Source organism: Leuresthes tenuis, unplaced genomic scaffold, assembly GCF_036924035.1.
Source record: "Leuresthes tenuis unplaced genomic scaffold, fLeuTen1.0.hap1 SCAF_23, whole genome shotgun sequence".
NCBI lineage: Eukaryota > Metazoa > Chordata > Actinopteri > Atheriniformes > Atherinopsidae > Leuresthes > Leuresthes tenuis.
Genome location: NW_027325377.1, coordinates 17,594,358 through 17,701,229, shown reverse-complemented (window position 1 = coordinate 17,701,229; position 106,872 = coordinate 17,594,358). Strand labels below are relative to the sequence as shown.

At 40.0% G+C, this 106,872-nt stretch overlaps 11 protein-coding genes and 1 non-coding gene across 16 annotated transcripts; 4 read left to right on the top strand and 8 right to left on the bottom strand.

Annotated features, from left to right (window-relative positions):
* Positions 1-2,063: 2,063 nt before the first annotated feature.
* ttll1 (tubulin tyrosine ligase-like family, member 1) lies at positions 2,064-9,954 on the bottom strand. The gene is made up of 11 exons (XM_072377858.1): positions 9,891-9,954; positions 9,463-9,770; positions 9,184-9,307; positions 8,507-8,715; positions 8,217-8,397; positions 7,875-8,012; positions 7,632-7,740; positions 7,052-7,195; positions 5,817-5,903; positions 4,570-4,733; positions 2,064-3,423 (listed from the first exon to the last, which is right to left on the bottom strand). Exons 3-11 carry the CDS (start codon positions 9,294-9,296, stop codon positions 3,294-3,296), a joined length of 1,275 nt encoding a protein of 424 aa, XP_072233959.1. The 5' UTR covers positions 9,297-9,307; positions 9,463-9,770; positions 9,891-9,954; the 3' UTR covers positions 2,064-3,293.
* Positions 3,561-3,647, top strand: trnay-gua (transfer RNA tyrosine (anticodon GUA)). The gene is given in 2 exon segments: positions 3,561-3,597; positions 3,612-3,647. It is a non-coding gene; the product is annotated as a tRNA-Tyr (tRNA).
* A 333-nt stretch (positions 9,955-10,287) lies between the features above and the next one.
* On the top strand, positions 10,288-12,472 carry bik (BCL2 interacting killer). 2 transcript variants are annotated; one of them, XM_072377628.1, is made up of 6 exons: positions 10,288-10,365; positions 10,450-10,478; positions 11,489-11,591; positions 11,809-11,961; positions 12,039-12,153; positions 12,304-12,472. In XM_072377628.1, the coding sequence occupies exons 3-6, from the start codon at positions 11,497-11,499 to the stop codon at positions 12,418-12,420; spliced, it is 480 nt and encodes a 159-aa protein (XP_072233729.1). In that variant the 5' UTR covers positions 10,288-10,365; positions 10,450-10,478; positions 11,489-11,496; the 3' UTR covers positions 12,421-12,472. The 2 variants fall into 2 exon arrangements, with proteins under 2 accessions (XP_072233729.1, XP_072233730.1); XM_072377629.1 differs by lacking the exons at positions 10,288-10,365; positions 10,450-10,478 and having other exon boundaries at positions 11,293-11,591.
* Positions 12,473-12,941: 469 nt separating this feature from the next.
* On the bottom strand, positions 12,942-16,072 carry mcat (malonyl CoA:ACP acyltransferase (mitochondrial)). The gene is made up of 5 exons (XM_072377627.1): positions 15,349-16,072; positions 14,820-14,907; positions 14,510-14,727; positions 14,273-14,410; positions 12,942-13,355 (listed from the first exon to the last, which is right to left on the bottom strand). Exons 1-5 carry the CDS (start codon positions 15,754-15,756, stop codon positions 13,083-13,085), a joined length of 1,125 nt encoding a protein of 374 aa, XP_072233728.1. The 5' UTR covers positions 15,757-16,072; the 3' UTR covers positions 12,942-13,082.
* Positions 16,073-16,324: 252 nt separating this feature from the next.
* Positions 16,325-25,417, bottom strand: def6c (DEF6 guanine nucleotide exchange factor c). The gene is made up of 12 exons (XM_072377319.1): positions 25,182-25,417; positions 24,377-24,517; positions 23,068-23,250; positions 22,199-22,429; positions 21,969-22,115; positions 21,760-21,868; positions 20,123-20,337; positions 19,920-20,027; positions 19,516-19,682; positions 19,082-19,280; positions 18,910-19,000; positions 16,325-17,423 (listed from the first exon to the last, which is right to left on the bottom strand). Exons 1-12 carry the CDS (start codon positions 25,275-25,277, stop codon positions 17,248-17,250), a joined length of 1,863 nt encoding a protein of 620 aa, XP_072233420.1. The 5' UTR covers positions 25,278-25,417; the 3' UTR covers positions 16,325-17,247.
* A 2,544-nt stretch (positions 25,418-27,961) lies between these two features.
* Positions 27,962-29,559, bottom strand: LOC140283188 (tetraspanin-7-like). The gene has a single exon (XM_072377896.1). It carries the CDS (start codon positions 29,557-29,559, stop codon positions 28,471-28,473), a length of 1,089 nt encoding a protein of 362 aa, XP_072233997.1. The 3' UTR covers positions 27,962-28,470.
* A 3,068-nt stretch (positions 29,560-32,627) lies between these two features.
* LOC140282934 (uncharacterized) lies at positions 32,628-38,168 on the bottom strand. Its single transcript, XM_072377532.1, has 9 exons — positions 38,027-38,168; positions 37,282-37,484; positions 37,080-37,181; positions 36,899-36,994; positions 36,714-36,824; positions 36,505-36,622; positions 35,631-36,384; positions 34,439-34,497; positions 32,628-34,344 (listed from the first exon to the last, which is right to left on the bottom strand). The coding sequence occupies exons 1-9, from the start codon at positions 38,058-38,060 to the stop codon at positions 32,855-32,857; spliced, it is 2,967 nt and encodes a 988-aa protein (XP_072233633.1). The 5' UTR covers positions 38,061-38,168; the 3' UTR covers positions 32,628-32,854.
* A 253-nt stretch (positions 38,169-38,421) lies between these two features.
* washc3 (WASH complex subunit 3) lies at positions 38,422-43,646 on the top strand. Its single transcript, XM_072377296.1, has 7 exons — positions 38,422-38,620; positions 39,674-39,772; positions 39,881-39,946; positions 40,038-40,175; positions 41,647-41,763; positions 41,846-41,910; positions 42,009-43,646. Exons 1-7 carry the CDS (start codon positions 38,570-38,572, stop codon positions 42,106-42,108), a joined length of 636 nt encoding a protein of 211 aa, XP_072233397.1. The 5' UTR covers positions 38,422-38,569; the 3' UTR covers positions 42,109-43,646.
* Positions 43,647-43,904: 258 nt separating this feature from the next.
* Positions 43,905-48,188, bottom strand: dram1 (DNA-damage regulated autophagy modulator 1). Its single transcript, XM_072377295.1, has 7 exons — positions 47,906-48,188; positions 47,570-47,637; positions 47,191-47,333; positions 46,001-46,178; positions 45,829-45,887; positions 45,508-45,600; positions 43,905-45,424 (listed from the first exon to the last, which is right to left on the bottom strand). Exons 1-7 carry the CDS (start codon positions 48,034-48,036, stop codon positions 45,386-45,388), a joined length of 711 nt encoding a protein of 236 aa, XP_072233396.1. The 5' UTR covers positions 48,037-48,188; the 3' UTR covers positions 43,905-45,385.
* A 2,463-nt stretch (positions 48,189-50,651) lies between these two features.
* On the top strand, positions 50,652-71,378 carry gnptab (N-acetylglucosamine-1-phosphate transferase subunits alpha and beta). The gene is made up of 21 exons (XM_072377299.1): positions 50,652-50,948; positions 51,442-51,527; positions 51,854-51,973; positions 52,836-52,886; positions 53,634-53,836; positions 55,265-55,329; positions 55,470-55,604; positions 62,432-62,593; positions 62,815-62,994; positions 63,227-63,397; positions 63,496-63,619; positions 63,701-63,916; positions 65,009-66,057; positions 66,134-66,333; positions 66,418-66,637; positions 66,728-66,841; positions 66,946-67,031; positions 67,114-67,212; positions 67,335-67,502; positions 68,626-68,716; positions 70,055-71,378. The coding sequence occupies exons 1-21, from the start codon at positions 50,787-50,789 to the stop codon at positions 70,124-70,126; spliced, it is 3,774 nt and encodes a 1,257-aa protein (XP_072233400.1). The 5' UTR covers positions 50,652-50,786; the 3' UTR covers positions 70,127-71,378.
* A 511-nt stretch (positions 71,379-71,889) lies between these two features.
* chpt1 (choline phosphotransferase 1) lies at positions 71,890-80,224 on the bottom strand. Its single transcript, XM_072377285.1, has 8 exons — positions 79,785-80,224; positions 77,660-77,807; positions 77,407-77,548; positions 76,459-76,543; positions 75,910-76,041; positions 75,672-75,830; positions 75,426-75,551; positions 71,890-73,547 (listed from the first exon to the last, which is right to left on the bottom strand). The coding sequence occupies exons 1-8, from the start codon at positions 80,022-80,024 to the stop codon at positions 73,431-73,433; spliced, it is 1,149 nt and encodes a 382-aa protein (XP_072233386.1). The 5' UTR covers positions 80,025-80,224; the 3' UTR covers positions 71,890-73,430.
* Positions 80,225-81,759: 1,535 nt separating this feature from the next.
* Positions 81,760-106,650, bottom strand: mybpc1 (myosin binding protein C1). Of its 4 annotated transcripts, XM_072377065.1 has the most exons (32): positions 106,584-106,650; positions 105,507-105,722; positions 104,486-104,533; positions 102,165-102,206; positions 101,662-101,703; positions 100,952-101,062; positions 99,494-99,642; positions 99,271-99,388; positions 99,136-99,187; positions 98,413-98,469; positions 94,837-95,003; positions 94,584-94,716; positions 92,673-92,681; positions 92,335-92,459; positions 92,124-92,229; positions 91,626-91,792; positions 91,370-91,535; positions 91,194-91,300; positions 90,964-91,100; positions 90,577-90,736; positions 90,376-90,480; positions 90,103-90,291; positions 89,395-89,529; positions 88,774-88,941; positions 88,546-88,634; positions 88,269-88,464; positions 88,031-88,170; positions 87,769-87,928; positions 87,212-87,348; positions 86,164-86,350; positions 84,964-85,002; positions 82,522-82,612 (listed from the first exon to the last, which is right to left on the bottom strand). In XM_072377065.1, the coding sequence occupies exons 2-31, from the start codon at positions 105,679-105,681 to the stop codon at positions 84,983-84,985; spliced, it is 3,597 nt and encodes a 1,198-aa protein (XP_072233166.1). In that variant the 5' UTR covers positions 105,682-105,722; positions 106,584-106,650; the 3' UTR covers positions 82,522-82,612; positions 84,964-84,982. The 4 variants fall into 4 exon arrangements, with proteins under 4 accessions (XP_072233163.1, XP_072233165.1, XP_072233164.1 ...); XM_072377062.1 differs by lacking the exon at positions 84,964-85,002 and having other exon boundaries at positions 81,760-82,612; XM_072377064.1 differs by lacking the exons at positions 84,964-85,002; positions 98,413-98,469 and having other exon boundaries at positions 81,760-82,612.
* Positions 106,651-106,872: the final 222 nt, after the last annotated feature.

Here is a 106,872-nt window from a genome sequence, read left to right as displayed (position 1 = left end):
TAAGATATATATATGGAGAGAGATAGACAGTTAAACTCTGTATGTTCTCACTCTTAAGCTTTAAGATATTTTTGTTACATGTTTTGGGTTTAGATCCATTTAATTTGTGGGAAAATGTAGGATTTCCAAATAAAATGAATAGATAGTACATGCATTGAGATTTGCTGTGTACCTTTACTGTCCTCCTCCTATCTGGGCGTGTGTTCTTTTTGCATGTTTGCAACTTTCCATCATGCTATTGGTAAATGTGCTAATTATAGTTCTTTTGTGACCACCCGTAAAAATGCTGTGGGTCCACCAGACCTGAGAGTATTGAAAGCATAACAGAAATGCAATTACAGCACAAGGCTCAAGCATCAGAAGAGTCCCAGCTATATCTTATGAAGCCTAACATGATGAAAGTCAAGCAAGCACCAACCTTTATTTTGATATTTTGTCATTTTCAGTACTGGGGAGGGGATTAAGTTTGGTTAGCTTTATGCAAACCACACAGAGGTGTGCCTCCTGTCTTAACATCTCCTAAAAAACCTTTTATGGTTACTACATATCCAGAGGTACACCTATATTTTATAGTAAGAAGTTTAGGAGGCGTTCAGGGGCAGTCAACATATGAAGGAACGGTTTCATTTCCCTTTAAATTCAATTAAAGCAAAACGATTAGGATGAAAACTATTTTTTCTGCTATTTTAAAATCCTGTTCTGATCATATCTGAAATCAATAGATGTCTGGTTTGAGATTTTTATGGAAATCTTTCTGAATGTCACAGTAAGTCACAGTAACCTGCTATTAGGCCCTCACCAAATATCAAATGTGCAACCTCTGCTCATACTTCCTGAGCAATGTGCATGTAATTTTTTGGTTCAGTTGTTGAGATTCAGAATCACCTACTATTTGTTTGCTGCATTTGCAGTATATCAGTTTCTTTCTATGAATGATTTATTGTTAGGATGAGAGGCTTAAAGGTTCTTACCAAAGAGGGGCATAGAACAACTTGGAGAAAACGAACTAGTCACAGGAAACTATTTAACACTCTGGGGACACAAAGGTTATTTGTGTCACAGTTCATGTAAAGATTGAACAACCTAGCAAGTGAGGCACATGCTTAGCTGTAAACTGATATCTAAGCCAACTTGTTTCCTTATGCACAAATATGTAAGCAAAAGATCACTTCTGAAGAAGTGAAAGAATGAAAAGAAGTTGAAGTGTTTGTTGAACTTGTTGTATCTCTGAATGAACCACCAAGACTGTAAATATAGACCCTTTACTTCTGTAGAAGCCACTAACTAAATCTATATTCTGAACACAGGCCTATCTTCTGCAGCATGTGTAATATGTACTTTCATATCAACCTCATCTATTTCTGCTTATGACTTTTGTAGTTTGAAATGACACAAGACCTGACCACATACAAGAACTCTTCAGTAATGCTGTGAATAAACTTACTGCTGTACAATTCGAAAGGCCAGCTGACCCTAATTGTTCCAGAAGAACACCTAATTATTTTTTTTTAAATGGAAGAAATAAAACGAACACACAGATTTTCACAGGCCGTCAGAGCTCATTACTGCAAAGGTGGAGAAAGAAGAAGAGCCATTTATGTCATGCATGTCATATAAATGGAATTGTTCTTGGTTTACCCAGTTCCTCTAATTGATCCCACCAAATTTAGATCACATCTCTCTGAAGGCGCATACATGGCTTTCGAATCTTGATAAGCTGCTGCTCTGCCTGTGGTAACCAGCTCTGTGGGCGGGGGAGAAACAACAAAGAAATTGTGGTGGGGGACTGAGGTGAAGTCAAGCTTTCACCATCAAGGAGCGGTGCAGCTTTTGCTGCCATGGCAACAAAAAAAACCCCATAAAGTTGATTCGTCTTTTGAAGTACTGACCTCTGATTAGTCTTAAATCCACAGAGATTACATTAATCAGAGGCCACAGGACCTCCTGCAAAAAGAATCCATTATATAAAGAAAATAAATTGCATACAGCGTAAAAAACACTCCTGTTACACAATCAGTTTTCCTTTTGTTTGTTATTTAAAACAAATCAATAACCATTAGGCATTTACAACAAAAGCAGAATTTAATATCACAAAACACCAAATAGGTTTCTTTATCAGTGTAGGGCCGAATGATACTGTGTCAGCGTCACCAGCTTGGTTTAATCATAATTAGGTTACAGGCTTTCTCTTAACCCTTCAACCGTCTGTCTTTCGTCTGCTGATTTTGCTCACAGGCTTCAAATGGTCAGACACAAGTGGAGCTGAAACGATTAATTAGATGCTTAAATTCAGTTTAAGATGATTAACCTTTTCTTGTTTCGCCCTCTGAAATGGCAGGAGCCGGTGCTTTTTTATTCCCTAAAGAAAAATAACGTATACATGAACTGATATGAATCTAAATGAAAACAAAAAGTTACCTGGTCAAGATAGAAGCTTAAACATATCCGAGGAAATTTTGTTGTAAAACACCACAACTTGCCGAGGTTGACCCAGTACCATTCAGCCCCACTTGAGTGCATTAAAAAGGTGAGCGTTTTTTTCATCAACAAGTGTTTCAAGATGTCAGTGGCTGGCGGAAATAAGCAGGTAATACCTAAGACTGCATAAAGTACAAGTACATTCTCAACACATGTTAATCTTCCAGATTTGAGATGTGCAACAGATATGACATCTGGAATTACCCAAAATGCAACATGGGAAATATATCTAATACTGGAGCAAAAATAAAGAAATAAAGTGCAACAGTCAGCACTGTTAAAGGACCTCTCTGCATACATACATATTGGCTTTGAGAATATAAAAAACATTATTATTTACATTTAGTACTGCTAATTCTGCGTATCAACTATCAACTGAGCCTTATAACATTATACAATTTGCATTAGTTAGCGTCCTTCTCCCTCTTTAAAGCCAAACACCTCTTCTCCATACAGTACATCCTCTCATTAGCACCTATGTGGCAGGTCAAGTTGAAGTTTCAGCAATCAATAATCATGCATAGTTCAGGTTGGTCTTCCGGTAGTTAAAACTCTGGATGTGACACTTGGTTCACTTTACTTGACCTTCACCATCATCATAATTTCTACAATTTTCATACTGATTCAGACAAACAGGCACAAACTGCTCCTCAAACACATTGACTATTCTTCCCTCGAGCAGTGTTGTTGCTCCCTGTGCCGCAGCCAGAGAAAAGAGGGGAGAGAAAGCTGTCCTTCACCGGGAAGAAGAAGAAAAAAAAAATCTAGTTGATCCTCGTATGATCATCCCAGGCGCAGGAGTCAGTAATATCACCTCACTTCCATGTGGCGGCAGTGGGGCGACTGGCGGCACTTCCCTTGTTGCCCTTTGACCCCAGCGACTGACCCGAGCGACTCCGCAGGTCACGCTCAGCATTCTCGCTCTGCGCCTGCTCCTCGTCATACCTGCTGACGCACAAACAAAGGAATGTAGCATGTGTTTGCTTTAATGTGAAGTGTGCAAACAAAGCGCTTAACCCATATGGCAAATATTAACTCCATAGGGTACAGATACAGTTAGCTGGTTGTGTACATTTTTTTAGCCTTCGATAGCTCAGTTGGTAGAGCGGAGGACTGTAGTGGAACTGTCAGAAATCCTTAGGTCGCTGGTTCAAATCCGGCTCGAAGGAGTTTTTGTTTGTTTTACTACGACAGACATCTAGAGGTACAAAGCTAAATCAACATAAGTTACAACCAGGGTTAGGACAACTGTGCAGCATTTCTACTGTGTTCTTGTGGTTGAAGAATGAATTAAAAATGATGAAGGCAACATACAATCCCTAATCCACATTCTGCCTAACTGATCTAAACGATGGTCTGTAATGTTGCTTGTGCCTTCATGCAGGAGCTTGTCATGGCAGCCACAAACTAAGTTCCCCAGAACATGCTGATGCAAAGAGTATCTCCTTTCGATAGCTCATCAGGTAGAGAGGAAGGCCGAAGAGTGTGTGTCATCCTTAGGAGGCTGGTTTAAATCTGGAGCAACATGTTCAGTGTTAACTCATAGTCCGTAGTGGAATGCGTTGATAAGTGTTCATCCTGTAAGTAAGTGCACTCTTAAATAAGTCTTCAGTCCAACCGTAGACAAGAGAGGCTTAAATCAGCTTTACTTATGCAATTCAGACAATTGCATTAGAATTACAGAATCCTCAACATAAACAAGGTAAATTAAATCAAAACGGAGATTAAACGTGTGAGATTTCTGAGTGACACAGGAAATGAACTGAACTGTAATTATATACTGCAAAAACGAATGAATGTTAAACTAAATGCAATGATGTATGATACATGCGTATGTCTGAGCATAGTCTTTACAGCTAATCATGCACAATCAAGGCAGTACTTAAAAGGGACCCCTCTGAGTCAGATTTGAACCAGCAACCTAAGGATATCTAAGATTACCTCCACACTCCACATCAAAGGTCATGACTAATCAAAATAGCTGTGGAATCCTAACTTAGACCATAGACTGGTATTTTTAACTCCTACGTCACTCTCCTGGCCTGACTGAGCTTGCTGAGGCCAATATGAACAGATTTTAAAGTCACTTACAGGACTTGATAGTTGCCCAGGGCCTCTCTGGGTGGGCTGCGGTTCCAGCGGCAGTCTGGGATGTCCCCGTTTGGCGTGACGATGTTGAGGGTGTCATTGATGAGGTTGTACTTGAGGATGCGGTCGTTAGCTGTGCTGGAGGTCAGCGAGGGGGAGGCATTGACCTGCGGATCATACACACAAACGTTTGAGCTGAAGGGCGTTTTGCAACAGTGCAAAATGGAGACCTGCTTTTCAATAAACTGCAAATGAGTTCACAGCGAAATCATGCAGAGCAGGATCCAAAGGGGCATTGTTTCATTTCCCTCCCATTTCAACGCAGAAGCTTTTATCAGCAGGAAATAGGGCTGCTAATGTGCTTTAACAGCTGTACACATAAACACATAATCAAACATGGAGGCTCAGAGAGAGATGAAGCAATAAATCTGAAATCAACACACTTAGTCACTTCCACATATAAGAGATGGAAACACCAAGACTTTCAATAGCTCATCAAATATTTCTAATCATTACATGTCAATGAGCCTCCCAAACATACTTTCAGAACACAACAGGGTGCTGTTGGTTTGATGAACAGAGGAGGGTGACCCTGACTAGGTTTGTGGCACAAATTCTCTGCCACTGACAGTTTCTGCCTTACAGCCATCTTTGTCTTGCCCAAGATAGATCGAATCGGTGTCTATAAACAGAAATAGTTCAGGCCTAGCCTGGAAACCTTGCAACACATTGTACGGCTGTCAAAATGAGTGCAGTTAAATATGACAGTCTCATAACAGGCAGACAGCTCAGAGAGACCAACCAACAAATAGCCTTTGTCAGACTGCGTATCTTATTATGTACTCGTGTTTTCTAGCTGCACTGAATGGGGTAAAGACACACCTTAAGCACACAAATGAAGACACAAAGCCACATGCCAAAACTAACACTGAAGGTAGTTTACATTACACAGCAGGGGCTTTATCTATGCAAGCATATTAAGTAATGAATAAAGTAGCCAGAGAAGGAATAGCTTCAGCATACAGAGGTGGTTCCTTTTCAGCTATTTAACCTCCTCCTACCTGAAAGCCCTTGCACTGGGTTTGGCTGAAGCTAACTCTGCTCAGACTGTCCTCACAGTTTTGTAGCTACCACTGACTTAAGCTTAAAAAAAGCTTAAAAAAAAGAGTCTAGGTCTTGGGGATCTGAGGCGGTTTGGTGTGAGATTCAAGTTGTTTAGGGACCATCCCAACTCCTGTTAATTTACTCACCTCAATAAGCCATGGCTTCAGCTTGTCATCAATAATGATGTCATACCCGTAACACTCAAAACAGTGCTTGTCATTGTTCATCACAGGCTATTAAGAAAGAAAAAACAGATATTCAATTAGGGAGAGGAATTCACCTCTGAGTGATTTGAATTTGTTGGAAAGTTTCTAATGCAACGCTGAGTGATTCATCGGGGAAGGATGTTAACAAATAGTTGCAGTATAAATACACTGGCAGTCATAGCTATTAGTACACAAAGTAGTGTAGTTGAAGCCTTAGAGGGGAAGTGAGTTATGACTACTTTGGAGAAAAGGGAAGTGTGCATTATGTTGTGAGAACTGTTGTTCTAAAAACAATGTAAAGACATACAGGTGGTTTTATAACGGTGTATTTCATAGTGTAGGCTCCCTGAATTGCTGATGTCACGAGTTACTTTGTCAGACTTAATGTTTCACTTGAAATATATCGTAAGAACAGCCAGTAAAATTACAATCTTCTAATCGATTGAAGCACCCAAAAATGTACAAAAAAGGGAATCTTGGCCATGTTAAAATGCTGCTTTTGAGCTAAAAAATGTGTAATGGTGAAAGAGCTCACGGTGTTAAACCCACAGCTTCCTCAAACTTCTACCCTTTGGTTGCTTCTCCCCACATTATTTTCGGCTACAATATGCAGCTGTTTTCAGGGAAAAACCTCCAGAAACCACTGCGCTTTACCTGCTAAGCACCAAATTATTTTAGACTGTGACCATCTGCACCTGTTCTTGTATATTACAGATAGTTAATCATTTCAGTGGTATAAAGTCACATATTTTCCCCAAAAATGGCTAAGAGTATATGTCTATCTGGTAAATATGCCATTACACAAAAGGCAATTTCACATTACAGGTGTGTTAGTGGAGGTTTACGTCTCTTAAGAGTGTGTGTATACACCAAAAAATGATTTAGGATACACATGTGACTGAGTGGTGGTGTACATATTGAATGATTACTTTACAGTTACAGGTACAACTATCCAGGATTCAGTGATACTGCCTGTTTTCACAAAGTCTGTATCGATTATTTCAAATAAACCATGTACACAGGTCACAAGAAAGCTGAAACATGTCTGACATTTTGAAGATTACAAGTCACAACATATGGGACACAAGCATAGCGGCATAGTAATGTGCCATAATTTGCTGAAACGTTTTGCATTTATAGATAAAGATAAAGACTTCATCATTACAGCCACTCACAGCTACAGCCTTCAGTGACTGCACGACGATCCAGTGGATCTGGTCAAACAGTCGGCTTGTCACCTCCTTTCCTCTGGTGCTCTCCAGGTACAAACGAAGGTTACTGACTGTCCACTTGCCTCCATGGACGTGATTGTAGTCATCCTGCATTAAAGGCACACAGGGGAACAAGAAATTCAAGATTTTGTTTTTTAATTCAAGAAAATTTTTGGGATAAAAGGCGTATAATTTACCTTTAAGAGAATCATTAATGTCTGAGGTTGATCAAAACATTACTTTGAATGTAGTCAGCATTAATTGATATTATCATTAGAATTTTGTGCACTATAATATCACAGAGAAGATACACCCTTTTCCCTTCAAAATAAACAAACACTGCACCACATCAGCATATTTTAGTACAATTCAGCTTGTGTCAACAGCTCAGCATGTACTCTATATTTTCTAAAGTCTGGATGTGGCTTAAGTCTGAATATTCTGGACAAACTGCGGCCATTTATCACATATGACAGGTCAAAAAATGAAAAGGTGCCATGCAGAAATGGAGGTTTCAGTGTGTACATAATACTCAAAGACTTACTCCGTGCTTTTGGATGGCCACATTCGTGAGGTGAACAAACATGTTGTCCAGTTCACTGGTGCTGGGTGTGTACTTCACTGTACAGAACCTACAGAAGCCCAGCTTGTACCTGACAGTCAAACATCAAACAAGTAATGTGAAAGAACATTTTAATAATATTCTGAAACATCGCATTAATGGATTTATTACCATTTCCTGAATGGACATTTTTTTGATGAAACAAGATAAAGCTGAAATACTTACATATAGCATTTCAGGGGCCGATATGTCGTCACAAGGACGTAGAGGCGCAGGTCAAACTTCTTCCCTCCAATCAACAGAGGATTGTCAATGTACAAGGAGATGACATAAGCCTCTTTTCCAGTGGATGCTGCCACAAACCTGGGAGCAAAACACAGCCAAACGTTAGCTACACCAACCTCTGACTGAACAGATGCTTTTTGACATCTGTTCAATTTTACCTGGAGATAAAATGCTTATGGAGTCAATTATCGTGCTTCTTCTTTTACTTTTTAATGCTTTTTTAAGTTTATTTGTATGTAAAACTAAAAGAAAAACACCATAACATCACACCAATCGACTCACGTTGAGGTGCGGCTGTCCCGCGACCACTTTTTAATCTGAGACAGTTTGTTGATGAGGAAGATGCCTTTGCCTTGGGCCTTCCCACAGGGCTTCATGATCCAGGTGCTGGATGGATTCTTGCGAAACTCCTCCACAAACAAGTTGTAATCTGCAGGGAGCATGAACGTCACGGGGACAAAATCTGCACAGAAAGAATTAATAAACACGATCAGCATAAAGCAGCATATCTCAATACCTCAATTCTGCTGTACGTTTGCAATGTTTAATTGCAAGTCTGCTGTGAAGAGTACCCAGATAAATGTATTTTCCATTCTCATCCTTCTCTGCAAGCGGACTTCCTTCCTTCTCCAACTCCTTGCGGTAGCGCTTGATGTTTTTGATCATCAGGTCCTTTCTGGTCAACTCGTAGTGGTTGGGGAAGTGGTTAACCATCTGTTCATCTGACAGGCGGTAGCCAGTGTCCACGCTGAACACGTTCCTTATGGTCTGGATACTCATCCTACATGTGTGTACAAAAAACACACCTGCGTCAAGGTAATCCGACGATTAAATCGGGCCATTCGTTGAAAAATTCGGGATTAACACACATTCAATTTGCTGAGGGAAGAAAAAAATTATTATATAATTAACTACTGCATTCAATTTTTGGTGTGAGGAACTTACAAAAAGAAATGCATATTTGAGCAACCTGTTATCCATTTGATCATCACACAACAATTGAGCAATAACTTGTGACTTCTTAGATAATTAGGAACCACTAAACTATAACTATGTCCTGTCACTTGTGTCACATAGTTATATTTGCACTTTGGATGCTTTATTAACATTTTGCTGATTTGTGAGGACTTTCACGACAGCATCTTTAACTACAACCCCGTATTTCTTTATATAGAAAACTCCTGTATCTGGTGTTGGCTTCACACAGTTTTCAAAAACTCAAGACACAGGTGTAAGATAGAGAACCTACCAGTAGAAGTTCCAGTCCTCGTTTTCTGTAACTGGAATCCATTCCCTCTTTTCAAAATTATTGATGAGCACTGACTTCTCAATATCAGTCACCCATTTCACCTTACCAGCCATGGTGCCTCCCACTAGGGTGGAGCAGAAAACAACAGGTAAACAGACAGAAAAGCAGATCAACAGCCATAAAAGACCAAAGCACAGAGATATATTCATAAGACTGCATTCTATTATTGTGCACTAAAGCATCTAAGATGTTCCATGGGATTTATATCCGGCTATCTACCTGCAAATCAATGTCAGGAAACAGCCAGTCATCAGCATCAGCTAGTCGGGCTGACTCCGTTAGCAGGCTGCTGAATCCTCCCCGGACTGCTGCAGAGACTGGGCGGCCATCATCCAGTCAAGGATGCAATCTCATCCGGCTGTCGTTAGCTGAACTCACAGCTAAACAGTTTGTCAGCATCACTGTTAGCCCAAGCTAACGACAAAACACTGCTTCCATGTTAGCTGTTTTATTGCTAGCAGGCTGTAGTTATTGATCCGGGCGACGTGAAGCTGGACACAGCGACGACAACGCCCACGACGGTCAAACTACCACAATACAAGTCTTTGCTATTAGGTAATAACATACATAAACATACTGCAGTACATTACTATTAAGCGAAATGTTTGAACAGAAAATGTCTCAAAAACACCCAAAGATGTGGTTACTTTACGAGCTTGGTCCTTCCGGGAGAATAACCTAGCAACGGAGGACGCAGTGATGTCAATGCAGAGTGTCATTACCAAATACTACCAGCGGGGGTCAGTGTTGGACCGTGGAACTGTGTACTGTACATAACAAACATGGCCGATACACTAAAGAATATCTCTGTGACACATATTTTTTGACAAATGAATCATTCTACATGCAAGCAAATTTAGTTTGACTACTTGAACGTATTTGTCATAAAAACTTAATGTTGCGTGACACAATAAACAAATAAAGAAATAAATAGATAAAGAACCATATAGATCATCCTGCTTGATGGTGGTTAAAAACTTTTGAAAACATCAAAAGTTGAGTCCCATCGTTTTGGTGCTTTTACCGCTCCCTGGTGGTCACATTTACCAGTAGCAGGTAAAAGGCGTTGACAGTCGCATTTGCGGCAGTTACCTGAGAACAGCAAGATTAAAGGACGCTGCTGTAAGTACAAACACCTTTCGAGTACTTATTTAATTAATTTGTTACCCATTTGTAATAATCATAATGACTTTATGCTTGTTACAGGGCGGCGTCTACTTTAATCTACACAAAAGGTAGTTTTACTTTATTTTCATTTTGCATGCACCTGTTTACTGTCAGGGCGGGGGCATCCATATTCGATTAATATTTAGGAATATGAAAATACAGTTTGATACACTTTGCAAGTTGATTTGAAACGGCAGTTGTTATTGAATTAGATAATAGTTTTAGACCTAGACATAATTCAAAATATGTGTGCTCTTCAAAACGACCTTTGTTTGCTTTGGGTGAAAAGGATGACTTCATCTCTTTGTTATGGCAATATGGAAAACTACTATAGGCTGTAGTACAAGCTTAATGCTTAAAAACTCTCCATTGGGTTGGTGTATTTTAGTTATGTCGTGGAGGTTGTCTCAGTTAAAGCTACAATCTGATGGTATTTTTGGTCAAATTCAGTTTATACTGTGAATAAAATAAATTCAAGTATATTCAGGGATATACAAGTAATTCCATGTAAGTAAACTTGTCAAAAATTGTAATCGAGCAAACATTTCAAGCTTTATGTGAGATTCTTCGGAGGGAGTGAGGCTTTATTTTCTTCTTGGTGAGAATAAAAAGGCAGTTTAGTTGATTTGAGTTATGGAAATGTGGAATTTGCATTGAGGGACACGGGTTCAATAGGGACTGATCTCATGTCAGGTGTGCGTAGGAGGTTAGAAAGAACATAACAAGTCCTATGTACAGCACAAACAGCCAATAAGGTCTACAGTTCTCTGCATAACATGGTCCTAAACATTGAAGAAGTGAAAAACACTTGACATTAGAAAGCAGACATAGTCAAACAAATGGCGTCACCCCTTTAGACCTGTTCTTTTTTTCTTTCTTCCTGGTAACACAAGCACCACCTATTCTGGTAACATGACCTTGTATTTACACAATCTGTTTATGAACGTTGAGAGTCAAGCAGAGATAATACACCATCACTTAGAGCCTTTATTTGTCCTGCATTGCTAGGTGTTTGCGTTGGTTTTAATTTCACATGTATGAATATGGACCCTTTGCATAATTTTGTTTTTCTTTTCAGAAAACACGATGGTGGAACAAACAAGACGGCCAACTCATGTCGTGTCCATCCAGGCTGGACCTGGAGAGGTGGACACAGGTATTCCGTTTGACGTGAACCTCAGGTACATTATGGACCCTCCCAGCTTCTCTATGACTGTTACTAACAACAAAACATCTAAGGCAGATTTAGCCTCTGGCAAATATATCATGTTGGATCATTTGTACCAATAACAAACACTATCATTTGCAGACTCTCCCATATTTGTCATGGCATTTAACTCCCCAAAAGAGGAGATATTATTTATCAGTGAACAGTATCCGTGCCATATCCTCCTTTAGGATCAGTAACCGGGCTGCTCAGGCCTTTGGCCGCCAGTTGGCTGTAATAGGAGACCAGATGGACAGGGAGTGGGCCATCAGAGAGCCATACTGGCCATTGGCTCCTATACACCTTCTGAGACCTGCCCAGACTCTGACACGGACCATCTATAGGTACAAAAAAGTTTCTTATGATATTATTTTTAAAATCTTTGTGTGGTTGGCTGTAAACTGCTATTACTCCTTCACAGGGATATCCACAGTCAGTTATGGGGCTTCCAGGGCCTTTTTACCGCTGTGAAGGCCTGGATTGTGAGCACTTCACCTTGGCAGGGGATCCTCAGAACAGAGAGCTTGACAACCTGGGTAAACTCATGGGAAAATATTGTCGAGAAGCATCAAATGATTTGCTTTCTTAATGTTGTCATAAATTATTTCTTCTATTAGGTTTTTACTTGAGTATGGTGAAGAAAACTGTAAAAAAAAGTAGTAAAACTGTAAAATTTCATTCCACAGGTGGCCAACGTGGAACCAGCGCCCTGCAGTGGCTGGACAAGAGGAGCACTTGTGACTGTGGCACTGGTGGCTGCAGTGAGCATTTTTGGGGCACTATGGATGGAAGGGGAGGCCTAAAGGGGCCATGAGCAGGTCTTTTCGGCCTTTATATGTTTGACAAAAAAAAGAATTTTTTTTTTTTTAGATAATTGAGATTGAGTGAAAATTACTGCTGATTTTACTTCTGCTGTTTACTTTGACTTCTCTTTTTGTACTTATACTTCAATGAGCGGTATTGAAGTTGACAGGAAAGACTGGGAACAACTTCCTCTGCAACAGAAGGAAAACGGATACTGTAAAATGTATCAGGGCAACTGCAAATGGTTTGAATTAGTTTTACAACGTTGCCTGAAAGGTTTGCCAATATATTGTAGCGATGACATTGTCGGTTCAGAGTTGTATTAATGTCGAAAAGTGCGTTTCTCATGATTGGACTGTTGCTGGCCTGCAGTCTTTTGTAGTTTCTTACAGGTTTAAGAGGCCATGGTTTTTTTACAAATAATATGTAGCTTTGCTTAAAACACAATGACGGGAGCTGGACTTTCTGTTGCAGATTTGAAAATGCTTTTTCATGTGATGCAAATAAACTTCGAAATGACAAAAAAACTGACATCTTGATTATTTAAAAACATTTATTTAACTGCAACGTAACGCACCAACATGACATTTTTAAAAAAGCAACCACAGGAGCTTGATGTGTCTTTTCTGGTCGTGTTGCCTGAGTCCACGTCTCAGCATTATCACTCCTCGTCTGTGGCGACTTCCACATGGGTGTACATTTGGAAAGCCTTCCTATTGCACTTCTGGAGCGTGGCGCCCAGCTGCCGTCCGGGTCCGACCTCGTAGGTGTGTGGGAATCTCTCCCCCTGCATCCTTTCGTAGATCTCGTGCAGCGTTTGCTCCCATTTCACAGGCGACACCAACTGCTTCACCAGCTGCCTCCGTATGTGGCTTTCACTCATGTAGCGCTTGCCGTCCACGTTGGAGAAGACACGGATTTCGGGACGTCGTACCTGAATGAGAGGGAAGTTCAGACGTTTAATGATGAGCAAGAAATCCGACAAGGTGCAGAACTCAAAAATTACAGCGGGTGGGATTAAATATCGTAATGTGAAATCTGGATTAAATAAACCAACTTTCAAGTTCTTGATAGCTTGTTAACCATTTATAAATATCTGTATTTTAGTTTCTATATGTATATATCCTGCAGATTTATTCCAAGAAACAATACATGATTTCATAGATTAATTCAATCTAAAATGTGCTAGTGTCTGTCTATTTCCTGGCTGGCTGATAGGAAATGTTTTTTTAATGTATGTGAATCTGCAGCAAGTGGTAAAACCTGCGAGATCTCCCAGCCAAGCAGGTACAATAGACCCCTTGCTTTACCTTTGACTGCATCTACTGAATGGTGAAAATTTTATAGGACTTTCAGGTCATAAATATTCTACAAAAGGGTTCACAAACTTTAAAATACACTTCGGTTTTTAAACTTTTGTACATTATAAACTGGGGTTGATCACAGTTTTGATTTAGGGCACTTTGAGGTATTTTCTCTTGGTTAATCTTACAACTATTTTCTAAACGTTTCAGTTCATTTGTTTTGTTCTTAAATGTCAGAAAATCTTGATGAGTTTTGTTGTTTTTGATTAACAAATTCATTGTTCATCTAGGTTATATGAAATTGTATTTTACAACCTGTTACTTGTGACCTCCTGATCTGCATCATAACATTTCATGTAACTGTTTTTAGTAATAATTATCAGAGAGATGGTTGTTCAGCTACATAAAGATTTATAATAACATTACTGAAGTCCATAGTATAACCCTTCAGCTGGAAAAGGATGAAGTTAAAATGAGTAAATACCAGAAGAGTTTTTAAAATCACTGTTTTAGCTGCTCTCCCTCTATGAGACAGTGGTTAACTGACCTCCACCTGCCTGAGCACATCTCTGAGCTGTTCAGTAGCAGACGCCATCAGCTCCGTGTGGAAAGCCCCGCTGACTGGGAGAGGTTTGGTCCTCATGAATTGAAGACGTCGCGAGTTCTGCTGGAGGAAGTCCAAAGCCTGAGAACAAAACACAACTCTGCTGAAAGCAAGATCACAAGAGCAGGAATGAAAAACCAGCTGTGGAGCCGTATGAGCTCATGTGGTCTTGCTCAGTACCTGCCGGTGCCCTGCGATGACCCTGCCATCAGGGAACAGGTAGTTGGCCACAGAGCAAACCGGCTCCTGCACCCCCAGACTCTTGCAGTGCTCTTTAGCCTGCAGACAGGCATATTTATATTGAGCCTGAGGTTTACCAATGACTGACAGCATCCCACTGGGAACCAGCTCAGATGCTTTCTGCATGGCCTCTGCACGCACCTTCACTGCATATAGAGCTTGAAGAGGCAACAGGAGTAAATGAAGCATGATCTGTTACCCTCCCAACACTTTCTACTTGTATACAAGGTATCAAATATTTCATGGTTACCTTCAGCAAAGTTCATGGCACCAGAAAAGACTAGAGCAGCAAATTCTCCAACGCTAAAACCTGCAGCAGCAACACATGTCTCAATTGCCTGTGGACAGAAGTGTAAAATATGTGTAATGTGTCAGTAAAGCCATTACAACAACATTAACAAGCAAAACATTTGACAATAAAGTGATCAGATTGTTGAAAAAAGGTAAAACGTTTCTGGATTGTAGTCTGTGAAACATCACAGTATTTAATCACAGTCAATTAAAAACTGCAGAGTATTTTGGTTATTAGCAGAATCAATAATGAAAATAATCAGTATTAGCAGCTTTACTGAACTGCTTTAAATGCAGTTTTGCTGTGATATGGACTGTTATATGAATTGGGAAATACTAAACCGGCAATGCTCATTACTAATAGGTTTAAATTGGTTTTGTCCAAACTAAACTTTAAAATATTAGGATTTTGAAAATGCAGTGTAGATGGAGTAGAAAACTGTCACATTTGAGAGGCTAGAACATACAAAAAAGTATGAGTCAGCGACCTTTGGGTTTTCATGGTGCAGCCTCTCCACCGCAGCCAGTGAGGTGACAAACACCGCCGGCTGACAGTGAACAGTCTTCTGAAGATCCTCCTCGGGCCCTTCCAGGCACAGAGACAGGAGGTCGTAACCGAGGATCTTCTGCGCCACGGAGAACATTTCTTTCACGTTGGGGTACTTCAGCAGTCCTCTGCACATGCCCACGAACTGGCTGCCCTGGCCGGGGAAGAGGAGCACGGAGCAGCTGTTGGGGTCCTTTTTGGGTCTCCTTTCCTGCGCAACTGGGGGCTGGTTGCCTGGGGGAGTATCAGGGGTGTCGGGTAGGTTGGTAGACAATCTCCGGCTCAGAAAGACTAGCGACCTGACCTTCCTCCTTGAGGCTGCCATGCTGATAGCCTTCGATGCTAACATGAGCCTGCCCAACCCCAGCAATGTCCTCACAGGTTAATTAACAGAGCAACAACCCACCTGGACAAAATGTTGGTCACAGGGTGGTCAGTTTAGTTCAAATTGAACTCTCTTCTCTACTCGGCATGACTGCTTTGCGGGAGTCGCCATGTTGTTTGAAATAGTCTGTTTCGTTAGTTTTTTTTTCCGGTTGAAGTTTCCACTCTTTTGCACGACAGCGACACATCTGGTCAGAATATGTCATGATTTAATTTATTAAGTTTATTTATCCGGCTTTAGTTTGTTTTTAGAAACCACAAAGTTTAGCACCAAAATAATAAGAAATAGATAAAAATAATAATATTTTTGCACAGATACTTAAATTCTCCAAACGTGATGTTACCGTTTCATATTTCTTTTGTATTTTTTCCCCTACGATTTCTATTCAATTTAATAAAAAGCCAAAACAAAATAGTTTGAAGGAAATTCAAGTACATTTTTATAATTCTAAGTGTATAAATCTGAGATTAGATCTTTGATGACTCACAAAGAAAGGACTTTTTTGTCTTTTTTTACTTACAAGTGCATCAACAATTATTTGCCACACAGCTGGAAATAATATAATAAGCAATAAAAATGCAAATTGATTTAATTGTTACATTCAGAAACAGCTATAGTGAAGTATATTTCTGTTATATTTCAGTTGTTAAAATCAGCTTTATTAATCTTCAGTGATAAGAAAGCTCTTTGTCAATGTTACTTCTCATTCATCTGAACATTGTGTTATATACACTTTTATTATACTATTTGTTGCTCAATATATTAAAAAAACAGAAGAAAAAAACATTTACCGTAATGACAAAAAAAAAGAAAGAAATCGGATGGAGGACTTTCTACAATTACAATATATTTCGTAACAGTAAAATACATTTGTAGGACAAACATAACTTTCATTTTAAAACTACCTCCACAAATCTACAAATGCACCCTGATAAATTAATATTGGTAGCAGTGTCTACTTGCCTGTCTACTGGCTGGTCAGTGTTTTGTATTTAAAAGAAACATTTCTCACGCCAAAAGTTATTTGACTGAATTTGAAAAGAATATTCAAAAGCAGAACGGTTAAGTTGCATGTTTTAATTTGCACAAATCATTTCCTGTTTGTTTTATCATCAGACTACATCTTAGACATTGCAAGTAAATGCAGCTAAAAATTAAATGCTGGGCCCTGATCTATGTTTAAGTTTTATAATACACCAGTAAACTTTATTGTGCAAAACTGTATATTTCAGTGGCCCTTAGATGCGTTTTCATTAAATCCTGCATCTCACTAGTCTTGGTATCCTCATTCTCCATCTTAGCGTGCAGTTAAAAATATAAATATGATACAATGCAATTTGTTTGTTAATAGCTTAAATTCCTCTCTTTAATGGATCCCTTCTGTACAGCTAGCTGTCACCATGGTGATCGCATCCGCCCGTTGGGTTTTCCCACATTGGGTTTGACTCATCCATTTCAATTTGACAGGTTGGTGGCTTCCATCTGCTCCTCCAGTCTCTCACATTCGCCTCCTGGTATCCGGCTGTTGTGATCGGCCTTTATCTTATATTTAGAAATGAACTCGTTGCTGGCCAAAGCTCCCTCCTTTTTTGGACACATCTGTTTTGACATAAAGTGACTTTCCAAACGCTCTGTAAAGCAAAAATAAATGAAAAAGAAATAGATCTTTAAGAACTTTAAAAGCAACCATCATTAAATCCTATTTGTGGGCTGTTTTTTGTTCATCTTTGTTGAAGATCAAACAAGTGGTTTCCAACTTTTGTGGCTTTTGATTTCTCCCACAAATAACAGTGTAGTTACGGGCACATTTTAGTTATTATCAGCTCCAACAAATAGATCCTTTTCTTTCTAGTATTTTAGTGAATTTCCCTCAAAATGTTCAAATACCTCTTGATAAAATAAATAACTTGAGGAAAAGTTGAAAAGCTCTAAATGGATTTGTATACCTGAACTTTTCTCCTTTTCTGTCCCTTTTGACTTCTCACAAGCCCTCAGATTTCTGTGGTGTCTTACTATATAAATCTGCTTTTGAATTTCCCCCATGGGGGATGAATCTAGTATTTTTCTATTCTATTTTATTTATAAAAAAATATGCAAACCAACAACAATAACATGCTACAACCACATGCTTCAGAATAAATAGTTTAAGGGAGGAAAAATCTGTATTTTCACATTAATTTCAATATCAGTATGTTTTGAATCAAGTGGGATTTTTCATGCAGAACTTTTTCTTGTACTTACATTGAGAAGTTTTTTCTTTTGGTAATTTTACTTAAGTAAAGAATCAAATTACTTCTCCCATCAATGCATGCATCACCTAACTTTTTGAAAAAGCCAGTAAAGCTAGTAAAAGAACCTTCCTTTTTTTTAATCCCCAGCAGGCAACATCCCTTTCTTCATTACGCTCGGTGTGTAAATGTACTGTAAATGCACTGTAATTAGTCCGCACCAGACGTAGTTCCAGATGGTTAAAGAAGTGCCCTGTCCATCCAAACATAAAGCTTACTGCTCAGTCTGCAGTTTGCCTTCCTCTTGCCACTTGTCCAATAAGATGCAACTCAGCATTTCATAAACCGAGAAAGAATATTATCAACCAGCAGTGACCTAGTGTAAAATGGCTTAACCTCTCAATAATCATCAGACTAATATGAGATGACTTCAGTAGGTGGGGGAAGAATGCAACTTCAAAACAGTCAGCAACACCAAATTACTCGGAAATCATCCTAAGAAAACAGACCAGCATGCATAACACAATCTTTTGAGGGAGCACCACAACTGATAATTACTAATACTAACTGGAAATACATGAGCATGAGAGACGGTGACAGCACAGCTGTCTCTGCCAAGGTCAAAAGGCAAAAACAAAGACAAAGTTCACTTTATATTATAGGTGCTTTCTATTGAGTTTTCTAATAAATCAGCCTGATTCCGCTGGCAGGCCCTACCTCTCTTTTTGTGTCCTTTATAACTCTTTTGAAATATGACGCAGAAAGCTTGCCTTGCCTTGCTATGTGAATGCAGCAAATACCATTTTAGTGATATTATTATCATTATTATTATCACTACAGTCTCAAATGAAGGTTTTGTATTTAGAGCAGCCTCAAACAGACTAGGCACCTCCAGGGTTAATGGGCGTCATCAGGCGGTTCAGCTTGACGTTCCAGTGCCGTACGGACTGGCTGGCATTCCTCAGCCTTTCCTTCATCTCCTGGAAATGAGACAAGATGCCTCATCAGTGTTACTTTGTAAGAAGACTTGAATATGATGCTGCACGTTGTCTCTTTGTCACCTCATGGTGCTGGGTGCTCCTCTGGCGAGATGCCTGCAAATCTTGTAGCTCCTGAGAAGCTGAGTAGAGGGCTGAAGGCGTGTCCTCGTCTGTGCTGCCATTTGAAACATTCTGCGCGGGACTGAGTCTCTGCAACACCTGCTGCTGCTCCTGGAGGAGCTGAAACTGTTTCCTCTTCTCCTCTTCCGCCTGCAGCAACCTGAGGAAGGGATGAAAGTGAAGGAAATTAACTTGGTTGGGGCTTGGACTTGAATATTCCAGATGTGTCACAAAGTTTTCTTCATTATCAAAGTTGTCCAGCAATGACATCTATGATTCCATTGATTGTTGTCACTGCTAAGATAAGTCACCATATTTGTAATAGTCCCAGTTTGCAAAAATATTCACATAAGTTTCCCCAAAAAGACAGCTCATTAGTAAACAAGGATTGTTACCTCTCCAGCTCCTGTCTGGCTCTCTCCTCCTCCAGCCGAGCCAGGATCTCCATTTCGAGAGCAGCCTCCATTTTCCGCTGTGTCATCTCCAGCTCGTGGATCTTTTTCTTCTGCTGCTCAGCCGTCCTTTCCTTCTCCTGCATCTCTGCCTGCAAGCTGTCTCTCAGCTGAACGCACACACACACACACACACACCAACTGAGTGGAAATAGCTGACCTATTCCCAAATCACCTTTTTCCGGGAATGTTGAATCATTTCTCCAAAACGTTAAAGGTTAAGCCTAAAATTTACAATGCCAACATTTTGCTGCCGTTTTCAGAGATCAGAGTCAATGAGATGGATGCTAAAACCTATTTCACAGGAACTGTAAATAAATGTTGTCATTTGACAAACTTTTTCTTACCATTTCAGCCTCTTTCAGCTGTCTCTCCAGCTCCATCTGCACCTCTCTCTGTTTCCTCCTCTCCTTCTCCTCTGCTTCCCTTCGGCGAATTTCCAATTCCCGTGCATGCTGCAAAACACAGATATACAGTGCAGCGTATATGAATAATCCAGTGCAATCACTGTCACTGAAAGAAAAAGTGATCTTCAGATATTCCATCCTACCTGGATGATGCTTTCTATCTCTAAATCCTGTTTTTCTTTTTCAATCTTCTCTATTTCTTGGACATTTGAGTCATCTGATTGGCTGCTGCAGCTGCTGTGGGTGCTCCGGCTGCGCTCTCGGAGGCTGTGTTCCCGCTGAACCCGTCTCTTTAGTTTGAGGTCCTGGTGAAGGGAGGACTTTCCCTCAACCTGGAGACGGAGGGCTGTTTGAATGGCTGAAGAGGTGACAAAAACACCCACGCATTAAGATCTTCATGCAAGTTCCACATAAGCAGGACAGTTGGAGTAACAGACATCTTTTGTTTCATGAAAAGATAAAATTAGATATTTGTTCATTGCTCATTCTTCTTTAAAAAGGAACAGAAACTGAACAGGGTTTAATTGATGAATGGCTTTACTTTCCTTTTTCATCTCTTTGGAAAAAAAACAACTCTTTTGTCATCAAGCCTTTGCTTATGTTTCAAAACATCAAACTTTACATTTCATTATTATATTATTCATCATGACAAAGGACCTGTCCAGGATGTACCCTGCCTCTCACCCAATGGCAGCTGTCATAGTTTCCAACCACCCGTGACCCTGGGCAGGATAAAGTGGGTATGGAAAATGAATTAAATGACTGAATCCTTATGAACAAGTCCAGCCATTATCTATTACCGTCATTGAAAAATATATCTGGAAACCATAGAATTTGCTTCTATGAATTGCATCGCTTTGGTTAACTTAGACAAAAGAGTGAAACTTCTCAGTGTCACAAGGAATCACTAAAAATGTTGTGGTGACTGGAATGTAGAGATTACGTTCAGGCAGTCAAAATAACACAAACAACAGACGGTCGCTCCTCTAAACCTTGTGCCCCTCTCTGTCTTCATTGAAGTACTTCTACAATTAGCATCAGAAGACGTGGCATATGACATGTTACAGTAACTTCATGGTTCATGGTATCAATAGAACGCAAGAAATGCCGCATTTAAGCATTCATTTCATCATTAATTCATCGGCACATTAAATTGGATATGGATTGATTATTAGTTAAGTTTATGATACATCAAAAGCAGACGAAAAAAGAACTTTCAAAAGCCAACAGTGGCATCTTAAAATGGCTTGTTGTATTTCATCAACAGTTACTATCTGATATAACAGAAACAAGCGCCATATCTCAAAAGCTGGAACTAGCATATACTGTATTTGTAATATTTGGAGTGTACGTAAGAGTTTGATGCTGCCATCAACTCGTTAACTATCATTTTGGAGGCTTCAAGTTTAGCATTTTGGTTGTTGTCATCTTGGCTTTTTTGGATTTAACATTACAAGCAAAAAGTCGATCTCCCTGAGAACTGCAGAAACTATGTGCACCCATAGGTCAACTGCTTGTCAGTTACAATTTAGCTCCACCCCACAGCATACCTTAATTTAGTCAGATTGCCCCTATTTTATTCACAAAATAAACCTCATGCTCTTTTGTTGCAAACACAGATGAAAATCCTTAAACATTGAGTATTTTCTGCTTATAAGTCTTAATTTACAGCATGACCACTAAGTTATAGTGAATAAAAGTTGCAGTGTACCAGGAACCTCACACTTAAGTGCAGTAAATGAGTAACCTTGCAGATTTCCACTTATACACACCAACACACCTTGAGTCCACTCCACTTTCTGCCTCTGGTCAGACGCACTCATCTCATAGGTTTTGTTGTGAGTTTTCACACAGAACAGACAGCGCTTCCCCTCCCTGTCTGGAATAGCCTGAAACAGGAAAAGGGCAGCAGTCATTCAGATGTTGAAGATGTATGTAAGCCACAGTCTGGGTGGATCACAGTCCTGAAAAATGTGTTTCCTCACAAACCTCTATGACACAGCTCTTATCCAGCTGGATCTCCCCTCTCTTGTCTTTTAAGTCCTCGCTGACGTAGTAAGCCACGGAGGAGGGTTTCAGCACAAACCAGCGCTCAGTCCAATTTCTGCGCATGTGCCCCTTTTTCCACATGTAACCCTGGTAAACAAGGATCAAACTGAAGATCAAACAAAAGATTTAAAAAAAAGACAAATTGCCTGCAAGGAAACAAGGTGACTCACCCTCTTGAGCACATTGTGATACATCTCCAGAAACACCTCATCCAAAGCCATGCTGAAAGCCTCAGCACTGGTGACCCTCAGCAGCCGGCCTGTACTCATGTGCTCCAGGAAGCTCCACACAGACATGCCCTCTTCCTGCACTGTGGCATCTTGGGATATCAGGTCCTCTATGGACTTTCCATCCCAGTCCTGGCTCATCGCTGTGGAGATTTTCTTGAGGAGATACTCCACCTGAAGCATTATTATATATATGCAAACAACATCAACAACTCAAATAATGATGGTAAAACTGAGGATAGAACTGAACTGTTTTTGCAAGCACTGGGCCCCACAGATAGGGTGCTCACATACTGAATTCATATTATACATATACAGGGAAAGACTACTGTGCTGATTATACAGAAGTTTATTTTTGTCTCTGACTCACAGGAAACCAAGAGCATTATGGAGGAAGTGCAGGAAGGAAGAGTCTCATTAACTTTCTTACTTGCACTTGGTTTTTTTCTATGGTGAAAAAATGTAAAACCACCTTGTTGTCAGGACACAAGTTGGTTTTATATGCAAAATAACATTTAAGCTTATCCTTGTTTCCCGTGTCATTTGTTCCTTTGACTCTATTATTCTGTAAAATGTTTAGATAAATTAGTTTTCTCACTTATTGCACAACATCAAAATATGGCCTTTATCTTGGCACGTTTTGTTAAAATGTTTACATTTTTTCACTGTAAAAAATGTAATTATGAACATGAGTCTTCTTAGCAAATGTTTAGTCAACCAGGTACAATCAAATCCTTTAAACAAAGCATTTTTCCAAGTTTCTCATTTCTGTCACACACGTTAAACTCTCCTATCTCATAAGAATCTTTTACCTCTTCTACGATCATGACCAGTGGATAGCGGTCTTCAGACAGGAGGTTAAATAAACAGAAGAGCTTGAAGCAATCTCTCTTCGATAGCAGCGCCCCCTGCGGCACCCCCTTGAAGTTCTTCTTCATGGTCATCATCCAGCACAGGTCATCAAATTTCTCCTTGTCAAACATCCCCTCTTTCACCTGGAAAAACAGAAAAGCACTCCTGTTCACACTCCTGTCAGATTAAAACTAAATGGGCCTACAAAACAACAACAACAAAACACCACTCGACCAACGGGATTGTTTCTTTGTGCTAGCACAAATCCTGATTCATGGAAAAATGCTTCACGTACTAGAGAAATGTAACAGAATTTCCCAAATTTTCATGTTGGAAAAGCTTGAAAAACCTTTGTCTGAGGTCAATGGTGCACACTTGATTACAACAATGCTTGTGCGATAAAACACGACCTTATCCTCACACGACTGAGGATATCAACGTATGATGTGATCAGAATGGGTTGCATTGTTTAAACCTGGCGTTATGCAGATAAATGCATGTTTGAGAGTTCAGTAATGCATAAACCTCAAGCACTGATCTACAAAGATGTACAAAACATTTTGCTGGCATGGTTTAGGTCCAGTTGCCTTCTTATGAGGATAGTTTGCTGCATATCAGTACACAGTTATTTTGAGAGCTCACTTCTGTAATATGGTAAAAGATAGTAGTGGTCTCCTCCAGGATGACAGTGGGCCGATACACACCGCATGAGCGTCTGACAGTGGTGTGAGGACTATAAAAAAATCATGTGAATTATATGTTATTTCCTGCAGGGGATTTTAGGTCAACTTCGTTCCAACAAATCTTCAGAGGAAAGTTTTTTCTTTCTCCAGAGACTTGAATAAATGATGCGAAGCACTGATGCAGCTCTGGCAGCTTATGGCAGCCAAACACCTCATTAAGACACTAATTTCTTCCCTGTATTTGGTCTGTATGGTAACTAGCAGCATTGCTATTTCTAACAATAATTTATGAAACATTTAACTTAATTTGAGTTCCAATTTTCATATCAACACATATAATAATAGCAGTGATATTTTCTTTTAAGCTACTACATGGGTTTTTTCAATGATAATATTAGAAAAGTAAAAAAAAAGCAAATATACCGCAGGCAAAAGAGAAACAAATATTAAAATAATGTTGGAGCAGCTTTTTGAACACATGACTTTTCTGAAAATGGTTTTTCACAACACAAAGTAACACCATTCACAACACAAACCTTACTGTAGAAAATCAGGGTAACAAGGTGCACTTTTTTAAAAGTTGTACCTTATCCAGTATATATTTGTTGAGGTAGGGCATGTAGCCATGATTAGAAACCGGCCCGTCATCGTCATCCTGGAAGTGCTCTTCCAGGGCGACTGGATCGTGTGGGATGTTAAGCACCGTGTACAGGTTGTGAGAAAGCACCTGGGGAGGAAACAAACACAGGCGTGCCAATTTACATGTGTAAAGCTCAGCACTTACAGTCTCAGATGGGCTTCTGCACCCTCCCATGTTTCTTCATATATCCACAGTCACACAAACACAGGCAGCTTCTCTTCAGTGGCTAAGCATGTCAAGACAGCTTCCTGCAATTTCCCTGGATTCCTCTAAGCAAAGGAGGCATGTAGGGACTGGATGACGATGCAATATCACATACAAAATCAAACTTACTGAGGAGAAAGAGAGTGGAAAAAGATGCTTTCTTGAACTTTAAAACCCCAACAGTGGTGTTGGTAGGACACCATTTGTTATTTGGCCACAGGGAAGTGTTGGACTTTGAGCTTGAGCTCTGCAACTGGTCTTGAATCAACTTTAAATTTGAGCTAAAAAGAGTTTTAAATGGTTGGATTTGTGTGCGAGTTTAAAGGCTTGTGGGTGTTAACAGTTATAAGTAGCTTCACAAACCACAATACAAAATGCAACCAGTACTACTGATGATATCTGGTTTTTCTTCGGTCAAAGCAAAAATAAATTCTAAATAAAAGAAAAATAAGTGACGAACACATAAGTCTGTCACACCGTAGCTGCCCAGAGGACGCGGCACGTTTTGACTTTCCTGATTATGAAAGTATCACACTTACTCCCTTACCTTTAGCTGCGATTTAGACACTTTCCCGCACTTCTCCACGTCCAGCGATGTGAAAGCGTACCAGATAGACTTGAGGAGTTCGGATTTCAGGTCCATTTTGAAGACCGCTTTGTGCGCAATGTAACTACATGTCCGAGCGGTGAGGAGCGGTTTTTACGCAGCGACGGGGGAGCGGTGGTTGAGAGAACTACCAAATACAATGTGGGGCAGAGCGTAAGCAGCTGTGCAACCTACAGGACCAAAAGCAGTCAGATGTAGGCCAGACTTAAAGAGGCGGAGAATATAGTCAAAAGTCCAAAGTTCCGCATGGTTCTTCACAGCAAAAATAGATCTAACAATTCAAACAAGCGATTTAAAGATGTATCACACTTTGTGTCACTTATTTTTATTTTATTTTATTTATTTACCTTAACAATTTGCACTTATATGGATCAGTTCAAGGTAAATCTAGACATTTGCCAAGTTTAAGACGCAGAATATATGTCTGAATTCCTTAGAGTGCTTAAAAAGAAAAATAAGAGGATCTGTGTTGTCAGATTCAGGACGTTGATTGAGGATTCAGAGACACATTCATTCAGCCTTCGGCCATGTTTAATTGAGCAGACCCTAACTAGGGAAAGTTCAAGCACGTCACAACACGAGGCATTTTTGACGTCAATACACAATTCTGAATGTTATAGTGTTAAAGTTTTTATCGTTATGATTATTAAATTAGTTTAATATGTATATTTTCATACATAGACAAGCTTTTGTTGTTGTGCATTTTACCAAAATAAGTTTCAAACAAACAAAAAGCCCCACATGGACACCCCAGCTTCAGGTGTTGTTCAGATATCTCTCAGAGCTCATCATTTTTGTGATGAAACTCACTTGTGGAGGTTTGGCCTAACCTCTGGGAAAATAGGTCAAACATGGACAGTGTAGTCAGACAGATAATCTGCAATCCTTGCTGGGGCATAATGTAGGCTAATCAATAGCATGATTAGATAATGCAAGTGGTTTTCATTGTTTAGAGCCCACAGAATAAAGCTTGGGTTTCCACACATGCTGGATTAGTGATTACTTTGTGATTAAAGGATGAAATGTTTCTCTACTGCTGTCTAGTTCTATAACTCGTACTTTAGTGCTTCATGAAATAATGAATGCTGGATCAAGCTGTTGTGTTTCACCAGAGTCAGCTGTGCCTATATTTACTGCTGTCTTTCAAGGGCAACTGTATTGCCTCAGGTGCAAGGTAGAAATGAGATGTCATTCAGTCAGTCATAATTCACCCGGGCACAGGTCTGGATGGGGACTGACTCTTCACAGCAGTGAGAGAATATCATTGGGGTACACTTCCACCACGGACATTTTCATAAAATGTAGACACAGAAGTGTTTTTAAGAGCTCTTTATACACCAGAAAGGAAGTTAAAACCTGCAAGTTTTTGATCTGAAAGAACTAAAAAAAAAACAACACAAAAATCCCAGAAGTGCTTCACATGTTTATTAGCAATGCTTCTGATTTCCAATGCAATGCCCTAATGTTTGTCATTTACTTGTCTGCAGATACAAACTACTGCATCGACACTGCATTATAAGGATGCTGCTGTCGTTTATACATTTAGTATATTCAAGGGCAGCAGACCTTGACATTTGCAGTCCCAGTGTCTAATCAATATCCTGAAATGAAGCAAAGATTTTTCATTTATAGTTGACGGATATGCTTTATAGTTTCAGTCATGCTTTTAATAACAATACCAATATATTATACACCACTGAATGTGCAGGACACTATATAATACATTACAAGAGCAATGTTTAAGGTCTAATCAAAATGAGGAAGCAGTGTTGTGGCTTTTTATCATAAAACTGAATGGCAATGCAAAAATTTATAGTTCAGAAAAAAACACTTCCACATTCATCACAGAAATGCTTGTGTTAAATATGCTCATTTGCTCAAGCTTTGAGAAACATAAGACCAAGAAAAATGCTAATCTGATCTCCTGTCTTCTCTTTTTTCATGCGAGTAGTTAGTCACACATGATCGGGGTCATGCAATACATCTCAACATAAATTCTATTGATTTTCGTCAGACTATCTAACACAATGACGTATAGGGGGGAAAATGTTAGAATGCTGTCACAATCTCAATGCTTTTGGAAGTTATTGCAGTCTACCAGCTTCATAAACAGAACAAAATACCAGACAGGAATGTTTTAAGGTCTTTTCAAAAGCACCAGTCTATGAAAATGTAGTCTTTGTGATGGGAAAATTCAATGATCTAGAACAAACATAAGCCAGACAAAATGATCCAAGTGGAAAACTGCTGGTGAACACTCCTGTGCTTTCAGTGCAGCACTAAAAGTTCAAAGATGGAATGCAATATACATTTGAAAACAATGAAGAATTGATTGTTGTTTTTTATGCATTATACAGACGAAGCATATTAAGACATATCATGATTAAAACAATTCTCAAACAATTCACCCAGCAAAAAGAAAAGTTATATTGTACTGGCACCTACTAATAAAAGCTGCAGAATCTAATGCAACCCCAGTTTGGACGCTGCATACATGCAGGCAATAAAAAACACCTTCTAACCACACCACTCTCTAACATAAAGTGTGCAGAAGTTCATTGCCACCTGTGTGGGTGATACAGCTGCAAAACCAGAAACTGCTGAAGGTCATATCGGAATAAGGCTTCAGCAAAAGGATAGCTTTCATCATGCTTAATGATGCTCACAACAAAATTGAAATATTCTTGAATATCAGGTTGCCAAAATGGTCTGGCCCCATAATGATTCTATTCAAGAGAAATAATTTGAGTTGGTCCAGAATTGGCCCTAGCGCACTGTCCCAAATCTGGGTGAAAAAATTCTATCCAGTCTGTATTGTGCCCACCACACATTGGCCTTTGTTGGTATGTGTGGCTATAACGTGCCAATATTCAATCCAAACTGTTCCAAATCCACATGAACCAAAACCCGACCAAATCTGGCAACCATAGCCCAACCAGAGCTGAAAAAAGTGAGTAAAAAACAGCTCACCGTGCCAACATTCAGCTTCAATCAGCCCAATTCACCTGGGATCCTAAAATAATAATCAAGAGTTCATCTCTGTCCGTGGGTTTTATGTAAACAGATTAGTAACTTTTACTCCTTTGTCAATGGACCATTTGTCATAAATCAACTGTTGGTTTTATTTTCCTCTTTTTTTTTTTAGTAGAGGGCTTCCAAATACCTGTCCCTGACAATAGATGAATATGCAACTATATTACACTCAGATGACATTGCTCATTCCAGATTATTAATGTGCCACTATACGTCCATGCTGTCTGGGTGCCAGTTTGTTAGCCAGCAGACAAGCAAGGGCAATGCCTCCGATCTGTGTGAAAGCTAACCCCAATACTGTGGCAGCAATGTGGAAGACGTTGTCGTTGACCAAGCTGAAGACTTTGCGGAAGCAGCCGTGTGGATGGATTCCTGCAGCAGCTACTCCTTCACTGTCATCTGACAGAAGAGGACGATTTCTGCAACCCTTCCGCCTCACACAGCAGCTGTCTGGCAGGGACACTGAGGTGCCATTCTCAGAAGGAAGGAAGGTCATGTGCTGGATAGCCCAGTCTGAATTGAGCCAGTCGCGCCAACCCTCAGCCCCACAACATTCTAAGGCCCTTTGCAGGCTGTCTAGAGCATCGGCACGGCCTTCATCCTCTGTGTAGCCTGCCACCGCCCGCTGTAAGCCGCTGCGAAACCCTCCAGCAATGTCCTCACGGTAGAAGAGGCCGGAAAGTCCAGCTGCCAAACCGGCTACAAGAGCAGCAAGCTGAAAGAACCCGTAAGCTCTCAGCACACAAGGCAGATTTGCAGCCACACCAAGACAGCCCAGGAAGCCCCAGGCAGTGACAGCAGCACCTGTGGACAGGAGGATGAGTGGGGCGTTGGGGTAGCGATTGGCAGACAATGTCATGTAGTCCGCCAAGGAGATCTGGGCCCACACACCCAGGGTGAAGAGGGCTAAGCCTGCTGCCCAGAAGAGGCAACTAAAGGCCAGGAGACCCAGGCGTAGCAGGTGCATGACTCCCACTGGGCGGCAGCAGGGGTGGGCTGCACCCACTGGTGGAGGAGCCGGGGGTGCCAGGGATGCCTCTGAGCACAGGGACAAGGATAGACGCTGGTGCTGACGCTGGAGCTGGTCCTCTTGCTCCCGGTAGGGAGATAACAGGTACCCAGGAATGGCAGAGGGTCGACGAGGAAGAGGAGGAGGAGTGAGTAGATTGACACCCAGTGGAGAGGAGAGTCGTCGCACAGCTAGCTGCTCACGCTCCCAGTCCAAAGCTCGTCTGCAGGGACTCGGCCGAGCTGACAGCGAGTCGTAAGGCAGTGCGGAGCTCATGATCCCAGCTCAGGCTTTATCAACCCCCCACTCCCTCTTTCACACACTCCCCCCTTTATTTTCTATCCTCTATCAAAACCTTCACTCCTGTCCTTCTGCAAGACGCTCTCCTCCTCCCTCTTCTTTATGACTGGTTATTAATCCGCCACCAAGAAAACCACTGCCAACTGGACTGTAAATCACACTAATGGGTCTCGCGTATGTTGTTATCTGCATCCACAGCTGCCCTATTTATCCATTTATTTGAATGTTCCTTCCACCTGCATGGTCACAAAGGTTCCGAAGTCTTTCGCTGAGAGTTACATCCCGACATCTGTCTGCTCGCCGATGCCCCTCACTCTGGTCAGGTGATTGCAGAGGAAGAATCCACAGATGCACCCCCTCTCTCGGTGAGGAGGAGGCATTCCTTTGAGTTTTACTACAGCGCTACATTTCACAAAATCATTTTTGTTTTGTTATCTTTCTGAAATATTGTCTTTCGGTAATATTAAAGTATTATGTTATCTGTTTTTTTGTCATGTTTTGTTTCTTATCACGCTTTTTATGTGTCATTTACTTTTTTGTATGTTTTTAATTTTGCTGTTGTGTTTTTCTTGTTTTTTTTTTTTATTTTAGTTCTGTGGTTGTGTTTTTTTTGTGAAATATTGTTGGGTTTTTTTAAATGCTATTTCGTTATATCTTTTTGCTTTCGCTTTATGCTTCGCTTTATGCTCTGTGCACTGGCCAAAAACTTAAATGTTCAGTTTCAGAGTTAAAAAAGCTAAAAACAAAACAGAAGAAACGCTTATCTGCTTCATTGTGACTGTTGGTGCTTTGTGATCAAATAGTTGATTATCAAAGAGAAACACGTCGCCTGACAATCTTTCCTAACTCATCCATGCACACTCAGAAAAAAAGGCAAAAACAAGAAAAGAGGAATGGTCTCACTCAGGCTCTTAAACCTGTTGAGAATACCAACACTTGTTATTTTTCAATACATTTGCCCAGTGTTTTAATTTCTGTGCAGGAACATATAAGCTTCAATAGTGAATTTAGAACAAATCTGAGACTAAACCCATTTATTTTTTATACAGTAAATGGTCATCAGCAGGAATACTGGTTGTACTAAACTTTCACAATCCTGCTTTCTAACAAAGAAATCTTTATTTGGTTTCAAATTTGTAATTCATTACTGTTTTATCGGTCAGTTATTAACATGTGATACATTTTGAGTTTCTGCTGTATGGTAAAAATAATATCCTTGTACTCCGAATTCTGTTTTTTCTTTCTTTTTAGGTAACTTCTTAATCATATTTCTTTTACCAAAGGCTACAGAAAATTGGACCGCAATCTCATTCTTTACCAATTTATCAACATTTAAACTATTGCCAAGATGCATTATTGCCAAACCCAATATGTGAATTCGGGTTGAGACAACATAATGAAGTAGTAACATTTTATTGCAATATATATATATGTGTGTGTGTGTGTAGTTGTTGATTCTGGCCACAATGCCTCTCAAAAAGGTAAACAAATAAATCTGCACTCATAAGAGATGGATGCAAATATGACCATTGTAACATTATTCTAACCAAGCTACTGCATCACTGACTGTCTCTATAGTTTAGAATACCTTCAACTTACTATGAGGCTAAAAATAGAGAGCCAATTTCAAACCAGTGAACCCTCTCACCTGTAAGGGCACTATTATTACACTCTGTTGGTTCAATAGACAAAACAGTCACAGGTTGGTACCCCAATAGACAGTGAAGACAGTTTTATGATGGTGATTCCTGCTTAGCATCGGCTTTCCCCCAATCAGCTGCTTACCCAACCGGAGCTGATTAAAACCCCTCAGTTAATCAACCACATTCAAATGCCGCTTTTTATAAGGATAGCCGTAACGCTGACATGGTGACAGAGAGGGGAATACACAGATAAAGTGTCTGGAGAGGAGGGGTGTGTGTGCAGGACGGCAATCTGGTCTCTTTTTAGTAGCATAAAATAGGAAAAATGTGTTTTGCTCCTTTAAAAGAACACTGAATAGGTTTCTAACTGAAAGAATTAGGCCAGATTGAAGCTACTTTTAAAGTCTTCTTCCATGTTACAGTGGAACATCACAGCGTCAGTTCTGCAGAGGAGTGTAATAGTGAGCAGATGCGGGTAGAATGGTTTTACCGCAGAGAGCTGGAGGTCTGTAGGAAAAAGAGGTTATGTTTATGAGGTCTGTAAATCAATCTTTTCACTGCAACTACCAGCCAAAGTGAGTCATTCACTTCATGTGTCATGTGGACAGTTGACAAGAACTGAGGAAACCTATCACCTGACATAAAGGAAGAAATTTATAAGGCACTGCACATTATTTTTTGTCCTCAAACTGTCTTTAGAGGCCTAAATGGTAGAAACAAGAGACTGACTTTATCCAAGCTATGCTTAGGTTAGCTAAGTGCTAACTGTGCATGCTAACATTTTTATAGACTTTATTCGAGTTGTTCATGTTCCATCGTATCAGGAAATCTTCTCTGTGGGGGTTTGTGTACTTTGTAGCAACTTATAGAATTTCCTGTTGTTCATTTTTCACATATATCAGCCGTACTGTGGCTTTGCATGAAGTCAGTCACATTTTGTCCCTTTGTGAATAATCAATCTTTGCCTCGAGGTTGCCCGATTACTGCTCATCGGTATAACACAGTCCAACATGACCAAAACCATGATCTCAGCAAAAACTGAGCATCACATGCATCATAAAAGCAGCACTTATGGGCATGACTTCTGTTTTGAACTGGATGATACTTAGCACTTAGTTTTTATGATGTGATTCTCAGTAGTTTCATCCCTAAGTTTCCTGTTAACGATACTGTAGACTTTGACAGTACTGACACTTCCTCAGAGGCTACAGGCATTAGATGAAGAAAGCTGAAGTGCTTACTCATTTGCTGATGGCTGATCTGCTGATAAACAAAGGGAGGTAACTCTTGTTATCATTCAAACCACAAACTGGTGAACACCATTCCATCTATAACACAGAGAAGGAAGCAGATGTATAGAGCAGAAAGTATTTAATGAAGTCTATGATTTTCCATTTAAGACTGTTGTGAACATATCATCACATAATGAAAATAGTTAAGCAGTGGGTAAAACAATCAAACTAAATGTCAAGATGACTTAACCTTAACATCTGTCTCTCAGCATGATATACTCAAAGGCTGAAGGTTGCACGGCTACGTAAACGATTTTCATCTTATCTGTATAAATCTTCATTCTGAAACTAAACACTTTATCCTCTGCAACCACTGAGGCGGTCGCCATCATTCCTTTAACTGCTTGATTCCTTCGAGCCCACAGACCCATGTGTCTCCATGTGTTTCTGCAGTTTGGCCTTGGAAGTGAAGGTTTTCATGCAGTGCTCACAGAGTGGCTTGATCCTCTTCAGCCCAGAATGGCTGCGCTTGTGTCGTGCCAGCTCTGACGAGCTCTTGAACTTCAGATCGCACACGGCGCAGGGATACGGCCTTTCCCCTGTGTGAATCCTCTGGTGCAGCTGAGCCTCGCTGAGCGTGAGGAAGGACTTCTCGCAGTGTCCACAGGGGAATGGCCTCTCTCCTGTGTGGATCAGGTTGTGTCTGGTTAGTGCATATGGTTTGGTGAAGCCCTTCCCGCAGTAGGTGCACGGATACGGGCGGGCGCCGGTGTGAGAGACGATGTGCTCTTGTTGGGTTTTCTTGCTCTTGAAGCGTTTGCTGCACTGAGGGCAGGAGTAGGGCCTGTCATCCACATGTGACCTGTGATGTTTGGACAGCTCTCCCTGTGACAGAAAACCTTTCCCACATTGAGAGCAGAGGAACGGTTTCTCGCCTGTGTGCATCCGCTCATGTCTGGCCAGCACAGACACCAGGGTGAACCTCTTAGGGCAGTGGGAGCACTGGAAAGGGCGCTCGCCTGTGTGAACACGAAGGTGTTTGATGAGCATAAAGTGAAGCGAGAACCTTTTGCTGCACTGGTTGCACTGATATGGCCGCTCCCCGGTGTGAATGGACTGATGCCTCTTTACATCAGACCTGCGGGTGTACGTCTTCTCACAGTGCGGGCATTTAAACTGACGCTTGACTTGATGAACCTGTCTGTGCTGGGAGCGTGCCAGCAAGGTGTCGAAGCCTTCGCCACACTGCTGGCAGATGTGGCGTTTAGTGGTGACGTGCGACTTCCTGTGCTCCAGCAGCTCAGTGGCAGTAGGGAAACTGTGGCTGCAGATGGAGCAGATCTGAGGGAGCTGACTCTCCTGCGAGTGGGACTTCTTATGGTGGACGGTCAGCGCCCGCAGATTAGCAAAGGAGCCGCCGCACAGCTGGCAGGAGAAGGAGATGGCCACGCCGTGATGTTTGCTCTCGTGCTTTGCCAGATCCCAGGAGTGCTGGAAGGTTCGCTCGCACTTTGAGCAGTGAAACGGCCTTTCTCCGGTGTGGATGAGCTGGTGTCTCCTGACGTCCGATGTCCGGGTGAACGTCTTTCCACACGTTTCACAAGCGAGAGATTTCTGTCTGCTGAGACACTGAGAGACAAGAACTTTGCTCCAATCTGATTCTCCTGCTTCACACTCCTCCGCGTTTCCTTTGGGGAAAAGCTTGATGGATGTAAATATTTCATCGGCGCTGGAGGGAGACGGCGTATATTTGGTTCCTGAGAGGCTCCTGTACAGTTCTGTGCGAACGCTCTGCATGTGGAAGTGAGGGGGGCTGTGAACATCCGACTCATGGAAAGGACACCGTGAGCAGGTGAAGATGATGGATGTCATCTCATCTGAATTACCTGAAAATAAAGAGAAAAAAACCCCAGATCAGAGAAAAACGTGTGCATTTCTGTTGAAGAATTCAACATAATTCTATTCCTAATGCCACATTACCTTTATCTGTCCCTTTGATGGCGATCACCGATGGGGCAACTGAAACCTCCGCTGTGTTCCTGATGAAATAAAAACCCCAAGTAAAATCTTTAAAGGTCCTTCATATCACTGTGTCTACTATTTGCACCCTCAAGCTGTATAGAAAAGCCCTGGAGCCACCAGCTCATTAGTTTAGGTTAACATAAAGGAAAACAGCAGGCCTGGCCATGAGCAAAAATAACTAAATCTGCCCACTAACCCCATTAGAATTTGTTAGCTGATTCTGTTACCACCGCAACCAAACCGGAGTAAGTGTTCCAGCCTGCTGGCCGTAGCCTCATAATTACAGTAAAGACATGAGAACAGGATTCCCAAAATATGAAACCATTATTTAAATAAATCTTGCTTGGAAAAAGGCCACAGACTTAAAAGGTACTTGAAAGTTTGGGAGCCGTATAGCCAACATTTCTGCACAAATACGGACTAAATATCATCCTTTTTTTGTTTTTTTTTACAAAAGTAGATAAGGACAATTAAATTACCCATGTGAGGCAAAGACCTTACACTATGTTGTGTATTTTTCTTTAGAAAAAAACCATCCTATATTACATTTCTGGTCGAACAATACACAGGTATAAATGCTCTGATTTCCTTTTGTTTGTATCTTTTCATACCATTACCGCTGAATGGTGTGGACTGATCTCTTTCCAGAAAAAGAAAAGTTCTCTGTTTCATTGCTCATCAGAGGTATTAGGAAGGAAGCGTGAAAAACTTCCAGAACAAAGCTGAAACTACTGTCAGGATTGCAGTAATATCTGATTGAGCAACACGTTTTCTTCAAATTCAAATATTTGCTTAGAAACACGTGTTTCAACTTAAACTTCCTAAGAATGATGGGATGAAGAGCATTTGGATTATAAAACGCTAAAGAGCCGATGTTGCAACGATCTCCAGCAGTCAAAGAACCAGTAAGGCTTCATGGGTTGAAGGGTGGTGAGTTTGTACTGCGGTCATATTTATGCAGAAATAGAGACAATTTTAATGCTGTCCAACCTATGAGGCACTTCTGTAAAAACCTTTCCTTTACAATAGATGTAATGTTTAGTTTATCTTATCATGTAATGCTGCATTCTTTTGCTAAACAGATTTAAAAACACGACTAAAACTAGTACTATTGGAAGAGTGCAGAATTACAGGTGAAATATTATTGTACGTTTTTGGCTCTTCGCTAGTCTCTCTTGTCGTCCTCCTGACTTTACACATTTCCAGCCAGCTCGGCGAGGTCTTCGTCTGTAGACGTGTGGACCTGCGCACACTTGCTGATGAGTCAGACTGTAGCGTTTCAGACCCCTCCCTGGAGACAGCTGTCATTTCTTGGCGAGGAAATGATTTGTTGTTATCCGTATGAGAGTCTGTATTAATCTCTGACACTTCAGCTTTGAAGCCATGCAGCTCCGCTGCCATGTTTTCTCTTTTCTCTTCAGTTTGGTCACATGTTTCGTGCCTTTCATGCGTCTGTCCCTCATCTGGCACACTTCCCGACTCAAGCTCCTCACTATGAGATGAGCCACTACTCTTTCCTGTCAGTGCATCTTGACCCAGGCTCCCCTTTCTTAATGCAAAGGTTTTGGTCAATTTCTCCAAAGCTTTAGCAACATCCACAGTTTCACTAGTTTCTTCAGTCCTCAAGCTGGCAGCCTCCTCACCGCCATTGTCACCCATGCTCACAGCAACTATCTCTTCTTCGTAGAAATCTGTCTGAACTTGAACCTCAGCTGACTCCATCTTGTCCTGATCCACCTCAGACGCTCCGACCTCCACTTCAGTGTAAATAGCCACAACGCTGTACTGGTTTGGCCCAGCAAGAGTAACAGGATTCAGTGGTCCAACTGATATATTTGCCTTCTGTGAGGGAGGAACTGATAATGCAGCCATGATGCAGGTACCAACAGTAGAAGGGGGGGCATCTGTTAAAAAAGAAACACTTTTTAATTGTTAACCAACTTTTTAGAAATAGGTTCATAATTGTATGGGTGACTTGAAAAGTCTGATTGATAATGAAAATTGACGAATCATCTCAGCTTTACTTGTTATTTTCAGCAGTCCCGTGCTTTTGTAGTGCTTAAATATTTGGCTCAGCTCCTCCGTCGATGAATGAACACATTCCTCTAAAACAGAAGGAGCAGAGGCGAGCCAGGCAGTAGTCTGTAATCACAGAGTAGCTGTTCAAGTTCTTCTTCTAATGATGCAGCTTGGGTTAAATAGCCCAAAACATCTGGATTGACTGAATAAATACCTGTTTAAGGTCTGGTACTGGGAGCAGCTTTTCCAGCTTTGAGAGCAACTCCCATAATAATACATGTAGCGCTGCATCATATTGTGGACCATAATGAACAGGGAACACCTCCTGTAACAGAGAATCAAATTAAATTTGAGAACACACTTCCAAGCAAAGAAATAAATCATTAAAATGCATCTCACCTGAAAGAAATACGCCCTCTCAACCGGATTTTTCAGTAGGCTCTGAACAAGTGCAATGAAAGTAGACTCGGTTGTTTTTACCTCTGCATCCACAAACTGCAACAGGTTAGATTTATGTCATTAAACATGAAACTGGTTAAATAACCATATGATTTTATCTAAGTTCCTTCACCTTACTTACATCTGTGTTTGTAGATGTTACTGGGAGTCTTGCCAAGTAGCTTTGGATCACTTGAAAATCAACATCTCCTCGAGCGGAGCCTTTGCACAGCTCCAAAATCATCTGAAATATCAACAAGCTAGTCACTGTAAAACTGAGGCAAATAATAAACACAACCAGAATAAACATAATTACAATGTCTGTGACACAAACTGCTGCTCACCCTGGCTCTTAGACCGAGAATGAGATGGGCTCTCTGTTTGTGGTGGATCAGACCAGGAACTGCCTCTGTCACCGTGGACACAAACTCCTGGAGCTTCTCATAATTCAAGACGTCTTTCTGCTTTGCCAGATGCCACATAGCAGCAGACAGAAGCTGCAAAGGGGGCACCAGGAGGCGAAGTGATGATAAAGGCAAGTTTGGGTCTGAAACATAAAGGTGTAATGTAAGAAATGGTCTCTGGAGGGCAGCAATGAGCTTCTAACTCGAGGATTACTTTCAGAGACATAACCGCAGTACATTTGAAACGATTAATAAAAATAAAAAATAAAAATCTGATCCCTGATTTTTTTTAATTTGGCATCATATACAATGTATATTAGTAATCTGTTCGACCAAAACAAGAGCGGAATCACTTATTTGTCTGTATTTCCTGCCCCATAGTTTAAACTCCCAGGTACAGCCTTATGATCCAGAATAATTGCTGGACAGACCAATTAAATTGCAATCACGCAACCTCGTAAAATATCAGAGACAGGCGATTGATCGCTCGTTTAAATTAAGTGCGGTATATGACATTTTAATAATTACTTTCAATCCAATTCTACGACGTTAACTTCCAATGCGCAACATTACCAACCCATAAATGCAGTGATTCCCTTAATTAGACAGGTTCCACTGACTATGTTAATAGCATAAACACAGTCTGCTGTAAATTCTATCGTGAGCACATTATTGACACACATACCGCTTATTTTCTCTGTTGACCTGAGAACCTCCATTAGTGTAGTACGCCTGTTGTAGCGTTGAAAATGAATTTAAATCTTGTTTGATTTGGTGGCTAACATGCGCTGCAGAAACGCAAGCATCGTTTCCTCAACTCTCCTCCAATGTTTCCGCTCGTCAAAACAAAGGTCTCGCCACTGAGTATTGTTTTAGTAGTGTTTTAGTTAACTGAAAAATTACTGAAGCTTTATAAGATATTAATAGTGAGAAATTTCCAATAGCAAACAGAACACCATAGACCACAAGTCCTTAAGACTGAATATTGCATGTTTTTCAAATCAAGACTTCAAAATAAAACTCACAACTTCCGTTGGCTGATTCAAACGGAAGTATCATTATTGCGCTGTTGGTGACGTCACGACGCAGTCACGCAGCCCAAAGTCACATGAAACATTTCACAGCAAATACTTTAATGTGCTGTTTTCTGACTTTTTTTTCGTTGTAATCTTGTCTCGTTTGGCCAGACCCTGCACTAGTATCTGCAGTAAGTCTAAAAAAATCCAACATGGACGAGGACGGGTTGCCAATTGTAGGTTCAGGAGTGGATCTTACCAAGGTTTGTGTTTACCTGGTTAGCTAATATTGATGGTAGCTAACAGAGGAAATGAAAAAAAACCCAACGCAGTGCAGCTAAATGTTGCGATTTTGTAGCTGCTAGAACAAAAACCGCGTTGCATCGGTCTGTCACCTGCCAAAAAAAAATTGGTCACGTTGTCAGTTTTTCTTCCTGTTGAGAAATTAATGAACGACCTTTTCCTTTTCAACTTTTAGCATACGTGTATCGTCTAATTAAGTCGCTCGTTAGATTCTGTGGCCTTATAAGAATTTCCGAATCCTGTTTGGCTTTAATATGAGTTTAACTTCAATTTATTTTAATGATAAAGTCCGATTTGAACTATTGCTTTCACAATCTTGGTCACAAAATCTGATGGGACACAGAATGTGTCTTTACACCTGGTCTGAATCTGTTCATATGTCACTATCAGTGTTAAACTCAAACCAGGCAAAACACTTATTGATATGTAACCATCGTAACAAGAAATTACTCGATTCACATCTAATTTATATACAGAATAACAGTAGTAGTAGTAGTGAAGATACCTTTTATAATGACATTTATGCAGATAAGATGGAACACATCGAATACTATTTAGCCACTGTAAACTAGTGTAAGAGCTATGTCATACAATTATCATACAAATGATTGCGATTTTTGTACTTCTAGTTTTCTACTGGGTGTATTATTGCTGTGGATATTAAGCTCTTAATGCAGATCTTACATCTGTTTCCTTTAAGTTATTTGGCTTTCATTTTTCATTTGGCTTAAAACTGAATTACACCCACTATTTTCAACACTGATGCTGTTGTGTTTGGCTTTGCGCCTTTGACAATAATGTTCGTGAAAACTGATATAAATAGTCAATATATTGTCCTCAAGTTCACTAGTGGGTATGTGTTAGTAATGGAAATGTTAAATACCTGTTGGTTTTATATAAATTGTATGAAGGTGATTGTTGCTAAATGATTATGTAACAGGAAAGGTTACTTTTTTTTTGCTGAATTGCTACGTTACACTTTTTTTTTAAAATGAAATCTCTGCTTCCTTTAGGTTCCTGCTATACAACAGAGAAGAGTTGTTGCTCATCTCAATCAGTTTGTCGTACACACGGTCCGCTTCCTTAACAGATTTTCAACAGTTTGTGAAGAGGTTTGTTCACCTTCTGTTGCTCTTTAAATCTTCACGCCGCTGCTCTCTTAATGTAAACCAACTCTCTCACATTTTGACCATCTTAACCTGTCACACTTTCTCCCACAGAAACTTGCAAACATATCACTTCGCATACAGCAGATTGAAACAACTCTGTGCATTTTGGAGGCCAAGGTGAGTTGTTTAACCTCTCCAGTCATACCATATGCAGGTTTACCTGTGCTCTTTCCTTCATGTTTATGGCATAATATTGTTCTGGGAGCAGTTGTCCTCCATTCCTGGACTGGAGGATGTCACAGTCGAGGGACTCAGCCAGCAGCAAACGGCACAGACAAATGGACCCATTACCACTATCCAGAGTCAAAGTGATGTTCAAGGAACAGAAGTACTTCCTCCCTCTGAGGTAGGTGCACAAACCTAGATTTAGTCAGTCATAAAGAAACGGAACAGATTGCTTGCCCATTTTCATGTATGCAGCAGGCATGAATCCAACTTGTACGCAGATTAAATCTAGAATGAGTCATTCACTCTGGCTGCTCAGGTTGGACGTGGTGTCTTTTCCTCTACTTGCGACGCGACGCTCAACAACAACGACAGATCCAGAGCGTAATCAGAGCTCCCAGTAGCAGAGGACTGTGGTGAACAAAACCGAGAAAGAGCTTCTCTTCTATACGTGCAAAGCTGGAAGGAACATGAAGTTTGATAACAGAGCTGCATAGCTGTAGATGTTTTAGTCAAAGTAATGAATAGAAACCTGCAGGGTAAAAGACAATTTTTATTTATTTTTTCTTGTTCTGGTTTATTTCCCTTTCAGCCCAACACCTGCAGTGTTTTTGATAAATGATAACTGGACTATACTTATTTAGTGCTTTTGTAGTGGTTTTTTTTTCTGTAACTCAAAGCGCTTTTACCCTACAGGCCACACTCAGCCGTTCGTGCACACGCTCATGCAGCAAGTCTTTTTTTTTTTTTTTTTTTTTTTTTTTTTAACACATACTCACACAGAAGTCACCAGAGACTCACCAGAAGTCAGGAAATGAGCCCACCTCCCACGTGGTAGATGACTTCTCTTCCTTTTGAAGAAAGAGTTTTGAAAAACATGTAGACACTTAGAATCGACTCTCTTATCCTCCTGCTCTAAGCCAGGACCTCTCTCAGCATCTATTTTCATATTTGTCAGTTAAGCGATGCTGTCCTGAGACATTTTATCAGTAGTCTTAAGTTTTGCACATATTTTCAGTTCTTCTCTAAAGATAATGCACAGCTGCTGTTTAACATTTTTTCCTGTTTCTTACTTTGTTCGTATTTTGAATAAATTTACTTCGATGAGCCTCGGCGATGTCGGCTTATCTCTCTGTTGGTTTCGAGCTCGAGCTGCTTTGCATATTTGGGCTTTTTCGTATGAAATGACAGGAGCGCCAAAAAAAAGAATATATTTGTAAAAGAATGAGAAAATGATTAAAAAGCTTTCATAGGAATTAATGAATAAATGTTCAAATAAGAAAATCTTAGAAATAGATTTAAAGAATAAATAAATGTGGAAATATTTTAATCATTATTTTATTTATGATGGAATTTATTTGTTCGTAGGTATTTTTTGTACCTTTTTCTCTTCATTGCTTTTCCCTCTTTCTATTTCTTTCTTTTTCTTTTTTCTATTGCTTTAGCTTTTTCTGGAATGATGGCAACGGTCTTGACAGTTTTTCCATTTTTTGTAACTTTGCCAGGCTGATGCACCCCAGTACGAAGGGAACTACTCTTTGTCATTTGTTAAAGCCCAGGGTTAAGAGTGAGGTTAAGCCTCTGTTCCTGCTTTGGAAGGAGGGCCGGAGTCTCTCACCGCACCTTATTATATTTGTTTGTATTTCTCTCAGCCCGCTCAGAGTTCATCAGAAGCTGCACCTGTGCAAAAAGCAGAAGTTGTCGCAGAGAATGTCATGACAGTTGCCAAGGACCCACGTTATGCCAGATACCTGAAAATGGTTCAAGTGGTAAGTCATTATGTCATTTTGAGATTTTTCTGCAAGTGTCCATTTTATTCTACGTCTTGATGTTACGTTTTGCCTCTTTTAGGGGGTTCCAGTGATGGCGATTCGGAATAAAATGATCATGGAGAACTTGGATCCCAACCTGCTTGAGTGAGTGTTTTACCGTTAAATTACAGGTGGTGATCAGATTCCAATGTATCTATATTAATTTAGAGATTTTTAATCGACTGACCATCTTGCTTTGATAGCACCCCCGACGCCCCTGTGCCTGATGGAGCAACAAAGAGCGCAGAGGATGAAGATGTTGCTGTAACCAGCTCTGATAGTGAATCATCTTTCAGTGACTGAAAGGACATCTTTTGTCCTCGCCACGAAAGGTCATTAAACCCTGTTTAAGCACCTCTTAAACCCTGCTTTGGGTGACAGCCTGCGAGCCCTCATCGTGTCTTTGATGGACGCCCAGCGAAAAGGTGCAAATGAAGGCGCTTAAGTGATTGTAATTTCTCTGTAAACGAGCTGGAATGGATCTGCTATTTGTGTGCGACCATGATTCTGATCCATCATCATCATCATCATCGTCGTCTTTGGATTAGTGAGTTTCCTTTTGAAATAAGAGGGAATCATTTGTTTCTGTTATGCAAGGAGTGGTCTTCAGAGGATGGCAGTAGCAAGTAGATTTTCTACAAAAATCTAATCATATCATGTATTAGTTGAAGGTGTTTGCACCAATGACTTTACGATAACAAAATAATGCCTTAAAGAGATGCACCACTGATTCCCAACATTAACCCCACTTGCTTTATATTGTGTTGGTCCCACTAATTTTGCCGAAGTAATCTTGAGCTGTTGAGGCAGGAGCAGTACCTGAGACACATTCAAGTCTTACCCGGCAGAACTTTGCTGTGTTAATGAGATGAAAAGTGGTTTTAATGTTGTAGCTGATCAGAGGACACCCATCTCTTTTATATATTATATAGTTTTGTCTGTTTTTGTGGCGGAGTACAAATGAAAAATGTAAAATATTACGAATGTTGAATATGTAATGTTTTTTTTTTTCAAGCCAATTCATCATTTGCAGCTGAAATTCTTGAGTAATTGGACAGAAAAATTTAAAAATGTCATTTCATCATGGTTGAAAATGGTAGCAGTGGTGCCATCGAGCTCATAAATTAAATCTGAGCATTTTCTGAAGCTGCTGCATGCATTTTGATGTAGAAAAGTCCTTATTGACTCTAACTGAGTGGCACAATGTGCTCCCTCGGTGTATTTCAGGTACTACTTTGGATAACATTTTTCCTTTAACATTTCTGGATGTTTTGCCTGAAAATAACAGTTTTTCCACACTAAACCTGCTGTTTTGTAGAGTATCCAAACTTGCACTCAAAGGTAAACGGTCCCAAATGTAGCTCTGATCAGAAAAATGTAAACTGAGGTTCACCCTGTCGACTGTGTTGCTCAGACCAAGGACTCTTTGTCGTAAAATTGAACAGAACTTGTGAGCAGATGCCTGAAAATGTAAAAGACTGTTGTAAAGACAGCCTGTGCCATGAATGCTTTAGTGTGAAAATCTAAAAGTTGAAATGAAGGAGTCTCAGAAGCACTTTGTTTACAAGAACAAGAACTGTTAGATTTGTGATTTTTGTCTCTAAATAAAGACGCAAAAAAAAAACATACACGTTTTAAGAAAAAGTGCAATTTATTTTTCAAATCAGATGTGTAATATAATGAGTACAGTACATCATGTCACAAGCAAAAGTACGAAATCGTGAAAAAAACTTTTCCCTTGTAAATACAGCGTTTGTAGTGAAAAAGTTGGCATTTATTAATCTATCCACGTCCACATTTGGAATACAGTACATGTCTCCCATTTACGTAGAGGATGTCAGCAGAGACCATCAAAATTTGGCCAATAGCAACACTCAGAACACCATAGCTGGACGGCTTTCTACATGCATCTTTCATCCTTTATCTCTCAGCGACAGAGGACAGCATGTTTATCTTTGTCTTTATCTCTTCAGAAACCATTTCAGACACTAATTATGTTCCCTTGTATTAAGTGAGTTAAGTTGAATCACAAACTCCTCCCAGAGGGCTTGCTCTTCTACTTGATGGAATGTTTTCAGTACAGTTTGTTTACACGGCTGAAACGCACAAAACCTGGCCTCATCGTGATTAAAGGAAGAACCCAGAAAATTTTGGGACGGATCCGGATCACTTTCTGTAAACATTGGCTTCAACGAAGGCTTCCTGACTGTGCTTTTAGTAGCTCTGGCTTACCCTGGGGTTTTACTATTTCATAGCAATATAACAGCTGTAGCTCTGGCTTAACGCTCTTGCGCAGTAGCTACTGAACTCAGAGTTGATATTCCATAAACATCTTAATACCTTCAGTACTTCTTCTCTCTGCAATAATTAAGACCTTTTTGGGAAGTCACTGGGCATCATCAGTAGTGTGGTGACACATTTCCAACTGCTGGAGGGATGGAAGGGGCATATGACAGATGCAGGAGAACCTATCTGCAGAACACCTTATTATAGTTTAAGGACCTGAGCTACTTGGGCCAGTTTCAGCAACAAAACGACTTGGCTGGAGATGAAGAAGGACACCTTCTGGTCATATCTAGGAAGTGATTAACTCTCTGAAAATCCTCCAAATTTGAAAATCTAAAAAGTTCCCATGGTCAAACCAGAAAGATGTTCCTGATTTCAAGCCATGGGACACTTAGCTGCAAGCTGATGAGTCATCCTGAAGGGTCAAAAGTTTAAATATTTGGAACCCCTGCAGATAGAGGATGCAGAGAGCATCTAAACTTAATTCATTCCAGTTTGCTTCAAACCCTGTTTATTTCATTACTGAAATTAAATTAGGCTGTTGTACAAAGACAGCCTAATATGTCCTAACCTAATGTCCATTACATGAGCTGTCATTATGCTGTAGATACATGAAAATCCCCCTTCTCTAGCTGCACTGTAGAACCATTAATTAGGTCAGCTGATACCTTTTAGGACATGAGCAGCAGACAGTAAGTACCAGGGTCAAAAATCTAAATGGCAGCACTCACGAAATGATTTTTTCTCCCTAATTTGTTGTCACAACACTCATCCAAATAAAACCCATTTGGAAAACGATGAAGAAAACTCTCGTGAAAGAGCTGCCAACACTTAAATAATGAGGCGAGTCTGGTCGTCTGCATAAAACAGACAGCCAGTTTAAAAACCATATGCACTGTCATCATGTGTTCACTGTGGGATGAACTTCTCTTAATAGTAGTCACAGGTCTCACAGGATGTGTCACGCTGGTGTGGCCACAGTCGAGCAAAGTGCAAAGTTATGTTTGAACACAGCAAACAATGATAACACATATAAAACGATTGTATAAAAGTATAAAAAATACATACTGTGGTCAGTTTTTCCCTCCGTAATGCCACATCTGACAGCCAGCCAGCCAAATACATGTATAAATAAGAATGTAAGAAGTATATGCAAGAATCTAACAAAAAAAGTGGCAAAAAATGCAGTTGCACAAAAAGTTTCGAAGCTTGCCGTGTAGTAAAGCTCTGCGAGGGCGAATTTATAGAAAAAAAAAACATGTTTGATCTTAGTTTTGCTGGTGAATTTTCAAGGCTATTCCGCAAACTCCGTTCTCACCCGCAAGTTAAACAGCTGTAGGAGAAAAAAGGGAGAGACAGACTTTAGCACACCGGGAGAAGACAAAAAATCGCTGCGTTACGGGGTCTGACACTCACTTTGAAATCGTCGATGTATGTGAGGAAGAAACAGATGAAGCTGAAGGCAACGACCCACTCACAGACTGCGCTGGTAATGTGGAAGGGATAGTCCTACATGAGGGAAACAGATGTTGCCTTCAGTGCACTGCAGGTGTTACAGATGTCAACATATAGTGTGCGGTTAAAGTGTTCTGAAGGAATAGAAGATCATTCCCTTTTATTTATTGTGGCGGCGATTTACACAATTTCAGCAACAAAATTTTTTTCCGCTTTTTTGATTTTATCATTTCCTTTTTCTTCTATGAAGCGAACGCAACAAACTGAACCTCTGCAGCCTACCTCATCGTCCGTGTTTCTGTGCAGGGTGGTTTGTTTCACAAAAAAGGCACAGATGACAGCTGATGTCTCAGTTAAGGAAAATGTGCACAAACAGATGTGGAAAGAATACAGCATCGACTGTTAATGGCCGTTTAAAATGAACCAAACAAATGCAATAATTATGTAAGGATACTGGGAAAGAATGCAACAGCAGCGATGACTGCGATACCCATACGTGCTCGACACAGGTTCACGGAGGACCCACGTGGATAGGCTTGAAATGACATCACAGACTGGAGGATTATGTAGAGGACACCAGAGACGAAAAACACCAGAGCTCCTAAATCGTGGACTGTCGTCACAGCTGTTTCCTACAGCCAAAGAGAATCAAATGAAGCCATTAAACATCACATTAAAGTATTTTCATGAGATTTACAGGACTGTGCTAAAGTCTTGAGCCTCCCCTTGTTTCTTTATAGATTGTCAAGAAAATTAAATCAGTTGAAAGTCAATATTTTGTATGAGCACCTATATTGTTTTTGCCCTCTTAGACAGGCTTTCTTTTAATTTCTTTAGGTAGTCTTCAAGAATAGTTCTCCGGGCTTCTTGAAGGACATTCCAAAGCTCTTATTAGGATGTTAGCTGCCTTTTGTTCCATTCTCTGTTAATAAAGCTGAGGTCTGGGCTCTTGGGAGGACTCATCCCTCCATGAGACCTGTTGCCACTGATTTTCAGTCAGGTTCTTGTGTCATCTGGCATAACTCGGCCTTTCCTCCCTGTTTCCCTTCCTTAAGAATGGCTCCCTGACAGCCACCCTTCCACTGAGACCATTTCTGATGAGGCTTCAGTAAAAGGCAGGTGGATAAACTGAAACTGCATATTTTAGATCTTTTGTCAGATCTTCAGGATTGATTTTTTTTTTTTTTCTTAGGGGCATCACTTTCAGATACCGTTCATCTGCTGTAGATACATATATATATATATTTAGCACATACTGTCCACCATGATAAGCAATATTTAATCGATGCAACAAAAGAAAAAAGGAACTACTTATGTCTCTGTGACTGGTTCTTTGCTAAGTTGTCTATTATGTGCAGACAAAACACTGGTTCATCCTTTGAGTTATGTGCCTTTTTTATGCTTGAATTCATAGGTCAGTCAAACAAAAATACACTTTCTACTGGAAATGGACTGAAAATAACTAAAAAAGCAGCCAAAGTCCAAAGAAAAACATTGAAAGACATTCAGAAAGCTTGGAGAACCATTTTTCAAAGCCGTTTCATAAGATTAGGAAAAATGTGGCTCCTTCGAAGCAAAATACAAAGCAATAGGGGGGGGTGAAGTGGTTTGGACTAGCACAGTATAGGACATGTGAATACATACCTGGAAAGTAGCAACAATACACATTCCCAGACAGGACATCATCCCGAGACAAAGAGTGGCTTTATTGAGGGATGTTTTTACCATCCTGGGTTCCTCATTCAGCTTCTCCACAAACTTGTATCTGGCATAAATGGTGGCTGTTCCTGTAAGTCACAGTAACACAGTAACAGTCACAATGAGCATTTACCACAAAGTCATATGAACGTATGACCCTTTGTTCTCCTCATCCCAAATAAAAAAACGGTTTCGATTTCTCAACAAGAAAAGGAGAAATGTGAGTAATATCTTTGGAAAGTTTAGTTCCTTCAATGGGACAGTCCAAAGTTGCCCAATAAAGCTTAGTTGACTCTCCAGATGTTCATATTGGAAGTAAAGATACCTGCACATGCTGAAACGAAGGTCATCAGGCCAAAAATGCAGCTCTCTGGGGGGTTTGCACCTGTGTCACTGAGGGGGAGAGGAAGATCAGTGCAGCCATAATCTCTCAGAACTTTCTGTTATTCGTAGGTATGTATTAATTTGGTTGCCTCTTCTTAAAATATTAGTCTAATTTTAGAGAGAGAAGTGAAAAAAAAGGTCCAAAGCTGCACCGGGCTCCACAAATACCAGAGGAGTAAGTGCAGCTGGAGTTTGATCTCCAGCCAACTCACAGCAACTCGAAGGAAAACGAAACTAAAGCAATCACACGCAGAGAATGAGTTTTGTCTGAACCTACCTTATGTACGGGAAGATTACATCGACATCATGCCTGAAAAGCGCAATAATATAGGTGACAACGAAAGTGAAGGATGACCAGATGACCAAAAACACCGGCAAAAAACACAGTCCTTGCTTGAACCAAAGCATCTCCGAGATTTTACGCGGAACTTCAAAAAAAGCCAAAATCTGCGCGGAGTGGAATGAATACCGTACAGATAAGACGTTTAAACGCTGGTCCAGGAACAGTGATGTCTTCTGCTGCTGCTCTGATGTCTGTACAGTCACATGGTGGAGTGTTAACAAGAATGAACTTGGCCCTAGCCAGCAAGCTGTTACAGTATACAGTAACCTCTTCCCCAAAACGCCTTCCTGTGGGCAGGCCTACGCATAAAAAAAAAAACCCAAAGCAAACAAAACAAAAATAATAAAAAAAAAACGTTATGTCTCAGCGCTTTCTTTGTTTCTGAACTTTATGAACAATTTCTATTGAAATCCGTAAGCAGGCGACATCAGTAACAACCCCGGAATATAAAAGTTGCACTGTAGCCCATCCCTCTGTTAGGGGTAAAGATCTTTTGGGTGGCAACTTGTCGAAGTTGTCGAAAAGGTGTAATAACTATAAATAACTATAGCTGATTGTTTCGTCCACTCTTTTCATTGACTGACAGCAATAATAGACATTTGAATGGGGGAACGGTTGCATATTCTTAATGACTTGAATTGTTGATGGATGGATAGATATTAAATTGGAGGTGATTTGGATGCCACTGTCAGTGTACACTGCATCTGTTTTAATTCTCCTTTTAAGTAAATAAATAACTTCAGCACTTGTTTGGAATAGATGATTGAGACAAAGCTGCAGAGTTTGAATCTGGACCATCTGGTGGATTCACATGCAGCGGTCTGCAGCTCTCATCTGTAAAGCTGTCTCACTTAAAGCTGAGCACACCAAGGGCAAGCTGAGTCACTTCTTAGCTTCAGTTGTAGCTAGAGCTTATTGGAACTTGCCAGTGCCAGACTTGGCAGCATTCTTAAGAGATTGCTTGTTGAAAAGGCCTTTTTGTCAGGCTTCTTATCCCAAGGGACTCCTCATTCAGCAGGGCAGAATTTTTCTGGTTGCCAGGAACACTGCAAACTCTCTGGTCTCAAACAGGATACCACAGTGAGAAAGTGTTTCAGTGTTTCTCTGAGATTGTTTCTGATCAACTGTGAGATCATTTATCCCAGATTGAGCAAATGTGATGCCCTGTGATGGACTTCTGACCAGGGTGTACCACGCCTCTCCCCCAGTGGCAGCTGGGATGGTCTCCAGCTCAGTTTCATGACGTGCCAAATGTTCTGAATTAGGTGAAAGGTTTGGAAAGTGCTGGCAGATTCAGTTCAGCACCTGGAGTCTCGTACCGGGAGGCAATGCTGTTGTAATAGATGCAGTATATCATTAATTATTGTCATACTGAAATATGCAAGGCCTTCCCTGAAAAAGATGTCATCTGGATGGGAAAACATGGATTCATAAAATCTGTGTGTATCTTTCAGCACTGATGGTGCAAGTTGCCAGTTCCATTGGAACAAATGCATTAGGTTTTTAGAGTTTTTTGCTGATTATAAACCAGTTGGTCCCTCTTTCAGTCCATGGAACATGACAAATATTTATTTTCCCACTCTGTAAGAGCATCTTTGACCTCACTAATTACTCATGCCCATGCATTATTGAAGCTCTTAATGAGTAAGCTCCTCATATATAGTGTCATGAGGCGATCCTATTGGTGCTGCAGCTTCTTCTGCTGCCCTCATGAGAGCAAAAGAACTACATTTCAGCTGAAAGCAATATACACACAATCTTACTATTATACCTGAAGCAATGTTTGCTCGCTTCTTCATCACTTTCAAGACACACAAGCAATACATTTTTTGCTAAAACAAGGATATTGTTCTTCACAAGAAGTAGTAGTTTCAAAATGCTCACAGTTGATATGGTTTAAGTCTGGCGAGACACTCATGTGAACCCCTGCATATGTAGACATTGGTGGAAATTAGAGCATTGACAGATTAGCTAAAAAAAGCCACCAAGAAAGTCCCAGTAGAAATGAATATGAAGTTGTCAAGCCCATGGGGAAAATGCATTGTTTAAAACAAAATCACTCAGGCGTGCCAATAAGTCTTGCAACCGCAGACAAAAGGCAGGCATCTATTGTCCATTCAAAACAAAATAGATAAAATAAGAAACAGAAAAAAACATTTGGAGGGAGATAGTTATGGTAAGGTATGGTATATTAAATTGTACTCATCACATCGCAGAGAAACAACCCAGATGGGTTGTATAATGTATGCCAGCAAGCAGAAGCAGTTAAGCCAAAAGGGATTCCAAAAGGAATGAAATGGTGACAGAAAAAAAATAAAAATCTAAAAATGATTCTAAGTATTCTACCTTGTATTGAAGAGATCAAGGGGTGAAAGAGGATGTCAATTATTTGGCTTTCAAAACCTGGACTGCTGAGAAGAATACGAGGATATAATGGAATCCAGCAGATAGCAGTAATGCAACTTCACGGTTGCTAGCTGCCTAAAAGCATTGAAGAAGTAGTAATCTTAATTTGAGTGTTTTCTATCTGGGAAACGCGGCCAATATCTTTTGGATACGATTTAATCTGTCGTTGGGGGCCTGAATGCATCACGAGCTCTGCTACTCGCCGTTAGAGGGCGATGTTGAGCTAAAGCCAGAGAAGCCGTGCGGTGGCATCAACGTCACCTCCACCGAAGAAGAGCGATATGTGGTTGTCATCATGTGTCATGCTGTCTGGCTGGCGGTCAGCTGACAAACCCGTTTTGCTTGAAATGTTTACTTTCTTACCTTAACGTGTTTACCTGCGATTCTTTTTATTTTTTATTTTGAATGAATGCATCGCTATGCCTCGACAAGGAGAATCATGGTAGTCGTGAACTCAGTGCTGAAGCTGTTGCAGAGGCAGACGTACACCTGTCTGTCCCACCGATACGGGCTCTACCTCTGCTTCGGGGGGCTCGTCCTCATGATTGTTTCCGCCTTTCAGTTTGGAGAGGTGAGGCTCTTTTGTTTTTTTACTCGTATACGTTCTCAAATTTTTGTTTTTGGATTAGCTACTTTCTCCAAACGGTAGTTTTTCAGTGTAACATGGGTGGCTCAGCGACTGCAACCTGACTACTTTTTTAAAAATCGTCTTTTAAGTGGAGGGGGGGATACACAAGTTCTTTACATATTTATCAGGACGCATCACGAGTCTTTTATTCTTTTGGGTTTTCAGGAAAATTCGTCATAATATGTCAAATTTAAGCACTTAGCTTAACACATAATTGACTGCCCTCCACTTTTGTTCCCTATTCGTGTGTTTTCTAATTTCTCTTGAAGGGATTTGGTTCCTCGTGTTTGACATTTGTCATAGCAGTTTCTAGATTCCTCAAAATTAGTTAGGAAAGCGCATTTCTGTGTGTCAATGTGGCTTTGGCGTTGCCTTCAGGTGATATTTTAGATGTGGAAATGGGAGAACCACACTGCATCTGTTCTCTTTCATATAGGTGGTGGTGGAGTGGAGCCGCGATCAATACCATGTGCTGTTTGACTCCTACAGAGACAATGTTGGTGGGAAATCATTCCAAAGCAGGTGAGCTTTGACTGTGTCACGGCAAAATGGACATTAGAGAAATGAATGAACTTTTACAGCAACATGTGCCTATTCTTCCCGAGGTGTGATTCAAAATCATTTTCATATGCCTTCACCCATTTTCTGCAAAAACCCAGCTGAAGATGCCAGACAAGGCTGCCTGTGTGCGCCCTAGACATGCATTTTAAAGAACCCTATGAGAAGGTGTAACCATGCGTGAACAAATATTAATTCAGACATGTCATAAGTGTGCACTGGGGAGGAAAACAGGGTCACAGATTTGCAGTCTGATCACTGTTCTCATGGATATGAGTGTGTCTTTGCAGGCTCTGTCTACCCATGCCTATTGATGTGGTGTACACATGGGTGAACGGCACAGACATGGCTCTGCTGAAGGAACTGAATACGGTCAAGGAGCAACTGGAGGAGGAACAAAGAGTTCTGAGGTAGCTGTGGCTCCATTGCAAAAGAGCTTCATTGTTAGCAGCATGCTTAAAATACACAATTTTACTTTTACACAGTTATTTGTCATACAGTGCAAACACACTTCAGTTGTGAGTCTGCAGAATCTATGGCCATCATTTTCACATGAAACACGGTTACATGACACCAAAAAAACGTAGAAATAAGATAGAAATTACTGTGTTAATCCGACCAAAGCTGGACTTTTAGAATGCATGTAAACACGTTACTCAGGCCAAAGTCTTCTGAAATCAAGCTTCTGAAAACCAAGCTAATGCACCCAGTTAATGAAGCTTGATTTGTATTTGTCTATGTGAATGCATGCTAAACTAGACTCAGCTAGTAAACTAGACTCAACTAGACTCAACTTTGCATGTAACTGTATTGAATGATTAGCTTGTTCAGATGCTCTTAAATCAAAGTTTCAACAGATTGTTCCAGAAATGTTTCCTCAGAACAGTTTTATAGTGGACTAGTGGCTGTTTGGTCTTTTTGAGCAGCTAGAAGTTGGAACCTGGCCTCGGCTGAGCGACTGTCCACAAGCTGCTAGCCACTGCTAGCTGGTGGATATGTGGGGGGGGCAAACTAGCAGATGAATGAAGGAAAAGGTGTCATCATGCCAAAGCCATTTTAAAGCCATTCGTTTTTTTCATGGCTAAAATACGTGAGTTTTAGGTGATTTAGAACTGCTGAAGAGATATTTTAATATCTGAACTGCCAAGTTGTTGTGCAAATATTTCCTTAATTGTCTTCTCTTGACCTCTGGAAACACTTTTTTTTCTGAATACACCTTCTGATCACAGATAACATGTAAATAAAGCACTGCGACTGTTTTCTCGCACACAGGGAACGCCTGGAGAAAAACGCAACTGATACTACTGAAGTGCCAAAAGACAGGTGAGTGCGAGGACAGCTTTTTCAGTGTCGTGGCCTTTGAATCAGTTCTGCACACAATAGTATGCCAGTCAACATGTATTATTTCTGGGTGCAGCATCCATGGCTGAGCAATTTGTCAAATTTACCTCCCTTTATGTGTGTGTTGTTTTACCGCCTTGCATTAAAGTTCTATCTGTCATAGTGTGATCTTACAGTTCATTGTCAGACTTGCAGACATTGTTGAAACCCTGTTAAATGGCTGGTATAGTTGCAAGGAACACTGCATTTAACAGGAAGTTGAGGTGTGGCATACCAGAAGGAAATATAAAGTCAAAAATCTAAGATACTAGTAAAATAAGGAGAAGGGGATTATGGAACAAGAGTGCTTTTTAAAACATTTTTGTTAGGTTTTTCCATAAGTTTCTACTTGAGAACAGGAAAAACATGGCTCTGGTGAAAAGGTAAAGCTCATATGATTATCTGGTGACAATTTAATAACGGCATGCTGAGCCACGATGAAGTCTTTGCTCTAGGTCTTTCCTGTGTGGTCACCGCAGTTGTGTTTAACTGAAAAACTCGCCCTTTCTTTCTCTTCTTCTCTTCTGCCTTGTTGAACTTTAACCGCAGATACACCAGCTGTTCGATGCAGCAGCCTGAATAAGTTCACACTTAATCTATTTTAAACCACAAAGAAACTGGTGAGCGTACAAGGTGGAGATGTGTTGATTAAAGTTATTCTTTTTCCTCCTCCTGTTCATTTGTTTGCAGTGTCAAGCCTGAATGCCTGCTGTCCCATTGCATTATAGCGCCCATGCTGGCGCTGGACCCCGCTCTGCCAGCCAACGTTACCCTCAAGGAGCTACCGGCACTCTGTCCTTCCTTCTCTGCCGCCAAAGAGCTGCTGCTCATGAGCAAACCCTTCCACCCACCCACCACTGTTTCTGTGGTTGTCTTCCATTCGCAGGCTGACGGTAAAAACTCCTACAGAATCAGACAGTTTGTAAGCAACATAGAGGCCAAAATCTGACAGAGAAATGCTCCCTACAACTGAGACTCTACAGGAAGAGCAATGAAATATGCATGGAGTGTTTGAACTTAACTAAGCAAGCAGTTGATTAAGTTATTTACAATGCAGAAGCTGTTGTTTTTATCTGATTAATGTCTAACCAGAAAGCAACAGCATTGTGGTGAGAGACCAACAGTGCTGACTCTTTTAAAAGCCAACTGAAGACCCTTTTATTTGGACAAACAAGCTTTTAGTTGACTGAATATTCCTTGAATTCGCCATTTTTAAACCCTGTTTTATTTTGTTCTTTTATTTATTTTTTATGTTCTTAATCCCTGTTTGTTTTCTTCTTCTTCTTTTATCCTGCTCCCCGTTTTACTGTAAAGCACTTGTGATAAGTGCTCTATAAATAAAGTTGATTGATTGATTTAGAGATGAAGAAATCTGCAGTAGCAGCAGCAGCGAGAATGACCAATACAGTAAAGTAAGGTCTCTCAGTTAGAGCAGATACTCACTAAAGTCACCAGTCGAATGACACAGGGGGCTGCCAAAAGAGCTGCCTGGTCAGCCTGTAGGTAGGGAGACACGAGACAGGCCACCAAAAAATAAATTGGAGTGTAGAAAGCATTATTTTCATTGTAGACGATGCTAAAGTGGGTAGTTTTTGGGTAGAAAGCAGTGAGAGCGCCCTCAGCGTGGTGAATCAGAAGGTTTCCCGACAGGCAAGCTGAACAAAAACTCCAGAGGTACCCATGAGAAGATCTAAAACGGTTTAAACTTGAAAGATTTCATCGTAGTTGAAGTGAACACTGCATTGTGGTTGATTATTACGCCACATCACCTCTTCATCAGGCAGTTACATGGACTGAGTCTAAGTGACTGGGTCGATTTTGCCTCACTGTTGCACAGTCTGTTGCAACACGGACATTCTGTCTTTGAGAAAGTGCAGCGTAGTACCTGTTTATGTACAGTATATGCAAACGTACACACATGTCAGCATTTAAAGAAGGTTAGCTAAAAATAAAGGGCGCGACCATTTAGATTCTCAGTCTGGGATGGCAGGGAAAATGTTTCATGACTTCCCCAAACAGCCAGACGACCTTGTGTGGGTTTTGTTTAAGAAATCACGAAACGAATCCAGTCTAAGAATGATGGATACTGTAGATGGAACTGAGTACTGTTACCCAATCTGTCTCTTTGGACATTTTGATGCAGACAAAGATCATTTTTAGGAAAGCTTTCTTAGAGTTTAGTCTTTGACGGTCAACCAAAGGGGAGATCTGGAGCACTTATTTGTTTAGCAGCTCCCTTGAGCATACATACAAACTGAAATTCATCTCATTGAATTTTTCTTGTAAATTAACTTTTTTTTTATTCATTGCTTTTTTTTTAGCTGATAAAGCCTATATAGATGTGTCCAGAGAAGCCCAGAAATTCTCTGCGTCCCGATGTTACCTGGTAAGTGTTATTGTTTGTAGAGCTGTGTTAAACCTGTTATTACTTGCACGTGTCACTGTTCTCATGAATGAAGATACTTGAACATCAGAGGGTGTTTTTAGATCTTATTCAAGCACACCTCTTTGTTTTGTGTCACGCAGACCACGGATAAAGAGGCTCCGGGGCTGATCCGCATGCAGTCCCTGGCTTATCTGAGCGGCTTCCCGCCGTCCTTCAAGGAGACGGAGCAGCTGCGAGTGAAACTGCCCACAGTCATAACCAGCAAGATTAAACAGGTAAGAACCGGTCCCTTCCTTCTTGTTTCCTGGTCCTGGTGGACGTGTTATTATGGACGATGCACATATTTTCCTCGGTGGTTCGAAAACCCATTAAAAGACGGTTCCTTACAAGACTGGGACATGAATAAAGTAATGCAAATGCACCAAAACTTCTTTGAGTTTAAAAAAAAAAAAGAAAAGAAAAGAAAAGAAAAAAGCAACAATGTTCAGTTTTGAACAGCAGGTGGCAGAATTGCACTGTGGATCACTCTGACTTTTTCAGTTAACAGCATTTTCTTCATTGATGCAGATGATGTGCATCACGTGTGTATCTTTTCTTTAATTCATGTCATCTGAGTGATAAAAGAAAGCTCAATTTTACTTTTTTCCGCTGATTTTTTTCCCACCACATGACACTCAAATGAAGTCCAGTTTCAGCACTGAGGGAGTTTTGTACATCATTACATTATTCTATAATTGAGCTGCAGTATATTGTTCACTGTCAGTTTGGATCTAATTGTATATGGCAACTAAATTCTAAGAGGATTCAGTTTGATCATTCCGTCCAGTTATAAATGGCCTTTATCTATTTTAAACAGTCGTGATGCGAGGTAGATAAAGAGCCTCTTGTTTGGCATGGCGGTTTGTGTGTCTAATAATTTTCTCTCATCAGAGCTCAGCTTTATATTTTGAGAGGAAGGAATGCCGCTAACGAGCATGGATCATGCTGAAATAATCAAAGAAAACAAAAGCAGCCCGGAGCTTAGTGATCCTGTCGTACCCGGCAGGCAGGACGTGCTCGAGACTTGTCCCGTCTTCTGATAACGTGCTCGTGTGGCTGCTGAAAACGAATGGGTGCTGAATTAGACAACCTCTGTTGCTGTCGCCTTCGTATATGATTGGAATGCAGTGGACTTCAGTGTTTACCTTAAATCCCAGTGGTTTAGAAGTGAAATAATAACGAGTTTGACTGAATGAATTAACCATATGATTTAGTAAAAAAAGATGCGTTTTTTTTTATATGTAGGAAAGTAAATTGCTTTTAAATCTGAACTGAAATAATCAACTTGTACTTGTCAAGTTAGAAGATTTATTTCTTTGCAATTTTGTGAAAAGGATGAGGATATTAACTTTTAAAATCCAAGCGGCGTGACACAGAAATCTCATGTTGGAGACTCCTTTGCTGTCTTAGATCTCCATAGAACAGTGTTGTGTTTCAATATATAATTAAAATAATAATCATACTTTTTCAGTAAAGTCATCTTTTTTTAGCTTATAATAAATTACAGGAGAAAGAAAACACCAAGAGATTTTAAGACTTGTAATAATGTAGAAAAACAAAAACCTCTTTAGAACTGTATTTTGCTACAGTTCTATATCTACGTTTATATTAATTCTCATTAGGGGTTTCCACATATCTTATTAATGTCTATGTACTTTACTTTTTCAGATCATATTATAGATTTTCTTAAGAAAAGAAGTCATTTGTTTTCAGAGTTTTTTTTTTTTTTACCAGGATTAGATGGCTGTCAGATTGTTTTCAGTTTGGAGGATCAGGGAGGGGGACTTAGCAGCTAGTTAAGCTAACAGCTACTTAAAATGGAGACGCATAGGAGGAAATTTGCTCGCTCTAAAACAAGTGACATCTCATAAACGTTTAGGTGTATGAGCAAAGGCTACGTCATGGATTTTCACACCGCTTCACTTTGACATTAGGTGGTTTCTTTCTTTGGCACTAGGTTTTCCAAACCTAAGAGCATCTGTGTTGCTTTTAAACACGAGTGCCGAGCTGTGTAAACCCACTCAGACCCGACGCTTAATTTAAACCGGCTTTTTAATTAAGCTCATGGAAACATGAAATAAAACCATCATTAAATGTTCAGCATTTTTTTGTAAAATGACTGACTTTGCCCTCATGCTTGCTGATGAGTCGAGAGAAGTTAGACTAACTAACTGTTTTATTCAGAAAATCTTGATGCAATAAAGGATCGATGCTGCTATTTTATAACCTAGAAGTAAGAACATCTATAATCTTGCATAATGTAGCTGCAAAGGTGAAGTGGTGAATTCTTCTTCATGTGCTTTGTTACACAGCAAGGTGCATTTTCACCTACTTGTCTTGATGCTAATTTACAACAGAAAACACAGACATGTGTACAGAAATTGGCTTTTTATTTAAAATGTCTAATATTTAGACATAGAGTAAAATTTTTATTTATTTATGTAGCACGTTCACAGCAACCCAAGTTGCCCAAAGTGCTGTACAGCCTAAAAACAAGATCTAATTGTAATAATGTTGCGTAGAATTGTTACAAATTGTTACAAAGCTTTAACCCACACGTCATCATCAAATTGAGTTGTCCTATCATTCCTTGAGCTGGTCTCCAAGTGTGCTGGGAGGTCATGTGATAATAACCATTGCTATTCGGGCTGTAACCCTAGCTGGTGTCGGTGCTGGTGTGAGGGTTAACATTAGAACAACTGTTTGGAGAGGCGCGGCACCAGCCAGCACGCCGAAAGGTCATCAGACTTTTACTGACCCTGTCTGAACTCTGACACACACCCTGTGTTACCTGTGTGTTACCTGATAAGACATCAGTTAAACAAGCTGTGATGAGGGAGGGAGGGAGGAGGAGGAGGAGGAGAGGGGGGGGTCCAGCTAGGACAATGGAAACTGTGTGTGCGTTTTTGGCGTTTAGATCTGGAGGGATTCTAGGGACACAAGCCTCGAACAATACACTGTTTGGATTTCAAGGAGTTTCCTGGTGTCACTCTGTCGCTTCTGTGAAAGAGGGATGATGTGCATAGTGTGGAGGGAGAGGTGGTGGTATTTATAGCTGGCGTTGGACCGAATGATATGGTGATGAAAGCTGAACTACAACGCTGATCTTCTGCCTGTGCTGTCGCCTGTTGAGTCCTGCCCCTCATTTACATACAAGCCCATCTGATGTCTTTGTATTGTGTGTTTTAATACATTCAGGAGCTCTCGGTGTGTCCACATGGTGTCCCCTCTGAGCTGAGCAGCATTCAAAAATGAGTGGAATGTTAAAAAGCCGAAATACCAAAGGAGAACAAGGTTTTTTTTTTCAGTTTCTGAAAATGTAGAATTTGTCGGTGGAAACTCTCGTCACATTTTGGACACGCTCGAGTACAAATCTGCAAATCTGTGAGGCACCAGTTAACTTGTTCTACTGGTCTCTGTAAAATGACCAAAATGAGCAATGAAACCTGTTTGTGTTTTGCATGGCAGTGTGTTTAAAGAGGGCTGCTCTCATTTCCTGGTTGTCTGTCTCCAGTTTTTCTCCAGTGAGTTGTCGAAATTGTCACCCGGTTCACAAGGTGAAGCTGCGATATTCTTTATGTCATCGACAAAACAGTTAGAAAATAAAGATATATTACTTTCTGTCCTCAAAAACTATATTCAGACACATAAAAAAATGATGCTACCAAATAACTTTTTTGGCGTTTAGGTAGAAAAATCTCTGTCACCTTCCTTTTGTTATTGCTTGTTTCAGTTATTGTCTTTATTAAGTTCAAAATGAATTCATTGCCTCAGTGTTTTGGTTTTTGTGGCTTGTCGCCTCCCAGCAGGTGATGCAGGGTGGCACAGTTTCAATTCAGACCAGGCTTTGTGCTCAAGAGTCTGAAACCAGCTGCTTAGAAGGATCTCTCACCACTGAGTTAATTAGTTTACTCACAGTCTGCACTCAGGATTTTCTAGTCCCAATAAATTTTTTTTAGCCTTCACAGTAACACGCAGGCCATAAGGATTGCAGTTTAATGTGCTAAGAGCAAAATACACAGGGGACATGTTGATGCTATGGTGAAAAATAACTTAAGTCGCCGCCTTGCAGATGAGCTGATGAAACCTACAGCGTTTTCAACATCAATTTACGCCGACTCTTTATTACGAAGCCAAGCTCCTCCGATTCTACCAACCATATTTCCTTATTTTAATGCTGCTTAAGATGTTTTTTTTTTCTGAAAAAGTGCCCTTTTCTCTCTGAGATGAGACAGGAAACGGTCACATGCAGAGATTTGTCCACCTCCAGGGGATTCTCTGTTAGGTATACAAACATTTTGTTGACAGGTGGTGTGTGCTAAGTCAGTGCTGCTAAAATTAGCTCAACTGTTTATCTTGGCAAATGTTGAAGGGAGACTTTATTGTACTTTACAGACCGTTACAGTACTATGCAAACGTCTTGAGCCACCCCTCCAATTATTTTTATAATTTGTTTGCAAGCCGCCAGACTTTTGCGTAATCTTTTAATTAAGCATCGTCTTGAGCAAAGTTCTCCAGGTTTTCTAAAGGTCTTTCAATTTTTTCTTTGGACTTTGGCTGCTTTTTCACATTTTCTGTTCTTTCTGAGCAAAGAACCACATTTCCTGGTAATTTATGAAGAAATGTATTTCACAATACGTTTGCACTGTACATAGTCAGATAACATTTTATAAAACTGGGTTAAAGGACACAGGGGTCATCAGCAAACTGACAGTGATGAGCGTTACTGATATTTTGGTAATATTAGCATCTGGAACTAAGGTAAAAACCCTCTGAAAGTGATAGACATGCAATTTGTGTTTCCATTTTTCGTATCAGGAGGAAATTATTTCATTTAGAAGTTATTCTCATGATTCTGTCATGGATTTTTTTTCTAAAATATTTGAAGGTAGAAAATGAGTATTTGTTTTATTTAAATTGAACAAAATTGGAAAAATACATTTGTAAAATTTTTTGTGGTGCTATGAAAATCTTTTCCTGGCCAAAAGTTGGTGTTTTGTACACCCTTTATTTACACTGTAAAAAGTGAAAAATGTAAGGTTCCACATCACACTTGCTTGGACCACAAATCTACTTGTAGGCAAGCTTTCATTGCAGTTTGACTGATGTGTGGAATTATGCCTTTAGTTGTGTCAGAGAGTAAAAAGACAGAGGAGTTTCAGTGTCATGGCTCCATGAAGAAGGGGACACACTGCAGGCACAGCAAGAAGCTGAGTGCAAAGTTTATGGGCATTTAGACAGATGGCCCCTTCCCTTGGAAATGTTACTAAACAGCTAATAATTTGCAGCTAAATCACACAAATCTTGTTTTCTTGTTCCCATTTCTGACAGGTTAGCCCCACTGAAAATTGATAGGCTTACAACTTAAAAGTAGCATCAGATTAAATGGAAAAAGGCACTGTTAATCACAGTTTCACAGTTATTAGTCTGACAGATAATCGTCAACTAATATTTTGCGATCCAGACAACAACAGCTTACGTGCGCGTTTGTGTGTATTAAATCAACACTTGCTTGTAGACACACAGGTACACACACACATCTGCTTTGTGTGTCTGTGCGACAGCATTAACAGAGCTATAAAAAGAGCTGAAAGACGGCAACGTGATCTATGGTTTGTTGTCTCTCTGCTGGGTGACAACAAATCCCACTCACCTAAAAACAGGAGCTGAAGAAAATCAGCAAGTGGAAGCAGAACATGAGCATATATTCGAATGGGAAAAGGTATTCAGAGGTTTTCAGAGAAAGTACATTTAAAGGCACTGATTCCACACTTTATAACAAGCAAATGTTCTCCATTAGAAATGTGGCTTGTGTGAGAGCGTGCAACCACCATCAGAAGCAGTCTTGGAGGATTTTTATAGATTATGTTCTTCTCACGATTCTTTTTTTTAATCAGAAAATAGTAAAATATTCATGCGCATTAGTTACAATACCTCTATAATGTGGATTTCACTGATCAGAATAATTATTACTGAATTAGTTTAGTAATTTACGAAAGCTTTTGTATAAAAATAGATGGTTGAAAAGTACAGTTGTCAAGTAAATTTTAAGTACCCCACGGCTATATTTAAATACAAGTACCCAGTTACCTCATGAGAGGTTTTCATACTTGGCATTAGATGATGGAGGGAATCTTTAGGCAGTGGCCAAATGACTGTTTCTCTCTCAATTACCTCAAATACACACACACACAAAGTCCTGCAATGCCTCGCATACCTCTGCTAAGATCAGACACAGCACCTTCCATGTGATCTGTCATAGAGAAGATGACATCACAGAATTTTCCAAACAAACACATGCACACTCTTCCTTGTCATTCTCACTCCAGCGGCCAACAAATGCCTCCACACAAGCATTACAGCTACTTCGATTCGGCCACACAAGATGAAAGGTGAGGAGTCAAACTGCCGTGTTCATCCAGGAAATCACAGCCAGTTTTTAATTTCGACTCGGGTTGTCTCCATCTTTCAGAAACCTTCCTGTCAAAGTCAAAGTTTGACGCTGTTTCCCTGAAACTGCCCTTAAGGATTTTAAGGGCTAACTCGTGACAGAAAGATCACTGCACACAGAGTAGAACATATTTTCTGCTGTTAATGACATTTGGAAAGTCATGGGAACACTCAAATGAGTAGGAACAAGCCTTAAGGGACCCTTTTAATGCACATAGAATTCCATTGCTTCCCAATTATCGCAATACTTAAAATAGGTGTCAAGCTGTCTTACTCTGAACCCTGAACCTCACGGTGGCACTAGAGCACCAGAATACAAGTCTGGTATTATACTTATGGTACATGACTTAAAGGCACTTCATCCAATATTTATTTTAGTGTCTAACAACTTCTTAAAATAAGATAAGATAGACCTTTTACAAGGGGGGATTCATAAATGTTCAGTGAAGGAATGGAGAATAGCAGGACAGTACTCAGGAGTAGTAATTAAAAAAAAGAAATAACAGCTTAAAAAGAATGACAGCAGAGTTGATGAAGAGCAAAAGAAGAAAAAATTTTGCCACTTTTAGTATTCCAGCTTACTAATGCTGTGCTGTTAAAATCTGTCCCTCAGTTTGAGTTGTACTCAGAGGCCAGCATCGCTCTGCTCCACCTGAAAACCCCGCAGGATTTCTCAGATCTGACCCAGCAGGCCAAGAAGAACCTGACCCTGGATGGGAAAGAGTTAACTATCAGCCCCGGCTACTTGTTTTGGGACCTCACTGCCATCTCACAGGTAGACTCTTCCACTGGGCTTTCTTCAACACATCACTTTAAATGATGTTATTTGGAGTAAGGACTGTGTAAAGTTTTGTATGCTGTAAAGTTTTTAGGTATACTGACGTTGTTATTATGAAAGAGTCTACCGAAATGTACCGACAAACATAACTGAGATACATTTTGTAAGTGACATTGGATGGATGGGTGAAAACTCTAAATATGTATTTTTCACCGCAGTCTAAACAGGATGAAGACGTATCAGCCAGCCGCTTCGAAGACAACGAGGAGCTCCGCTATTCGCTGCGCTCTGTGGAAAAGCACGCGCCCTGGGTGCGCCACATCTTCATCGTCACTAACGGACAGATTCCCTCCTGGCTCAACCTGGACAACCCCAGAGTTACAGTTGTCTCGCACCAGGTAGACGTCCTCCACTCTTTACTCATAGCGACGTTTTTAGAACCAAACTGAAAAATGTTGTCGCTGAAGTTTTTCCATAATGTGTCGATTGGAAGCATTTTTGTCATATTGTAAAAGACCTGTTTACCCCTACCAAAAAAAAAAGGAAAGACAAAGTTTAAGCAGACGTTATTGTTAAACTTGCTTAGGTTGTAGTTGAAAGGATTTAAATATGCTCTTGTTTGTCTTCCAGGATATCTTCTTGAATCACAGCCACCTTCCCACTTTCAGCTCTCCTGCTATAGAGACCCACATCCATCGTATCCCAGGGCTCTCCCAGAAGTTTATTTATCTCAATGATGACGTCATGTTCGGCAAAGACGTGTGGCCAGATGACTTTTACAGCCACTCCAAAGGGCAGAAGGTGTGTGAAATCAACACGAAAAGTGCTCATCCTGAGGTTCTTTCTGAAATCAGTCTGTAAACTAGCCTTCAATCTTGTATTTTGGGACTTTCCTTCAGGTGTACCTCACCTGGCCTGTTCCAAACTGTGCAGAGGGCTGCCCAGGATCCTGGATCAAAGATGGCTACTGTGACAAGGCTTGCAACAATTCTGCTTGTGACTGGGATGGAGGGGACTGTCTTGGTAAGGAGGCGGACACTCTGCTACATGAATAAGCTGGTTTGTGTTGGTTATGTGTAATAGGTGAACTCGTCTGTGTGACAGGTGCAGCGGGGAACAGCCGGTACCCTGTAGGTATTGGTGGAGGTGGGCCAGGTGGAGCTGGTGGACAGGCATGGCAGTTTCCAGGTGGTCTTGGAGGTCTCGGGGGAACATTATACTGTAATCAAGGCTGTGCCAACTCCTGGCTGGCAGACAAATTCTGTGACCAGGCCTGCAATGTACTCTCCTGTGGCTTTGATGTAGGCGACTGTGGTCAAGGTGAGTTTAAGATAAATACTTTAATAATTGTGATGCGGTTTAGCTACAAAGACAATAACTATCAACACGTCATGAAATAGGGTTAACAGTAACGGTGTCAACTAATCATATGAAAAGCTCATAATTGGCCTAACACTAATACAGGTATAATTTGTGTAGCTAAAACCTAAAATGATTCTCTGCTGTGGAGATATTTGAAAACTGGTCAAAATCACGTGAATGATCCACACACCAGCGTTGCGATACATTCTTATCTGGGCGAGACTCAGCTGCTTCACTGGAACATACAACAGATGTCGCTATCTGACATTATCCCTTGATGGGAACGTCCATTTCCAGGAAATCAAGGTCAGGGCTACTGGTTCAGTGATATTTACGTGTTCAGACTAGGAAAATGTGCACTGTGTAATTCCTCTGTCATGTCTGAGCACCCATAGAAATAGGTTTTAGTCTTTTTCCCTCCAGAGATGAAGCCTTCCGCTGGTAATTCCCTGATTTCTTCTTGTTTTTACTGTCTGAGATGTTACTTGGCTGCACCACCTCGGCAGAGGTCATGTAGACCCCAGCCAATGACGGCTTTCAGTTGTGAGAACTAAAAAAGGTGCACACACATGCTTCTTTGACAGAAGGTGGTAAATTCCATTTAGTTTCTCAGTCTCTGCCTCACTTTCGCGTTAACATTCCCATTTTAATTATGCATTTCACAGCAACTCAGAACTCTCAGTTTTGGTCTGAAATGCTATTTTTCTTCTTTAAATGAACAAAAAGCACTTTGAATTGCCATTGTCTTTGAAATGTGCAGGAAAAACATTATTTGTCTTGCTTTGCTTTGAGGTTCCATTAATTCCAACCTCCCATCTCTGAGATGTGTCTAATGCAGCATTACTTGGTTGCAAATGGAAGTCAGCTTCAACTTCAACAAGGCTGCAACAGTAACTTGTATAAAAGTAACATGATGTTCCCCTAAAGCACAGATACTTTATTGAGAATTGTGTGCACAACAATATAAGAATTGTGCTGGAAGTTGTGACTAATGCTTTGTTGATTTTTGTCTTGTCGAGTGATTTGATTTGATTTGAATCTCATTTGTAGAGCACTTTGCTGAGCTGTACCATGTGACCCTGCTCAGCACCCAGAGCCTCTATACGCTTCCTGTGGGTGAGATCAAGCCGTATTTCAGCTTCGAGAAACTGGGTCGAAGGATCTCTGAAGCCCACGTCAGTGACAACCCCGTGGTTCGCCACACCTCCGTCGCCAACAAATGGAAGACCATTCATCTGCTGATCCACCCCGGCCACAATGCCACCCAGATCCAGTACAATGTTACTTTCCAGAGAGAGGACGACACAGAGTTCACAATGAGCTTCAATGTTGCTGTTGACACCCGCGAGGTTCCTCAGACGAATGTGTCCCAGACCACAAGCAAAGACGGAGGAAAAGAGCTCAAGCTGACGCCAACCCCTGAGCCAGTTTTTCCTTTCTCAGATATTCCTCAAGACAAACGAGGACCGAAGATCCAGAAGGAGCACCCTGTTAAACCTCAGGTTGTCATAGAGTTTCCTTCATTAAACGTGTCACTTTTACCAGCTTTTGTGCGTAGCGAGCTTCAAAAGCTTGAAGAAAAACTTCTGATTGGTGACATTACTGTGAAGGGTTATAATCTCACCAAGGCTGAACTCCTGAAACCTTATAAGACACTGGCTGAAGTGAAGCAAACCACTGATTTTAAGCCAGGCAAAGTCCAGGAGAAGCCCAGTAAAGACTTGGAGGGAGTCCAGTTGGAAGGAAAACCTCCCATGAAAGATGAGGCTGGAAATATTCAGAAAAATCAAAACTCGGAAGAAGAAATCTCCAGGAAAGTCATGACTGTGCAAAATGAACCTCTTACTCCTCTCATCCCTGTCCGTGTTGATGATGAAATGAAAGATTTTGTAACCCATGAACCTTATCCTCTCAATGCTGCAATTGAGAGACCCTTGACTTCAAAACTTCTCAGCAGCATTTCCCAAAAAAAGAGTGCAGAGATTCCGTCTGAGCCAGCCAGCGCTCCTCCTGTCGGGCGGAGGCTGCAACATTTCATCTCCTCGGATCGAGGCTTCCTGCCATGGGAGAGGAGGAAATATTTCCAAGCCTTACTCGAGGTAAGGAAATCGCACAAATGGACCCAAACCTGCAGTCAAAACCGTTTGAATAATTCTCTTTGCGTTGAATCGACAGGAGGAGGAGCGTCTTCAGAGACAACTGGCATATGAGACTGATGGGGCAGCTACAGTGAGACAGCTGCAGGACACGTTTGCTGATTCGCTGCGTTACGTCAACAAGCTGCTCAACGGCGAGTTTGGCTTCACGTCCCGCAAGGTCCCCGCACACATGCCACACATGATCGACCGTCTCATCATGCAGGAGCTGCAGGACACGTACGATCTTTACGTTGTCTTTCTGTTTCCGTTAAAGTGCTTCTGAAGGGGCAACATTTAACCGCTCTGCATGTGTTCCTGCAGATTCCCAGAAGAGTTTGACAAAACATCCGGCCACCGTGTTCGCCACTCCGAGGACATGCAGTTTGCCTTTTCATATTTTTACTTCCTGATGAGCGCCCAGCAGCAGCTCAACGTCTCGGACGTGTTTGACGAGATCGACACCGACCACTCGGGCGTTCTGTCCGACCGTGAGATTCGAACGCTCGCCACAAGGATCCACGAGCTTCCCCTCAGCCTCCAGGTCAGTCCTGCCTCTAATTCATCATCCTCTCCTAAAAGGACGGTAGATTAGGTTTTTGACTTAAATGTTTTTGTTATTATTTTTTTCAAGGACCTGACTGGTCTGGAGCAGATGTTGATAAACTGCTCTAAGACGCTGCCGGCTAACCTAACCCAGCTTCACCTGGTGAACCCCACTCAGGAGGCCTACTATGACCCCAGCATGGTGAGCCAAACAGGAAACAGGATTCTTAGAAAATCCCAAGTTGATGTTAAAGCCTTCTATTTCACTTAAAGGAATTGTAATAAAAATATAAATGAAATCCACAGCCACCTGTCACAAAAGGCCTCATCCTTCACTGCAAGCCCATCACAGAACAGATTCACAAAGCTTTCAAAGACCAGAACAAATACAAGTAAGATCTCAAATTCAAATGTCTTCACTTGTTTATAGAATTACTCTGAAGCGCTAAGCTAACAAGGCTTTTCGTTTTACAGGTTTGAGATAATGGGAGAGGAGGAGATAGCTTTCAAGATGGTGCGGACCAATGTGTCCCATGTGGTCGGCCAATTAGATGACATTAGGAAGAATCCCAGGTGAGGAGAACTTCATCAAATAGATCCTTTTTGTTCTTTCCTTCAACATGGTGCAACTAGGGCCTGAATATGCCCAGGCTTGATTGTTTAACATTACTAACGTCTTTATTTTTTATCAAAAGGAAGTTCATCTGTCTGAATGATAACATCGACCACAGCCATAAGGACGCCGCCACAGTAAAAGCTGTACTGAGGGATTTCTATGAATCCATGTTCCCGCTGCCATCCCAGTTTGAACTGCCCAGAGAGTACCGCAACAGGTTCCTGCATATGGAGGAGCTCCAGGAATGGTATGTTAAGAAGCCGTTTAGTTGTTATTGACACGGTTCAACAATTGTTAGATGTTTCAGATGCATCGTTTGTAGCTGTCACTTATCAATTGGATGCATGGGTAATGTTCCCTGATGCTCTCTGTTCTATCGATTTAGTTGCTCTGACTTTCTCTTTAGAGTCACAATGCCGTTGAAATTTCAGCAGCTGGTTGCACACAAAGAAACAAAACACATTTTAACTGTTAAGTGGGACTCTTAAGGGTTATTTTAACTTAAGCAAAGGAACTTGAGAGTGTTTCCTTTCACTCAGGCACTCGTGTCAGAGCACTGGCTCTCACAAAGTTTGGTATTCAGTTGAAGATACTCCTCCTCTTTTGATGACTAATCTTGCTCCAGAAGATCGGTGAACTTCACCTCAGTGGTTCATTTTGTACTTGGATCAAGGCTAAGAAAACAAGGGAGTTTAGTCTTGGGCCCCAGGCTGTGGAACAGTTTCCTTTCGGGAGTCAGATCAGAAAACTCTGTTGAATGCTTTGCACAACAACTGAACACCCATATCTTCTTTAGTCTGATTATATCCTTCCCTTGTATGGTAGACTGTTTGGAAATTGTACAGACCTTCAACTCTTTGTTGTCTCTTTCTTTAAGTGACATCATGAGTGCAATTACAATATGGACTCCTGACTGCACATGTGCCAGATAAAGGAAGCTTTCTGTTGACACAAGGTTAAATTTGTGGCTGTAACCACTTCGACGGAGCTATTCTTATTCTTATCTTATTCAGGTGGTTCAACTTGAGAATGGCAGCTTCAAATAGAGACTTTGAAATAACGCTAAGCTGTGTCAGATGAGTCTGGAGCTCTAAGATGTGTCTAAGCTGCCTCCTTCCCACTTATTTTTGTGTCTTAGTTGGTGGTGGCAGGCAGATGGTGTTGGGCGATGTTACTTTGTCACCTCGTTGCCCCACAGCCCCCTGCATACCGAATGCCTCTTTACTGCTGCATCGCTTCACTAGTTGTCTGTGTGAGCCGTCCACTAAAACGCGCTGCCTCCAACATTTGTCAATCCAGGAAACAGGTGTTGTTGCTCAGTATGGCCACAAAGAATGAGCTCGAACTAACCGAAATGTGTCATTTTCCAGGCGGGTGTATCGGGACAAGCTGAAGTTCTGGACCCACTGTGTCCTTGTGACTCTTGTATTCTTTACCGTCATGTCCTTCTTTGCTGAACAGGTCAGTATCCGTTTATTTACACATTCAGATAAAGAAGCAGGACAATCACACATGCATCTCTCCTTTTACATGATTCACACTTGAGCTATGATTCAGGCCTTCGCTACAAAATTCCAGTCTGAGGTGCATCGGTCTCATGTGTCGAGCAAGTATGATCACCTGAGACAGGCCACGACATCAAGGAGATGCAAGGCAGTCTTTGTTGACTTGAGACAGTATTTTTATTTACTTCACCTGTCTTTGTTGCAAGATAAATTGGATTTCCTGCTGCTCAAAGAGTTTTTCTTTTTTTTTTTTTAAGAAAAAAAACTCAATTGCAATTATTTTAAGAAAGCAAAAGAACTGTTTGACCACTTTCCTGTCATATTATCCTAGTTTGATGCTGGAAACTGAATAAACCAACAAAAAAAAACCAGGAGTTGTTAACAAATGCTACTCGGCTGTTGTGAGCCACTCGAGTGATCCAAAGGTTTCTAGTTGCTCCTCAGCGAACCCAAAGAAAGGTTAATAATTGGAATGACCTTTGGAGAATCTCCCACACAGCAGCCTGTGGGACCACTGCTCTCAGCGAGGAATGTGTCACACTTTTCCAGAGGCTCTGTCACCGCACACAAACAGACATTTGATGTCTTTTTGGCAGCTGATGAATCTGGCTGTCCTTCTGTCTGAGTTGTTATGGTACTGTTTAGATAAGAGGGGTCCAAAATGTCCTCGCTTCTCCGAAGGAGCTAATTTCATCCTGCTTCCTCATATCTAAGATTATCTCGGCTTTCTTTGGACACAAACATCTGACTTTGGAGTCAAAGACTTGATTATTGACAGGAATAGTCCAACATCTTGGGAAATGTATTTGCTGCTTGGCTTAGAGTTACAGTACTGGTCAGACTATCACTACCACTGAAATGTGAGAAACAATGCTTTCTTTTAAGATTTGTTTTTCTATTTCTGAATTAATTCAGTTAAATTTCCACAACATATAAACGGCTTGTATTTCAAAAAGTTGAAATGCACTCAAAAATCAGTATGTTGAGAAAACAAACTGTCTGAAAACCTTTGATTTTAATGACGATTCCACGATAAACTCTGAGCAGTCAGTAGAGATTACTGAGTGACGGATTTCGGACATGGCCTTTGTGAAGGCCAGTTTGACATTTTACTTTCACTATTTGAAACCGTTTTATAACTTTGGGCATTTTAGAAAAAGAAAAAAAACCATTTTCAGCGGTTCTTATCAGAGCTGTAAATGAGAACCTCTTAAATGTGAAGCTGCATTGCAAAACTTGTCTTTCCTTGATTTTGAAACGTTTCCTGTTAAGTCATCCGTTCTTCTCTCTGCAGCTCATTCTGCTGAAGCGAAAGCTGTTCCCCAGACGCAGAGTGAACAAGGACAGCAACCCTGAGCGGGTGTGAAAGAGGAAGATTTCGCTCTCTTCATTTTCCCTCCATCCCTCCTCTCCTCATTGGCAGCGTGGCCTGGAGCAGATCCAGGCCAGATGACTTGGTGGAAACGGGAATCTGGAGGCCTCGATGCAGGTTTCTTTTAGCAGATTGTGACACTGAAAGGAACAGCAGCCAGACAGAAGAAACCTGTATATTTTATTTTCCTCCTCTGGGGGCATTGGATGCTTCTCCTGCAACACAAACACTCCCCACATGTTGCAACACTCTTCTCACGTCCTGCTGTCACTCTATCACTGACAAATGTACTGTTAAAGCATCAAACTTTATCTTCATTGCAGCTGGTTTTATCATTATTCCACAAAGTGCACCTATACTTTTAATGGTACCAACTTCTAAAATATTAGTAGTTTCTGTTTTATATAATTGAGTTAAATTTATTTGTGTTGAAAGGATATTTAATGATGTCACCTTAGCTGCTTGGAAATTGTGATGACCTATTTTTTGGAGTTTATAGACTAAACAAATATCACTTTTACTGCTATGGTTTAATTTTAAAGACATATCGGGGCAAAAAATATAGACATATGTGAAGAATAAGTATAATTCAAGTCTTGGCTGTTATGCCCTTTTCTGCCATTTTGAAAAAATGAAAACTTTAAGTGCCTTCGTCCTTCATTCCTGCTTATTTTTGTGAATCTGTCGGATTTTTGACATGTTCTCAGTAGTTGCCACATCACATTTAAACTCATGGTTTACAGTAAAACATGAACGGGATACAAAATAATTATTGTTATCATCAAATGTGGTACATATGTAGTATTTGACTGTTTGAGCTACATGTGATACTGCAGCTTTCACAGCCGCTTGTATGTGTGTCCCTGTGGGATACGACAGGCTTGCTGCTGTCTGAAATTCAGACCCCCTCAGCATGTTCTCTAACTTATTTTGATTGTATTGTTGTGAGAGTGAGACCAGTACCTGATGGATCTGATTTGAATGCCAGAATATAAATGTAGCCTCATAAATTGCTTGCCATATGTATAAAATCTCTGAATGTCAGTTTTACAGCGTTCCTTGTTACAGTGACAAAAATGTCGGCGACTACCGGAAGCTGGCAGCAGCTTGCCGCTGTGCTCTGATTCATAGGATGTATGATGTCAGCAAATTGGGCAGGTGAGATGCTGGGTATTTAATTTGGGAATGGGGTTTTCTGAGATTGCATCAGTGGTTCCTCTGACTCAAATAAAGGTTTCTTGGCTCAGTTGTTATGTTGCAGTCAGTGATTTAAAGTATGGAACACATGACAGTGTCTCCTCCCTTGAGATGCTTTTAGTTTTTGCTTCAGTAAGCAATATAATTAGAGTCGAAATTAAGCAACCAACGCCAGCTCTTTCTCAGCCTTAAGTAGCCTCCATCACACAGTATGTTTAGGGTTATTTTTCTGTGCTGTCTTATTAGCTTTGCATTTGATTGACAATTACTTTAGACATAATCTTTCTTCTTCTCTCAGCTGTCCTCCTCAGTTCCACTGACAGCCACATGTACCCATGCCTTAAAACAGCTTCCATCAGGTTTTATAGACCAAGTTGTATACTTTGAACCATGAACCTTTCCTTCCCTTCTCCACCCTCCAGTCATCCTTGAACAAGTTAGTTTTGGTTTCATTTATCCAGGTAATAGGTTAACATGCATGAAGGCATTTCTTGATTGCAGACTTTGCGATGATGCCCCCTTCTCCTCTTGTTATTCACCACTGACAGTATTCAACAAAATGGATGAAAAATATTGTCTTTATTACAATCTTTTCCATCTATTAATAGAAAGATGTTTCACTGTGTTATAGAACTTTACAACAAAGTGTATGGAATCCAAGTTGTACATGACAATGCATAGTTCCAAAGTCCATCCAGATATTATGCAAAATTATCTGTCAACATGCTCATCTGTAGTGTCCGTAATGCTGCAGGAATCTGAGAGGAAGATGTTTTGCAAAATCAAATCTTAACACCATTTTTAACCCTTAAATAGTTTTCCACGCTACAGAAAAATCCCTTTGGATCCCAATCAACCTGAATTATGTTAGTCAGATTACAACTTCTCTGTGATATTCCATCATTATACAGTCACTGGCAAATCTTCAATAACCAGCCAGTCACTCTACCTACACATGAAAGACACTTTATGAGTGAACAGTTAGGGGGGGGGGGGGGGACTAAACAAACAAACCAAAATGAAAACAGTAGCATTGTTGTTTTTCATAACTATTGCTGTATCTGGTAAGATGCTTTAGTGAAAAAACAAACACATAAAAAGCCGTTTTAAATATTCACAAGTTAAACAGTAATTACAACAAAAATATTTAAGGCGTCTTCAGTTCATCTCTGTACAATCACACATAATTAACTATTAGCCCTTTAGGGAGAAGAACAGAGAAAGCAGAACAAGTCGAGTGTTAATGCTTCATCAGCTGACGGCGCTCTAAAGGTCACAGATGACTTATTTTCCAGGAGTAAAAAGAAGTAACTAGAGCTTTAAAAAAAACAAAATCTGGAAACTGGAGTGGTGTTTGTAGGGAGAACCTAAAAGAGGACCCCGTCGTCGTTTTCAGCATCAACACATGACTTTTTACCCCTTCACGGCGCTCATTGACAACCTGCCAGCCCACATTGGAAACTTGATTGTTTGAGGTTTTAAAGGTCATTTAAAATTTTTTTAAGCTACATTTTAAAGCCCTGATTCATGTCAGATTTAGTAATTTAATAAATAAAAAGTAATTTTTAAAAAAAAAACAACCTTTAATTAGGCAATCTATTTAGTCTGGGCCTGAATCAAAGACATTTTGGTGGCGCTCATGTCTATGTGTCACAAAGATGACAAAGTGACCTGAACGCGTCTTGAAATTTAAAGCAGATAGAAATGCTTTGATATATGCCCAAGCAATAGAATACCTACTTAAAGAAAACATTTTGGTATTCAGGTTGAATAAGCAGAAAGTGCCTCTTCAACGTAAAAATTTAAACTTCATTTTTTGCGCTGATGCTTAAATTGAAATACGATTGGCCGCAACAGCCGGGACTTAAAAAGAAAACTCTTCCAATCTACAGATCCATGCTTTTCAAACGTTTTTTTTCTTATTTTGGTTTGCAGTGTTGGGTTGGTTTGATTTTTTTTTTTCCCTCTGGTGGGTGAGGCAGTTTCAATCGGAGGTGGTTACTTTGTCAAGGCTCGGGGTCGAGGGTCTGTCCTCGTCATCTGCTTTCAGCAGCGGGGAGAGATCTGTGTCTCTTCCCGCCTCCTCCCGCCGGGCAGGCCGTCAGTCGCGGTGGGCGTGGCTCGGAGGCGTGATGCTGAAGACTCTGATGCGTAGGTGGGAGGCGATCTGGAGGCACACGCCTGTGCAGTAGCGCGTCAGATCCAGAAGAGAAAGTATCTGAGGAAAAGATGAGGTCATGTTACAGCTTCAAGTGTTGAATTAGCCCACAGGCATGACTCTTGATATTAACAATAGTTTGTAAAGTTGCTGATTCTGATTCGTGTGACTTGAACTGTGATTTGCTTGAGGACTGTTCAAGCAACATGATCGGCTATCACTGAGATAAAAAGTATAATTTATGGCTAAAATAGCTATAAGGTGCCTCGGTCTGAAGAATAAAGCAGGGTTTTAGCATAATAACTCAAACTCATCCTGTCAAAACTGCAGGGTCAAAGGCAGGATTTGCACAGCCAAGAGAGGTGACATACGTCAATGGAATATTTATCTCACTGGTGTAAGAGAAACTGTGCCCTTTAAATGCCACTTTAAAGAAAGCTGGTGTGAAAACAAGCCGAGCTGAAAGATGCACCGATTCCAACGATGAGTCATCAAAGCTCACTTGTCTGGCAAGTTTTTACTGCCGGTTAAAACTAACCAAGGCGTGAAAATAAAAATAGCAATAACTGAAAGTTTTTTGTCATATGATCCAGGGTGAGCAGTATGTTTAATCCCAGCATTTACCAGTATTTGGCCCGTCGGACACATTTGCTGGTTGGGTGTCAGCCTCATGAAGCAGCAGCGAACAGTTTCTACATTTCCTTTCAGTAATTCAATCCAGTGGCGTTTGCTGAGTTACAAAAATCCTTTTCAAGCTAAACATACAGCGGAGGGCAAAAATTCAGGCACAATTCCTGATAAAAACATTCTGTTATTGTGACGAGAAGACATGACCGACAAACCTAAAAATAAACAGTGAACTACCTGAGAACCGATCTCTAAAAAGCTGTAAAAAATGTTCAATGTTCTAATTATTAGAGATTAGTGAGATAGTTTTGTTACATTTTAGAGTGAAGGAAATTCAAGAAACATCTACCCAAACTACTGAAAATGCTTACAAAGTAGGAGAAAACCATAAGAAGCATTTTCAGGAAAATGTTTTGTACATATGTTGTGTGAGTTGCTACAAAGGCAAATTCTAACCGGCTGGAAAATAACTTAAGGAAGACTTAGCAGAACAACTGTTCTACTGTACAGTTGTTCCTGCAAAAATAGGACTTTCATGGAAGAGTCATTGGAACTTTCCTGGGGCCAGATCTTTGCAAATAAAAATCCAAACGAGTCTGATGCATTCTGGAAACAAATCACAGGGACTAAGGAAGTTCAAAAAAGGCCTTTTGTAGATAAGGGGAAACGTTTGGTGTCTGTTTCGTGTGTGTGTGTGTGTGTGTGTGTGTGTTGCAGCTAGTGGCATGTGGAAACATATCACAAGCTGAGGGAAGAATGGGTTGGATTAAGTACAATAATATCCTGGAAGTAAACAACCCAGCATCTGATTCAAAACAAAGTTCTAAATCCACAATGGGCTGCCTATAAAAATGCAAGCTGAAGGTTTTGCCACATCCCACACAGTCTTCTATCCTGGACATCATTAAATACCTGTGAGAAGTTAAAAAAAATGGTATATTCCTGAAGGGGGAATACTTTTTATAGCCAAGTGCTAACTACGAGGCAAATTTTGCTCAGGGCATTTTTCCAGTGTAAATTAAAAAAAAAAAAAAAGCTTTATTTGCTTAAAATGTGAGAAAAATACATGATCTTTAACATTACAGTGCTAAAGTTAGATTTGGTTCATGTTGTGGGGTGATGACACTGAAGAGGGTTCATGTTGTCAGGTTCCATTTACTACAAATCGGTTCTGACAGTCTCATAATGTAGAACTTATGATTCTAGTTATGAAAGTCAGGTTGTCTGAGGTACTTTACCACTTACCCCTGAAAATAAATGAATAAATAAAAAAGACCTGTGTATACGTTTAAATGTTTTTTCAGCACTGACCATGGCGATCCAGAGGACGATGTATTCGTCAATGAAGCTGTTGAAGTACTGGTTGAGGAAGAGGAGGCCGGGCCCAATAAAGGCTGTGTCGGGAAGGTGCAGCTCGCTCTTGGTCATGTGTGCTATCTACAGACAAAAAAAACACAAGGTAAAGAGTTTAAATGCATTCTGTGCCGAGTCATACAGACAGACACAAATGTTCGCGTTAGGGCAATTCATTTTGGGTAAGAAGACAATCAAACGTACCACCAGCTTGTTGGAGATCTTAGCGATGACCATGCCAAAAGTGAGGAGGTACAGACAAGGGTGGTGCTCAAATAGGTGGCTGGACGACTTCTTGAAAATGATGAATGCCAGCGTGAGAATGAGTCCAATGTGCAAACCAGGACTCAGCACACTCGTGTCCTAAACAGCAGAACTGATTATTAGTATATGTCGTCACAGAATAAAATTGGTAACACATTTTAAAACTCAAGCCACTTACAGCCACAGTGGAGCCATTCTTGCCAACACCTCCATTCAAAATGACATAGAAGTAGTTGTAGCAGGAATACAGGGCGCCCCCGACGATGCCCATGATGGGGAAGGTGTACAGCTTCACTCCTAATATGGGCAACTATGGAAACACAGGCGGGTCAAATTAAACGGGTGACAAGAGTTTATAGAAAGAAGAAAGGTTCGTATATGAGAGCTGAAGCATGCCGAGCGTGATGGGAGGGTAAAGCAAAAAACAAACAAAAATGCAGGTGACATCATCAGCTTTTTGAGCCAGATCATGTCCGATAGATGACCTGTTGCCATGACGTTGACTACCAATATTTACCTTCTCACTTCTCTCATGTGATGTTAAGTCAAGCCTCCAAAGGCAGCACAGAGTAAAAGTAAAACACAAATTCTATTTAAAGACTAGAAGAATGGCTAGAAACTAGGAATTGATTCATTTAATAGCTCTTAACTCAGGTGAAATGAAAATGTCCCTGTGAGAACAGTGTTGTTGCATGTGAGTGGACAAAATGGGTTTTTCCTCAGTTACCGTGGTTTGCCAAAGGCTCACGCCTCCAAAAGCTGACATCAGGTACATGATTACCATGGCCACCTGCACCTCTGTGACATCAACCCTGTGCAGAGATTAACAGCGAAAAACTGGTTTTAATTCAGCATCTTTGTTTGCTAAATGTATCGATCGAAAATCAAGTCATGTCAAAAGATTTCGGACTCGGGGATAAACAAATCCAAGCAGACCATAGATGAGTTCTCGCAGCTTTCAGACAACATGAATTTCCTTTTTCATCACCTCCAACACACTTATTTTCACTAGTTTTGACTTTGTGACGGAGTTGCTGTCATTCCCAATTACTTCCACTTTGTTATAACACCACTGACAGCTGACTGTGGAATATTTAGGAACGAGGAACTTTCCAGACTGGACTTGTTGCACAGGTACCAGGCTGGAATTCACTGAGCGACCCATTCTTGGGTGATTGGAACACCAGAATTTAATTATTTGAATGGGTGAGTGAAGACTTTTGTCAATATAGTGTATGTGCAACATTCTTGGACAAAGAGTCTCTTGCGTTTGGTGCCATGATGCACACGTCTGTCAACATCTCAAACACTTTATGAATGATAGATTAATGTTTGCACAAGAACGTTGCCCCAGAGTGGGTGGAATTAGTCAATTAGTCAGGGGAATTAATGTTGTGAAGCCCTGAGTTCAGATCCGAGAGAGAACCTTGTTCTATTTTTCCTGTTTGGTTAGGGTTATACAAAAAGCTAGTTCTATTTTGATATCAAACAGGTTGGATTTAGGCAACAAAAGTGCTTCGCAAGGGTTAACAAATAAATAAATAGATAGATAAATATCCTGTTTGGCTTAAACTACATCTTTTCATAACCCTTCATAATGAAAACAAAGGCAACACCTTTGTGTGGAACAAAAAAAACACACAGGATACAATTAGCACATGAGTGTGGAACTTACAGGCCAAAACGGAGAGTTCCGGACACATAGGTCTGCCAGTGAGCGCAGAAGAACATAAACATCCCGATAAAACCACAGAAGAACATCCAGTTTGAGTATCCTCCTATTCCGCATGAAATGCAAGTTCCCACAGCAACAAAGACTGAAAGGTAAAAAGAAAAACGTTGAGGAAAAGATACGATTCAGCAAGTGTTCATTTAAAAGTGTTGTTAATTTAATGATCTACTAGAATATTACAGTTTGGGTGAAGCACCTGTGGAGACGGCATCACAGCCGTGGTCAAAGAGTTCTCCGAGTGCTGAGCTGCTGTTTGTCCTCCTGGCCTGTTTGCCGTCAATAGCATCCAGAGACTGGTAGATGAAGAGCCCCAGAGCAGACAGGATGAAGGCCCATGCTGGAGCCTGAGGTGGAGGAATGAGAGAACATTTCTTTTAATGATTTATGCCAACTTGTACTAAATAACACTGTTAAACGGCTCTTTATATAATTTTCCCGAAGTAAAAACAATTAAGAAAATACCGGTTATAGCTCCTGATTTGCGAATATTTGCGGTTTCATATAAGCATTAACTAAGTGCAGCATATATGAGTTGGGGACTTTCGATCAGAAAAGAGTTTTAAGAATGACTCCCTGGAATCTGGAAAACAGGAAATGGATGTTTGATTATTCTCAAACAATAGACAAACAAACCAATAATTACAACAGCGGATGTCAGCACTTTAGGAATGCAGCCGTCTCACTGTTAAACCTAAGAATTTGAGTCCAGATTAGCAAATAGATGCGCTCACGACTTTTGGAACTCATTAGCCACTTATAAAGTCATTCTATTAATTTATTCATATACACATGCATATACCGTACATTTGGTTAGAAGTTAAGAATTGGTATTTTTTGTTGTGACTGATTACAGAACATCATGGGTCAGGCTGTGGGAAGCTCTAGCACCAGTTCTATCTGCTTGATTAACACATATGTCATTAATGTGTGTATCGTGCCACCCAGCACCATATGCACTACAGATTATTACAACAGTTACAGAGTTTAAGCTACAGAGTTTAAATTAAGTATGCAGGGAGAGGGATTCTGCCAAACTGGAGCAGCTCAATTCCTCTTACTAGGATGAAGGTTATGGACCATCTGGACACTGATCCAGTCAACACACTGTGTTAATAACTACAAAGAGTGTGTGTCTGAACGGAAGTGTGTGCTAGAGTATTTAAGAGAAACTCAGTCCGTCTTTCTAGGGAGATTAAGAATCCCATGCTGTCTAAACTTTTCAGTCAGTGCAGGGTTTTTTTGCCTTAAAGTCTGTGTACTAAGTGCCTCTTTGACCAGACATGCTTTATTACAAGGGTTACTTTAGGGACATATCTGAACTGTATCCAGGATCTAGAGACTTTACAGACAAAAGTGGACATTGGTAAAATATGCCTCAGTCTATTCTGAATACTGATAGAGGAAACTGACATGCTTTGCACTTGTGGAATCTGACAGCAACAGCATGCTGCGTGGACTTTGATTCCACTGCAAGGTTCTTATGGTTGGAATGGACAAAGGTGTGCATCTGATAAAGACAAAACTCTGCACTCCCTGCAGTAGTTATTACAGCACAATGAATGCGCACATACAGTTCTGTTGGATCATAGGTCAACTCTTAGCTCAGCTGCACGTTGTAAGGCCTATTTCTGGATTTTATGTAGTGAACCAGTGATTCGACATGCTGGTTTTTATGTACCCTGCAGAGTTGCTAAATGATAAACCTCTACTGTGATGGTGGACTGAAAAACAAGTTGTTTTTTTTCTCCAAAGTGATGTCTTGCCATAAACAACGCCGCATCACACTAGGGCGGACAGTAAATACTGGTCGAAGCGGTCAACTTTCCAAGAACAGCCGCGATAAGATCACATGACCACACGTTAGAGTTCATGTCCCGTCGCTGTTTAAAAAATGTGACAATTAAACAGCTCCTCGTTTCGTGTAGCTACTCAAGCGTAACATGTTGCGATGCAACATCGTTCCTCGCTGATTGAGAGTCTATCTTCAATTCGGTTTAAACCTCCAAATAAAACGCGGTGGTTCATGTCTTCAAATTGCCAAAAATACACCGCCAACGGCACTAGCTAGCATAATGACCCCGTTATAAAAAGTCAAAAAAGGTACAAAGTACGAAATGGCTTAAAGGCTCAAATGCATGCCGAATGAATAAATAGATATTACTGATTCAGTATATATTTGAATTTCTGTATTTTTTATTGGTGCAACGGAGTGTACTTTGACAATGTCCTAATTTTGGACTGTGTTCTTTCCATGCCAGAGGTGGGCACATAATTAGCGCTTGTCTCCGTGTGGAAACTTTAACCAAGGTCGCTCTACTCACCTCCTCTGTTGCCGTTGGACAATAGTACACAAGCACCACTGTGGAAAAGATATTGACCAACAGTCCAACAATGGTTAGCGTGTTTGGTGCAATCCATGTCGGTATTTGCTGGACCAGCCAGTTCCAGTAGATCTGACACGGTGGCTCAAACAGGGAGCGACCGGAGGCGCTGTATTTATGCTCCTCCAGCCGCTTGAGTTGTGCGGGTGACAGCGGCTCTGGCCACAAGAAATGTAGCATTATTTTTCTGCCTCCTCAAAGTACTGTGAAGAAATACTGCCCGATACTCCCAAGTAGTTGCTCAGGAGGGGCTATATGTTCTCTCGGACGACTCCCAAAAGGTAGGAGATCATTTGGCATTTATAGTAGGTCGAGCAGACGAGGCCATTTCTACAGCGGAACCAAATGCTGTCGATAGTCTGTACGTTTCTGATCGAGGTGCATCCTGGCAGGAAGCGATGGTCCGGAAGGAAAAAAACATGCCTGTCTACCGGGAATTTTAAATGAACATGTGGGCGAATGGCAGCTCGTCCAGTGTGGGAGAGATTATGACTGAGCACGCATTGTGTTTGGCTGCTTCTTTTTAATCACTGCAGGAAATTCTGGCATGCAACCAACCAAAAAATAAAGTAAATTGATTAATTTAAAGCACGGAAAACACAAGTACTAAACGCATATGAATATGACTATCACAGATTATTGATATTATTACAACGTGTTATGAGCATTTTCATAGCTAAGCTCCCAGTGCTTCCTTGTAATGTTCTCTGCAGCAAAATGGTTGTACATTTTAGTGAGAGAAAAAAAGAGAATTTGGTGCACAATTTTTTTTGGGTTGTGTGATATCAACCAAGGGCCAACGTTGTACATAACACACTCAAATATACCCATTCCCTTTAATTATTCAAAAATGCCTTTCAAAGAGCGCATCTTAGCCTTAACATTGGTTTAGTTGGTCAGAAATCAACACGGTCTGCCTTGAATTGAAAGCTATTGGAACCAGTGACACTGTCTAAGCAAGTATGGATTCAGAGGTGGTCATCCAAGAAAGAAGTTCCTGCTACAAACTCAACACCTTAAAGTTTGCAAATGACTGTCTGAGCAAGGAAAACTACATTTCAGTGAAGCAAAGATTAAGTCAGCTGGCAACCATGACCAGAGATAAGAATTTCTACCCTGAGAACATTGTGCCAGCTGTAAATTGTGGTGGTAGTATCATGCTGTGGAGCCCCTTTATTAGATGCTGATACTGTATTTCAGAGCCTTCTTGTCGTGTACCTCCTCACATCCATAATCACATGGCACCGTGAGCTCAGTTTGAATGATTTAGCAATTTTTGGCTGACCACAGAACAATGTTGCAAGTGTTTGTTAAGAGCTGTGTGAACCACTTCCTGGAACTGCAGCCTTCTTCTCACATCAAGTTGGACTTTGCTGTTGTCTGGTTCCTCCTTGACGAGGAGATAGCATTCCCCCACCTGTGCCTGCTGGGCTTCTTACACTTCTCTTACTCTATTGTTAACAAGGGATAGGGGCACCTTGTCATGACACCACCTACATCGACCTTGGGTAAAAATGTTTTGCACTGTGTCAATGTGTGTGCCAATGTGAACCTTTTACTACAGAGCTTACAGTTTAGACCTCTTAGTCCCCATGTGTGTACATGTGCCGGTGAAAGAAGGATGTAATACAAAGGGCGCAAAAGATGGAGATGCAGTAGATCTGTTCTGCGGTTCCTACTGCCTCAAAACAAAATAGAAAATACATTCATTATAATGATGAATATAACACCCAACGGGGCTGCACATTCTAATCATTCACTTCTTCACATACATTTTTGAATGTAATTTGTTTTTAGGTACCGTAATATCTCAAAAGCCACGATGTACACTCCAACTGTGTAGAAAATTAGGTAAAGAAATTTTGTCCAAGAATTACTCTGACTTGAACGCAAGCTCATAACAGGAACAAAGACAAATTTTCAAATTTAAGGTTTATTTTAATCCATATGTCATCATTACAGATGCAAAGGCATGCACATATGATCGAACCTCAACCAAACCTAGTCCAATTTCAACCCAAAAATCATAATGTGTCATGCAGAATATGAACTGTGTGTAAACCTATACATTTTCTCGCCTATTAGACAGAAACCATTTGCACAGAAAAAAGTTAAATGCTGATTTAAATCAGGAGGATCAACATATTTCTTTTTCCAACATTACTTAAGTCTTGTCATTTTTTCTTGCCATACAGAAATACATTGACACTATACTACCAGTAAGGCTTAGTTAACACATTACCATTCCTTTCTTTCAGACCCCAGAGAAAAATGATCACCTTAATCACTCACTGCCAACAAAAATCCACATGTAAATACTGTAGGGGTGAATCACTGTTTGTGCTATATGTGCTTTGCATTAGTTTTTTTTCTTTTTACACACAAAATGTCTTTATCAAAGTTTGAACCAAAACACTGCTGACATGCATCTGAGCTGAGTCTTTTAAACATAACAAGGTGACAGAGAGAATGAGCTGGTTTTCTTCAAGCACCAAATCTGCACACAGCATGCCACACCACAGACCAGTACACCCTCCCTCAAACCCCCTCCTGTCCCACCACTCCTCCATCCGCTATCAGCCGGCTGACATCAGAAGGTAAGAGAAGAGGTCCGACTAATGGCGGCTGATGTCTGCAACGCCCAATTGTCTTATTGCACTGTTTTCGGTCTTACTTCTCTTGCTCAACAGTCTTTGTCTCGTTCATGTACTTCTCAATCAGGTGTAGGGGCACTCCGCGTTTCATGAGCTCACAGAAAGTGAAGCCTCCTATGTGACAAAAAGAAAAAGTTATGATGCAGCTGGAGATGGCAGAAGCATGTGTGGAGAGAAGAGAGCAGACGGAGGAAGGTGAAGAAGAAGTAGAATAGAGTATTAAAAAAAATCGAAGAGGAGAAACTGTAATAACTCTGTTGTTGAGATGAGAGGAAGGGAAGGCGAGGGAAGAACAATTGGTCAGAATAGCTTATCTGCACAATGCACACTCAATTCATAAATCTGTTTTTCCCAGTTCCATATAAAAGACCGATTGTCTTGGTATGGTGTTTTTGCAGATAGTTTACAACAAGTTTAAAATAGCTGAAGTAGACTTGTAATGCTGGAATCGGACACAACAATTCTTTCAGTTAAATTCTTCCAACAGGGTGAGAGTTACAGTGCGATTTTTTTTTTTTTAACAGATGCAATGTTTTCCATGCTCATTAATGTAGTTTATGATATCAGCATGCTGACATGAGAAGCACTAAACACACAGTAGAGATGTAGATGTAGGAAAACAAATAGAAAAATAGGGTGAAATGTGGCACTAAACAAAAAAATGTCAGCTAACAATCTGTTTCACATGGATATATTCCCTGTGCACCAGGAATGTTTGCACTGAATTTCGTAGCTACATCTGAAGGACGCATTATCTATGGACTGTAACTGTTACGTAGTTGTCTGGTAATCCATGTCCAGCAAAAAATAATGCTATATGTGGCACTTGATGGAGGAATGGAGATCACCTTAGTTACATGGATTCACCATCTGGGTACCAGGTAGTTCTACACTCAACCTCATAGCAATCCATCAAAATTAGTTGAGCTAATTTAGTCTATACCAAAACAGTCTCACTGACCTACAGTACCATCCACAGAGTTACACCTTTGACATGGTTTAGAAAAAAAATTAAAGCATACTTGACAATACACACAAATTAAGCTTAACAAATACAGCAAGACAATGTATTTGTTTAAAAATCCCAATCCAAAAAACCTTGGGACGCTGTGTAAAATGAAATATCAGAATGCAACGATTTGCAGAGCTGAAAAACCTAATTTTATTCATAAAAGAACAAAAAGAGAGTCATTTTACTATTTCATGAAAAGCATTAGCTTATCTCGAATTTGATGGCAGACACATTACAAGGTTTGGGAGAGGAGAAAAAAGAAGCTGCTTCAAAGAACTTTAAAGAGAATGCTTCTGGAGCTTCATGAGCTGTTGCACCTGGCTGATTGGCAGGAAGCGTGGCCAGAACAAGAGAGCTTTTTGTCAGGGGTTGTAGAAAAATCCACTTGCTGGACTGGAACTCCAGACTTTTTACCAATTGAAAACATTTGGCACATCATGAATCACAAATAGAAGACCCTGGCCTGTTGAGCAGCTTTATCAGACATGACTGAGACAACATTCCTCTCCCAAAGGTCCAGCAACTGGTCTCCTCAGTTACCAGATGTTTACGGATTGTTCTTAAAAGAAGAGGGGGTGCTACACAGTGTTAAACGGGGCCCCGTCCCATCCTTTTGTTGCTGCCATCAAATTCCAGATAAGCTCATATTTTTCAAGTAATAGTAAACTCTCACTGTTCTAAAATGAATACAACATTGGTTTATGAATTTTGCATATCATTGTGTTCTGTTTTTATATTTGACATTTATACAGTATCCCAACCTTTATTGAACTGGGATTGTAATATTTTCCAGTGTCAACAGCATGAATAACTGACAATTCAGAGCAGTATGGAACTGGGACACAGTTTATAGCAAATACACATTTGATTCCACAACCAGGCACAATGCAAGTCCACAATCTGAACAAAATCCAGATGTCTTTAAACATCGTCAGTCAACTACAACAAGTGAGAGCCTACAAGAAAAATTATGTTGTCTCTTTTCATGTGTTCACCACATATCAAACAGATCCAAACAGAACTTTAATTTAGCATGCTGTCTTTACATGTATCATGATGTTCAGCAGCAGCTGGTGTATTCATTGCATTCTATAGCCCTACTTCCACTGATGATTTTCTGGATTTCTCAGCAAAGGTTAAAAAAGTTGAAAAACATTTAACTTACCTTGTCTCTGTCACAAGTTTCGTGAGAGATCGTCTTTGATTTCATATTTCACATCAGTAGTCACTTAAAACGTTCAGTGCTGAGTTATTTAAATCGGGCAGCTAAGGGATTCCCCCTGACAAAATCTGTCATGCAAACACCACAGGTTCTTTATCTGAGCTCTGCTTTTATGGAGATGATAAGCTGCTACAGTCCCACTAATTAATTAAAGCGAGGTTACACAGACTGGCTGAAAGATGCATAATGAATGACATAAGCTTCATATGCCAAAACCATATGAAAGCTTACCTTATATGAGAACATACATTCACAATTCCTGAGTTTGGACTGGGGGAGAGAGAAGAGAAGAGGGGTTAACAAAATGTTTACATGGAGTTATATGTTTGCACCAGGGAATAGAGTTGAGTTATTACTGATCTCTTTATATGAGGAGTTAACCGTGTAGCATATAGGAGACACTGGAATCTGTGGAGAATAGTTTAAGATGGAGACATTAAGTAATAAAACACAAGAATATTACAAGTCTGTGTGCTGAGGTTTTGTGCTGTGATGATGAACAGGATGGCTGGATGGGCTGGATTGGATAGAGATGTGTGAGAACACAATGGATAAACACCTGCAAGTTGTGACGAAAAAGTGTGACTAGGTATTATGTACAGATAACACACATGAACAGACTGGTATTATTATTACTATCATGTAGTTATTTGTATCTTTAAAAAATAATTTTTTTTTTATCAGCAACCAGTTGCACCAGATGCTCATAAATTCAAACTTAGTTACTGACTGAGTTTAGATTTACATATAACAATATTCAAGCTTTTTGGTTGCAGCAAACAACCCACAACATTAAGGGTTTGAATCTGTCCCATAAAGGCGATTTATACATATCTAGATCCATAGCGTACAATACGATTCAGGGAATAAACATTTTGAAGGAAATTACTTGGCTCTGTGCAATTGGATGCCAGTCTCATACAAATATTTAATTAGTCTAGATATATATATTTTTTTGTTCTAAATAAGAACAAATTATTTCTATAAATGTAGCATTGCTTAACTGCATTCAAATAGACATATTTGACAATTTTTTCAAAGATTCTGTAAAGAAAATGCATTTTTTGAAAGCCACCCTCGTACTATAAGATCGCAAATCTTTAGCAATATATTTAGGAATATCTGGTGCAGCCCTGTGTAAATACTTACATGTCCACCTCCTGTAAGGTCCCTTTGGTAGACTGAAACACAGTTCAAACACTACACTGTCTCAGAGTTGGTTTCCCAAAAGTTACCTTGTTTTTTTACACTCATGAAAGCGATATGATAGAGATTATAAAAAGTTAAAATTTTCTGTTTTCAGTGTAAGAAGGCTAATCTCAGAAGGAAATGCTTTATTTTTTATCATTAACACAAAACTACAAAGTAAAATTTGGGAAATCAGGCTCATATACTCAGAGGTATCAAGGTCACCTCCAAGTCCACACTGACCTTTGACCTCTAGCTTGCAATCCACTTGAGCCTCCCCCAAGTCATTGATGGCCTTACAGGTGTACATGCCACCGTCATAAGGACTAGGCTTCCTGATCTCCAGAGTACAGACTCCTTGGTTGCTAAACATACGATAGCGTGGGTCGTCGAAGATAATCATCTTATTCTTCATCCAGATCACTTTGGGCTGTTGGCAGACAAAGATCATGATGTAACACGTGGGTGAGTTAAAAACATCTGGACTAACGCCTTGTATTGATTTCAGAATGATTCTGCTTTATTGGAACTTTTATTCTATCCCTGATTTCTGTCAGTTATGATAATTCGGTTAATCAGTTCAGTCAGGTCTGGATGAGGAAACAATGTTACATTTTGTTGACTGGAACAATTCTTTTAAATACTAAAAACTCAAACTCAAAATCTAAGACTGCAGAGATTGCCTATTTTCATAGCACAAAAAACATTGCGAAATGCAATACACTGTCTACACAATATTATAGTTATTTCACATTCCGACTCATACTTTGTGCTAAGGGTGTCACATTATACTGTTATTGACAATAATTGTGGCATTAAAAGAATAGAATATTTATTTTAGTGATCATACACATATAATATGTGGTTTGATCATGGTTTATGATAGTTTAAATGCAACAATGAGCTTTAATGAAAACTTTTTGTTGTTGCATATATGTGATTTTTTCATATCTGGATTGAAACAGAGATATTGAAGTCAATTTAACATCCAAACTTCAGTAAAATATAAAAAAAAGAAGAAAGAAGGCAGGTGATCACAGTCAGGTTGTAAACAAGCCGAAAAGTTCAGCCAGAGCATGTAAACTACCTTATATGGAGGTAAAATCAAAAGTGAATGCATCAGGCTGCCACTGCACAGGAACTTGCCAAAAACTGAACCTGAATACTAACAGTACATTGTCTGGTAATAAAACGGTATGGTCATCGGTGTGATACTATTGCTTTTTGCACACTGTTAGGAGAATCAGCGCTGAAATACAACATAGATCTGATCTGTTGTTCTACCACCTACCTTTGGATTTGCACGGACGCTACAGTTTAGAGTAGCATTGTACCCAGCAACGGCAAAAGTGTTGATAAGCGGCTGTGTGAACTTTGGTGGCTCCTTGAAGTCATGGTCGTTGTACTCCGGCGTTTTCATCTGCAAGCCTGTGGGGGTAATGGTAAAGGAATGGGGTTGTGCATGATACGGTCGCTGAGCGGTATCATGTGGGAAAATCCCTTTGTGATGAGGGAAAGACAATGTGTTTTTTCATTCATCATCTCTTGAGACTGATACACCTCTGTTTTAAGGGCCTGTCAGTCATACCCTGAACCCTGTGCGAAGGGTGGAAAAGATCACTGACAGTACCTTTTCAGCTGTGAAAAATATAGTCGGCAAATGGAACAACTTCATTGACTTTTGTTTTGTCCTCTAAAAAACTAAAAATATATTTGTTAACTGAACCATACTGATCCTTATTTATATATTATTAATTCATTTTAGAATTGATTTCATTGCCATAGTGTTAGTTTTTAGAGCTATGTTTAATACTAATGGAATTCCATACGTCATACACACAGTTGTACCTTCTTTCACGATGAGAGCGCTGTTTTTGGTTTGGGTGGCAAGTTCACTCAGACCACACATGTTCTCAGAGAAAATTCTGAAGAAGTACTCGTTCCCAACCACCAATTCTGTGATAGTGACACAGGTGCGATGGTAGTGCTCAATGCATGTAAACCACTCCTGAAAAAGCAGAGTAAAACAAGCCATTTGATAATCGCATAGACATGCTTAAATTTGAGCCTTTCTCAACTGTGGTTTCAGTTTTGTATAAATGAGTTCTACCATTGTCTTTTTGTCTGCTTTTTGAATGGTGTAGCCTGTTATCGGGGCATTCCCATTGTCTTTCGGGGGAGTCCAGACCAGAGCTACATTTTCTCCCCATACGTCTTCAATAATCACACTCTTTGGAGGTCCAGGGAGATCTAAATATAAAAAGAAAACTGCAAGTAAATATCTAAGCTAAAATGAAAGTGGGCTCAGTTTTATTGTAAGAACTGTCAGACCTGATGAGTTCACTCACCTACAATTTGTATGTCAATAATAGCTGTGTCCACGTGGTTTTCAACCTGCACTGTCATCTCATACTTCCCAGAGTGGCTGCGCTCCGCTTTGCGGATGAAGATGATGCTATCACAGTCTGTATTACGGATGTTAACATGGGAAGGCTCAATTGGCTGTCCTTCCTTCAGCCAGGTGACCTTTGGTCGGGGTTTACCCTGGTTGTAGAGAAGAGTAAAGCAACATTAGTGCAGCATTTTACTTAGAGACTTATACATGAATGGAGGTGGGAGGCTTACCAGGAAAGGCACCACAAGGTTTACTGCTTCTCCAACTTTGCGAGTGTATGTCTGTTTCAGGTGTCGTGGAACACGGATCTTGGGTGGTTCTGTGGAGGTGTGTAAGAGTTGGACAAAATTTGATTTCACGTCTCCATAAAAGTAACATCTATGTTTAATCGATATCTTAGTTTCCATTTCTAAGCTAAGCTGCTGTTGAACATACATTACATATTTCTTAGAGCTCACCAACAACTTCTTTGACCAGAATGGCGTGCTGCAGAGTCCGTGGAGCGCTGGCTCCGGCTGCATTGATGGCTTTCACTCGAACTAAAATTTTACACCCGGGGCTCAGTCCAGTGATGGTGTATTTGGTTTTATCGGTCAGTTCCTTGTTGGATATTACCCAGTCATTACCTGTGGTGGGATAATAAGTCCATTTAAAAAAACAAACAATCTATATCTGCACCAAGTTCTGCTCTGTGGGTTCGAAATAAACATCTACAGACAGCTTGGCCTTCAAAAGGCTCTGCAATAACAAGGATCTTATAGTTTTTAACATGTCACAATGGATCTATTAAAGTTTTAGTTGGGAAGACTGTATTCGCAGCTTTGAGGCATGTTTCATGTTATATATGTCTGGTGAATTTGTCATGGCCTCAGACTTGGAGGTGCTAATGCTCATCCTGACTGCTTCACACTATTTTTATGAAATAAATCCTAGAGATTGTTATCTAATTAGCTGAATTTATATAGTGGAGGCTACGATGTTCTCGATGAAAGCGTGTAAATTATGTTGTGACCAGTGATGGGTGACCAGAGTATGTGTTGCTTTCTGTAGGGTTCTTTGCAAAGTGGAGTTTGACTCACTTCCTTCAACGCAGTACTCCACTAAGTATCCATCCAGCCCGGCAGCTCCAATGGTTTCGGGTGGACGCCACTTGACTGTCACTGTGTTGTCAGTGACATCATCCACAACCAACATAGTGGGCTCACTGGTCACAGCTGAGAAGAGATGAAGGTTTTAGAGATCAGAAGAGTCACATCTATTCCTCATTTGTCTTCCAACAATGGATATAAACAAGATAAGAAAACATCTATTCTGGTTAGTTATGAGCATGTGAGCAAGGCGCCTTGCTCCCTGACCGGTATCAGTCTCCCTGTCAGATCTCATTAGTCCCTGCTCATGCCATCTATTCTTGTGTTCTGAATCATATTTGACTCCTATTGAAGCCTCTCATAGACGTGATCTGCTAAACCTCTAATCCGCAGATGATTTGGCAGCCATTATAAAGACATGTTTAATATCCTTTAAAGCTCTTGCATGTCCTGTAGAGGTCACAGTCAGAATGCTTGGGATGGTGGGTATCAGGGGGCAACAGCTGCGTTGGTGGGTTACCAAGGGCAGATGGCACATGGGCCTTCACACGACCACTCTTTGAAAATTTGCCCATTATTATGAAACTGATGATCTGAAGCCTTATGTAAGAGTGTATTTTTCTCTCCTGGACAGATAATAGGCACTTATCACTTTAATTTTAGTGTTTATGCTGCCTAGGAGACACTGAGGCCACTCACCGAGGGGAGTAAAGGCTTTAGATGGTTCACTGGGTTTGGACACACCAATAGCATTGACTGCAAAGACTCGCACTTCATATGGCACCCCTTCAATCATCTTCTTGGGTTCAAATAATGTTTCTTTGATCAGGTCAAAGTTCAGCCTCATCCATCTGGAGCTCTGTTTCTTTTTTCTCTCAACGAAGTAGCCTACAGAGAGTGGTCAGAAAACTTGCCTTTTTAACACCAAGACATTATTTTAAGCTCTGATATTAGACATTATGTAATCTTTACCTAATATTGGTGAGGCTCCATCATATTTCGGTGGTTCCCATGTCATGGAGCACCAGTCACCACCCACAACTGGGACCAAAGGTGCTTCAGGAGGGTCAGGAATATCTGCAGGCAACACGCGCTCAAATGAACCATTCAAGAAAAAAATACAGCAAATGCTTCTGTGAATTATTGTTTTTTATTTCACATTTGCTCTCTTACCGACAACTTTGATTCTGATGCTGGCTGTGTCCTCACCAGCCTCATTCTGCAAAACTATCTTATAGTTGCCTGTGTCTTCTCGCTCTGTGACCTCAATTGTGAGGCTTGTCTGGTCGCCATACGTTTCAGCTCGGACACGGTGGCCTGAATCAAGAATCACCTGAAATAATAAGACAGTTACAGTTACAAGGTGGGCCTGTGACTATGTCATGATTATATTCTAAGGTTTGGGGATATTACATATTTTGATTTTATCAATTACCTTCTTCTAATCAAGAGGCTGAAAAAAGGTGCTCTCGGTTTTTTTCTTTTCATGGAAAAGCATGATCCCAAACTTATCATCTAGGAGACCAATTAAAAAAAAAAAAAAAAAAAAAAAAAGCTTACCCTCTCCCCCTTCATCCACACCACTCTGGGTGCTGGCTCTCCACTGATGGGGACCTCTAAGCGTAGTTTGTTTCCTGCCACCACTGTGACTGTGTTGTCTGGGAAGTTCAAGCTTTCCAGGTGTACTCTTGGAGGGTCTGTAGAAAATTGAGTTGGATTTTTTCATTACAGAAAGGATTTGGAAAGAATTAAATGCTCCTATTGAGCGAAGCATGCTGTAGTGTGTGTACCAATGATGTGGACTTTGGCAGAAAGGCTCTGTGAATACCCCTCAGGTACAAAAGTGTAATCTCCTGCATCATGAAGAGAGCTGGTCTCTATTTCAAGTCGGTGAACTCTGAAAAATCAAAAAGATGTTAGTGTCAGAAAAGTTTTATCCTAAAAGAGTACCACATAGGAGTCTTACCTATTCTTGTGTATAATGTTGATACGATCACTGGGCTGGATTAGCTGCCCATTCCTGTACCAACGTCCTGGGACGTTTCCTGGATAGATTTCACAGTTTAACTTGATGGGTTGTCCCAGCACCACCGTCATATCCTGCAGGTCCTGATGCACCTTCAGGGGTTTCACTACATAGAAGTACAGTGGTAGAACAGAATTGAGTAAATGTCTTTGAAAAAGCATGCAAACCATTGCAAAAACAGAAAGATACTACATACAGTCAACTTGAACATGAGCCTCAGATGTGCCACCACTGGCCATGACGGAATATGTCCCAGTGTCATCTCTAGAGGCATCGTCGATCACCAGATAGTGTTTGGTCCCCTCACACTTAACTCTGTATCTCGAACGCACTCCTGTTGGAACCTCAACACCATTCTTCATCCTGTAATAGCATTTTGAATAGTCACATAGAGATCCAAGCGTATATAAGCAATATGATATGCTTATATAGTAAGCTAAATACTTAGATAGTATTTACCATGGATTTTTTTAAAGTAGCTTATAATTGTTATTTTAAAGAGAGATAAAGGAACCAATTATTGATTGGTTTTCTTAGAAAACTGTTTCACTTTTCTAAAATGTTAATTTTCATTACAAAAACATCAGCTGAGCTGTTGAGAAGTAGTGGATTTTACCTTTTCAGGCCCATACCAATCATTACATTACTGATAATGTTATATATAGCATCTTTTAAAGCATCATATGGGTCTCACCATTTGACTTTAGCGCCTTCCTCTGACACCTCACACTCCAACTCAATCCTCTCATTCACTGTCGTCTTTACAGGCTCAATACCCTTAACGATCTTAATCGGTAACTCTGTAAAAGAAGAGGCAAAGATGAAACTGAAAATGGGTTGATCTGGATAGTCTAGTATAATTTTACAGATGACTTTATGAAAAAGTGAAAGATTCATGAAGATACCTTTGACAAACAGCTCTGTAGCGCATTTCTCCTCCCCTGCAACTACCGAATAGGCTGCGTCATCATTACCGTTGCAGTTGTTGATGACCATAATCCTTTGTGTGCCCTTATGCTCAAAAATATACCTAAATATGAAGTTCATTAATTATATCACTGGTCACCTAAATAAATACAGGCAACTTTTTTTTTTTAATAAAATGAACAGAAATGTGTACAAAATGTCATTATTATTCATTTAGCATGCTTCAAATGTTCTTCAGAAACCCATAAGTGAGACTACACACAGCAGGATCAGGCTGACATGAAGAAGGGAGCATCAAGTATACTAATTAACTTACTTCCTTTGACTTAAAGTCAGCAGTAGAGCCAGAATGGGGCCGGAACACAGGAAGTAATTATGGCAGACAGGAAGGAGTACCACGATACAACACACATACAGAGAGGTAGACAAAGACAGAGAGACATCATGCCTGGAGGGGTAAAGTATGTGGTTGGCAACAGTGTTACAACAAAGAGGAGGATAAAAAGGGAGAGTTTTATAGAAAAGTCTCCAGAACAATGGCAAAGAAGATCAGAACCAGAAAACAGCAATATCCTCCCAGATGGCTTTAACTTCAGATGGCTTTGAACAGCATATTCAACTATTGCATGTATGACTAACACAGTTCGATGTAGTTTACAGCTCTTCAAGTCTGAAATCCTAAAATCTATTGTCTCTGTTGTGGGATGCTATAAATCAACCTGAATCATTGTCTTAAAATTTAAAGTTGATATTAACCCTGAAAATGCTGCACAGCTCATCCATTCTTCATTTTCCTTTAAAAACAACAACCCGTTGACAGGATTTACCATTTATAATTTATAATCATGTTTTTATTTTACGGTGGGTAAGTTGATGCTTTCATTCAAACTGATTTACAAGTCATGAGTATGAAGTAATTATTTCTGTGAATGAGTTTGTGACAAGTTTTCACTTCAGAAGGGTTTGAACATTATTTTAGATTAAAGCCAGACGTCTTATTTCTAATTAAACTTGTGTGTTTGGAAGGTTCTATATCTGACTCATGCACCTGTAGCTTTTTAGGAAATGTAAACTCCATTTGAAGGCATCTCTATGATGACACCTAAGTTTTGGAAAAAACCTTTTTGGTTGTATTTTTCATTTTCTTCTTTTTTGTTTTCAATTCGCTCTGTCTTTACTTTTAAATTAGCTTGCTATGTGGTTGGGTTTAGGCATCAAAACTACTTGTCCGGCTTTAGGACAAGGTAGCAATTTAGTTTATAATATGCAGCCTCATGACACTCAAGCACCTTTAATGAATACACAGTCTCACACTATTTCACTGACGCTTAAGACTTCCCTTTGTGTTGATTTGTGCCTTCAGGCTCTCCTGACAAATGGAAGCATGTGACGTTGTTGGAGTAAGAATGGAATGGTTAGATTTATATGACACAAATAGTAATCATAATAGCACGTCATGCTTATTATCCTATTTTAGCATCTAGCTAATAATGTTATGTTCATCCCACATATATGTACATTTGTTCCCGGTGCATTATTTTTTCCTCTGCTTTACTAATATTCACAATAATCATTGTCCTAAAAATAATTGCAAAAATAAAGTTTAAATTCATGCTTTGTTTAAAAAAAAAACACTTCCCCCCGAAAAAAACAATGCTCTGAGTCTTAAAACTGTCCCAAAGCCAGACTTGGTTAAAGGCCTGTGAAGGAGGTACCACCTTTTTCCTGCTTGGAATAGGACATATGATTGTTAATGGCAATTAAAGACATCATACAATGCATTTACACCCAAATGTATACTTGGGTCCTTTTACTGCACATGTCCATGCAAATTCATTGTAATCATAAACAATCCACATTACAGTTGAGAGAAATTTCATTGTTCACTGAACTTCAGCTGGCAATGGTTCACAGTGCAGCAGACTGACTGGGATGAACATGAGGAGGAGAGCCTCGAAATTATGAGGGTGATGCAAAGTGTGTGAAATACTGTCTTACACTGATAAATTCAATTTATTTCTGCTGGGAAATTTGGTACCTGTGAAATCGTTAATGTGTGAACTCTTGTGCTTTAAATAGGTGAAACGAAGATTAAAAGAATATACACTGCCAAAAATGAAAGGCATTTTATGTAATTAGATAGAAAATGCCTTTTGTGCATTTTTATGTGCAATGTTGGACCCAAGAGGACAAAGAACTGAAGAATGAGAATAATGTTGTTACATACTTGGGGGTGGGCCTGATTTCCTGTCCATTCTTGTACCACTTCAGCTCAACTGTGGGGTCGGCCAGCTCAACCACCAAGCGGATCTTTCCGCCTTTATCCACCTGATATGCTGAATCCAGCTTCTTTGCAAAAGCTTAAAGTCCCAATAGTAGTTAGTAAAGGTCTGTATTGGGTAAAGCTTGACTTGTGATGAAACATACGTAAAATATTCACCAAACAATATTTGCCAATGTGCAAATGTTGATTGATCTACCTTCGCTTTTCTTCTCCTCTTTAGGTATCTTTTTCATCCTCTTCAGCAGACCCCTCAGATCTGTGATGCCGTATGTAAAAGCAATTTTCTCGTATTGGTCTGGCCGGGCCTTCTTCAGGATCTCCCACACATCCACTTCTGGAGCATCATCCTGCTGTTTATGCTCCCTAATGGTGCCGGATACAAGGTAATGTTGTGAGAATGAGTCATATGCTGGTGCTTGCAACGTGCTCTGAGGAACAACTCATTAATCTATGGAATTAGAGGTTTTACAACCACTTCAATTTACAATTACTGTTTATTTTAAAACGTTCCTCCCGTGCCTTTCTAGTTTCAGTGGTTCCTCAGGACATGTCACACAAAGAGATGGGCAGAGTGAGCTGTTTTTGAGTATTATCTCTCAAGTTGCATGTTAATGGTAACATGGTAGCATCACTATTAATGCAAAAAAGCAGAAGTTTTAAAAGCAGTAAAGGAAGGTTTAATGATGCTAACAAATACATACTAGCAACATGTTTAAAAGAAGTGGGAATAAAGAGCCTGTCTCCAAATGCAACACATCTCCTCTTACTCACATCTTTCCAAATAAAAAAAATTACATATTACACCCAATGTTTTTTGGTGATCTGGACTACAGACAGGCCCGTTTAGTTTTGCATGTATTACTAAACTAATGCATTAAAAAAAGAAGAAGAAGAGTCTGGAAAGACTTGTACTATCTCGCTGAAATAAGCAAGACTTCCGTTGAAAAAGACTTAATCAGTGGGATGAGGGGATGAGGAGCTACTGAGCTGAGATTTTCAAAGCTTTTAAATGTTTTTAGAAATGGGGTTGTATTATATTAGAGATACTCGTTTACTGCCAAAATATATTTTCAGAAGTTTAAAAAGAATTTTTCAAAAATTAAACATAAGAATATGAAAATATTAAATCTAGTTAAGAGTGAAGCCTAATTTTCCTTTAAGAATGGACAGCCACAGTAAAATCATTGTTAGGACCCAATAAGTGATATCATAATGAGAAGCTTTAAGGGTAACTTTGCAATGCTAAAATATACACAATTACTTTTTGCTCTTCAAATCTAATGCATTTTTACAGTGTTACCTATATCAAACTCTGCTCTGGTTATCATCTATTGTTCTGAAATTAGTTTTCGAGAGGATCTTCTTGTTACTGGGGCCGCCCAGAGTACCGTGTTTCTAGTATGCATAGAGGACTGAAGAGGAAGTATTAAAGAGAAGTGAAATTGGAATGCTGGTTTGTGTTCTTCTAAAAGTGAAACATAAAGGTTTTTATCAGGGTTAAAGCAGCACGCGATAGCAGTCACAAAGCAAGAAAATTTCTTTTGAGAGGAATGCTGGTTCATTCAACACACTGTAACTTTAAACTTTTTCATTTATTAACATGCGGATATGCAGTATGCAAGGTTTTAGAGAGAACCTGCAACAAAGCTTTTAAGAGGATTTTTAACATTGTAACATCACTCTCATGAACTGGCCCATCCCTTTGTTAGTTGTCGGTTTCAGTAATCACTTCAGAAATACTTTGACACTGTTAAATGATGAAAGTGTCTATACATTAGCGGATGTTACCTTTGTAAGATGCTGGTTAATAAACATGTTGCCATGTTGTGTATAAATGGTTTAGAATAAAGAACAGTCAGTCAGCTCTTTCGAAGACATTTTCCCAAATGCCTGAAAGGTTCGAGATAATTAGCATGAATTATCATTCCGTTTTATGCTTGTGTTTCTCATCTGTTTATTTTCAGTCCTATATGAAGAAGGCTGAAATAAACATGGCGATGTTTGCCTTATATTTCTAAATTGAAATAAATGACAATGTAGTGATAACACTATTCTACAGCATCATTTCTCTGTGGCCCGCTACCACATCAGTAATGATCCAAAATGGTGCTTTTTGCTTCATATGGTAAAGGCGCTGTTTGAATTCACAGCTCGATGACAAACAGTCACCTCGAAATGTAAATGATGCAAGGCCCATTTCCATCATTACTGATGCTGAATTAGCAGTTAGAAATGCCGCCTTTAAATAAAGTGTTACCGTACTACAGGAGGCCAACACTCTTGCTCGTCCAATTCCTAGAGCTACATGTCATGCTGGGGACTCTACAGGGTTACGGTACTCACCTGCAGTAAGGTCTAATCGTTTTAATACCTATGGTTTTCTCTCTACTAACCTTTGATTTCTGAATATGTAGGGGAGAAGAAGAGACAAATCCAAAATAAATGTGGAATTTCTCTAGTGAACAGTGTCACTGACTTGGTGTGGTTGTGCTCACAATTAATTCCTGCACTGTATCCCAAATATGCATCTTGGGGTTTGCTTTAAGCCACCACAATAGCTTGCTATATAACAGAGGTTTTCAAACTGTTAGGCATCTCCCAGGAGAGTAAATAATTGACTTTAAGCTCACTTGTGCCTAATGGCTGCAGTTTCTATCAAAATTCTTACTCTTTAAACAAAAAGGGTAATTTTCCTATCTATGTCTTCATCTTGCTTAAAGGTATGTAAGATAAGTAGATTTTAAACGGTTAATGCTTTAAATTACTAAACTTATCAGAAGTTATGACTGAAAATAAGACCATTTAGACTTATGTCGAATGGTGGTTGCCTGAAGCTATTTTAGACTGTTTCTCTGCTTTATTAAAATCTAGATTTTAATACTACAGTCCATCTGACAAAATCATCATTCAAGCAACTTTAAGACAATATTTTTGCATTGAATTCAGCTATACCCACATGTGCGATGATCTCCCACAGAGAACAGTTAGAAGTGGAATAATGCCTTAACATACTTCAGTCAATGGCTTGATTTTACTCCTGTGGATGTATACAGAGACAAAGACGTTGGTCCAATTAAATGGCCTCATGCACCACAGTTGTGCATGTAACTGTACTGTCTGTTTGCAATGTCAGCACTCACAGTCACTGGCACCAGACTAAGATTACTTAGTTTATAGAGATCATCGTAGAAATTTATTGTTGAATATTTTCTTGCTTTTGAAATTATTTTAGTGCCCTCTGAGCCAGTTTTAGAAAAGAAAAATATGTATGATAAAAGCTGCTTCAGTATCACATAGCTATTTGTTAGAAACTATTTTTACAAGTTATATTATTGTTGATTATTTAGGTTCAACTTTGAATTGCCTCTAACAAGCCCTGTTTTCCTACAGATCTGTGAACTTTAAACATCACGGTTCAACAGGAGAGATGTATAAGTGACTTGAAGGTTTTGGCTAGCTTCCACTAGCTTCCAAATGTCTGTGGAATATTAGCAGGACAAAGCGGCCTGACAAATTTGGAAGAACATAAAACATAACTTTTGATTTAACATGGGTGAATTTATTATGACAGGCGCCCTCAGTACGTGACTTTGAAAACCTCTGTTATACTATTATTACTGATCTCTTGAAGTGTACTTCACACTTATACCGTAGGCCACAACAGTTTTTCAAAGGATGTGAAAAACAAAGAGAAAAAGAGGCACCTCCATAAAAGGGGCTTAAAAAAACTAAAAAAAACAAAATCCACTTGGGGTTGAATTGTGATTCTCACCTATGTTTAAGGAGACCACTAAAGTCAAGTTCCCCTGCATCTTCTTGTCCTTCACTGCTGTTGTTAACAAGGAGAGATTAATGAAGATTTAATCAGAGTTGCAAAAGTTACAGGCACTAGAAAACAATGTCAGAAGAGCAACACAAAGCAAAGGCTCTGATGTCAATCGAGACATTAGCTTCAGGCTAACACGATTTGTGCTTACACAGAAACCTTTTTAGTCTTTTTCTGGATAAAAGCTCGAAACAAGGCGGTTTGTGTAACACACATCAAGAGCTGTCCCAGGATATATTGCCACAATGTTTCTGCAATGTTCAAGAAACATTAATAAACAGCAACATTGTGATAATGCAATGGAACTGGGATGCTTTGCATTGCTTTACATTGTTTGGATGGAGATTTAAAGTGTAAGTGTTGGACTTTAATTACACATTGAATCAAGTGGTTGATTTGTAGTTACCTTGAGGAAAGGTAAATGACATTATTACAACCATCTTGTCAGACATATATAGATCATTCAGTAATAATACTTGAAGGAGAAATGTTCATTGCTGCACCACAGGGAAAGGTATTTTTCTTTTCTTCTTGCTTTGAGGTATTTAGGAAAGTAGATATTGAACTAAAAATCTCTTTCTCTGAAATGAATACCTTGAAAAAAGAAAATACTGTTGAATACTGAATTTGTAATGGTTGCAGTTGTCTCATTGTTGTTCAGTTTATTACCTTCTTTTGAAAGCTGATCGAATATCAAGACTATGTGAGCCCGTTTCAGCTTCTGTAAAACATTAACAATTATATGTTTAATATTACTGCAAATGCTGTGCTTCTATGGTCATTTACTATGTTTCTGTGACAAACCTTTAATTTCCAAGTCAAAGGAACAGCTGTCAAACTTGTCCTTGTAGTTCACCTCACACCTGTAATTTCCAGCATAGTTATCTTTGGCCTTGATGATGTGCATCTCAAAAGTGTGGACCTGTGAAGAGGGTGTTACATCAGAATTTGTGAAAGAGCATGATTGTTATGAACGGTTTTCACTTTATAGATTCCTAATGGCAGTGCTGTTTGTAGAGGTTCGTACCTTGGTAAGTCGGTCAAAGCTTTCTTTAAGTTGAAGGTGCTTTCCTGTCTTGCTGGCCAGATCCATCCATTTCCCTTTAAACCACTTGATAGTGGGTTTGCGGAGAAGATCTTTCGCTTCAACCTTGGCAACAAAGGTGATGTCGCCACCTTTCGACACAAAAATTGAAATATGATCACAGAGAAAATCTAGCGACCCTTGCAGACAGAATACGACATGTGCTGCTCTTGCCACTGTGTTCGGTACACAGCGGGAGCTGGGAGCTACCAGTTTCTATGTAATACATATGTTGTCATAAAGGAAATAGCATCCATTTCATGCTGTTTGTAAGAGGTGTCAAAGCTCCATCAACTAAATGTGCATGTAGGATGACTGATTGATCTGGTCTATGTCAGTTCAGTTCTGTTTTTTCTGCAATACCTTTTGTACTGTCTACATTCAGGAAGTTATTTTAGAGAACAACATTTTCTGAAATTGTAGCATTCAGCATTGTTACGCTGAATAAACTTGTCAATTCTATGAATATTCATGTATTATTAAATATGATGATCATGTATAATTCGGTACATTCATTGTCATCTCCAAGACATTTTTACCATTTCATGAAATATATTGTGTAGCACCCCCTCCTATGTAAACATGTGGGAACAGAGGTGATCGGTTACCAGTTGGACCTTTGGGAGAGGAATGCTGTCTCATTTTTGTCTGATATAGGATTCTATGGGATTTAACATTAATTTGCTGACCTTCAGTGTTGATGGTGTCTTTCAAGATGTGCAAGTTGCCAGTTCAATCAGCACTGATGCACCTCCATACCATCAGAGATGCAGGCTTTTAAACTTAGCGCTGATAGCAAGCCAGATGGTCCTTCTCCTCATTAATCCAGAGGACCCAGTGGCCAAAAATTATTTTTAAATACCAATTCGTCTGACCACAGAACAGTTTTCACTTTGCTTCAGTCTACTTTAAAAGAGCTTTGGCCCAGAGAAGGCAGCAGTGTCTCTGGATCATGTTCACAGATGGCCTCTTCTTTCCATGACAGAGCTTTAACATGCATTTTTTTTCTTACATCTTTATATATCATGTTACTGACCTGTTGTTCATTAACATAATTAGTGCAACATGTTCCTTCAGCTGTTTTTTCTTTTACTTTTTCAGCCTTTTGCTTCCTCATCTCAACTTTTTTGAAATGTTGCTGCTATCAAATTTAAGATGATGTCATATTTCTCGTGAAATAGTAAAATGTCTCACATTCAGCGTTTGATACATTTTCTATTGTGAAAAAAGTATTGGTTTGTGATATTTGCAGATAATTTCATTTTGTTTTTATTTACATTTAATCCCAACTTTTTTGGAATTTGAGTTTTACTTTGTTTCTTCAATACTCATACAACTTATACAGCGGTGCATTTCTTTTACCTGCCCTCTTTAACTCTTCTGCCATGTTTGGTCACTCACCCACAGGGACAGTTCCACTCTGGGGTTTCTCAATCAGCAGGGTGGAAAGTGGCGGGTTGTCAATTACTTTGTCCACATCCTCAGGAGCCTGACCCTCTCCTAGAGACCACACTGGTCAGTGAAGAGAAACAAGTGTAAAACAGAGCTCTCCTTTGCCACTTTTTAAGAATAATACAGTGAGGAGTTCGACACCCACCTTTCGCATCACATCTGAAAGACCCGAGTTACAAAGACAGAAAGAACAACTAAAACAACTGTGCACTTTTCTGCACTCTCAACAGTCACACAGCAGCAGAATCTCAGCTTTTTGCAACATGGAAAGCATGAAACAGACAATGGTAACATAGACACGTGAACATAGATTAGGAATACTAACAAATATTTCATTTGGGGATCCTCGACTCTTCTTTGGAATTCTTGGAGTCTGAGTGCTGGTGAATTGCACCGCTGGTATGTTGGATTTAGATCATGTAGGCTGACTTACCATTTTATGCAACTTCTCTACTGACAAACTTTAGAATCAAATGTTCCTTTGTATTATTAATCCCTTAATTCTTATGTAAATTAAAAAGATTTTTATGACAGCTCCATTTCATCATACATTTTGGGTGAGTTGGGGCAATGACATTTCAAGAATTTTTATTTTTTTTATCTAGTCCATCATAGTATTTGAGCAAAGTATACCTCTTTTGCCTTTACTATTTTGTTACCTGAGTCTTTTCTCCCCGTGGCTGGCACAGGGGCGCTATCATCTAAACAAAGAGAGAAATTTACAGCATATTGTAAGAAATAATACTGTAAAGTCCACTGAAGTAAGCACACACACAAACAAGCAGTTACAGACATACAAGCAGGGATGTGAAGTCTATCCATTGTGTTTGCTGAAAAATTTATATTTATTTTTTTAGAATTTCAAATATTTAGGATTTACCACTATAAATTTCCATTTATGTTTCGGGAAAAACCCACAAAAACTTGGTTGTGAACACCTACAAGTTTAAGTTAAAAGGGTTGTAAATTTTGTTAATTAATATGTTAGCAAGGAAATGTCCAACTTTTTGAAAAGCTAACTTCCAATCACACAAAATATCGGATTAAACATGTCTCAATCGTGTTTCCTACATTCAGACACTGGGTCATTCTGAATTAGACTAAGCCACCACTTTGGTCAGTGAAACTAAAATGATGCTAGGGTTTAATGGAGGGATCTTACTAGGCAGCTCAATTGAGAGTTTCTTGATTGAATTGGCGTCCTCTGTGGAAAAAAAGCACAATTATAATTTAAATTAATCAGAATAAAGTCAACGGTTATAGATAGTTAGATAAATACTGTTTGTGCAGCATTGAAAGGCTTCCAGAATTAGCTCTACTTTGTCATTTAGTAGATAATCCATCTAATGTTCACTTGGGCATCCAACCACATAATCTTAATGTTTTTAAGTAAAATTGAAATGTATATTTTAAAACCATTCAGAATAAAGTCAAATGTTCATGTTGTCGCAAGTTTACAACTACAGGGGCAATAAAACGCTGCACTGGAAAAGTAATCTGAAAAATCCACACAAAAGATAAATGTATGAAGTTCAAAACAAAAAGTATAAAGGTTAAGAGCATGAGTATATTTAGAAAAAGTGGATTAAAGGATGGGATCTCAAACACAAGTTAAAGTTGTTCGATGATGCAAATGAATAAAGATATTTTCTCTATGAAGTACCATCTGGGTACTTCATAGAGCTCTGGAATCTTGGACCCAAAGACATTAGCGTCAGCCTAATTCAACCAACAGATTTAGTGTCGGCTCCCCCCACAAATAGTATAATGAAACTGAATAAAATACAGCTTTTATAAACTCTTTAATATTTTATACGACTGAATAAATCATGGTATGAATAAATAAATAAATATCGACGTTACATAGATGTTCCTTTTCAAATAATTGTGTGTGCTCATAGAATTGTCCTATAATATTAGCAGTTTATTTACTGCCCACTTTAAAGGTTTTTAGATATATATTTTTAGCTCTTCTTTGGATGTTGGCTAGTCTTTGTTCAGTTTGCTATCAACATAATCTCACACTATATATTTAAATAATATTGAGATTTAGGCTCTGGGGAGGATTCATCACTCCAGAAGACCTGTTGCCACTGCTTTTCAGTCCAGTTCTTGTGTCATTCAGCATACCTCAACCTTCTCTCCCTGTTTCCCTTCCTTAAGAATGGTTTCTTGACATCCATCCTTCCATGGAGACCATTTCTGATGAGGCTTCATTGAACAGCTGATGGATCAACTGAAGGTTTTTCCTTAAGGACATAACTTTCAGATAGAGTTTATTTGCCACAGATTAGTGCCTTTTTCTTCTTCTTCTATTTACAACCACTTTTCTAGTTTCCTCAATTATTTTACGGAGGCATTGCACACCATGTTGAGCTATGCCAGATTTTATAGCTTATTGCTCTTTAGGAATTGTCTAGTTGATGTAGAAATAAGATTTTTGTTAGACAACTCAAGTGTGATGTAAATGTTTCAAAATGTTTATAAAAGAATTTCATGTTAGAGTGAGAAGTGAAATTTTGTCCCAGTGCCTACAAGTGGATGCTGAGGTGGTGGATGGGCTGAAAAAGCAGGCAGTATACAGTGTAGAGGGGCGACAGTGACAGTGACAGCAAGCATGAAGCAGAGAGATAGATAGCTTAAATAAACTTTGCAGCTTAAATAAACCGCACAGATTGGATAATACCATATAGGTTGTTTGTTCACACCTTCTAATAAAATCTGCAATGACATTCTCTAAGTCACCCACCCCTGGTGGCAGGTGGGATTTGTCTCATTTGACTCATATGAGCATTCCCACATCAGACCGATATATGACAACTGTTTTTTTAATTACCCTACATTCAGTCAATAACACGACAAAGCTTTACTAAAATGGTTTTGGAACTTTCAGGTTAGATTTAGACAACATAATTTTGTTAAATTAGAAGACAGTCATTCATAGGGCTAAAATACATTATTTTTACAATGTAACAGTCACCCTCATGGATGTCATTTTACTCTTCACAGTTGCTCTCATTGCTCTCATTGCTCTCATGACCACCAAGGTTGCATGGTCGTATCCGCTTGCAGGAACATGCATTGTGTCATTGTATTCCTAATTATTCACAGGTTTGATTAGACACAGATTACTATTATAATACATATCCACACTGCAACCTATATTTTTACTATATATGTATATAGAACATTCCAAAATTTTCAGTGCCTTTTTTGCTCCTTAACAGGGAAGGCACAAGCTACATGGGATGAGTTATGCATCTTTTTTTAAGCAATAAATAGCAATAAATTGAGCCCACTAATACCACCACCCCTACAGCCACATTGCTGGATTGGCTAAAGAAACTATTGTGAAAATGGTTTAGTTTTCAGGTGGTGTTAAGAGTTTGACTTAGGTTGAGTGCTTCATGGTTTGCATCCTCAGAAGGTAGGAGGAGGTGAAAGATGGGAAATGAGGAAATTAGGGTTGTTACAGGTACCAACCTGCTTGGGTTGTTGGGGATGGGGTAGTGATTGCAGCATAATCATCATCTGCAATAAAGGTGTAATTGACAGATACACCCACTTGTCAAAATATACCAAAGTCCATCACTGGCAGGCAAAGAAGACACAAAGATATCAGGCCATCAAGGCCATCAACCACATGCCAGACGAGATTTTGAATTAATAATGACATGCAACAAAAAAATAATAATTGGGCTTGGGTCACATAAAACATTTGAGAGAGGAAAAAGTGGAGGAACACGGCTTTGTGGAAGGCCAAGGCTTTTCTTCCCAGTGTCACAAGGCTCTCAGCAGCAAAAGAACAAGCAACTCTGGTACCAAAGAATTAAAAGAATATCAGGTGTTGAACTTGAGCCTCATCTTCTTTCTGAATTTGGACAGTTACTCTGAAATTCACTCATTACAGCTGAACTTACTATACATAGAAAATTGTGACTTTGTAAGATTTTATTAAAACTGTATTTACAGTATTTGTAATTCTTTCTCTTACTTTGTTGATATTTCTATAAATTATTTTTGTAGAATTGATAATCGAGTTTGATGACTCACCTTTCACACAAATTGTATCACCTTTAGTTCACCATCTCTGAACTTAATCACTCTTTATATAATTAGACATCAGAAAACCCGGAATGCAAGCGCAAATATATATATATTTTCTATTTCATTGACTTCTGCATGCTATTAAAAGTGAGAGTTGGACGGAGAGATGGTTCAAATGCATATCTCCGTCAGTCAGTCAGTGATTGAAGTCTGTAGCATTCTTAGCAGGGAGATAAGAGTTATGGCTCTCAACTGCAAGTAAATGGCGCTCTGGATAAAGCAGGATAAAAAGGGTCTTCTGTTGCCATGCTGCTGAGCAACTCTAGTGTGCATTTGAAATTATGAGCTCTACTTTCAGGGCCTATTTCAGGAGTTGAGCTGAAGAGCTAGAGGGGTAAAACATGCACTCTCACTGAGGGAGACATGGGAATGTTTCATACTGATGAAGCATACTTACCAGGTGGTGGGGGAGAGCAAGTGCCCTCTTCCTTTAGAGCAGAGTTAGCAGGCACTGCTTGCTCTTTCACCCCAACCCCACAAGGCTCTGGTTGGTTTGAACCAATGTCGACGGGGTTCAGCTCCTGAGCCACACCAGCCTGTAATGGCTCAGGCTCTGTGGGCTCTGGTTTCATCCCATCAGTCTCTACAGGCTCTTTCCCCTCTGCTCCTGCCTCTGTATAGCAGACAAAGCGCCAGGCTGGAGCAGCAAGCATTTAGCACAAACACTGGCAGCCTTACAAGACAATGCTTGCTCAAGTGAGGTCGGTATAAATAGCTAAGCACCAGATAGACACAATCATAAATGGTGACATTTGAGTTTGGCAAGTAAATTCAAGAGTTTGCATCCTTGCCAGGAGGTCTCTAAATCTGAAATACAGCAATATTTATAATGAATGCTAACACTTGGCATCAGTGGTGTTAATTTTAGCAAGTTAGCATGATAATTTGAATTTTCTTTATTTTAACCATGTAACTGTAAAACTATTATAGCAGCTATCATAAACATCTTGATTGTGTCTTGCGTTGAGCTCAAATACACCAATAAAGCATTTATCTGGTCTCTGCATATCTATACAGTAGAGTGATTAATAAGACAGGGATTTACTAACTCAGGTGTATGATTTTATTTCAGCAAAATTTTGACAGCCATGAGAGTCAGTAAAACCCAACTTCCTTAATCCCTCTAGGTACCTCCAGTGTGATGACTCAATATGTCATACAATATCACTGGTGCAAAAACAGCCACAGCATGAGTTAGCAATAGCACCATATCCCAGGGCAAGTGCACATACTGTAAAGGAGTAAAGGCATGCCGTTATGTGCATGATAGGTGAAGTGGCTACTCTCACTGAATCTCACCTAATTAGGTTTTTGTGTGAACATACGGTGCAAGAAAAATTCATTTTCAGGCCTCTCAGAGTGAATTAAAAAAAAAAAGTGATGTCACACAACAAACAAACACGTGACGTGAGTCGGATGTGCAAAGGTGCAATACATTCTGGGGCAAGTGAAGGGGAGCATCAGGGGTACCCACCTGGGGGTGGAGAAACCTCCAGGGAAATCTCAGGCAGAGTTGGGGCACCGTTACTGTCTGGGGCAACACTTTCTGAACATGTAACAAATATAGTGGTGGATGGAACAGCTGCTTTTATTAAGCACACAGCTTCGGCATGTGCAAGGCCTCTCACTCACTCAGACGACAAACAAACAGACATAATGACACAAGTCTAAATCCACCGACCTACCTTCAAGTAGGCATATACACTTTTCCACAAGACTTTTTTTCTTTTCCAATTCTTACAGCTCCAGACACGTACATGACA

What these genes read in the sequence shown, in the direction of transcription:
- ttll1 (XM_072377858.1), bottom strand. Translation starts at nt 9,296, where the DNA reads ATGGCTGGTAAGGTGAAATGGGTGACTGATATTGAGAAGTCAGTGCTC. An exon ending in CGGCCCCTGAAATGCTATAT is followed by an intron (nt 7,741 to 7,874) that starts GTAAGTATTTCA and finishes TTTGACTGTCAG; the next exon opens with GTACAAGCTGGGCTTCTGTA. An exon ending in AGTCACTGAAGGCTGTAGCT is followed by an intron (nt 5,904 to 7,051) that starts GTGAGTGGCTGT and finishes CTTTCTTAATAG; the next exon opens with CCTGTGATGAACAATGACAA.
- bik (XM_072377628.1), top strand. Translation starts at nt 11,497, where the DNA reads ATGGTGGAACAAACAAGACGGCCAACTCATGTCGTGTCCATCCAGGCT. An exon ending in CTGACACGGACCATCTATAG is followed by an intron (nt 11,962 to 12,038) that starts GTACAAAAAAGT and finishes ACTCCTTCACAG; the next exon opens with GGATATCCACAGTCAGTTAT. An exon ending in CAGAGAGCTTGACAACCTGG is followed by an intron (nt 12,154 to 12,303) that starts GTAAACTCATGG and finishes TTCATTCCACAG; the next exon opens with GTGGCCAACGTGGAACCAGC.
- mcat (XM_072377627.1), bottom strand. Translation starts at nt 15,756, where the DNA reads ATGTTAGCATCGAAGGCTATCAGCATGGCAGCCTCAAGGAGGAAGGTC. An exon ending in TGCACCATGAAAACCCAAAG is followed by an intron (nt 14,908 to 15,348) that starts GTCGCTGACTCA and finishes TTCTGTCCACAG; the next exon opens with GCAATTGAGACATGTGTTGC. An exon ending in TGCCATGAACTTTGCTGAAG is followed by an intron (nt 14,728 to 14,819) that starts GTAACCATGAAA and finishes TGCCTCTTCAAG; the next exon opens with CTCTATATGCAGTGAAGGTG.
- def6c (XM_072377319.1), bottom strand. Translation starts at nt 25,277, where the DNA reads ATGGACCTGAAATCCGAACTCCTCAAGTCTATCTGGTACGCTTTCACA. An exon ending in AGCTGAAAGAGGCTGAAATG is followed by an intron (nt 19,683 to 19,919) that starts GTAAGAAAAAGT and finishes GTGTGCGTTCAG; the next exon opens with CTGAGAGACAGCTTGCAGGC. An exon ending in GCCAGACAGGAGCTGGAGAG is followed by an intron (nt 19,281 to 19,515) that starts GTAACAATCCTT and finishes TCCCTTCCTCAG; the next exon opens with GTTGCTGCAGGCGGAAGAGG.
- LOC140283188 (XM_072377896.1), bottom strand. Translation starts at nt 29,559, where the DNA reads ATGAGCTCCGCACTGCCTTACGACTCGCTGTCAGCTCGGCCGAGTCCC.
- LOC140282934 (XM_072377532.1), bottom strand. Translation starts at nt 38,060, where the DNA reads ATGGAGGTTCTCAGGTCAACAGAGAAAATAAGCG. An exon ending in AGAGGGCGTATTTCTTTCAG is followed by an intron (nt 36,825 to 36,898) that starts GTGAGATGCATT and finishes TCTCTGTTACAG; the next exon opens with GAGGTGTTCCCTGTTCATTA. An exon ending in GGGACTGCTGAAAATAACAA is followed by an intron (nt 36,385 to 36,504) that starts GTAAAGCTGAGA and finishes CTTTTTTAACAG; the next exon opens with ATGCCCCCCCTTCTACTGTT.
- washc3 (XM_072377296.1), top strand. Translation starts at nt 38,570, where the DNA reads ATGGACGAGGACGGGTTGCCAATTGTAGGTTCAGGAGTGGATCTTACC. An exon ending in CAGGAGTGGATCTTACCAAG is followed by an intron (nt 38,621 to 39,673) that starts GTTTGTGTTTAC and finishes TGCTTCCTTTAG; the next exon opens with GTTCCTGCTATACAACAGAG. An exon ending in TGTGCATTTTGGAGGCCAAG is followed by an intron (nt 39,947 to 40,037) that starts GTGAGTTGTTTA and finishes TTCTGGGAGCAG; the next exon opens with TTGTCCTCCATTCCTGGACT.
- dram1 (XM_072377295.1), bottom strand. Translation starts at nt 48,036, where the DNA reads ATGCTTTGGTTCAAGCAAGGACTGTGTTTTTTGCCGGTGTTTTTGGTC. An exon ending in CTTCGTTTCAGCATGTGCAG is followed by an intron (nt 47,334 to 47,569) that starts GTATCTTTACTT and finishes TGTGACTTACAG; the next exon opens with GAACAGCCACCATTTATGCC. An exon ending in CATACATCGACGATTTCAAA is followed by an intron (nt 45,425 to 45,507) that starts GTGAGTGTCAGA and finishes TTTCTCCTACAG; the next exon opens with CTGTTTAACTTGCGGGTGAG.
- gnptab (XM_072377299.1), top strand. Translation starts at nt 50,787, where the DNA reads ATGCATCGCTATGCCTCGACAAGGAGAATCATGGTAGTCGTGAACTCA. An exon ending in ATGCAGGAGCTGCAGGACAC is followed by an intron (nt 66,334 to 66,417) that starts GTACGATCTTTA and finishes GTGTTCCTGCAG; the next exon opens with ATTCCCAGAAGAGTTTGACA. An exon ending in AGCTTCCCCTCAGCCTCCAG is followed by an intron (nt 66,638 to 66,727) that starts GTCAGTCCTGCC and finishes ATTTTTTTCAAG; the next exon opens with GACCTGACTGGTCTGGAGCA.
- chpt1 (XM_072377285.1), bottom strand. Translation starts at nt 80,024, where the DNA reads ATGCTACATTTCTTGTGGCCAGAGCCGCTGTCACCCGCACAACTCAAG. An exon ending in GTCCAACGGCAACAGAGGAG is followed by an intron (nt 77,808 to 79,784) that starts GTGAGTAGAGCG and finishes CCTCCACCTCAG; the next exon opens with GCTCCAGCATGGGCCTTCAT. An exon ending in CTGTGATGCCGTCTCCACAG is followed by an intron (nt 77,549 to 77,659) that starts GTGCTTCACCCA and finishes TTTACCTTTCAG; the next exon opens with TCTTTGTTGCTGTGGGAACT.
- mybpc1 (XM_072377062.1), bottom strand. Translation starts at nt 105,681, where the DNA reads ATGAAACCAGAGCCCACAGAGCCTGAGCCATTACAGGCTGGTGTGGCT. An exon ending in GAGTGGAACTGTCCCTGTGG is followed by an intron (nt 99,643 to 100,951) that starts GTGAGTGACCAA and finishes TTGTGTCGAAAG; the next exon opens with GTGGCGACATCACCTTTGTT. An exon ending in AACATTATACACAAGAATAG is followed by an intron (nt 91,301 to 91,369) that starts GTAAGACTCCTA and finishes TTGATTTTTCAG; the next exon opens with AGTTCACCGACTTGAAATAG.